Below are 121896 nucleotides of genomic sequence, written 5' to 3' on the forward strand. Positions count from 1 at the left end.
TCTAATCTCATCAATTCTTATATATTTGATGGGGTTTGCTTCTAACTTTGTCAGACATCGTCGATTTACATCTGTTGAGGCCGATTGAGGTCGATTGTCACTTTGTGTTGATTGAAATTCCTATATATTATTGGGTTTGCATCTAACTTGTTCAGATATCGTCGATTACATCCATTGAATCCCACTGAGGTCGATTGTCACTTTGTGTTGATTGAAAATCTCAAAGTTTTTCTTCCTAATTTGAAGTCCTATCTCATCAATTCCCATATATTTGAGTGAGTTCGTATCTAACTTGGTCATTTATCGTCCATTTACATCCATTGAAGCCGATTGAGGTCGATTGTCACTTTGTGTTGATTGAAAATTTTCAAATTCTTTCTTCTTTATTTGAATTCGAATCTCATCAATTCTATTATATTATTGGGTTTGCATCTAACTTGTTCAGATATCGTCGATTACATCCATTGAAGCCCACTGAGGTCGATTGTCACTTTGTGTTGATTGAAAATTTTCAAAGTCTATCTTCCTAATTTAAATTCGAATCTCATCAATTCTTATATATTGATGGGGTTTGCATGTAAATTGTTCAAATATCGTTGATTACATCCATTGAAGCTCACTGAGGTCGATTGTCACTTTGTGTTGATTGAAAATCTCAAAGTTTTTCTTCCTAATTTGAAGTCCTATCTCATCAATTCCCATATATTTGAGTGAGTTCGTATCTAACTTGGTCATTTATCGTCCATTTACATCCATTGAAGCCGATTGAGGTCGATTGTCACTTTGTGTTGATTGAAAATTTTCAAATTCTTTCTTCTTTATTTGAATTCGAATCTCATCAATTCTATTATATTATTGGGTTTGCATCTAACTTGTTCAGATATCGTCGATTACATCCATTGAAGCCCACTGAGGTCGATTGTCACTTTGTGTTGATTGAAAATTTTCAAAGTCTATCTTCCTAATTTGAATTCGAATCTCATCAATTCTTATATATTTGAGTGAGTTCGTATCTAACTTCGTCATTTATCGTCCATTTACATCCATTGAAGCCGATTGAGGTCAATTGTCACTTTGTGTTGATTGAAAATTTTCAAATTCTTTCTTCCTAATTTGAATTCGAATCTCATCAATTCTATTATATTATTGGGTTTGCATCTAACTTGTTCAGATATCGTCGATTACATCCATTGAAGCTCACTGAGGTCGATTGTCACTTTGTGTTGATTGAAAATCTCAAAGTCTATGTTCCTAATTTGTAGTCTAATCTCATCAATTCTTATATATTTGATGGGGTTTGCTTCTAACTTTGTCAGACATCGTCGATTTACATCTGTTGAGGCCGATTGAGGTCGATTGTCACTTTGTGTTGATTGAAATTCTTATATATTATTGGGTTTGCATCTAACTTGTTCAGATATCGTCGATTACATCCATTGAATCCCACTGAGGTCGATTGTCACTTTGTGTTGATTGAAAATTTTCAAAGTCTATCTTCCTAATTTAAATTCGAATCTCATCACTTCTTATATATTGATGGGGTTTGCATGTAAATTGTTCAAATATCGTCGATTACATCCATTGAAGCTCACTGAGGTCGATTGTCACTTTGTGTTGATTGAAAATCTCAAAGTTTTTCTACCTAATTTGAAGTCCTATCTCATCAATTCCCATATATTTGAGTGAGTTCGTATCTAACTTGGTCATTTATCGTCCATTTACATCCATTGAAGCCGATTGAGGTCGATTGTCACTTTGTGTTGATTGAAAATTTTCAAATTCTTTCTTCTTTATTTGAATTCGAATCTCATCAATTCTATTATATTATTGGGTTTGCATCTAACTTGTTCAGATATCGTCGATTACATCCATTGAAGCCCACTGAGGTCGATTGTCACTTTGTGTTGATTGAAAATTTTCAAAGTCTATCTTCCTAATTTGAATTCGAATCTCATCAATTCTTATATATTTGAGTGAGTTCGTATCTAACTTGGTCATTTATCGTCCAATTCTCATATATGTGAGTGAGTTTGGAACTGACTTTGTCTGATATCGTCGATTTACTTCCATTGAAGCCAATTGAGGTCGATCGTCACTCTGTGTTGATTGAAAATTTTCAAAGTCTATGTTCCTAAATTTTAATCGAATCTTTTCAATTCTCATATATTTGAGTGAGTTTGGAACTAACTTTGTCAGATATCGTCGATTTACTTCTATTGAAGCCAATTGAGGCCGATTGTCACTTTGTGTTGATTGAAAATTTTCAAAATCTATCTTCCTAATTTGAATTCGAATCTCATCAATTCTTATATATTTTATGGGGTTTGCATCTAAATTGTTCAGATATCGTCGATTTACTTCCATTGAAGCCAATTGAGGTCGATTGTCACTTTGTGTTGATTGAAAATTTTCAAATTCTATCTTCCTAATTTGAATTCGAATTTCATCAATTCTCATATATGTGAGTGAGTTTGGAACTGACTTTGTCTGATATCGTCGATTTACTTCCATTGAAGCCAATTGAGGTCGATCGTCACTCTGTGTTGATTGAAAATTTTCAAAGTCTATGTTCCTAAATTTTAATCGAATCTTTTCAATTCTCATATATTTGAGTGAGTTTGGAACTAACTTTGTCAGATATCGTCGATTTACTTCTATTGAAGCCAATTGAGGCCGATTGTCACTTTGTGTTGATTGAAAATTTTCAAAATCTATCTTCCTAATTTGAATTCGAATCTCATCAATTCTTATATATTTTATGGGGTTTGCATCTAAATTGTTCAGATATCGTCGATTTACTTCCATTGAAGCCAATTGAGGTCGATTGTCACTTTGTGTTGATTGAAAATTTTCAAAGTCTATCTTCCTAATTTGAATTCGAATCTCATCAATTCTTATATATTTGAGTGAGTTCGTATCTAACTTGGTCATTTATCGTCCATTTACATCCATTGTAGCTCACTGAGGTCGATTGTCACTCTGTGTTGATTGAAAATTTTCAAAGTCTATCTTCCTAATTTGAAGTCCAATATCATCAATTCTAATATATTTGAATAAGTTTGCATCCAACTCTGTCAGACATCGTCGATTTACATCTGTTGAGGCCGATTGAGGTCGATTGTCACTTTGTGTTGATTGAAAATTTTCAAATTCTATCTTCCTAATTTGAATTCGAATTTCATCAATTCTCATATATGTGAGTGAGTTTGGAACTGACTTTGTCTGATATCGTCGATTTACTTCCATTGAAGCCAATTGAGGTCGATCGTCACTCTGTGTTGATTGAAAATTTTCAAAGTCTATGTTCCTAAATTTTAATCGAATCTTTTCAATTCTCATATATTTGAGTGAGTTTGGAACTAACTTTGTCAGATATCGTCGATTTACTTCTATTGAAGCCAATTGAGGCCGATTGTCACTTTGTGTTGATTGAAAATTTTCAAAATCTATCTTCCTAATTTGAATTCGAATCTCATCAATTCTTATATATTTTATGGGGTTTGCATCTAAATTGTTCAGATATCGTCGATTTACTTCCATTGAAGCCAATTGAGGTCGATTGTCACTTTGTGTTGATTGAAAATTTTCAAAGTCTATCTTCCTAATTTGAAGTCGAATCTCATCAATTCTCATATAATTGAATAAGTTTGCTTCTAACTTGGTCATTTAACGTCCATTTACATTCATTGAAGCCGATTGAGGTCGATTGTCACTTTGTGTTGATTGAAAATTTTCAAATTCTATCTTCCTAATTTGAATTCGAATCTCATCAATTTTATTATATTATTGGGTTTGCATCTAACTTTTTCAGATATCGCCGATTAGATCCATTGAAGCCCATGAGGTTGATTTTCACTTTGTGTTGATTGAAAATTTTCAAAGTCTATCTTCCTAATTTGAATTCGAATCTCATCAATTCTTATATATTTGAGTGAGTTCGTATCTAACTTCGTCTTTTATCGTCCATTTACATCCATTGAAGCCGATTGAGGTCAATTGTCACTTTGTGTTGATTGAAAATTTTCAAATTCTTTCTTCCTAATTTGAATTCGAATCTCATCAATTCTATTATATTATTGGGTTTGCATCTAACTTGTTCAGATATCGTCGATTACATCCATTGAAGCCCACTGAGGTCGATTGTCACTTTGTGTTGATTGAAAATTTTCAAAGTCTATCATCCTAATTTGAAGTCGAAACTCATCAATTCTCATATATTTGAGTGAGTTTGGAATTAACTTTGTCAGATATCGTCGATTTACTTGCATTGAAGCCAATTGAGGTCGATTGTCACTATGTGTTGATTGAAAATTTTCAAAGTCTATCTTCCTAATATGAATTCGAATCTCATCAATTCTTATATATTGATGGGGTTTGCATCTAAATTGTTCAGATATCGTCGTTTACATCCATTGAAGCTCACTGAGGTCGATTGTCACTCTGTGTTGATTGAAAATTTTCAAAGTCTATCTTCCTTATTTGAAGTCCAATCTCATCAATTCTCATATATTTGAATAAATTTGCATCCAACTCTGTCAGACATCGTCGATTTACATCGGTTGAGGCCGATTGAGGTCGATTGTCACTTTGTGTTGATTGAAAATTTTCAAATTCTATCTTCCTAATTTGAAGTCGAATCTCATCAATTCTCATATAATTAAATGAGTTTGCTTCTAACTTGGTCATTTATCGTCTATTTACATCCATTGAAGCCGATTGAGGTCGATTGTCACTTTGTGTTGATTGGAAACTTTCAAAGTCTAACTCCCAATTTGAAGTCGAATCTCATCAATTCTTATATTTATATGAGTAAGTTTGCATCTAACTTGTTCCGATATCGTCGATTACATCCATTGAAGCTCACTGAGGTCGATTGTCACTTTGTGTTGATTGAAAATTTTCAAAGTCTATCTTCCTAATTTGAAGTCCAATCTCATCAATTCTCATATATTTGAGTGAGTTCGCATCTAACTTGGTCATTTATCGTCCATTTACATCCATTGAAGCCGATTGAGGTCGATTGTCACTTTGTGTTGATTGAAAATTTTCAAATTCTATCTTCCTAATTTGAATTCGAATCTCATCTATTATATTATATTATTGGGTTTGCATCTAACTCGTTCAGATATCGTCGATTACATCCATTGAAGCCCAATGACTTCGATTGTCACTCTGTGTTGATTGAAAATTTTCAAAGTCTATCTTCCTAATTTGAAGTCCAATCTCATCAATTCTCATATATTTGAATAAGTTTGCATCCAACTCTGTCAGACATCGTCGATTTACATCGGTTGAGGCCGATTGAGGTCGATTGTCACTTTGTGTTGATTGAAAATTTTCAAATTCTATCTTCCTAATTTGAAGTCGAATCTCATCAATTCTCATATAATTAAATGAGTTTGCTTCTAACTTGGTCATTTATCGTCTATTTACATCCATTGAAGCCGATTGAGGTCGATTGTCACTTTGTGTTGATTGGAAACTTTCAAAGTCTAACTCCCAATTTGAAGTCGAATCTCATCAATTCTTATATTTATATGAGTAAGTTTGCATCTAACTTGTTCCGATATCGTCGATTACATCCATTGAAGCTCACTGAGGTCGATTGTCACTTTGTGTTGATTGAAAATTTTCAAAGTCTATCTTCCTAATTTGAAGTCCAATCTCATCAATTCTCATATATTTGAGTGAGTTCGCATCTAACTTGGTCATTTATCGTCCATTTACATCCATTGAAGCCGATTGAGGTCGATTGTCACTTTGTGTTGATTGAAAATTTTCAAATTCTATCTTCCTAATTTGAATTCGAATCTCATCTATTATATTATATTATTGGGTTTGCATCTAACTCGTTCAGATATCGTCGATTACATCCATTGAAGCCCAATGACTTCGATTGTCACTCTGTGTTGATTGAAAATTTTCAAAGTCTATCTTCCTAATTTAAATTCGAATCTCATCAATTCTTATATATTGATGGGGTTTGCATGTAAATTGTTCAGATATCGTCGATTACATCCATTGAAGCTCACTGAGGTCGATTGTCACTCTGTGTTGATTGAAAATTTTCAAAGTCTATCTTCCTAATTTGAAGTCCAATCTCATCAATTCTCATATATTTGAATAAGTTTGCATCCAACTCTGTCAGACATCGTCGATTTACATCTGTTGAGGCCGATTGAGGTCGATTGTCACTTTGTGTTGATTGAAAATTTTCAAATTCTATCTTCCTGAATTGTAATCGATCTTTTCAATTCTCATATATTTGAGTGAGTTTGGAAATAACTTTGTCAGATATCGTCGATATACTTCCATTGAAGCCAATTGAGGTCGATTGTCACTTTGTGTTGATTGGAAATTTTCAAAGTCTATATTCCTAATTTGAAGTCAAATCTCATCAATTCTCATATATTTGAGTGAGTTCGCATCTAACTTGGTCATTTATCGTCCATTTACATCCAGTGAAGCCGATTGAGGTCGATTGTCACTTTGTGTTGATTGAATATTTTCAAATTCTATCTTCATAATTCGAATAAGAATCCCATCAATTCTATTATATTATTGGGTTTGCATCTAACTTGTTAAGATATCGTCGATTACATCCATTGAAGCCCATTGAGGTCGATTGTCACTTTTTGTTGATTGAAAACTTTCGAAGTCAACTCCCTAATTTGAAGTCGAATCTCATCAATGCTTATATTTATATGAGTAAGTTTGCATCTAACTTGTTCAGATATCGTCGATTACATCCATTGAATCCCACTGAGGTCGATTGTCACTTTGTGTTGATTGAAAATTTTCAAAGTCTATGTTCCTAAATTGTAATCGAATCTTTTCAATTCTCATATATTTGAGTGAATTTGGAACTAACTTTATCAGATATCGTCGATTTACTTCCATTGAAGCCAATTGAGGTCGATTGTCACTCTGTGTTGATTGAAAATTTTCAAAGTCTATCTTCCTAATTTGAATTCGAATCTCATAAATTCTTATATATTGATGGGGTTTGCATCTAAATTGTTCAGATATCGTCGATTACATCCATTGAAGCTCACTGAGGTCGATTGACACTTTGTGTTGATTGAAAATCTCAAAGTCTATGTTCCTAATTTGTAGTCGAATCTCATCAATTCTTATATATTTGATGGGGTTTCTTCTAACTTTGTCAGACATCGTCGATTTACATCTGTTGAGGCCGATTGAGGTCGATTGTCACTTTGTGTTGATTGAAATTCTTATATATTATTGGGTTTGCATCTAACTTGTTCAGATATCGTCGATTACATCCATTGAATCCCACTGAGGTCGATTGTCACTTTGTGTTGATTGAAAATTTTCAAAGTCTATCTTCCTAATTTGAATTCGAATTTCATCAATTCTTATATATTGATGGAGTTTGCATGTAAATTGTTCAGATATCGTCGATTACATCCATTGAAGCTCACTGAGGTCGATTGTCACTTTGTGTTGATTGAAAATCTCAAAGTTTTTCTTCCTAATTTGAAGTCCTATCTCATCAATTCCCATATATTTGAGTGAGTTCGTATCTATCTTGGTCATTTATCGTCCATTTACATCCATTGAAGCCGATTGAGGTCGATTGTCACTTTGTGTTGATTGAAAATTTTCAAAGTCTATCTTCCTAATTTGAAGTCCAATATCATCAATTCTCATATATTTGAATAAGTTTGCATCCAACTCTGTCAGACATCGTCGATTTACATCTGTTGAGGACGATTGAGGTCGATTGTCACTTTGTGTTGATTGAAAATTTTCAAATTCTATCTTCCTAATTTGAATTCGAATTTCATCAATTCTCATATATGTGAGTGAGTTTGGAACTGACTTTGTCTGATATCGTCGATTTACTTCCATTGAAGCCAATTGAGGTCGATCGTCACTCTGTGTTGATTGAAAATTTTCAAAATCTATCTTCCTAATTTGAAGTCGAATCTCATCACTTCTCATATATTTGAATAAGTTTGCTTCTAATTTTGTCAGACATCATCGATTTACATCTGTTGAGGCCGATTGAGGTCGATTGTCACTTTGTGTTGATTGAAAATTTTCAAAGTCTATCTTCCTTATTTGAATTCGAATCTCATCAATTCTTATATATTGATGGGGTTTGCATCTAAATTAATCAGATATCGTCGATTACATCCATTGAAGCTCACTGAGGTCGATTGTCACTTTGTGTTGATTGAAAATCTCAAAGTCTATGTTCCTCATTTCTAGTCGAATCTCATCAATTTTTATATATTTGATGGGGTTTGCTTCTAACTTTGTCAGACATCGTCGATTTACATCTGTTGAGGCCGATTGAGGTCGATTGTCACTTTGTGTTGATAGAAAATTTTCAAAGTCTATCTTCCTAATTTGAATTCGAATCTCATCAATTCTTATATATTTGAGTGAGTTCGTATCTAACTTGGTCATTTATCGGCCATTTACATCCATTGAAGCCGATTGAGGTCGATTGTCACTTTGTGTTGATTGAAAATTTTCAAATTCTTTCTTCCTAATTTGAATTCGAATCTCATCAATTCTATTATATTATTGGGTTTGCATCTAACTTGTTCAGATATCGTCGATTACATCCATTGAAGCCCACTGAGGTCGATTGTCACTTTGAGTTGATTGAAAATTTTCAAATTCTATCTTCCTAAATTGTAATCGATCTTTTCAATTCTCATATATTTGAGTGAGTTTGGAACTAACTTTGTCAGATATCGTCGATTTACTCCCATTGAAGCCAATTGAGGTCGATTGTCACTTTGTGTTGATTGAAAATTTTCAAAGTCTATGTTCCTAAATTGTAATCGGATCTTTTCAATTCTCATATATTTGAGTGAGGTTGGAACTAACTTTGTCAGATATCGTCGATTACATCCATTGAAGCCCATGAGGTCGATTTTCACTTTGTGTTGATTGAAAATTATCAAAGTCTATCTTCCTAATTTGAAGTCGAATCTCACCAAGTCTCATATATTTGAGTGAGTTTGGAACTAACTTGTTCAGATATCGTCGATTACATCCATTGAAGTCCACTAAGGTCGATTGCTACTTTGTGTTGATTGAAAATTTTCAAAGTCTATCTTCCTAATTTGAAGTCGAATCTCATCAATTCTCATATAATTGAATAAGTTTGCTTCTAGCTTTGTCAGACATCGTCGATTTACATCTGTTGAGGCCGATTTAGGTCGATTGTCACTTTGTGTTGATTGAAAACTTTCAAAGTCTATCTTCCTAATTTGAATTCGAATCTCATCAATTCTTATATATTTTATGGGGTTTGCATCTAAATTGTTCAGATATCGTCGATTTACTTCCATTGAAGCCAATTGAGGTCGATTGTCACTTGGTGTTGATTTAAAATTTTCAAAGTCTATGTTCCAAATTTGTAGTCGATTATTTTCAATTCTCATATATTTGAGTGAGTTTGGAACTAACTTTGTCAGATATCGTCGATATACTTCCATCGAAGCCAATTGAGGTCGATTGTCACTTTGTGTTGATTGAAAATTTTCAAAGTCTATCTTCCTAATTTGAATTCGAATCTCATCAATTCTTATATATTGATGGGGTTTGCATCTAAATTGTTCAGATATCGTCGATTACATCCATTGAAGCTCACTGAGGTCGATTGTCACTCTGTGTTGATTGAAAATTTTCAAAGTCTATCTTCCTAATTTGAAGTCGAATCTCATCAATTCTCATATAATTGAATAAGTTTTCTTCTAACTTGGTCATTTAACGTCCATTCACATTCATTGAAGCCGATTGAGGTCGATTGTCACTTTGTGTTGATTGAAAATTTTCAATTTCTATCTTCCTAATTTGAATTCGAATCTCATAAATTCTTATATATTTGAGTGAGTTCGTATCTAACTTCGTCATTTATCGTCCATTTACATCCATTGAAGCCGATTGAGGTCAATTGACACTTTGTGTTGATTGAAAATTTTCAAATTCTTTCTTCCTAATTTGAATTCGAATCTCATCAATTCTATTATATTATTGGGTTTGCATCTAACTTGTTCAGATATCGTCGATTACATCCATTAAAGCCCACTGAGGTCGATTGTCACTTTGTGTTGATTGAAAATTTTCAAAGTCTATCTTCCTAATTTGAAGTCGAATCTCATCAATTCTCATATATTTGAGTGAGTTTGGAACTAACTTTGTCAGATATCGTCGATTTACTTGCATTGAAGCCAATTGAGGTCGATTGTCACTTTGTGTTGATTGAAAATTTTCAAAGTCTATCTTCCTAATTTGAAGTCGAATCTCATCAATTCTCATATAATTGAATAAGTTTGCTTCTAGCTTTGTCAGACATCGTCGATTTACATCTGTTGAGGCCGATTGAGGTCGATTGTCACTTTGTGTTGATTGAAAACTTTCAAAGTCTAACTCCCAATTTGAAGTCGAATCTCATCAATTCTTATATATATATATGAGTAAGTTTGCATCTAACTTGTTCCGATATCGTCGATTACATCCATTGAAGCCCATTGAGATTGATTGTCACTTTGTGTTGATTGAAAATTTTCAAAGTCTATCTTCCTAATTTGAATTCGAATCTCATCAATTCTTATATATTGATGGGGTTTGCATCTAAATTGTTCAGATATCGTCGTTTACATCCATTGAAGCTCAATGAGGTCGATTGTCACTCTGTGTTGATTGAAAATTTTCAAAGTCTATCTTCCTTATTTGAAGTCCAATCTCATCAATTCTCATATATTTGAATAAGTTTGCATCCAACTCTGTCAGACATCGTCGATTTACATCGGTTGAGTTCGCATCTAACTTGGTCATTTATCGTCCATTTACATCCAGTGAAGCCGATTGAGGTCGATTGTCACTTTGTGTTGATTGAATATTTTCAAATTCTATCTTCATAATTCGAATAAGAATCCCATCAATTCTATTATATTATTGGGTTTGCATCTAACTTGTTAAGATATCGTCGATTACATCCATTGAAGCCCACTGAGGTCGATTGTCACTTTGTGTTGATTGAAAATTTTCAAAGTCTATCTTCCTAATTTGAAGTCGAAACTCATCAATTCTCATATATTTGAGTGAGTTTGGAACTAACTTTGTCAGATATCGTCGATTTACTCCCATTGAAGCCAATTGAGGTCGATTGTCACTTTGTGTTGATTGAAAATTTTCAAAGTCTATCTTCCTAATTTGAATTCGAATCTCATCAATTCTTATATATTGATGGGGTTTGCATCTAAATTAATCAGATATCGTCGATTACATCCATTGAAGCTCACTGAGGTCGATTGTCACTTTGTGTTGATTGAAAATCTCAAAGTCTATGTTCCTCATTTGTAGTCGAATCTCATATATATGATATACTTCCATCGAAGCCAATTGAGGTCGATTGTCACTTTGTGTTGATTGAAAATTTTCAAAGTCTATCTTCCTAATTTGAAGTCGAATCTCATCAATTCTCATATAATTGAATAAGTTTGCTTCTAACTTAGTCATTTAACGTCCATTCACATTCATTGAAGCCGATTGAGGTCGATTGTCACTTTGTGTTGATTGAAAATTTTCAAATTCTATCTTCCTATTTTGAATTCGAATCTCATCAATTCTTATATATTTGAGTGAGTTCGTATCTAACTTCGTCATTTATCGTCCATTTACATCCATTGAAGCCGATTGAGGTCAATTGACACTTTGTGTTGATTGAAAATTTTCAAATTCTTTCTTCCTAATTTGAATTCGAATCTCATCAATTCTATTATATTATTGGGTTTGCATCTAACTTGTTCAGATATCGTCGATTACATCCATTGAAGCCCACTGAGGTCGATTGTCACTTTGTGTTGATTGAAAATTTTCAAAGTCTATCTTCCTAATTTGAAGTCGAATCTCATCAATTCTCATATATTTGAGTGAGTTTGGAACTAACTTTGTCAGATATCGTCGATTTACTTGCATTGAAGCCAATTGAGGTCGATTGTCACTTTGTGTTGATTGAAAATTTTCAAAGTCTATCTTCCTAATTTGAATTCGAATCTCATCAATTCTTATATATTGATGGGGTTTGCATCTAAATTGCTCAGATATCGTCGATTACATCCATTGAAGCTCACTGAGGTCGATTGTCACTCTGTGTTGATTGAAAATTTTCAAAGTCTATCTTCCTAATTTGAAGTCCAATCTCATCAATTCTCATATATTTGAATAAGTTTGCATCCATCTCTGTCAGACATTGTCGATTTACATCTGTTGAGGCCGATTGAGGTCGATTGTCACTTTGTGTTGATTGAAAATTATCAAATTCTATCTCCCTAATTTGAATTCGAATTTCATCAATTCTTATATATTATTGGGTTTGCATCTAACTTGTTCAGATATCGTCGATTACATCCATTGAAGCCCAATGAGGTCGATTGTCACTTTGTGTTGATTGAAAATTATCAAATTCTATCTCCCTAATTTGAATTCGAATTTCATCAATTCTTATATATTATTGGGTTTGCATCTAACTTGTTCAGATATCGTCGATTACATCCATTGAAGCCCAATGAGGTCGATTGTCACTTTGTGTTGATTGAAAATTTTCACATTCTATCTCCCTAATTTGAATTCGAATTTCATCAATTCTTATATATTATTGGGTTTGCATCTAACTTGTTCAGATATCGTCGATTACATCCATTGAAGCCCAATGAGGTCGATTGTCACTTTGTGTTGATTGAAAATTTTCAAAGTCTATATTCCTAAATTGTAATCGAATATTTTCAATTCTCATATATTCGAGTGAGTTTGGAACTAACTTTGTCAGATATCGTCGATTTACTTCCATTGAAGCCAATTGAGGTCGATTGTCACTTTGTGTTGATTGAAAATTTTCAAAGTCTATCTTCCTAATTTGAAGTCGAATCTCATCAATTCTCATATATTTGAATAAGTTTGCTTCTAAATTTGTCAGACATCGTCGATTTACATCTGTTGAGGCCGATTGAGGTCGATTGTCACTTTGTGTTGATTGAAAATTTTCAAAGTCTATCTTCCTAATTTGAATTCGAATCTCATCAATTCTTATATATTGATGGGGTTTGCATCTAAATTGTTCAGATATCGTCGATTACATCCATTCTAGCTCACTGAGGTCGATTGTCACTTTGTGTTGATTGAAAATTTTCAAAGTCTATGTTCCTAGTTTGTAGTCGAATCTCATCAATTCTTATATATTCGATGGGGTTTGCATCTAAATCGTTCAGATTCGTCGATTACATCCATTGAAGCTCACTGAGGTCGATTGTCACTCTGTGTTGATTAAAAATTTCCAAAGTCTATCTTCCTCATTTGAAGTCCAATCTCATCAATTCTCATATATTTGAATAAGTTTGCATCCAACTCTGTCAGACATCGTCGATTTACATCGGTTGAGGCCGATTGAGGTCGATTGTCACTTTGTGTTGATTGAAAATTTTCAAATTCTATCTTCCTAATTCGAATTCGAATTTCATCAATTCTTATATATTATTGGGTTTGCATCTAACTTGTTCAGATATCGTCGATTACATCCATTGAATCCCACTGAGGTCGATTGCTACTTTGTGTTGATTGAAAATTTTCAAAGTCTATCTTCCTAATTTGAAATCGAATCTCATCAATTCTCATATAATTGAATAAGTTTGCTTCTAACTTTGTCAGACATCGTCGATTTACATCTGTTGAGGCCGATTGAGGTCGATTGTCACTTTGTGTTGATTGGAAAATTTCAAAGTCTAACTCCCAATTTGAAGTCGAATCTCATCAATTCTTATATTTATATGAGTAAGTTTGCATCTAACTTGTTCCGATATCGTCGATTACATCCATTGAAGCTCACTGAGGTCGATTGTCACTTTGTGTTGATTGGAAATTTTCAAAGTCTATGTTCCTAATTTGTAGTCGAATCTCATCAATTCTTATATATTTGATGGGGTTTGCATCTAAATTGTTCAGATATCGTCGATTACATCCATTGAAGCTCACTGAGGTCGATTGTCACTTTGTGTTTATTGAAAATTTCAAAGTCTATCTTCCTAATTTGAAACCCAATCTCATCAATTCCCATATATTCGAGTGAGTTCGCTTCTAACTTGGTCATTTATCGTCCATTTACATCCATTGAAGCCGATTGAGGTCGATTGTCACTTTGTGTTGATTGAAAATTTTCAAATTCTATATTCCTAATTTGAATTCGAATCTCATCAATTCTATTATATTATTGGGTTTGCATCTAACTTGTTCAGATATCGTCGATTACATCCATTGAAGCCCACTGAGGTCGATTGTCACTTTGTGTTGATTGAAAATTTTCAAATTCTATCTTCCTTATTTGAATTCGGATCTCATCAATTCTATTATATTATTGGGTTTGCATCTAACTTGTTCAGATATCGTCGATTACATCCATTGAAGCCCACTGAGGTTGATTGTCACTTCGTGTTGATTGAAAATTTCCAAAGTCTATCTTCCTAATTTGAAGTCGAATCTCATCAATTCTCATATATTTGAGTGAGTTTGGAACTAACTTTGTCAGATATCGTCGATTTACTTCCATTGAAGCCAATTGAGGTCGATTGTCACTTTGTGTTGATGGAAAATTTTCAAAGTCTATGTTCCTAAATTGTAATCGAATCTTTTCAATTCTCATATATTTGAGTGAGTTTGGAACTAACTTTGTCAGATATCGTCGATTTACTTCTATTGAAGCCAATTGAGGTCGATGGTCACTTTGTGTTGATTGAAAATTTTCAAATTCTATCTTCCTAATTTGAATTCGAATTTCATCAATTCTTATATATTATTGGGTTTGCATCTAACTCGTCGATTACATCCATTGAATCCCACTGAGGTCGATTATCACTTTGTGTTGATTGGAAATTATCAAAGTCTATCTTCCTAATTTGAAGTCGAATCTCATCAAGTCTCATATATTTGAGTGAGTTTGGAAATAACTTGTTCAGATATCGTCGATTACATCCATTGAAGTCCACTAAGGTCGATTGCTACTTTGTGTTGATTGAATATTTTCAAAGTCTATCTTCCTAATTTGAAGTCGAATCTCATCAATTCTCATATAATTGAATAAGTTTGCTTCTAACTTTGTCAGACATCGTCGATAACATCCATAGAGGCCCAATGAGGTCGATTGTCACTTTGTGTTGATTGAAAATTTTCAAAGTCTATCTTCCTAATTTGAATTCGAATCTCATCAATTCTTATATATTTGATGAGGTTTGCATCTAAATTGTTCAGATATCGTCGATTTACTTCCATTGAAGCCAATTGAGGTCGATTGTCACTTTGTGTTGATTGAAAATTTTCAAAGTCTATCTTCCTAATTTGAAATCGAATCTCATCAATACTTATATATTTGATGGGGTTTGCATCTAAATTGTTCAGATATCGTCGATTACATCCATTGGAGCTCAATGAGGTCGATTGTCACTTTGTGTTGATTTAAAATTTTCAAAGTCTATCTTCCTAATTTGTAGACGAATCTCATCAATTCTCATATATTTGAGTGAGTTTGCATCTAACTTGTTCAGATATCTCCGATCTACTTCCATTGATGCCTATTGACGTCGATTGTCACTTTGTGTTGATTGAAAATTCTCAAAGTCTATCTTCCTAATTTGTAATCGAATCTCATCAATTCTCATATATTTGAGTGAGTTTGGAACTAATTTGGTCAGCAATCGTCGATTTACTTCCATTGAAGACCATTAAGGTCGATTGTCACTGTGTATTGATTGATAATTTTCAAAGTCTATTTTCCTAATTTGAAGTCGACAATCATCAATTCTCATATATTTGAGTGAGTTTGCAACTAAGTTGGTCAGAAATAGTCGATTTACTTCCATTGATGCCAGTTTAGGTCGATTGTCACTTTGTGTTGATTGAAAATTTTCAAATTCTATCTTCCTAATTTGAGGTCGAATCTCATCAGTTCTCATATATTTGAGTGAGTTTGCATCTAACCTGGTCAGATATCTCCGATTTACATCCATTGATGCCCATTGAGGTCGATTGTCACTTTGTGTTGAGTGAAAATTTTCAATGTCTATCTTCCTAATTTGAAGTCGAATTCCATAGATTCTCATATATTTGAGTGAGGTTGCAACTAACTTGGTCAGCAATAGTCGATTTACTTCCATTGAGGACCTTTAAAGTCGATTGTCATTTTGTGTTTATTGAAAATTTCCAAAGTCTATCTTCCTAATTTGAATTCGAATCTCATCAATTCTTATATATTTGATGGGGTTTGCATCTAACTTGTTCAGATATCTCCGATTTACTTCCATTGATGCCCATTGAGGTCGATTGTCACTTTGTGTCGATTGAAAATTCTCGAAGTCTATCTTCCTAATTTGTAATGGAATCTGATCGATTCTCATATATTTGAGTGAGTCTGCAAATAACTTTATCTGATATCGTCGATTTATATCAATTGAAGCCAATTGAGTTCTATCTTCCTAATTTGTATTCGAATCTCATCAATTCTCATATATTTGAGTGAGTGGAACTAATTTGGTCAGCAGTCGTCGATTTACTTCCATTGAAGACCATTAAGGTCGATTGTCACTGTGTATTGATTGATAATTTTCAAAGTCTATCTTCCTAATTTGGAGTCGAAAATCATCAATCCTCATATATTTGAGTGAGTTTGCAACTAAGTTGGTCAGAAATAGTCGATTTACTTCCATTGAGGACCATTAAGGTCGATTGTCATTTTGTGTTGATTGACAGTTTCTAAAGTCTATTCTCCCAATTTGAATTCGAATCTCATCAATACTCATATATTTGAGTGCGTTTGCATCTAACTTGGTCAGACATCGTTTATTACATCCATTGAAGACTATTGAGGTCGATTGTCACTTTGTGTTGTTTGAAAATTTTCAGAGTCTATGTTATTAAATTGAAGTCGAATCTCATCACTTCTTATATATTTGAGTGAGTTTGGAACTAATTTGGTCAGCAATCGTCGATTTACTTCCATTGAAGACCATTAAGGTCGATTGTCACTGTGTGTTGATTGAAAATTTTCAAAGTCTATCTTCCTAAATTGGAGTCGAATATCATCAATTCTCATATATTTGAGTGAGTTTGGAATTAATTTGGTCAGCAATCGTCGATTTACTCCCATTGAAGACCATTAAGGTCGATTGTCACTTTGTGTTGAGTGAAAATTTTCAATGTCTATCTTCCTATCTTGGAGTCGAATTTCATCTATTCTCATATATTAGAGTGAGGTTGCAACTAACTTGGTCAGCAATAGTCGATTTACTTCCATTGAGGACCTTTAAGGTCGATTGTCATTTTGTGTTGATTGAAAATTTTCAAAGTCTATCTTCCTAATTTGAAGTCGAATTTCATCTATTCTCATATTTTTGAGTGAGGTTGTAACTAACTTTGTCATATATCGTCGATTTACTTCCATTGAAGCCGACTGAGGTCGATTGTCACTTTGTGTTAATTGAAAATTCTCAAAATCTATCTTCCTAATTTGTAGTCGAATCTCATCAATTCTTATATATTTGAGTGAGTTTGGAACTAATTTGGCCAGCAATCGTCGATTTACTTCCATTGAAGACAATTAATGTCGATTGTCACTTTGTGTTGATTGATAATATTCAAAGTCTATCTTCCTAATTTGAAGTCGAATATCATCAATTCTTACATATTTGAGTGAGTTAGCGACTAACTTGATCAGCAATCGTCGATTTACATCCATTGAAGCCGATTGAGGTCGATTGTCACTTTGCGTTGATTGAAAATTTCCAAAGTCTATCTTCCTAATTTGAATTCGAATCTCATTAATTCTTATCTATTTGATTGGGTTTGCATCTAACTTGGTCAGATATCGTCGATTACATCTATTGAAGCCTAATGAGGTCGATTGTCACTTTTTGTTGATTGAAAATTATCAAAGTCTATCTTCCTAATTTGTAGTCGAATCTCATGAATTCTTATATATTTGAGTGAGTTTGCAACTAACTTGGTAAGCAATCGTCGATTCACTTCCATTGAAGCCGATTGGGGTCGATTGTCCATTTGTGTTGATTGAAAATTTTTAAAGTTTATTTTCTTAGTTTGAAGTCGAATCTCATCACTTCTTATATATTTGAGTGAGTTCGCATCCAACTTGGTCAAATATCGTCGATTTACAACCATTGATGCCAGTTTAGGTCGATTGTCACTTTGTGTTGTTGAAAATTTTCAAAGTCTATCTTCCTAATTTGAATTCGAATATCATCAATTCTCAAATATATAACTAAGTTTGTATCTAACTTGGACAGATACCGTCGATTCGCAACCATTGATGCCAGTTTAGGTCGATTGTCACTTTGCGTTGATTGATAATATTCAAAGTCTATCTTCCTAATTTGAAGTTGAATATCATCACTTCTTTTATATTTGAGTGAGTTTGCATCTAACTTGGTCAGATATCTCCGATCTACTTCCATTGATGCCCATTGAGGTCGATTGTCACTCTGTGTTGATTGAAAATTTTCAAAGTCTATCTTCCTAATTTGAAGTCGAATTTCATCTATTCTCATATTTTTGAGTGAGGTTGTAACTAACTTTGTCATATATCGTCGATTTACTTCCATTGAAGCCGACTGAGGTCGATTGTCACTTTGTGTTAATTGAAAATTCTCAAAATCTATCTTCCTAATTTGTAGTCGAATCTCATCAATTCTTATATATTTGAGTGAGTTTGGAACTAATTTGGTCAGCAATCGTCGATTTACTTCCATTGAAGACAATTAAGGTCGATTGTCACTTTGTGTTGATTGATAATATTCAATGTCTATCTTCCTAATTTGAATTCGAATCTCATCAATTCTTATCTATTTGATTGGGTTTGCATCTAACTTGGTCAGATATCGTCGATTTGCAACCATTGATGCCAGTTTAGGTCGATTGTCACTTTTTGTTGATTGAAAATTATCAAAGTCTATCTTCCTAATTTGTAGTCGAATCTCATGAATTCTGTTATATGTGAGTGAGTTTGCAACTAACTTGGTAAGCAATCGTCGATTCACTTCCATTGAAGCCGATTGAGGTCGATTGTCAATTTGTGTTGATTGAAAATTTTTAAAGTTTATCTTCCTAGTTTGAAGTCGAATCTCATCACTTCTTATATATTTGAGTGAGTTCGCATCCAACTTGGTCAAATATCGTCGATTTACAACCATTGATGCCAGTTTAGGTCGATTGTCACTTTGTGTTGATTGAAAATTTTCAAATTCTATCTTCCTAATTTGAAGTCGAATCTCATCAGTTCTCATATATTTGAGTTAGTTCGCAACTAACTTTGTCAGATATCGTCGATTTACTTCCATTGAAGCCGACTGAGGTCGATTGTCACTTTGTGTTGATTGAAAATTTTCAAAGTCTATCTTCCTAATTTGTAGTCGAATCTCATCAATTCTCATATATTTAAGTGATTTTGGAACTAATTTGGTCAGCAATCGTCGATTTACTTCCATTGAAGCCCATTGAGGTCGATTGTCACTTTGTGTTGATTGAAAATTTTTAAAGTCTATCTTCCTAATTAGAAGTCGAATCTCATCAATTCTCATATATTTGAGTGCGTTTGCATCTAACTTGGTCAGACATCGTTTATTACATCTATTGAAGCCCATTGAGGTCGATTGTCACTTTGTGTTGATTGAAAATTTTCAAAGTCTATCTTCTTAATTAGAAGTCGAATCTCATCAATTTTCATATATTTGAGTGCGTTTGCATCTAACTTGGTCAGACATCGTTTATTACATCCATTGAAGCCCATTGAGGTCGATTGTCACTTTGTGTTGATTGAAAATTTTCAAATTCTATCTTCCTAATTTGAAGTCGAATCTTATCAATTCTCATATATTTGAGTTAGTTGGCTTCTAACTTGGGCAGATATCGTCGATATGCAACCTTTGATGCCAGTTTCCTGGTTATTTGTCTACTACTTAAGTATGCATCGTCTTCTAACAAGACACAAGCATCTTAGTTTTGTCTTCAGTTGATGCAGTTTTTCTGTGTTGGCATTTGGATAAATCTTTCACTAAACCAGTTTCGTTAAACTTCTTCACTAATTTACTGACAGTAGATCTTGTTATTGGATTTCGGTTGGATGATCAAAAATTAAAATTCGTTCTTTTTCAAATAAACGTCAACAATAATTATTTATTGAGACGTCAAAATTGTTATTGTAGCAGTTATAGCAACCTAAATGTATATAACTATATATAACTAACGAAATTATGGCATTTTGGTATATGGAACATTAAAAGCAAAATTACAAAAAAATAACAAAGTTCATTATTTTTTCCGAAAAAAAAGATCCAATAACAAATTAGATACCACAATAATACTGGCCGTATCACAATAGTTTTGTACACAAAAGTTTATAAAAATCGTACAAGCCGTTTCCGAGATAATTGAGCCGTTCCATACATAAAATTCACCTTGTATATTATAATGATATACTTTTGAGGTATCAGAATCTTGAAATAATCATGCCAATATTTTTTCAATCAAGTATTTACAAGGGTTGTCTGAGAAATTTCCAACCTAACAAGATACAAGATACTTTTTTCCCTAATCATTTCTATTTATCAACATAGTCTCCCTTCAAGTTTATACATCCATCGATGCTGTAATCTTCTCAACCTTTCCAAATAATAGTTGCCATCTTTTTTAATAATGATGATGACCAGATTATTCGCTCGAAATCGATAATATTAGATATATAAATAGTGGGGAGCGTAGAATATAGATCCGTCTTGTTACAATACAATAAGGGAATGGAAACAGAAGAAACTAGCAAAACGGCATAGATCGTTTCAATTTGGATGGAGGTCACAGTATCGTTTTTTCAGCAATTGTTAAATAGCTATTCACAAATGAATTCATCATGGCTGTTGAAAGGGATTAAGAGAAGCAAGATAGATCTTATTAAAAGAGGGTATCTAACTCAAGTTTCCGAAGGGAAACATGATATAATGATGTTTTCTGGGACCAAACGCAAAAAGCAATAGTAATGAACAGAAATCAAGTTGTGTAGAAATAAAAAAAGATGAAATCCACGTTAGTGGGATCTGTCAAAAACATGATTATTCTTAAAAGTTCAACAAGTTCGTTCGATTAGATCTTCTCCGCATACCATCTCCTTTTGAGTCTTTCTTTCTTCTTGTTCCCGCCATATTCATATCCGTCCTTTTCTTTACCGTTCTTGATTCTGGCATTCTTTCTTAGTGTCCCAGCCATCCTAGTCTTCCAGATCTTCAAGTTTTGCTAATTTTTTGTTGATTATATGGGTTCTCTACTTCCTGGTTTTCTCTTCTTATCCATACTTCTCTCTCCTTTTTCTCTCTTAATATCCTCCTATGTAATTTTCTTTTTCTTATATCTCACTTATTTTCCTCATTTTTTTCAATATCCACGTTTCTCTTACATAAAGTACAGTTGATCTGATGATTGTATGGTATAGATATAGCTTTGTTTTTTGGAATATATTTGTGGAGATTAATAGCCTGTCTATTTTCTTCCTCGATTTATCGCCATCGGCGTTGTTGTTTTCTCGTTGATTTCTCTCCGGTTCATGCGTTTTGGGATGCGAATTTTGGTTTATTCGTAGTTGTTTTTCTGCCATTTCCATGAAATTCCTGCACGTTTTTTCTAATTCTTTTTATGTATTGATTAAGATTAATCATCTGTATAGGCTAGCAACTGTGTTGTTTTTGTTTTTAGTGCTCCCGTGGTGTTTATTTCGCTTCTTCCATCCATTTCAGTATTATTTTGAACAACGTAATAGTCCGACACCTAAATGAAACATTTTTTCATGAACGTAGAAAAAATATTGTATGCAACTCGTTGCATAAATAACTATTAATGTTGTTGTTTTTTACCTTTTTTAAATATGTTTTTATATGATGAAATTTATGGTTAATATAAAATTCTATGATTATGACAATATTCTTGTGAGTAATGTTTGCTTATTTAAACCTTACTCATACAAACCAGATAGGGATTATATCTATAATACTGCGTACAGCAATCCTAACCTAATAAGGAAAAGTAAGATGTAAGACCTGGTAACAAATGGTCGGCAGAAGTATATGTTAGGCAATCCTTGACAGAAACTATTCAAGGAAACCTGATGAGGAATATATAAGGCAATCCCGACCAGGACCATGTAAAGTGATCCTGATCAGATCCATATTAGGTAATCATGATCAGGACCATATAATGATAAGGACCTTATGAGATAATCCTAATAAGGACCAAGTAAAGTAGTTCGTGATCAGAACCATATGAGGTTCATCCGATCAGAGCACTATAAGGTAATCCTGGCCAGGACCATGTGAAGTAATCCTGAACAGAACCCTAAAAGGTAATTCTGATCAGGATTTTATGAGGAGATTCTCATCAGGACCATATAGGGAAATTCTAATCAGGATTACATTCCTCCTGATGAGGACCATATAAGGTGAACCTGATCAGGATCTCAGTGGCCATATGCGTTACATCCTCATCAAGGTCTTTATCAACTTATTCTGACCTATTCCTTATCAGGCTGCGAAATTACCAAAAGGGATATAGATAAAGTTGTGATGTTTTCTGTTGAATTTTTAATTTTTTAGGGTATTTTCGAGTGATCTTTCAGTTCGAAATCCGTATTGGTATTCTCCTAGAAGGATTTCTCCATATTCTTCTATTTTCCGATCTAGATATTTTACCAATATTTTCTATAATACGTCCAAACGAGCAGTAATTCGTAATTCCTTTTTTTGTATATTGGCACCATATCCCACATTTTAAAAGGTTTATTTTTTAAAAATACTCTACTAAAAACACGTGTTTTTACCGCAATGCTAGAACAAGGAATTCGATTTGGCTTTACGTCCTAAATGCTCTCCTACACAGGACCTGCTTCGCATTTATGTTATTCATTGTATAAGCTCCCAGTGTATAGAAATAAGTTTGATGATTGTTTAAATTTTTTTTCTAGATTACATGTTCTCGAATTTCACTTATGAGTAATATTAGTATCGGTTGTCACACAAACCCGAAATAAAGAGAAATGAGAAAAGTGTTTTTTGCTCTTTTGGGCCCGTCTAAACTGAATGAACTGCAAAGTATGAAACCTGTAGTTCACATACACTGTGAAAGAATGTAGCGAGTGCTTTTAGGTAATTCAAGAAACAAATTAATCAATGTTAGTTCTGTAAATTGAATCATTAACTTGTAATCATAGGTATTGAATAATATGTGAAATAATTTACTGTATAGTAAGAGCCATTGATATTGTATGAACAAATAGTTTTTCAGAACCCAAACCAGATTAATTGGAAATACGTTACGGTGATTGCTTACTCGTTTATTCTAGGTAAAAGGTAAAAAGATGTTATATTTGGGTATATATACTTTAAGGCACTATGTAAATCCCGATAAGAAATATTTTATATTGAAGTAATCTAGTTTTATTCTTCTCTAACTGTATGATTTATTTATTCTTGTCCTACTTCACCATTTTTTCAATACTTACGAATTAATTTTCTTCATATTTTTATAAAACTTTATTGTATTGGTTGTACCTATCATTCTTTTGCATTGTTTTATTTTCATTTATTACCTTCAATGATTCATCTATTTGGATTCTCCCACATTTTTCAACTCTTCTTCAATTTCTGTAAATTTTAATTTCACCTCTAGTTTTTTTTACATATCGTCACTCATTTTTCCCTTTGCATACCTAATCTTCCGGTGACTCGGGAAACAAAGGCAACGACGAAGCGGGCTCACTCGCCAGAATGGGATCGGCGATCACACCGATCGGTCCAGAACCCATCCTTGGTGTAGCCAAAAGCATTGCCATCTCGTCTCTGAACGGTCTATTCGCAGGGCGGACTCGGCAGAGACAAGCGAAGGCCCATATAGATGGAACCCGTGCGTCTTACACCAAACTACTCCAATTAAACAGGCACGAAATCCGACTAGTGACCCAACTTCTAACCGGACACTTCCATCTAAGACACCATCTCCTCACCATGGGCCTCACGGACGATCCGGATAGCCGTTGGTGGATGGAGAAGGACAAAATGGCAGACCACTCGAGCGCGGTTTAAACACATGGGCAAGCCTCACAACTTGCCTGATGACATAAAAGGGTTCAAGTCGAAGTACCTGATTGACTTCTCAAAGGACATTGGCCTCTGTTAACGTCAAGTGGGGCGTGACAGGCCTACTTGAAAACCTATGTGCTCAACGGCTCCTTGGCCACCCACAACTTTGAACTATGAACGATATCTCATCTTTTGTTGATTGTTCTCTGTATCTTCTTCATAATTTTCAATTATTTCAATAATATTATATTTTATCCAATTCATTTTATTCCATATCTTTCTCTATAATTTTTGGTATGTGATTCCTGTCATTATTAATTTTAACGTAATAGTATTCTATATCCTTTTTCTTTTTCAATATATGCTATTAACTTTCAGTAACTCACCTTTCTTCTTGTTAACTGTTTCGTTACTCTCTTCTATTGTTTTGCTGGACTTTTCTTGTATAAGTCTCAATTACTTTTTCCATTTTCATATTAGTCTATCCTATTTTCATAGTTATTTTTTCTTTATACTATTTTCTTGTTGTTATTCCCCTCTTACTTATTTTATATTATATTTTTAGTAGAAACGTGAATTTTTTCACGTGTTTTTACAATTTTCAATCAAAAGATAAGGATTGTAGCAATAAATATCAAATTAAACTCTTTTCTATACTCATTCCGAGCTTTTAAGTAACTTCGGTAATTATCATTCGGGAACTAATTATCTGAGAATTGTGGTGTATCAATTTAGTAATATAATTTTAAGTTCGTTCAAATTAAATAAAAAAATTACAAATGACAAATTTGTTATGAATATTTATGAACAATACTAGTTACCATTTAAGGTCAGAGGAACTGTTACCTAACACTAAAAAGAAAAAGCTAAAGCTCTACGATTAGCTAATAGAAGAAGAAATAGTGACAAAAAAGTATTACTCGAAAATAGGGTGTATATAGAATGGCAAAAATTTGAACAGACAATTGTCAAAACGCTATAAGAAATGATATTTTGTGACCTGGATATGTCAATAGATAGAGCAATAGAACCAATTTTAATTAGTTAATGATTACTCTTTATCGCGAGAAAACTTGTTTGTAATATGTATATTTGAAAACCAATGTGTATTGACTCTAATATATTTCCGAGCTTTCGAATATTTATATTCATGTCTGTGACGGTCAAGTACTATAAATTATAATAAATAAGTACTATTTTAAAATAATTTTTGGAAGAAAGATAACGTTTCAATTTTTTTTTAAATTTGATATGGACACTGACAATTTGCGTATTTATATTAATCAATAGATCACCTACATCATGAATATCAAAATAAGAATAAAATAAAACTAGAAATTTGCTCTAATAAGAAAATATGTAGCAGTACTTAATTAATCAAATTATTTGTTGTTGTATTAGAATTCACAAAATTGAGCTATAACCATTTCTAAAAAATCTTTTTTTCATGTATTAGATTGAATTTATGTTTTTTTGATATTTCATGGTTTGCTAACGCAATTTTACTTTTTTATCGTATCAATAACCTTTTAGTCTATTTTCTAAATATTAAGAGGAGCAGTACTTAATTAATCAAATTTAGACAGCATCAAAATTAGTACAAGGCACTTGATATATAATATATAATTTTGCTTTTATTATATTATATGGTATTACAATATATTATGTTATAATATATGGCAGCTAGCTTATGATCGTCTTCGTAGTGGGATTGTGGCAAAATTAAACACAAACAAAGTGTACTGATCTAGTTTATACAAATATATAAATTCCAATGAAGCTTGTTACCGTAATAAGAACAAAGATTTCTATTTTTATAAAAATAAAAATTGGGCATTAAAAGTTACAATTTACTATTTTTTATATTGAACTAATTTCGTATTCTCCGCCACTTGAGTATAGAATTATTGCTTCTTTCTTAAAGTCTGCTCAATTAATGAGGTTTTTCGGTGCGGTCATGCTAAATTCTACTGAACTTTTTTTAAGAAGGTATTCACAACTTTCTGCTTCGTTGTCCTGCCATTGCATGTATTTTTAAATAAACTATAATTTTATTGGTTTTCAAAGAAACATAACGTCACGCCATATTTCTGGAATTTGGTATGAAACATTATCACATCATCACTAATAACTAGTATTTTTAGATAATACACAAAATAATTGACACTAAATCAATACGACAAATTTCTCGGATGAAAACCCTTCAAAGGATGAAATTGGAATTTCATTTGGCCTTTTGTAAGTACCTGTCTAAGCAATTTCATTTCTTAAGCCGGCCCTAGACATCCTATCGTATATAACTCGAACCTGCACGAAAGTTTCCGACCCTCTGCGGAATTTTGCTTCCAATTTGGTCCAGATTCTAAACTAGGGGAGGCTGGTAACGCGAGAAAGGGGTGTGTTTCATGTTGTTGTATTAAATAATTTTAAAGAAAAACAACGGTTTTGGACAAATTTGACTCGTGCGATGATTCAATAATTTTAATTAATGTGTGAACTCATAACGACTGTTAGGTGGAAAAAATAAAATATTGCAATGAATCTCTCCATAACTCGATTAATTTTTTCAACTAAACATTTTTTAAGGACTTGTTGCTGAAATATAATTTTAAAAATGTCTTGGGAATCTCTCAACTCACATCATGATTATCTAAGGTAAATTACTATGATAATTACACTGTGTGTGATCAGTTCATTAATAATATAGTATATTTGACGTGAATATTTGACATAATTAATCAGCAAAAACTGAATCGCATTTTGCAGAAAGCTTGCATATAATTTATTTTTTTGTTTGGAATAAAAGAAGTTTGAAAAGTCTATTGTTACTAACATTATTGATGAATTGTGTGAATAATACAAAATTTTTATACTGCATATTGTTTTGTAAGTGAAAATTATTATATTTTTATTAGAATGTTATCTTATCTTGACGTTTCTCTTCTGACTGGAAGTATTATCAAAAGACTTAAATAATAAAAATGAATAAAAATAAATAGAAAATATGATATAAATTCGATAAAATATGAAATAAAATGTCATAATGTGACAGAGAAGAGTGAATATTAGATATCAGTTTACCTGTCCTAGATTCTTAATAATATATAAGTGAAAATTGAATTGATTAAATTATAATAAATTTTTCTCAAGTATTTTATGTCTTGCTCACCATTAATTGTTTTTCATTGTTAATTTTTGTTAATAATTTTTTAAAGATTGATGAAAAATTGGCGTTTTGACTTAATTTCAGTACTTCATCAAAATATATTGAAACTGACAAATCGCGTATTTATATTAATCAATAGATCATCTACATCATGAACATCAAAATAAGATAAAATCAAAATAGAAATTTGCTCTAATAAGAAAAATCAATTTTTCCTTAGTCTTTACATCTCAAATTGTAGCAGTACTTAATCAATCAAATTATTTGTAGTTTTATTAGAATTTACACAATAGAGCTATAAATTTCACTTAAATTTTTAGGTCTTTTTTACCATTTATTGCTTTTTCGTTCTTACGAATGTGAACCATTTCTAAAAATTCTCTTTTTCGTGTATTAGAATTTTTGAATCTTTATAATTGAATTTATGTTTTTTTGATATTTCATGTTTTGTTAATGCAGTTTTATTTTTATTATCGTGATGATGACCTTTTATTCTGTTTTAGATTTTAATTTAGTGAAATATTTGGATAACGTAATATGTCCTTAATAACTTATACTAATATCATATTTATTAAAATAATTTGATAATAGTTGGAAGTCCTTGTACATATGGTAAGGAAAAATGTTTTATGTCTTGATGTTTTCGTTTTTAATTTATTGTAGTATTTGTTTATCCTTTTCTTGAATATGTTATTTATTATTTTTTCCGAATAATTATTTTTTTTCAATGCAGTTTTTGCTTTATGAATAGCTAAGCATCTAAATTCAGAATCTGATAGTTGGATAGATCTATCAGCCAAAATTATTATCACTGATCTTTTTTGTGACATAGATTATCTTCATTTAAAGTCTCTATCATTAAACATTTCGTTAAAAAGCACATAATATTGACGATTTGACTAATGTTAGTCTTTATCAAATTATAGTTATAGTTTCTAAAAATTTTCTTATTCGTATCTTCGATTCCTTTACAAGAATTTTTATATCTTTATAATTGAATTTGTGTTTTATTGATATTTCATCGTTCTTTAAGTTTCATCTTTTTCTCGTAATGATGAGCTTTTATTCTATTGTCTAAATATTGAGATGTCTGTCCTATGTAGACAGCGTCACAATCATTACAAAGTATTTGATATATGATATTATTTCTTTTGTTTTTAGGTGTTTAAGCTTTTATTTTGGTGAAATATTTTGATAATTTATTATGTTTTCTATGACTATACTCATATCATATCTAACGAAAGAATTCAATAGTTGTTGTGAAACTTCTTGTACATATGGCGAGGAAAAATGTTTTATATTTTGATGTTTATTCTCTGTTTTTTTTTTCTTGATTGATTCCAGTATCTGTTTATTCTATTCTTGAATTTTTACCAGATGATTATTTTTTTTAATACAGTTTTTGATTTTTGAATAGCTTGTAGCATCTTAATTCAGGATCTGATAGTTGGATAGATCGATCAGCCAAACTTATCTTTTATCTTTTTAGTGACATAAGATGACGTTAATTGAAGTTCACATATCTTAACGAAAAGTTTTGTATACTGTTCTTATGTTATTGTAAATGTTATATGAAGTGACATCAAGAGAGTTAAATTTATTGTTTTTTTCGATTTAGATTGTGAATTGAAGTGTTTGATGATAAGAGTTGCATTTTTGATTTATATTCCCAATTTCATTTTCTGGTGCAGCAGTAATGCAATCGTCTACACAACGGAAAAAGAATGGGATATCAATATTAAGTTTGCTTAAGACAATTTCCTCAAGATCATCCATTACTAATTACGAATGGAAGTACTCGAAACGTCAATATTATATGCTTTTAAACGAAATTTTAATTGATAGAGACCTAAAATCTAGATGATTTTCCAACATAGAGGCAGAAAAGGGGAAACTAGGCAGGCGAAGGAAATATTTCAATGAACTGCTGAACCATGAAACAGGAGGGAATGAAAAGACGGGTTTGAAAAAAAGGAGACAGTGAATGAACTAGACTTGGTAGAGGAAACACCATCGAAAGCAGAAGTAGCAGTAATTAATAATATGAAGAATGGCAAAAGAGCCAGTAGGAATGAGATTCCAATAGAGGTTATAAAGTATGGTGGTGAACACTGGAAGGAGGTGATCATTTACCCAGTATATAAGAAGGAAGTCAGAATGACAGAATGTAAATCTATATATGTATATAAATCTATGTATGTATATATATATATATATATATATATATATATATATATATATATATATATATATATATATATATATATAACTTAACTTTTAATTTACTGGAACCGTGTTTTTAAAAACTAACTTTATTTCTAACATAAATTCTACCAACAACTTCAATTACAAGACTGATATTTTTTATTACAATCGTGAATTAAATAATCTTTTAGTAAACACAAGCTAAGCAATTCTACAATAAAATAAGTTCTTAATCAGCACAATATACTGTCCACCTAAGAACAATGGCGTAGGTGACACCTCCCCCTTTAGAAGGAAGCTTCTCCTGGAAGCTGGATCCCATCTTCTGTTGCCTGCGGGTGATTCTTACTTGTCCTTCCTGAATGTCTCCTCTTATACAAAATCCACAAGAAGGCCAATATCAATGCTATATAAAGAAGAATAGTCCAAATACTGGGAATGTGAAAATTAGTGTTATCCGTGAATATTGGCGTTACCAGTTGATTTGGAATATCCTTTAATTTTAATTTTTTTAAATCAATCCTCATTGGAGAAACGTGTAATTGATTTAATTTCAAATTTAATTCATTTATTACAAAAGGTTGTCCAAACGTTTTTTGTTGAAATATTAACTCTTGGTTCCTAAATATAATTTTACATGCTGAATTTTCTATTAAATAAATGCCTTTAAGAGTTCTCACTTCAGTTTCTTGCTTACATTTTATGATTAATTTGTCTTCTACGGGAAATATTGCCAAAAATTGATTTATCTCCGGAATAATTTCAATGTGATTCTTAATTATTTCAATTTTTGTATATTGACAATATGTAGAATTTCCTGCTAGCAATATGTTCTCTTCGCATCCATAATTATTATTGTCTTGCAAATGGTTAGGACATTGAAATATATTGCCGCGAGTACAAATGTCATTTAGAGGTTTAATGACATTATTTGATTTAAGTAAAAATTTTGAATTAGGTATTAATGTTACGTATTCTGATTCAAATTCTGTAGGTATAGGTAACATATAAAAAAGATTAAATAAAATATTATAGTTAATGGGTATCGATAAAAAATATTGAATTTGATTATTTTCTACTTTACAAACTACGTCTATGACGGCTTCAAATTCTAAAATATTTTTATGTTTTAATTCAAAGGGTAATTCCGCTTGGTAGTAATAATGCACTTTTTGCAACTCTACAAATAAATCGTGAGATTTTATAATACTTGGATGTAATGTTCTAAGTTTACAGAAGGTCAAGGAATTTTCAACCGTTTCTAAAATGTCTTGTATTACATTGAATGTGATAAGAAGTTCGTTGAATAACTCTTTTAAATATTTAATATTTTCCGCATTTGCTTGAAAATCTAGAATATCTCTTATCTCAAATATTTTCGTTTTTAATAATTTTTCATTATACTGAATGTCCTGAATTGTCTTATTAAAATTATCAGTTATTTGGCGACTAACAGAATATTGCATTCTTATTTGATTTTGCAAGTTTTCTTGGTTTTGTTTTAAATGTTCCATAATTGAATTAATTCTTTCTCCATCTTCAGAGTCCAAGTTTCCTGTTATTGTTTTTACTATTGATCCAAGACCGTTAATTAACCCTCTCTTTGGTCTATCTAAGGTAGAATGAATATTAATGTTATCAAATTTTTCTTCTATACTATTCCTAGTGTACTCTATTATATTTACTTAACTGGCAAACTTCACATTTGTTTATATAAGTTTGTATAGATGCTCTTTGATTTGGCCAGTAATACAAGGTTTTTAATTGATTTTCAGTTTCATCTAGTCCTCTATGATTAGTCTTACCTTCGTGGTAATTTTGAATCACTTCTTTAATTTCATTTAAGGGAACATCTATTAATTTTTTATTACATTTAACAAAGTCAATTTGAGAATCTTGAAAGTGATTTTGTAGAACGACACTGAATTTTTCATAAATTGGGTCTTCGAAATAAATAAAATATTTAGTTTTTGGTACTATGTATTCTTTAACGAAATTAATGACATCTTGCTCAAAATTGTTTTTAGATAATTGAACAACAATTCTTTGTTTATTTTCATATAGTTTCATAATAGTAGGTACGGCTGGTTCGAAATTTACTTCCGAAAATATTAATTGATTTTTACCAACATTTATCGCTGAATCTGAAATTGGTATACCAATTACAGGATTTTCCTCATTTGTATGAACAGTTATATCTTCGTCGTCATTCTCATTATTATTACTTTCGTTATCTGTTTCAACTATTAGCGATACATTATCGTCGGGAGTTGATGAGAGTTTTTTATTAAATTTGTCCATATAAACTAGTAATTTTTTAGAACATTGAGGTTCTTGTAATTCAGTTTCATTGATATTTATTTGAATTCGGGATAAACAATCGCTATTGGTATTTAAAGCACCCTTTTTGTATACAATATCATAATCATATTCCTCAAGTTTCAAGCGCCATCTAACAAGTTTTGAACTTGGATCTTTAAGTGAGAATAACCACTGGAGTGGTTTATGATCGGTAACTATTGTAAATTTTCTGCCAAAAAGATAGGGGCGGAAGTATTTGGTTGCCCAAACTATGGCAAGAAGTTCTTTCTCGATTACAGAATAGTTGCATTCTGAATCATTTAGGGTTCTGCTGGCGTAAGCCACAGGTAAATCAGAGCCTATTTTGCCTTGACTTAGAACAGCACCTAAAGCATAATTGCTGGCATCTGTGGTAAGGTTAAAGGGTTTTGTAAAATCTGGATATTGAAGTATTGGTTCATTCATCAACAGATTTTTACACATTTCAAAGCATTCGACGTAATCTGAATCGTTTACATTAATAATTGCATCTTTTTTCAGTCTAATAGTTAATGGTTTAGTTAATTTTGAAAAATCTTTTATAAATTTTCGGTAATATCCTAGGAGTCCAAGGAAACCTTTTAATTGTTTTGAATTTTTTGGTATTGGAAATTTTTGAATTGCTAAAATTTTATCTGGGTTCGGTTTTACACCTTCTGGCGTGACAATATGTCCCAGATATGCTACTTCTTTTCGCAAGAATTCGCATTTATCAATTTGTAATTTAAAATTAGATTCTCTTAATCTATTGAATACTTCTTTTAAATTTGTGATGTGTTCTTGTAAACTGGTACTGAACACAATTATATCATCAAGGTACACCAAACATTTTTCGTTCTGTATACCCATTAGGATATTGTCCATGACCCTTTGAAAGGTTGCAGGAGCTTCTTTGACCCATAGGCATGCGCACATATTCATAGTGCCCGTTTTCTACATTAAAGGCTGTTTTCGGAATATCCTCCTCAGCCATTTCGATCTGATGGAAACCAGAAGCGAGATCTAATGTTGTAAAATATTGACAACGTCCAAGCTTATCTAGTAACGTTGTAATATCTGGCAATGGATATCGATCTCCAATTGTGATCTCATTCAGTTTTCGATAGTCAACAACGAGTCGAAACTTCGGCTTTTGAGAAGCATCTAGCTTCTTTGGGACTATCCAAATGTTGCTAGACCATGGAGAATTGGATGATCTAATAATATTATTACTTAACATTTTTCGTATTTGATTTTGAATTTCCGTTCGGTGAATCTCAGGATACCTGTATGATTTTGAATAAATAGGTATTTCATTAGAAGTTTTGATGTGATGTTTTATTTTACTTGTGAAGGTGAGCTGATTTCCTTCAACATGAAAAATATCACTATACTCTTGAATTAATTTTAATACAGATTGTTTCTCTTCGGAATTCATGTGTTCAGTTCTAACTTTCGAAACATCAAATTTAACATTTTCACAATAAATTTCATTAAAATTTGGGTTGAGGGTTTGTTCGTATTCATCGAATGTCTCAACACTAATAGAAGCTCTTAAATCTACTCGAAAGTTGGATTCTGAAGGATTTAAAATTGTACATAAAGCTATATTATTTTCAACTTTTGTTAAACATTCAGGGATTTCTAATTTCCCAATTCGTGTATATGGTATAATTACATTACCATTTTTTACATTTTCAATATTTAATTTAATTACTTGTTCACAACGTGGAGGCACTACTATACAATTCGTGGATCCAATTTTAATGTCAAAGTAATTCAATTTAATTTGACTATAAGGAGTCATAAGCAAATTATTATTTAAATCGATAATTGCATTAAGTATTTTTAAATTATCCAATCCTAACAAACAATCAAAATGATCGTGAAATTTGAAAACGCAATATTCTAAATTGAGCGGTTTCCTATAATTAAACATTTTAGGGATTGGAATGAGTGTGCAGAAATTTTGTTGACTGCTACCAAAGGCAGATTTTACATGGAAAGGTTTTTTGACATAAGATTTTTTGAAATACTTCTCAACAACTGCTGGTGTCACAAAGGATCTTGTGCTACCAGTATCAATTAAAACCTTAAGATTTTGTTCTGGAAAAATTATATAGGGTAACACGCTTTCTGAATTATTTAAGTTTAACAATTCGATAATGTTTGGTTTGGTTCCGAGGCTGGTGTCTCTAAAAAATTATCGGATTCATCATTAGTGCAATCAGAATCGTCTATATTATGAAGTTCTTCCGAGATAAAATTTCTAGGTTGATTCGGATTGTGTTGGAACCTATTTTGATAATTTTGAGGGGGTCTAGATGTATTTCTTGTAGACATACTCATTGGAGTTGGATTTGGAAATCTTTGGTTCTGATTGGGTTTAAAGACGTTTTGACCATTATTAGAAAAGTTTGAATTATTCCTATTAGAAGGAGTGTAAGAAGTTGAAGGACGATTTTGCGGGTTTGATGCGGAATTTCGATTAGTATATTGATAATTCGGAATAGAATTTTGCCTAGGAGGTGGCTGCCTATATGCCACATTATTTTGGAAATTGGTTTTATTTTTATGTGAATTATTTTGCGTATTCAAGGGTGAAAAAACATTTTTCGGATGATTATTCTGGGTCATATAAACTTGAATCATTTGTAAGAACATTTAAAGCAATATTCAAATTTTCTGGATTTTTCGTACGCATTAATGTGCCTAAAGGTTCTTTTAAACCGCGTAGCAATACTCTGAGGGCCAAATTTTTAAAGTAATTACCCAAAATTAAATGTTCACTAACATTAGAATGTGTCGTGAGATAAGAAATTTGAAGATTTAATAAATGTTGAATTCTATTATAAAATTCGAAAGGCGTTTCATTACCTTGTTTCATTTCTGAAAGTTCTATACTTAAAGTGTAAATATCTCTTTTGTCAGCATAAGTATTAAGAAGTGCATCTTTTAGATTTTCCCAAGTTCTTATCGTACAAGAAGAAATGTTTATGGCTGCTTCACCTTATATTTTTGCTAAAATGCTGGACATCAAATATTCATTTTGAAAATCCCCTACATCCACAGTATTATAAAACTTACTTACTAATTTCTCTGAAATTTCTATAAACCTAGGAAGTAATGCATTGTTTCCATCAAATTCGGGTATCATATCAAGATACTCTTTTTTTAAAATTGGTAATTGTGGAGTAGCCATTTTATTAAAATTATTCGTAGAAAAAAGTTTTGGTGATGCTAAGTTAAATTTTATTTTAGTATTAACAGAGTTTGAGCCTGAATTTGAGTTATTTGAATCAGAATTGAATCAGAATCGTCAGATGTGTCAAGTAAATAATTAATATTTCCTCTATATGACATTAAAAACACTTACAGCAATAGAATGAAGATCCTTTCCATTGGCTCGGACTGCACAGGAACAACCAATATCCTCTTGATTCTTCCGGTTTCTAGCACAACACAGATCTTCTAGTTGAGTTACTCAGTTCGCCCAACTAAGAGTTCCAATAATTAAACTTTATTTGTTCGAATGGTCAACAAATCGTAGAAACGAACCGAATGTTATATGCTTTAACTTCCGATTGACTATCCTACTGACTGCGCCACTTAACTTTTAATTTACTGGAACCGTGTTTTTAAAAACTAACTTTATTTCTAACATAAATTCTACCAACAACTTCAATTACAAGACTGATATTTTTTATTACAATCGTGAATTAAATAATCTTTTAGTAAACACAAGCTAAGCAATTCTACAATAAAATAAGTTCTTAATCAGCACAATATACTGTCCACCTAAGAACAATGGCGTAGGTGACACCTCCCCCTTTAGAAGGAAGCTTCTCCTGGAAGCTGGATCCCATCTTCTGTTGCCTGCGGGTGATTCTTACTTGTCCTTCCTGAATGTCTCCTCTTATACAAAATCCACAAGAAGGCCAATATCAATGCTATATAAAGAAGAATAGTCCAAATACTGGGAATGTGAAAATTAGTGTTATCCGTGAATATTGGCGTTACCAGTTGATTTGGAATATCCTTTAATTTTAATTTTTTTAAATCAATCCTCATTGGAGAAACGTGTAATTGATTTAATTTCAAATTTAATTCATTTATTACAAAAGGTTGTCCAAACGTTTTTTGTTGAAATATTAACTCTTGGTTCCTAAATATAATTTTACATGCTGAATTTTCTATTAAATAAATGCCTTTAAGAGTTCTCACTTCAGTTTCTTGCTTACATTTTATGATTAATTTGTCTTCTACGGGAAATATTGCCAAAAATTGATTTATCTCCGGAATAATTTCAATGTGATTCTTAATTATTTCAATTTTTGTATATTGACAATATGTAGAATTTCCTGCTAGCAATATGTTCTCTTCGCATCCATAATTATGGTCAACAAATCGTAGAAACGAACCGAATGTTATATGCTTTAACTTCCGATTGACTATCCTACTGACTGCGCCACTTAACTTTTAATTTACTGGAACCGTGTTTTTAAAAACTAACTTTATTTCTAACATAAATTCTACCAACAACTTCAATTACAAGACTGATATTTTTTATTACAATCGTGAATTAAATAATCTTTTAGTAAACACAAGCTAAGCAATTCTACAATAAAATAAGTTCTTAATCAGCACAATATACTGTCCACCTAAGGGCAATGGCGCAGGTGACATATATATATATATATATATATATATATATATATATATATATATATATATATATATATATATATATATATAGTCATTATGTTTCCTTAGTACTCTTATAAATCCACGAAGATAAATATTCTTATCTATTTATACAATAATAGATATATACATGTTAGGAATTATGAACCTTACTGTTTTCTGGATAAAATTTCTTTTGACTCATTCATATATAATTAATAATGAAAGCACTGAGTAATTGATGCTATTCCCCATCTCCTGTAATTGTAGTTGGAACAACCATACACAATAATCTCTGGATTGAATTTCATCACAATCATCAATTTTAATGAAATTGCTGATCGGTTTTTAATTATATCATGCCCATCAATATTTGAATACTCGACGTAATTCTTTTTTCATTTTTGCTGACTTCCATATCAATTCTATAAATGATATGTTCTTTCTACTGTGGAGCAATATCTAAAATTGTGATGAATCCAAATGAATAGTTAGTATTTATAATACAAAAGCAGCCTTTTGATAGTTTCATTTTTGATAGGAAATTTCTTGGCATTTCGCACATAGAGAATTAATAGTAAAAGAGATTTGGCACGCTGTGAACTCCATGTATTATCTTCACATATTAAAAAGAATCAAAAAATTCATTCGATCATTAATAATGAAATCCAAAAGTTTCTAAAAAACAACCCTAATCTTAATACAATCAAATAAGGGTAACATAACTGTCATAGAAAAATCCCACTATCTTATTCTCTCTAAAGGTATAATTTTAAACAGTAGTTCCTATATTGAACTCACATCTGACCCCACTTCTTCTATCCAAAGAAAAGGCAACGAATTCATTAAATGACTATTTACTAGCAAACAAATTGATGAGTCTAGTAAGAAAATACTTACAAGCTTTAATGGTAATTCACATAAATTTTACACCCTCCCAAAGGTCCATAAACGCACCTTATCCATGAGACCGATTGAAGCCTCCATTGGAACACCAACGGAAGAAATTGCACAATTTGTAACAAATTTTTGAACTAAAGCATATGATTTAAATAATGATTATTTTGTAAACGATTCGTTTGATATTTCTAATCAATTTAATAACATGAAACTTCCAGAAAACCATTTGTTGGCTAGGCTAGATGCCGCTTCACTGTACATTAACGTATATTAAGAAGCTTGCCTAAGATTTATTGACAAAAAATGGGAACATATCAGTATCTTTTGCACTATAAATAAGAATTAATTTTTAAAATTAATATCATTTCTTTTTAATAACACATATTACACATTCTTTTGATAATGAATTTTATAAGCAAACTTTTGGTACACCAAGGGGTACCTCGATGTCACCTATTTTGGCATCCTATGTCATGGGCGATGTGCTAGACATAGTTATCCCTGTATTTTCCTTCAAATCCTTTTTCATTAAAAAATATGTTAATGACATTAACGTCCTTGAATATTGAATTACATCCCCTCATTTTAAATTTTGAATCCCACGATTTTCAAGAATTAGTAGAATTTAAAGCCACCACAAACCTCAATTAATTATTTCCCAGACAACTAATATATAAGTATTCGAAAGCTCGGAAAATATATTGAAGTTAGTCTACTTTGGTGTTTCATTGCCACGTCACTAAATTATGTATATAAGAAGTATGCTGGGCAAACTAAGAGGTCTGTTAATGTCCGGTATGAAGAACATCTAGCTAATTCAAAATATGGGTGAACAGAAAAATGGCTCAGCATGGATATAAATGCGAATGAGTTCTATTTCACCCTCAGTCTTTGAAGACGATAGTATTAAGCCGGTACTACACAATACGTCCAACGCTTAGGTCATCATTCGCATTCCAACGTACGGCTGAACAATGGATGGAAGGCTGGATGCAATGCTTAAACTACAAGATGTATTCAAAGTTTGCGCCAGCATTTACCTCTCAATGTTGGCTAAATATTAGACGGAGGCTGAACGCAGAGCTCCAAACAGCGTGTGAAAATATATGGTGTGTGCGAGTTGCTGATATTAGTGTCAAGTTTCCACGAACTCGATAGTTCACCAGATTTTTTCTGAATTTTGTTGTCGTTTGCTGACAATAGTAAAATTTCCAATAACAACAGAAGCGAGAAATGGATATGCGACAATCGTAGTTGAGGCGACTATAATTGTATAATCGTGTAGTCAATAATTATTACTGAAATATAAAGAGACGTGCTAGGGGTTGGTGGATTATATTCACAGAAATCAAATAACGGTAAGATCAAGTTCAAAGAAAAACACGGCAAGCCTACAGCAGATTTCTCTAGGTGAATTGATATATATCCCTTCCATTCGCCATGTACATTTGCTCAAACATACCTCAGGATCTGAAAAAAGAACAATCAGGAAAAAAAAAGATTTCGAATTTATTATGTCAAAAATTGGATCAAAAATAGGTAAAAAAACCCACATGAGGAAAGCAGTCCCGCCGGTTAGCAGTCACTCTTAGATTCTTAGTTAGTGATGATTCCTTCACTAGCCTTGCATGTTTGTTAGGCCATCATGAATATGCTGAAAGATGGAATACAATTAGGAAAGAATACTTGAATAATATTCTATTTATTTTACAAAATAGAAATAAACAGAAAAACAAAAGGAGTATGCTGCAAATATACATATAATTATCTAAACAATTGCAAATTAGTACTATTTTGATGTGTTTCCTCATTAAAAATTTCTTGGGTCAGGGATCCAGCAATTGAATAAAACTCAAGAAGATTGTCTATCAATTGAAAACACAAAGCGAAGAGAAAACGTTGTACCCTTGCATCTAATTCCTAGGGCTCAAATTATCAATTTCTTATTGGAGAAGCAAACAAGCCCAGGGATATAATTTGCGCACTTTTTCGGCCAGTACCTGCCCATAGAATGAAAGTCACTGGCTTTTCCCAAGGGTTTGGTTAGTACTTGGTTATCAGCATTCTGATAAGCTGCCCGCTTCCTCATTTAACTTGGATTGTGTGGTACTAAGAATGCATTCCTGTTCTTGTCAGTGTACAATGTACATTATTAACTCATTCTTCAATAAAGTAATGCAGGATAATTGACTATACAATAGACTACAGAAGTCAAGAATTTTCATTTTTTACCTGTGGTTTTTCAGCCGAGGAAATGATTTCTGATAAATCATATAAACCAAAGATGATCAGCATATCAACATCTAAAGATTAACGTAAAGGCATGATAATACAGGGTGGGTCACAAAGTTTTGCGAATTTAAAAAAATTATAATAAAAAAAACTAAATATAATCCACATAAAATGTTTTATTTTATTTGAAATATACATCTGGAAAATTCATTTCTTAAAATGAATATCTTCCAGGTGTGAACCATCGCACTGCAAACATTCCTTGAATCTAGAGAGTGGCTGGGTTATTGGAGTAGATTCTACTTTTCAGGTATCCCCACATAAAAAAATCGACGATATATCAGTTTCCCAGCAAACATCTAGCTTACGATCGCCAGAGAGGCATTAGAAGTATGATATGTCGCGCCATCTTGTTGAATTCGTGTCGTACGATTATAGGCTTCAAATTGTTGCAGTTAAGGAAAAAAAATCCCTTAACATGGCTAAGTATCGTTCATAATTTATAGTGACAGATTGCCCCGTTGATTTTTAAAGAAATAGAATCCGATAATTCCGTGCGCTGATATGGCCTTCCAAACAGTTACTTTCGGTGAAGAGGCTTTTGATGTTTTGCACGTGGGTTCTATGCAGCCTAGTAACGGCAATATTGTCTATTGATATGCCCATTTAAGTAAAAATCGGAGAACAGAATATTGTTGAAACTCTGAAAGCGCTCCATCATTATTACAACAAAAGCTCGTCTTAACATTAAGTTGAATTTTATACAGGTGTTATTTCAGTTCTTTCGACAAAATGCGACGCAAAGATGTTCTAGATCGGCTGATCGCTTGCGAGTCGATAGACCAGTATTACGTTGAACTGAAGCTTAACTCCATCAAAAGAAAAATGAAGGGAAGAATATATGGACCAAAGCGAAAGTAGGGTGACGAACAATATATATTCCTCATGAACGCTGAAATAAGATGAATTATAAATGAAGAAACTATCACCAGATTAATAAAATCGCAGCGAATGCAACGGCTACGTGACATAAAAAAAATGAAAAATAATAGTGAATTTCAAAAGTAACAGAATGAAAGCCGTTAGGAAGCCGACTCAGAGGAAAACCAAAAAGTCAATGGGAAAATCATGTGACATATGATTTGTACAAAATGGGAGTTCGTGGATTATGGAATAATACCCAGGACAGGAAAAAATTGAAAAATTTAGAAAAGGCCAAAACATATAATTAACCTAAGTTAAAAAAAGAAAAATGAATAGAAAGTGAATTGACTCCCCACAAGAAACAAATCCTAGAGCTGTTGATTGAGGGGTTACTATTCCTATTACAATGTACAGCCGATTAAATCGCTTAAACCAAAAATGTAATCCATCATTCGGAATATATGTCAATTTCATTGAAATTTCATTTAAATTCATGGGCTATTTCATAAAACTGCTAATAGCGAAAAAATTAAATATAATCTCAATTGCAAAATATTTAATTTTCCATGTAAAAATTTTAGCTAGTTCACCATGTTATATAGTTTTTATTGATAAATGTGGTTTCTTTAAACCAAACATACAATCTATTCAGTTCAGTCACTCTACTCGTGTTTTGATCTCTAGATACGTGTCTATATTTCTTCAGTCATTGCAGAATCTATTTTGGTTGGGACACCTGTTGTACCTAAACTATTCAATACAAAACATCTCAAAAATGTTTTGAGAACATTACAAAAAAATAGGGCGTATAATGTGCTGGTTATTATGCCTAAACCTTGTGCTTTCTTTCTTGTTTTTGGTAAATGTGTTCCATTAAAAGTTCTTGTTATACTACAATGACAGTTACTTTCGAGAAGATGTCTTTTATGGAAGTCTATCATGGAAAGAGGATGTGCGCTTCCCATTAATATTGTAGATAGGTAGAAAGTACGTGGGAGAAGTTATGAAACAGAAATCGAGCTTTGGTTGACTAACAGAAAAGTATAAGTAATAGATTCGGTTCCAAGTAAGGAGTTTAGTCCTACCAAACACAATCTACGATTGTAACATTCATCGTAATGCGAGCAACGGAATATTCTCTCTCTTACGTAATTGTACGTACTTTAATATAATGTGTGACTCCAGAGAGATTCCAGTGTTATCACAGCCATCGTATTCGCATTGTAACTTCATTCTGTTTCCCAAAACCAAATCGTCTTTAGAGGAACGAATTTTAAATCTCTTTTGAACTTCCAGAGTTGTTACAATACCTTGAGTTACAATCATCTCCAACATATCTACATCCTCCTACCTTCCACCCTAATAATCGCAAACTGTTATTGTAAAAAGATCTTATGGGAATTGTGGTAACGATATTTTAAAAATTATCGTCATATCTTATTAAAATCTTAACAAATTACATATTTGCACTTTCCTTGTAAATAACAAACGAAAAAATAGTTAGGATATACTTTTATAATATATGGTTGTACGATAATATGAATATTTCGATATTTAAAAAGCCGAAAGTGCAATTACGAGCACCTCATTTTCTTTCCCATATTCTTGCCTCCCATTATTCCATTTAAAATAATTGATTTGTAAGCGAATTCAAAAACTTATCATGATCTGGATATTTATACTCTAAATCTGCAGTTGATCCTTATTTTTCGTACATTTGGTTTTTCACTTATTATAGGTTAAGCAACAATAACAATAAATCAACTATTTAAAGTGGAATATATTGGATATTTTCAACACATATAACTTTAACTACCAAATTTCTATCAAACTGCATAAGGTATCGTGTAAATCTTAATAAACTCCCTACTTTAATTGAGTGCAATGGTCTATAACTACGAAGATTGAAAAATTCTTAGCCTACTATAGAACCAAACAAAGTTTCAATGTCAATATATTTCATTACTCAACATATTCTCCTCTTAATTGGATACATTTATTACAGCGAAACTGCAACGTCTCTGCCACAGCTTTTATTACTTCCTCGTTGGAAGAAAATTGTCGACCTTTTAAACTTTTTTTCAGTTGAGCAGAGAGATGATAATCGGACGGAGTCAAATCTGATGGATAAGGGGGGTGTTCTAGTAATTCACACCCTAAATCACGAATTTTTTGAATGGTAACATGAAATTTGAATGCAGGGGCGTTGTCCTGCAAAAAAAACACCTTTGGATAGCTTTCCGCGTCTTTTCTCTTTAATTTTTTCCCGTAGAGTGGTCAGTAGTAATAGTAATAGTAATCTCCAGTTATTATTCTACCCTTATTCAAAAAATCAATCATGGTTACTCCATGGCAATCCCAAAAAACTGAAGCAAGAACTTTCCCAGCAGATTTTTGGACACGAAACTTCTAGGTCTTGGAGAACTAGAGTGTCGCCATTCCATCGATTGTTGCTTTGTTTCTGGATCCTAGTCTCATCCATAGTAACAATTCGATATAAGAAGTCTACATCGTTCTCAAATCCAGCACAGATCGAACGCGATGCTTCTACCCTTGCACGCTTTTGGTCAACATTCAAACATTTGGGGATCCATTTTGCAGCAATTTTTCTCATGTCCAAATTGACGTGAACGCGTTCGTATGAAATAATCAATGCTTCAGATATTTGTTTTAGCCCAATTAGACATGTCATGACCTGTATCGATATTTTCGGGGACTGACGCAGAAACTGGCCTTCCCGATCGGTCATCATCTTCAGTGGAAAATTTGCCTCTTTTGAAGCTTGCAGCTCAATTTTTCACAGTCGCATACGAAGGGCATTGATCACCAAGGGTACTAAGCATATCTTCGTAAATCTGCTTACCTCTTAATCCTTTTAAATAGAGGTACTTGATGATGGCTCGATACTCCACTTTTTCGATTTTCACAATTTCGGTGGACATCTTTTTTCTTTCAATTTATTGCGTGATTCTGGTTTACTTTTTTGACGTCAAACTTTACACTGACATTTCTGATAAGTTATTGTTCGTTGCTATGGTAACGCAATCAATACATCCTCGTACATTCAAGTCACCATTCTTAAGAGAAATGGGGCTTCAACATAATATTTTTAGTCGGATACTACAATTAAATTTTATTGTCTACGAAATAAACAACATAAATGTCGTTTAATATTGAAAAACTAGACTTATCGTTAATAAAAATGATATACCTCATACAAGAAGATATCATTAAACAGTAGAAAGATATAGTTCTCAAAATAGAGACAATAAGATCCAAAACAATGAGGATCTTGTGTTTGGAACATAATATTGAATATCAAACCAAAATAATAGGGAAGAAAAACTCAATAGTTATATCTAAGTTTCTAGTGGAAAATATAAGAACAAAAGAGCTGGATCAGAAGGTGTGCCCGAAATATTGAGAAAACAAAAATAAAATTGAATCAGCCAAAAGTTTCTCTAAGTTAACCAGATCATATTTTCCGTAAAGCATTTAGGATGAGGAGCAGAAGCGCAATAAAGTAAGTGGGGTAATAATACTGGAACCTGGCTTCTATGGGGCCCAAAAGATATAGTATAAATCACGAAAAAATTTATATATAAACTCGCTATATCTACTGGATAATGAAAGAAGCATGGATTAAATAAAGGTGAAATACATCTATATCAGAAAATACATTAAACCTCCAAATATTACAGACCCGCTTTCACGTGTGTTGTGAACCTTAAGCAAGCTTTTTCCTGAGTACGACTAAAAAACGTTCTGATACCGAATTGATCATCTAGCTATAAGAACATTTGAAGATCTGAGCTCCGTGAAGAATAAAAACATATTAATAAATCCTCATCTATTATAGGTAATCAGGCTGTGGAGACTATCCTCATTGCTGAGAATTAGGATGATCTGGAAAGAATACTTCACAAGTGAAGAATTTAGCATTTATTCTGAATATATCTATATAGAAAAAATTATGTCTAAAGTACAAAAGAGTCGTAAATTGACTCAGTGAGTCTGGTGGTTGGCCTCAAGTACCTCGGCCTCAAGTACCTCAGCAGAAACATAACCGAAAAACTGAATAGCAGGGTATATGAATTATAAGTAAACTGTAGGAAGTGTGTGTGATACCACTCATGATATATATTGTAGAAACAAAAGCATCAACAAAAGTTACAGCCGTATACTATTATTCATCTGAATTCTTGAATGAAGTTTGCCTTTTAACAAAATTTTTGAAATATTTTCTTCCAAAAATAGTTGACTGAAGTAGAATGTAACTTATTTTTTTATTTCAGTAACTTCAATATTGGGCACCAGCTTTCGGCTACTAGACTTCTTTCGTCTCCAGATGGCTCTCGTCATCCCCTCGATGGCCTTGAACAAGTATGGCCTTGGACCAATTCTTACTCCAGTCTTCATAGAGATAATTACACAGAAGTAAGAACCCCGCGTCCACCAAGATTCACTTGGGGATGCTTTCAAGCTTGTAGAGCTAAAATTCATCATAGTTTTGCTAAAAGAAAGGTTAGTAGTTCTTTAATAATCACATGAATATACATTTTATATCCCACAATTCAAATTTTTATGTTTCCAATAAATATTTGATAAATGTTCTGTTAAATTTCTTCAATCCACAAACTTGATTTTAAATTGTAAACTTTCGTATGTTTACGGTTGGACATTCTGAAATTAATACTGCCACAGATGGAACTTTGAATTCTTCGTCTCATCTCTTGCTGCATTTTATGTCGTTTCTTAGTATTCAAATAATCTTTACTCGTCTATTTACTATTTAATCCTCAGCCAGATTATCGTGAGGAGTATGACGGTTTGATTGAAGGTTTCAACATAAACTTGTTTCTTTATGCCTTTCTATCTTTTATTGCATTTCCATTAGCAATCTTTAATTCATTCATTCTCATGTTATTCGATCTACCTGGAGCAATTACAATCTCCATCCCTCGTTCTTTATTTTCTTTCAGCTCGACCAAAACATCCAGTTTCCTATGTGTATCCGCTGTATCCCTTTTCCTTTCTTTTTTTATTTCTATAATACATAGTATTTCTATTTTACAACTTCATCAACTTCAACATCTCTTCTACCAGCTACTCTTCATTTCCATTGATAATACTCACATTCCAAGTTTCCATGGTTATATCACTATTTCCCTTGTCCTATCCATTTGTCCATTTATTTATTATTTTGATTTTATAGTTGTCTATATTTTTTACACTTGTGTTCATATTTTTTTCACTCATATCTTTGTATTCTGTTTTATCTACTCCATTGTTATTATTACCCTTTTGTATATTAGTAGGTTCGGATTTTTTTATACGCAGTATTAAACAAATTAATTTTCTTCTTCTTCTTCTTCTTACGTTAGGACTGGGTTCTGTATTTTCATCAAGGGTTTGCCAGCAGTAGTTGGGATGCTGAGGACCAGCTTTCACACCACCTTATAGGTGGTCGTCCAGGAGGTCGAGTTGTGTCTGGTTTCTTTTCCTTTGCAATTTTTGCTAACCGTTCATTTGGCATTCTGTCAACATGGTCTCTCCATTCTCTTCTGCGGCTCCTTGCCCATCTTACTACATCCTGAATATCGCACATGTCCCTTATTTCTTCATTTCTCTTCCGATCGAGTAACGTATGTCCTGTTATTGATCTCAGAGTTCGCATTTCTGTTGTTCTTAGGAGCCGTTTAGTGGTTGTGTTCTCCGCTCTAGTGCATATGTCATGACCGGCCTTACGCAAGTTTTATATATTCTATTTATATATAAATTAATTCTAGTAATAATATTTTCCTTATTAACTGAAAATACAATTTTTTCACATACTACACTAATGCCTACACATTTATTAATTTCTTTAACTAAAGGTTTTTGATATGTGGTTCAATTTATGATTTGTCCTCATTTTCGTTCCCCCTGTAACTGAAGAATATTCATTATTTTTCAATTCTATGCTTTTAACGTGGTTAATATTAATTTTCTAATAACAATATTGTTACAAAGGCATGTGGATCTTTTACTATATGTGATGAATTCTATCAAATTTGTAGAAAATTTTTCTTCTTTTAAAGTTCTCAGAATGAGGAAACAAATTATTTCGAAAAAATTGAAATAATAAGATTTTAACAAATAAACGTAACGATAATTGAACAATCTCTATATTGCAGATGTACTGGTGATTCAGTAGTCCACTTGATCGCATTACGTAAACAAATAATCTTAGAAGTAATTCATCTATAATTTTGAAGCTTGCGTTTATTGAGCAGATCAACTATCTTGTTTGAACCAAATGTTCATATGTCGTTAAATTTTCATTAATTCGGAAAATGCCAATGACTTAGTTTCTGAAAAATTCCCTTCCCTGATTATTTTTTGGGGATATTGACTCCGCTCAGCAGTTCTCATGTATTTTCAGTTTCTCGGCCAATATTTTATGATGAAGGAAATATGCATACGATAAACTGAAAACGTGATTTCATCTGTAGATAATTTTCCATAATAATTTCATAACATTCCAACTGTCTGATATTGTCCTCGGAAAACATTTAATAAATAGTTTATACTTTGAGGCAACGATAACCATTTCATTTCATAATATTCCAAGCAGGTTTCTACATCTCATCTTCTATTGTATTGATAATGATAAATTCCTATTCTAATAAATAGAGTACTTAAAATTGAAATCTAGTTGAAAAAAATTGCGTATTTATACACTAAATATTTGGTTACTCAACTAATTACGCCAGCTTCTACGTAATAGCTGCACTAGAGTTTCATAAACACTCGCCGAAGATTCATTATTACTGTCTAAAAATGGAGGGAAAAAAGGAAGGGTGATAAACTTAAAGGTATGGACTACTGGAAAAAGTGGTGTGATCAAGTGGTTTTTAATAAAGAAATAAATTTGGATTTAGCTATCGAAGCTTCAGCTACCTTGCATGCTGATAATAAGATATCAATGCCAAGTCGCTGGTGCCCTGTTCGATACCTTCAACTGCCGGAATCTACATCTGGTTTTCAACAAGCCAGCTGGCCAGTTACCTCATCCTTTACAACTGTAGCTAAGTTGGATGTTGGTTTTTACGTGAATCAACAAAAAATCTTGGATGAATATTTCATAGTCCAAATTCTTCAAATTTCTGTTTTCTCGCAAATTTTCCTTAATATTTTCGAATTAACCAAAATATTAACAGAATTACACAAATTATTATTATTATTATCGAAAATAGTCTTGTTGATACATGGCATTGCGGATTATAAATTTCATGAATTGCTTTTATATTTTTAGCGATTTTATTTATTTCATATAGTTTTTCAAAATCTATTTTAGTTAAATTTGGAGATTTATAAATTTAATCTAATTTCGGCAATATTACTGATTTTCCTTTTTTAATTTGTATATTGGTTGAGGAAATTTCACTTTCTATTGGAACACTAACTACAGTTCTTTGGAATTTTGATAATTGATGGATGATCTATTTGTAAGTAACGGTCCGAAACACATTTCGAAATCACTTCTGTCTCTAAATTTGGAATTACTAAAAGTTCATTGTTCCTTACTTGCTCTAATATAGTTTCTTGAAGCTTTATATCACTAACAACACAATTTTCTGTAGAGCGTCCATTTAACAATTCTACAGTACAGTTATCTTTCAACTTAATGTTTCTTTGCAATAATATTTTTCTTCTAATGCCGGACATTCTTTTGGATTTTGGATTATAGGATAATATACAAGTGAGAAAATTCGTGAATTTTGGGTTTCAGGATTGGAACATGGGTAGAAAAAAAAATTTTGGATTTGGAAAAGGTTACTTCACTTGTAAGCCCAGAAAGAGATAATATGTTAAAATATTATTAAATTTTGGAATTTGTTCTTCTTCATAAATAGTAGTTAAATATTTCATCGTCTTCAAAATTTCTTGACTTGATATAACTGAACTGTGAATTGTATTTAATTTGGAAAATGTTATTGTGTTTGAATATTGTTTTGAATATTATCAATTAATGTAATTAATCAATTAATGTAATTAAACTTTGACAATCCAGATTAATTTGTGAAATTGTACTATAAAATGTTATAAAATTATTTAAAGTTATTATTTTATTTTCTAGTGAAATGTAAAATTTCTTTAAATTATCATAAACTTTCTTTTGATTATTCCATAAGGTCGTAATCGATTTATTATAATGATCAATAAATTTTTTGTGTAATGATATCTGCAAATTAACTTCGTGAATTATTTGTTTTTGGTTTTGCTGTAAAACATTTAAAGCATTATTATATCTTTCTTCATCATCTGAATCTAAAGTTGCAAAAAGCCATTTATCTAATTTTCCTACTGCATTAATTAAACCTCTTTTTAATCTTAAATGAGGATTAATGATTTTTTATCTAAAGTATTAATCAAAATTTTGTTCTACTTATTGATTGTTCAGATAAATTATGATACGAAATAGGATTTGTGGCGTTCGCTTGTCATAGACTATTTCTTAAACTATAATAATATTGCTTTAAGTTTTTAATTTGTTTGTTAATATCTTCTAAGTCTATATAGTATATAAATGTATGTTTCGTATAAATAAGGTAACGTTCCCAAATTAATAGGTAATAGTAAATTATTTACTTTTGTAATTTCTATGTCTTCTGTTTTAATCGTCTTGTAAATAAGTGGTAATATTAGTATCGTTGCCAGTTTTATATTTCTGTAACAAATTTTTAGTTTTAGTTTTAGGTTTTCTAATGTTATTATGATCAGTTCCCTTGTTTGTTTCTAACAATATACTGGGGTCTTTTACAATTTCCGCCTTTTTAAATTTGGGTAGTTTTTTATCTCTGAATTTTGTCTTGATATAAGCTATGTCTTGGTTCGTGTAGGAAGGTGGATCATTTCTGTTTTCATTTCTTTTATTAATTATTTTTTCTTTAACATCAGCATTTCTATCTTCAATTTTATCGTATAATAATTTTGATGTTTCATTATGATTCTGAATATATTTTAATATTATTTTTATTAGTTTCTTTTAAGCATCTAATATTTTCGATTAAACTAGAATGAAATCGTTCCACAGATGAATTAGAATTACTATTTTTAGATGTCGTATAATGTAGTTCAAGTGCAAGTGTGCAAGTTGCAAAAATCTTGAAGGTCATTATTTTTAACTCTGAAGCGCAATCAGCTGTAATTTTATAAGGTAAACCGTAATGAGTGACAAAATTTAATACATTATCAACATCTGAAGTTCCATTCACATTGACATTGAATATGCCTGGCCGTAACGAGAGAAGGCGTCAATTATAGTATATGAATGGATTAGCTATTTTAAAAGTGTCTATGTATTGTATATGTTCAAATGGTTTGCTAGCTGTTGGGGTTAAATTTAATTACTGAGGAATTTCTATCATATTTATTCTTTTGACATATTTCGCAATTATTAACAAAATTTTATATATCTTGTTACATTTTAGACCAATAATATTTTTCAGTTAACGATTTATTTAATTAATTAATTCCTCTATGTCGTTTTTTGTATATATGATAATATTCTAATTTCTGTTTTTGTTCCTCGCCAGTTAAAACGTCCTTGACAACATTTGTATAGTGGACAAATATAAATGCAGCATTTTAAAAATATTTCTGTACTGTAGTAATAAATTGTTCCGGTTTTAAGGGTTCTCTAAAGTATAATGCATAAAGTTGCTTAGGGTCAATGTACTCTTTAACGAACTGAACTATATTATTTTCTAAATCTCTAAATAAAATTACAAATATACGTGTATTATCGAAACATTTTTCTCGTTTTGTTGTTATGTTATTTACTTCGACACATGTTATTAGAATTTGATTTTTATAAGTGTTTAATGATATATTTTAGATTGGTATTTCTAATATCGGGTTTTCTAAAGAAGAATGTGTCGTTTCTAAGTCTGAATCTCTGTTTAGTGGTGGACGTATTTGAATATCTGATATAATATTTTTTTTATTATTTGTATTTTTGATATTCTTTATTTCCTCATTTTGTATTACTTCCTCATTATCTATTGGTTGGAATTAATTTAATTATATCTATTTCGCGCCAATTACATTTTTGCCGATTATATTTTTCTTTTTCATTTTTGATTTCTGATAAATAATTAAAATTATGAACTTTATATTGACTAGTTTCTAAAAGTATATTAACTGTATTATGTGTTTTACTTATTTTATTTCTACTGATTCTAAACCTCATCTATTCCTATAACATAATAATAAAAAAAATAAAGAAAGGTCTTAGTATAAAAATCCATTTAAAGAATGATAATACTTATTCTTCAAAAATAGTTCTTCTATTATCTTTTCATTTAGTATAGCATTCAATTTTCTATTGAAATTATTTCTATCAAATTCTTTGTTAATTGTTTCATAATTAATCTCAGCATCGTCATTTTCATTGTTTATTTCTCTTTTATCAATCATGTTACTTTGATTTTGTATATTAAATATATTTGTATTCAGTTCAGGTTCTATATCTATTTTTATAACATCATTTATATTTTTTCTTCCATTGTCATATCATTATTTAATTCATTTATTTCTCTGTTTAATTCTATTACATTTCCTTTTATTTCAATTTCATTATCATTTATTTTTGATTCATTTAATCCTGTGTACTGTAATTCTACGTTTATGTTCATTTTATCAAATAATTCTATTTCTAATCCTCCTATTGTATCATTATTCATTTCTCCTACCATTATAATCTTTTCTTCAGAATTCTTTAATTCAATTAATCTTCTTCTTCATCAAATAATTTACTGAGATCTAGTTCCACTTTATTTCTTTACAATGGTTTAATTCCGATTCTTTCATTTTTATGAATTTTTGAATTTTTGGTGATGAATTATTAGGAGTAAAATTTATTTCTACTATTTCTGATTCTTTTTCCGAGGCTGTTTTGAAAATTCACGGTCAGATTGTTATTTTTTTCTAGCTGAAATAAATTTTGAAAATCAATTACTTCTTCCGTTTCTTTATTTTTGCAATTATTATTATATAACTCTTCCGATGTGAAATTTGATCTTTCGTTTCTCGATTGGAAATATCTATTATTATTATTATTATTATTATTATTATTATTATTATTATTATTATTATTATTATTATTATTATTATTATTATTATTATTATTATTATTATTATTATTATTATTATTATTATTATTATTATTATTATTATTATTATTATTATTATTATTATTATTATTATTATTATTATTATTATTATTATTATTATTATTATTATTATTATTATTATTATTATTATTATTATTATTATTATTATTATTATTATTATTATTATTATTATTATTATTATTATTATTATTATTATTATTATTATTATTATTATTATTATTATTATTATTATTATTATTATTATTATTATTATTATTATTATTATTATTATTATTATTATTATTATTATTATTATTATTATTATTATTATTATTATTATTATTATTATTATTATTATTATTATTATTATTATTATTATTATTATTATTATTATTATTATTATTATTATTATTATTATTATTATTATTATTATTATTATTATTATTATTATTATTATTATTATTATTATTATTATTATTATTATTATTATTATTATTATTATTATTATTATTATTATTATTATTATTATTATTATTATTATTATTATTATTATTATTATTATTATTATTATTATTATTATTATTATTATTATTATTATTATTATTATTATTATTATTATCATTATTATTATAATTTTAAAATTATTATTCTTACTATTATTGTTATTATTGTATCGAACCCTAGGCTCATAGAATTGGCCGTAGAGCTTTTCCAAATTTTCAAATTCATCGACATAAGCCATAGCATCTTCCAATGAGCCAGGCTTTTTCAGGTGCATGTCATTTCGTATAATACCTGTACATCCTGCTATAAAGGTATTCAAGGCTGTTTTCTCGCAATGTTTAATTTGACATTTTTTATCTATTTCACTTAGATATAAATTATTACTTATCCTTTGTATTGTCTGACTTTATATTAGTTGTAATCTATTACCGAATGTTATTAAGTTTTTATTTTTAAATGGTCTCGTTCTCGTTAACTCTTGCAATTGTATTAACGCTTCTTCTTTTAATTTCTGCCACGTATTTAACTCGGTCCTATTCCCTACCATCACTTCGGCTCTGCAAATTAATTTTTCTTGAATACTTTTTAATACGTGATTATTAATATAATAATCATTATAAATCGTGTACGTATCAATTAATTGTTCGCATCTATTTATAAACTTGTTTAATATATTTATATTTCCATCATACGGTTTTATGTTTTCTAGTTTTAATTTAGGGTTTTTGGATTTGCTGTTACCATTTTTTCAAATTCTGAAGTCTTTTAAGTTTAGTTTAAAAAATGTATTTGGTAAATTATCTAAATCGTTCATAAAAATCAATAAAAATAATTAAATCAAAATTAATAAACTATCTCTTCATTACTCAAAGTTTGATAAGGATAGATAAAAAGAAGGAATAAAAATAAGGACATTGGCACTTACATTTAGTGCTTATGTACTGGAGTACGTAGTCGGAACTTTTTATCGCACTGTGCTTGAAAAATCACGACCGCACTAATCCGAATTTATTTTTCACAAAAATTAAAATCATTTTTATGTTATGGAACAAATACAATTAATATCACGAGCGAACTAATTATATTCATTCTTAAATGAACAATATTCAATAAAATAAATGCTGACAAATGTTTATGGAATTTAATCTTATTGCGTTTTATTTTAAAAAATGTTCTGGAATTTTCTTCAAGTAACTGGGGTCACTTTTTGATACAACCTGTAGAATCATTACACTTTTCGACCGTAATATCATAGGTATGTTTCAAATTAATTTAATTTTTCAAAAATTCTTTCTAGCGTATATTTTAATGAAATTAATAACGGTTTAGCTTGAATCCAATGTTTGTCGTTCTCTAATTAATACAGTCATGAATGTCATTTTCTTTGAATTAATCGCTCTAATATTTGAGTTGGAGCATTTGGTTAGCTTAGTACATTCCCTTCTTTAATTCAATTATAGATTCATTCTCTATTCTAAGGATTTTGAATAAAATGTCAATAAAAATTTATTTTTAAAAAGGAAAATAAAACGGTTTCATTATAACTGTTTACTTGAGGCGAATCACCAAAATACTGATTTGTGGATTCACGAGTAGTAAGTGAAAATAATAGATTTACATTCAATTCTTATCATAGAGAGCGAAAAAACACCGTTCTAGAACAGAGGTCGGCAACCTGCGGCTCGCGAGTTACATGTGGCTCTTTGAATGTGAAGTTGTGGTTCTTTACTTCCATACGCAATTATTATTGATTTTATAAAAAAAAGATCTCTCAGCGACTAGTAACCAAGTCTATTACGTATTAGGTTTTAACATATTCACTATTAAAACAGAAATAAACCCGATAAAATTTTTTTGTTTATTTATTTCCTTAAACTTAAACATAAAGTAATAAAAAAAATGTTGCAGCGGATATATTTTGGTATAACAATGATTTGTAGGAAAAATTCTTACCAGGTCTCAGATACTCTTACTCTTTGAATCATAAGATGCTTTTTTTGTCAGATTTATGTCTTTCTGGTCCAAAAGAAGAACTTCTAGAATTGCTACTGCTCTCAGGACAAACTAGAGAAGATATAGAGAATGTTGTGCAAAAGTGCTTTGAGGACAATTTGATCAATTTAAACAAAATAGTTTCATTAGCAACTGATGGAGCGAGAAGTATAACAGGAAAAAATAAAAAGGCAACAACGATTCTTCAGAGCAAAATTAACCACGAAATTCCGATGTGTCACTGCCTAATACACTAATAAGCGCTTTGAGTCCAAATATTTCCGGACGAAATAGTTGAGGTTATGAATTTGGTAATCAAAATTCTCAAAGGTATCATGTCAAAAATACTATACCATCACCAATTTAAAGAATTGTTGAACGAAATGGTAATTCAGTTTTCTTACCTCTTTCTTCATAATAAAGTGTGATAGCTTTCCAAAGAAAAGGTGTTGAAACGCTTTGCTTTGTGCTTGAATGAAATAAATATATTTCTGAATGAAAAAGGCATCATTCTGAATTGAAAGTGGTTGCAAGAATTTTTATTTACGGTGGATATCACAACAAAATGGAATGAACTAAATATAAAATTGCAATGAAAAGAAAACCCAGATTATGTTTTGGTAGAAGAATTGATTTGTTTTGGGAAACAAAAATTATTCTTTTTGTAGAAAATACTTGAAGCAGTAGATTACTACATTATCAATTCTAAAGCAATATACTATTGACACGAATTAATTGAGCACACATAAAAAAATTAAGATTGAATTGGCTGACAGATTTGAGCAATTCAAAAACAATAAAACCCCTCTAGCATTCACAGTGTATCCTCTCAACTTAAATAGTGATGAAATCTACATTGAGCCGATCGGGATTGAAACTGGATCTGTAGAAATGCAATTTATCGATATAAAGAACAAATCTTTGTGGAGTGGAAAATTTAGGGAGTTGAAAAGCAAGTTAGAAGAGTTTGAGGTCCAGAAATTTATGTACGTAACGCACCAGAAATGGACAACAACAATAAAGAAAAGCCGCGAGTTGAGGTTCTTACATTCGACTCTTGGAATAGTCTTCCAGATTGCTACAGTTAGGTGAAGTTGGAATTTGGCGTGCTCACTATTTTGATAAAGACTTAAAGAAAAGTCAATTTTATCTATCTTCAAAAATTATTAGAAAAACTAATTTTGAAACAAAAGAGAACTAAAATCAAGAAGATTTAGGAACATATAACAGGTAAATATCTAATAATATTATATAATTTGTTGTGAAAACGCTACAAATATATAAATAAATAGATATTTTTTTCTTGTGAATAAAAGATTAGTTTTTTTACCAAAAAACTATATTTATTCGAACACTACTTATTATTCACAACAAATAATTTTGAGGCTCTTTGAAAACTTTGAAATTTTGTAAATTATAATTGTTGGCTCTCGTGACTCAAAAGGTTGCTTACCCCTGTTCTAGAACATTATTAATTATTGAACTGAAGAGTGTTGAGTTACTTTGAAAAAGTTCACGCTACTTATTTTCTCTATTATGTGTTCATTTAAAGAACAGACGAAATAATTTGGTGATAATTATTATTTACTATAAACACATGATAATAAATAATATTATAATTCTATAGCAAACAGCATTATTAATAATAAATTGGTAAGACTTATCAAAGCGGATACTATATTCAATTCATAGTACATGGAGCAATAAAATAACGACTTTAGGAACAGTAAGTGCAAAACATTTTCTAGTAGTCTATTGTCAAATTAATAACGACGCTTATTAATTAATATTGAAATTATTCCAGTAATTTTATTCGATAAATTGACGTATACGTATTTGTTTTCAAATTTCTTTCCATCAACATTTTGTTGTTTTGTACATTCTGTTTTCTACATTATAACAGGGGTTGTGAAATTATTCTCCTCATATAAATAGTCATTCCACTCTTTCGGAAGAGTGGATAGCTTCAAATATTTCTAGAAACAACAATTCAAGACAAAATAAAACCGCATTTGTGAATTTAGTTGCGAAAGCTTCCGATAAGTTTTAAGAACTAAAATCCCTTTGAGAAATGCCATAAACGGTTTTTTGTAATAGACTAAACTAAATCACATCAAAAATAAACAACGACTTAAATTTGCCAAATACCATAAGCGGTTGTTAGTACATGACTTAAATTTCGAAAGAAGAATAATGTATTCCTTAAAAGTCTACATATATTTTTATTGTATATTTTTATGTTTGCAAGAAAAAAAATAATATCGTAGCTCGGTGACCTAAATATCTATGTGAAAGTAAAAATTGAAGAAATAGAAACTAAAAAAATTATTATTATGTAAGGCCAGCTACAGACCCGTATTGAAAATAAGGTATCAGTAAAACCAATATTACCTCCTAGAGTAACCCACTAGAAACACTGGATTAAAACATCCATTCAGTGAAGGTGAACGTGTTTATTTACCGTAAACATTTTTGTTTCTCAGACTCAGTACTAGGCCCTATTTTGTTCCTGTTTATAAACGACATTGCTTATATTTGCAGACGACAGTAGTTTTTCCTTGGAGTAGCCCTGATCTCACGGCACTTCATTGGACCATATCTAGTGACCCAATCATCCTTGAATCATGGTGCGATTCTAATTGACAATTCCTTGAAATGGAAGTTACATATTGCCGCCGTATCTAAAAAAAGTTCCTCCTGTTTTGCACTGAAATCAGTTTCCAAAGAACTGAACTTATCTACCTCCTTAACAGTATATTATGCCCATCTAAGATGTGCCCTTCCCTTCTGGGGTACGTGTGGTGCGACTCAATTCGAGCGAATCTTCATACTTAAAAAGAGAGCTGTTAGATCTTATACTTACATCAAATATGCTCAATCTGCACAATCAGCGTATTTTAAAACTTTGATAATTATATTGAATACAATAATTAAAATTGCAAATATAAATTGATGATAATTTGAATAATAAAACGTTACAGAAAACATGTTTCTATTGGTTACTGCGGTTGTGACGTAGAAAGTAAGTAAATACTGAAACGTGTTCGTCACGTGTCCCCTTTCAAACGCTATTCTGTTGTTGTGAGTGGAGGTAATTGGTTGTTTAGTGCGATTTGTGTTTTGTGGGTTTCAAGGACTATTCTAATTGAAATGTTAGCCGAAATAGGATTTATCGAAGCAGGATCGGACGATCTACCTAAGGTAGGTGCATTGCTACGTTATTTGTTAATAATCAATTATTTTCTTCGGCTGAAATACGTGAAGTAAAAGCAGGTACGTAAGTACTACTAATTTGACTTTCTTATAGTAACGTCATTATCACATTTGTGAAATCAACCAAAAATAAGTCGAGAATAAAGATTAAAATTTCTCGATATCTCGCTTCGTTTTCGAGATATCGATACTTGAAGTTAAAAAAATTTATTTTTATTTAATATTTGTATCTATCAACCTAACCTAAGATAACTTAACCTAACCTAAAGTTCTCGTGGTGCACTTTGAGTATAAAAAGTTCAAAAATCGTGAATTTTTTACAGCCAAAATTGTATAAAAAATTTTTCTGGGGATTATTTTAGTTTTATTTCATTATTATTTTTTTTATAGGGGCTTCGACCCTTGACACCGTACCCTGGTCTGCCCAAAAGCCACAGGCCGCGATGAACGGGTGAGTTTGGTGAGGGGAGATTGGGGGAAGGTTAGCGGGTAAATTCGGAACGATTTTTTAGTCATTTTTTTATTTGGTTTATTTTGTTGTAAAAAATAGGATAAATGATGTAAAAATAATTGCTAGAGAACTTTTTCAGGATAATTTTGAAATATTACAGTAGTCTGGCTTTTCAATTATAAAACAAACGAGAATAAATAACTTTTGAAATTATTCAGAACGTACTTTTTGCTCGAAAGAGGATATTTTACATTAAATAACTATTTAAATCTTCAAACTATCATTACATATTTTTTTTTATTTTATTAATATTGAAAAACAACCGACAATTCTTTATGAAAAACATCAAATAATTCATGTATTTATCGTATGTTAAGTTAAGAGTGATGAAAGTTATCAAAAATCTATTTTTTTTTAATATAATTCTGGAGTATCAGGGTAAATAATATAAAAATTAAATCAAAATTGTTTATTGAATTACAATATTCATATTAAATTTGAAGCGATAAAATATTCATTTGAAACGAAGTATTGAGCGCCATCTCTTCAAAAAGCGAATTTTGAACTAACGTTTGATTATAACGTTAAGTATAGATATCAAAAAATTTCATTCTTCATTATCGATTTATTTTGGTCTAATTAAGCCAAATCCGTTAAATCGCGGCGCCATGGAAATCGTACTCTTCTCCTGTATTATAAAAGACAGAATATGTCCTGAGCACAAAGTACACAACCGAGATTATAATGTTTCCCCTCAAGATTAATGAGAAGATGAGAACATTGTTGAATCAACATGTTATGATTGTGCAACATCTTTAGGTATACAAGAGAAAATTACTTGTATAATTCTATATTTTACTAATATAGGTGGTTGCAAACATGTCGTTACGTTTATTATGTGGGTGCACATACGTAGTGAGGAAGCTGCAACTACTGAAGTGGCCTGTTATTGGACTAAATCAAAATTATCGGGAGTAGGCAACAAAATTAACCTTAATAGGCGCGCGGTTTCTTGTGAAGCGGTTAATCGCTATGTTTCTCTCAGATACATGCATGTAAATAATGTATTATTTTATTTAAATTTATCAGTTTACGCCTTAATAAGCTTCTTTAATATTCTACGATTAATATTTACTTATCTGGCTACCTATAAGACTTGCAGGCAATTTTGAAAAAGTGGAATTCAATTTTGACAAGTGTAATTATTTAATTGTATGGATGTTAATAGAAGCACATAATAGTAGAAGATAAGAATAAATTGTAAACACGTGAACAAAAATGTTTAATGCTTATAATATTTGAATTCCAAAAATTAATTAATTACCTGGTTTACAGGTACTTATATCTAAAGTATGTAAACAACTTCCGCAAATAATCTTTGAATGTTTTTTCAAACACAGTACTCGCATTTTTGACAACGATAAGACCTGAATGATGTTTTCTTATTCTGTTGCTGATAGCATGGTCGACAACGTTGTCGTTTTGGTGCCTTCGACGTTTCTGGTTCAGGTTCTTGAAACTTATATTTTTGTAGCAAGGTTTTCAAGTCCATGGGAAGATTTTCAATTTGGGCTCTCTTCCGAGGTTACTCGTCTACCAAATTTAGTGCTAATTTTTTCAAGTACTCTACTCTTGAAGTAAATTCATGTTGGTTAGCCAAAAAAATGGTCCTGGAATTCAAACCCGCTATGTTCATAAGATGATAAAAAATCACCATTGACCATCTTCTGGTTGATCTGCCAACATTTTAGGATGCACATAGTTTGACGACAACATCTGCACCGGATTTTGTATCATTGTAAAATAAAATTATTTCCGGTTTTTTTGAAGTGTCATTGGAAACTTTTGTAGATGAAACGTGCATGCTTGAAAGTAATACTACAGTCTTTCCCTGTTTTGGAACGTATGAAACGAGAGTTTCATCTCTTGTGTAGTCAAAAACACTGCTAAAGCATTCGCGATCCTTCGGTGATACAAAATCCGGGGGAATTTCCCTTTTATTTTTTCGTATTGTGCCTAGATATGATATCTTTTTTTCTCCAGTTCTTTTACTAGCTTCAAGCTAGTAAACCAATTATCCGCAGTAACATTTCGACCGGATCCAATTATGGGTTTACAAAGCCGCATTACTACCGAATCCGCTGAATTGGACTGTTGGAAAGGTCCTTCTGGTTGTAGTCCACAATATATCTCCATATTGGCGGTGTAATATAATTTGGCACCACTAAGACAAAATATTTTTATTCCATACTTGTTTGGTTTTGATGGAATATATTGCCTAAATGAACATCTACCTTGAAAACCTGGCAACATTTCATCGATCGTAACATTTTGGCCCAGATGATAATTTTTTTGGCAGTTTTCGATGAAAACAGTAAAAAGCTCTGTCACGGGGGCCAATTTATCCACTTAAAGCCGCGTTGCTCTGGTTTCTCTGTTGTCAAATCTTAGACACCTTATCAAAAACCTAAAGCGTTTTTCAGACATTGTTATCCGAAAAATGTTTATTCCTAAGCCGTCAGTGGCCCAGAAATCGCCAAGTCGTTGATGAGCTCCTTTGAATACACCCAGCAAATATAATAGCCGTATAAACCCTCTAATTTCAGCTTTGTGTGTAGGTTTGCAAATTATTTCCCTTGCAAATCTCTGACGTACATTATCTATGTGTTGATTAGTATATTTTACTAATAAATCTAAAATGAAGTCCGTGAAAAATAAATTCCAACATTTGAGCTCCGTTTTTGGCGTTTGTTGTATCATTTCCAACCACACCCGGTAAAATCATTAGAATATTATGGGGACGCATTTTTGAAATTTTAGGAGGTGTTTTGTTCCATTGTGTACCTAATTTTTTCAAATTAGCAAAAAAAATTATTTGAACATTAGTGTACTTACCAAGAAAATAATTATCAACCTCTTCCGTAGCTTCATCTTCCTCTTCGTTGTCAGTAATTTCATGTTCGATGTCTGAATCAATGGATCTTGTTTCGACCTGATCCTCTGAATCTGATTCACAGATTCATCAAAAGCATCGTCGGCGACATTGACACTAGGTTCATTATTTTCAAACATTAGTCGTTGGAGTTCTTCGACATCTTCCGGTTTCAAAAAATCAAACACTTTTTTTGCACTCATTGTTGAAAAAACAATTTTACAATTGATTTTCTCAACACAAAACGCCTTACACGCACAGAGTCTACGAAACAAGTGAATCACTCAGAAATGTAACGTCGATGGTAGCTGTGTATCAAGCAGGTACATGACCGCCACCATTTGGGTTTTATGGCCACAACAATGGAACAAAAGTATGTTTGCTAATGTTGTTCTAGGAAATGATTGGAGACACATTGACCTAAGTATACGCTGCATACAGCAATCCTAACATTATTCGTTTTCGAAAAAACTGCAAATGGAAATAGCATGTATCTCCTGGATACACAAGCGACTAATGGAAGGTTAAGTATGTAACATTAGAGGAGCCTGGCAAAATAAAGTCTAGCACGTTTCCAGATCCTTCGTCAGGAAACTTTCTGCAAGATTTTGTTTCTACTGCCAAGGAGAAAAATTTAAGTTGCCATATATTAAAATATTTTGTAAAGGATACATCTTGTAATAAATTAATTGTACAGCAGCTTCTGGTGGGCTTTATATCAGAAGGAGGTAGCACTGTTGCTTTCCTGGAATATGCACAAAGCAAAATGAGTGAAGAAATGTGTCGAGAAGCTTGTAATGCCACAGTTGTAACAAGTTGTGGCATCAACTTAGTAGTTAAACGTAGTTAAAATAAAATGTTCTTCAAGTGCAAAAACATATAATTTATATATAAAAGATGGGTTGATTACAAATAAGTGTAAAGCACAAATAATTTCTGGTGTAATAATATTAAGTCTGTTTACTTACTTTCTACGTCACACAACGTCATACTCAGTCTTGTGACAACAAATGCGTTTTGTTATGTTTTGTTAAGCTATAAAAAAAGTATGAAAGTATCCTATTGCCTATTATATAAATAAAAAAATACATGGAGTTAGACCACCCACAACCGCCACTACACACTAAATTGTTAACAAAGTCCACGATATGATGTTCGAAATAGAATTATTGGACAAATTATTGAAGAGATTGTTCTCTCGTACCAATAGATTGTGATGAATATGAAAAAATTGTCTACGCGATGGGTAACCAGATATTAAAAAATGCAGTTTAGACTTTAGAATATGAAACTAACGACATATGCTCCAGATTTGGCACCAAGCGATTACCGGTTGCTCCCAAAACTCAAAAAACACTTGCGTCGTGAACGTTTTACTCCAGATATTGGAGTCGTATGTGCGGTAAATAAGTGAATTGCGGAGATTAAACAATCTTTCGATTGAAGCACAAAATAAATGATAGAACATCAATGATAAAAATAATTAAAATTGAATTATAAGTTATTCTCATATAAATCAAACCACATTTGGACTGATATCAACCTAAATGACATCTATCTATTTTTTTCCGTTTTGAATTTATCACAATTAATATCAGTAATTTCTGTTAAAGGTAGACCAGGGTCTTCGATTATACAATCAACATAAGCAACAACAAGCAGTTAGAAAATGGAAATCAGCTCTCAAGGCCATTCAAAAACGGGAGGATAAATTCAATTTACTTGGATACCTTTATCTAGCTTACATGGATTGGGGCAAATACAGGTAAATATTAAGTTTCGTAAAACAATATAAAATTTCCTCAGTCACTGATTGAACTGATACGTTAGTATCAAGTAAGGCTCATAACAATTATTGTAGCAGTAGCCACGATTATTTTGAGTCAGATAATTATAGTTCATTATCCGATTTTGCAGTGGATGCGAACGTCTTTGCTTGCTAGATATGATTACGTTCGATTCCCTATTCTAGAAACATGAATAACAAGAATATTATTTATCGTTGATTCTAAAATGTTATTCAAACAGGCACTTTACTTGGGGACACACAAATTGACAGAAGCTATCTCGTATTTTTTCCTATCTTTCCCATATAAAATATCGAAGTTCCTCTTCGTTGTAAATTATTTCATCTTCATTGTTTGCATACTTGGATTTTATTTCAAAATTATCTAAATCGAGACAGATTTTTCCTGTAAGACTAATTTCCAAAAGTGATGATATCTCTTGGCCCCCACATAGCCCTGACATGAAGCCTCTTGATTTTCTTGTGGGAACACCTCAAACATAAAGTACATGAACAATCCGAGGAACATCTATCAGCTACAGGAAAATATCCATCAGGGAATGGCAGCAATCACCCCAGATGTATTGACAAGAGTTTTCATAAATCTACGTTCGCGTTTAAAGGAGTGCCATCTTCGAGAAGGCCGTCATTTAGATGATGCTATTTATAAAAAATAAATTTCATTTAATTACATAATCATCATATCTTTCATTTCAACATTACCTTATGTATTTATTTTTTAGCCTATACTTAATAAATGCACGTTCCATTGCGCCACCCTGAACATTTATTGGAAAAATGGCTTGGAACAGTGCTACACCTTTTTATTCATTTTTGGGAGGAATCAATAGAATGATGGGTATTACAAAACTTTCTTTTTTATGAACTCACTAAGAAAAAGTCAGTGCGACTACTATCTTCTATGAAATTTTCTATTACTATTGGTCCATTCGTTACTATAGTATTTTGAAAAGGGTTGGGAGCATTTGATACTTGAGTTGGATCCATTTTGGCAACATCTTCTAGGTTTTTGCAAAGGAAGCATGTCGATTCATCGAACGATAGGAATACTCTATATGCTGCATCTTCAAATTTTATGACATACGAGGATGGTAATCATCATCATTTGGTGCTACATAAATTTTATGTCGAAAACACATTTTGGTGAGATTTTCAAAAAGCCTATTTTTTGGATTTCCTTTTCCATGATGTCATGTAGTATTGATGGACAAACATTAGATATGATTATTCGTTTTCTTTGCTTGGGTTGATGAGTCGTCGGATTCTAATTTGGTGTTTTCTAGTGTCTAAAGTTTGATACGTGCCAGTTATATACATATATATTCTATTATTTGACATTTTAGAGGCGAATGAAATCTTTTTGGAATTAATGATAAGTGTTATGGCCACCATACAGTCACCTACTATTAGATTATCATTTACATTTAGTACGATCGCTTGGTCTTCATTTGGAAGCATGTTTAAGACTAGTACTTGAGAATATTGAAGTTGATTGTTGCTTGGAGAAGGATTAGTAGTTCAATGTAGACATAAATAGAAGCCCCAATTGCAGAATGAATAAAATATTGTAGTATTTTTATGACATATAGGCCAAAGATAATAAAAATAACATAGATAAATTTTGGAATACAAGGGGAAGATGACAGAAGCAGTTAGAAAATTGTATGAGCCCGTATATATATATATATATATATATATATATATATATATATATATATATATATATATATATATATATATATTTGTCTTGATAGAATGAAGATACAATATCCGGAATAAGAAATAGGGAAATACTGGAATTTTTCATGTGACACAACTAATACAGGGTATCCCACGACGAGTTAAAACTATCTGTATATAGAAAAATACATATAGTAAAATCATCATCTAAGTTTGGGTTTTCGGATACGATCTTTTTAACTAAACATTTTCAAGGATGGCCGAAAGCCGACTGTGATCCCTTGGAAAGTGACATAATCGTCAAATGGTAAACTTTAAGGGACAATCAGTCATAACAAACTGTCATTCAGTGATATCTGTGAAACAAATGATAGAGATGAAAAATATATAGAAGGCGAGAAAAAAAATAGAAAGTGGAGAGTGAGAATTTATTAGCAAGAGAAGGCAGGGGTATAGAAGTTTTACCGGTGAATAAATTGTAAGGACACGAAGATAAAAAGGGAATAAGTGTTGAGTAGAGAGTTTGCTTACCTTAAACAAAAAGAGATTAGCAGTAAGTCATATTTTAAGTTGAGGCCCAAAGGATACAGCGATTAATATTTCTGATGGAGTATCTTATTAGGCAAACAAATATTTTTATTATTAACCTAATAAAATTTTGATAATATAACCAATTTGTATAGAAAATGTCTGTAGAATTATATGAGGATATATTGAAAATTCTTAGCCTACTATAGAACCAAACACAATTTCAATGTTAGAGTGAACCTGCAACATCTCTAGACCTTTCAAAAAAAATGTTTTTTCTTGCTCTGCAAACCAGACCTCCACAGCTTTTATTACCTCCTCGTTGGAAGAAAATTTATGACCTTTTATAACTTTTTTGAGTTGAGGAAAGAGATGATAGTCGGACAAAGCCAAATCTGGTGAATAAGGGGGTGTTCTAGTAATTCAAACCCTAAATCACGAACTTTTTGCATAGCAACATGAGAATGGTTAGTTTAGGTTAGGGGGGCGTTGTCCTGCAAAATCAAAACACCTTTGGATAGCTTTCCACGTCTTTTGTCTTTAATTTTTACAAATGTCCAAATTGTCGTGAGCTATATAATGAACGCGTTCGTATGAAATATTCAGTGCTTCAGATATCCTTTTTAGCCCAATTCGAAGGTCTGATAAAATCATGTTATGAACTGCATTGATATTTTCGGGAATCTTAATAAAAAGATAAGACCTACAGAATCTCCCATAGAACTCAGGGAAGAGAAAGGATTCTACGTACGAAACTGCGACGTAAAGGAGGATGAGGAACTGTCGAAATGACAGGGGGTAATGAATGTCCTTCTTCGCATCCATATACGGATTTATCCGAGGATGGATGCTTAAAAAGACGAGATATCTCACGCGCGTATGTCAGTGTCACACAACCTTTCCAATTAAGAATTCAAGGGTTTTGTCCTCCTTGCTAGAGGGTTGATTAATTTGATTGAAAACCTGTATATCAATAATCTATCTTGAAATACACGTAGTATTGCATTTTTTAAGATTTCCTATACAGATCGAAATGTAGAGTGGTAAATTTTGAAATTGAGACTGTACAGCTCATCATCTTTATATTCTATTGTAATTTATGATATTACTAATATTTATTCCAGAGATGCCTTAGAATATGCACATAGACAACTTTTCATATCTGAAGAGCTAGATAGTCCAAATATGAGAGCAGAGTCTTATCTAAACCTAGCAAAAGCACATCAACGTTTAGGAGGATTGGAAAGGTAATTGGCTTAAATATTAATTTTTATTGTAGAATGGATGCAACTTCGTACAAAAAAGTAACCTCAAAGATTGTTATAAACACTTATCATTTATGTAACTCATTTGCTACCAAAATTGCAACACTATCGGTACATAGATTTATAAAAAGAAAGGCATAAATTTCGTTATTTATTTCGACATTAGTTATTATTTTTCAATTTTTGTTCAGGTGTTCATTTAGAAAATATTTGTTGGTTTTCCTCCGTTCGACAACGTGTTTTTATAGTCAATTCAATAGGAGATACCATCGTCATCCCGTTAAAAAAATTACTTCAAATCAAAACAATGCCAATTGGAGCGTCTATCAAATCTTTTATTTGGAAGTATTGAGAAGAAAACCTCAATTTTTACAGACAGGAGACTAGTTTTTTCGCCATAACAATACACCTGCACAAACTAGAGATAAGTATAAAAAAATTTTGGAAGCACCGGTGGAAATGTATGAGTTGTGACGGGGAGTATTCTCAAGGAGATAACAATGTGTCTAGGGAATATTTTTTTAAAGAAAGTTAATGTTTGAATTCCGTCTCGTATATCATGAATAGCTATTTCCAATATCGCTCCATCTGTCAGAACTAGAAAAAATTATAGTCTATTTCAGAAATGTATAGAACAATGGGGAATTCCGTCCAGTTCGGCTCAATTTCGGTGTCGGCCATAGGTGTAGGTCTTGAAATATTGTGTAGGGATACTTAGGTAGTAGTTACGTTTTGCGTTTAACAGGTACCGTTTAACCTTCTATTAGTGCCTCTGCCTAATTCCAACCCTATTTCATATTCGGCTTAATCTTCCGCCGAAAGGGCAATGGTGCCTTACACAAAATTTTTAGATCTATATAAGTTTAGTTTAACGCATCAGTATTTGCTGTAAATAGTGTTTACAGTATTATAAGATTAGTAATAAAATGGCGACATTCACACCAACGAAAAGATGTACCAATAGTTTACTGTACAAGAAACTGTCGACCGATGTTCCCAAATGACAGGAGTTGGAAAGTCCGGCGTTTTTAAATTATTGCGGGGGAGAAAGATAGCATGCCAAGTGGAGACTCCCAAGAAAAGTCCAGGCAGACCAGTAAAAGTCCTTGATGAAGACACCAAAAGTGTAATTCGAAGAATAACTCTTTTTATTTTAAAAAAGAAATACCCACCTTAGATAAGATTTTAATGGAGTTTGGCCAGGATGACAGTACTCCTTTGATAACTAAGAAACTTTTATGGACTACTTTGAGACATTTTTACTGGAAAGCGATGAAAGTGTTTGTTGGCGACGAAAATAAAAAAGCAGTACAGAACAGAGCAGATGAAAATCTTTTATCTTAATGAGACGTGGATTAATGAAGTTTATATAGTACCAAAAATGTGGCAACAGTGCTCGCCAAGCTTTCATGGAAGGCATGTTAACGGGTATTAAGGTGCCTTCAGGTAAAGGGAAAAAACTGATAATCCTCCATATTGGAAGCAAAGAGGGATTTTTAAAAGAAGGTTTGCTAACCTTTCAGTCATGTCATACGGTAGATTATCACTAGGACATTCGGATTTTTTTGAAGACTAATTTGGTGAAATGATTAAATATCTTCCGGCTGATTCAGTAGTAGTTGTGGATAACGCAAGTTATCATTCTCGACGCATAAAGAAGACTCCAACTTCATCTTGGAGAAAACAAGAAATTATTGACTGGTTAACCACCAAAAGAACTATTAGCTATCTATAAAATTTACGCAAACATCGTTTTATGCAATATACTGTGGAAGATATAGCAGAAAAACATAGTGTAACTATATCCTATAGGGCTTATATGGGCGCAAGTGAAAGGATTGGTAGCAAAACACAACACGACATTCAAAATGAAAGACGTTTAGCTACTGTAAGATGAAGACATTAAGGAGGTGATACCAGAGAACTGGCGAAAAGCAGTCTAGCCTGTCATTAAAGAAGAGGAGAAAAGGTGGGATCTTGAATACTTTATCGATCGGACCGTCGACCCGTTAATTCTAATGTTAAGAGGAGATGACATAACGATGAATATTATGATTTTCCATAATTTAATTTCTGTATAATGTATTTTTTGTATAATGTTCAATAAAAAATAATTGTACCTAATATTATGTACATAATGCCTAATTTTTATTCTGTTAAAATAAAATTCTTTCTTTTTTATGAGTATCCTACTAGCACGCCTTTGGCGCACTATTTTCAGTGTTTGTGAATGGATAACAATAGGCTAAACTCATACATTAACCTCAACGCCGGTGGTACTACCTGCACTTGATAAAAAAAAATTATAATGAAATCAATGCCAAAATATGAAAGTGGCTTGAATATTCGTTGAGTCACTCTGTGGTCCCCTTGCATACCTAATGAGATTCTATTACTCTATACCTTTCTGAAATAAACTATAATTGTAGTAACAGTAAAACAAGGGGTCCAGTAAAAAAAATTTATCCACGCATATAAGAGTGGGAACATTTTTGTGGTTATCATTTTCATGGTGGGTGTAAATTGGAAGAACAGCATATATGTTAAAAAATTAGAATGTTCCCAATTTCTGCTAAAACATTATTTATTTTCTAAAGAGTATAGCATTATCCGAAAATTGGAAAAAATTGAATATATTTCGTAAATAATAAAAGATGACGAATTGATATCCAAATTATTGGTTACTAATAACCTAGTACTTCCTCTTCGGGCTTTCATAACAATCTGAATACGTCTCGACATTCTGATATTATATGATATTACCTGAAGTGCCTTACTTAGCGTAGCCTATGAATAATGAAATAATGTCACAAGCCCATCTGAAATCATAAGTTGCTTCCCAATTTATTACGCACTTTCTGCGCGAAAGCCATAGGCTCAACGCTTGGCATACAAGAATCAATTGGAACAAACTTAATAGGATATGTGTCAACAAACATTTTCCAAATTACTTGTTTATTTATTGCCGTGTCAAAAATACAAGATATTTGATTAATTGATTATAAAATACCAAGGAAGCATTTCTTTATATTATACGAATGAGAAAATTTTGTTTTAAATGAATACAAATGTAAATTGAAATAAATCGAAATTCTACAGTTTGTGTTTAAAGCACAATTTTGAAACTCATGATTCCCAAAAACTTATCTGGTGGCAGAGGAGCAAGAGGCAACCCGCAACTGTGCTGTACGCACAGATCTTGAAAACGACAATTTGTAACCTCGGTTTGAAGCATTGCGTACTCGATTGGGTGCTCAAATTGTGCAATAGGTAAACGACTATTGAGATCTTCGGCCTAACGTCAAATATATGAACTGGAGTTAGTGGTCACTTTGTATTACGCATATAAACAAAAAAATATGTTCACGACATTATAACTCTATTATAATTTAACATAATCAATTGAAAAACAAATTTGCTTGCCCAAAACCATGCAAATTTCGTTGGTAGTGAGAGTATTTTAAATGCTGGATATGTGATGAAGTATGGGCAAGTACCAAATAGTGATTGTAATATTATGAGTATTTTGGGATATTATTCACAAACGTCACATATTAAAGATTTAAAGGGTATACAGAGTGAGTTTTATGTATAGAACGCCTCAATTATCTCGGAAACGGCTTATAAGATTTTCATATCTGTTTGTGCGCAAGGGTCTTGTGATACAGCTGGTATTATAGTGACATCTACATTGTTATCAGATCTTTCTTTTTACCGAAAAAATAATTAACTTTGTTATTTCAAATGGATCACCCTATATATTTTGTGTTTTCAGAAATACTTATTATTTTTCATGTAGTATTCTCTATACCTAAATGCCATAATTTCGGAGTTTTAACTACATTTTCAGTATCTCCACCAAAGTTAAAATAAATATTATACATTTAAATGGCTACGATTGAATAAACTCATTTAATTTGATTATTTTTTTATAATTTATGTTGTGTCAGTAAGTTAGTAAAAAGTTTAACGAAATTGGTGCGGTTAAATATTTATCCAAATTATGGCGCAGAAAACCTTCAACAACTGAAGACAAATCTTTAAATTTTAGTGTTATGTTAGAAGAAGACTTTCAATCCATCTTCTGGGAAACACGTTATTTAGGTATGGCAGGTATTGCCTCACCACACACGCATAGTGAGGTGGGGCACCATCTTATTGTAGCCAAATATTGTCGTTTTGGAAATATCCAAGGTAACTTAGGGACAATACTATTTTCCAGTAAATCTAAATACGTCGGACCATTTAAGTTACTCTAAATGAAAAAGGAACCAATTATTTTGTCGCCCATTATTCCAATCCATAAACTCAATTTTACGGGATATTGGATGTGGGATTCACGCATCTAAAGAGGATCGTTACGTGACCAGTATCTACAATCATGCCGATTTCCGTTTCCATTAAAACACAAAGTGGCCTCATCGCAAAACATAACTACTTAAAAATTTGATTGTAACATTTTTCTATCATTAGGTATGCAAACTCTTCATATCTATCAAAATCGTCTTCTGACAACTCTTGAACCAACGTTACTTTGTATGGATGATTTATTATCACGTATTATCATCCCAGATGTTTGCGGAACATTAAGTTTCATGGTTATTTGTTTTGTACTCAAGTGTCGATCGTCTTCTAACAGGACACAAACATCTAAAGATTTGTTTTCAGTTGATGCAGTTTTTCTGCAATGTGATTTGGATAAATCTTTAACTGAACCATTTTCATTAAACTAATAACTAATACACGTTTGTTGTTGACTTCTACGCCTATCACCCTATCCTAATATGATTAAAATATCAATCTGTTTTTCTTTAGATAAGTCGTCCATTGTGACTTCAAATAAACGTGAACAATAATAATTTATTGAAATGTCAAATTAGTTATTGTAGAAGTCATAGCCGCCTAAATGTATTAGTTTAACTTCGGCGGAGATAACGCAGATGCAGCTATAACTCCGAAATTATGACATTTAGTTATAGGGAACATTACATAAAAAATACTAAGTATTTCTTGAGGCTTTCAAAAAGAGCAAAATATACAGGGTGATTTAATTGAAATAACAAAGTTCATTATTTTTCCTTAAAAGGAAAGTTCTGACAACAATATAAATACTACCATAATACCGGCCGTATACAAGACATTGATACACAACAAATTATAAAAATTGTACAATCCGTTTACGAGATAATTGAGGCGTTCCAGACATAAAATTCACTATATATATATATATATATATATATATATATATATATATATATATATATATACATATATATTTTAAATATTTAGAAGAATTTTGACGTTTCGACTAGTATTTATCAAAATATGATATTGACACTGACAGTTTGCTTATTTATATTGATCTTTAGATCACCTTCATTATAAATATCAAAATAAGGATAAAATCAACTTAGAACTTTGTTATAATAAGAAAAATTAATTTTTCCTTGGTCCCTACATCTCAAATATATAGTAGTAACCAATTAAAATATTTGTAGTTGTTTTAGAATTTACAAAATAGAGCTATAAATTTTACTTTCATTATTTAGATCTTTTTTATCAATTATAGTTTTTTCGTACATATGAATAAAAATAAATTCCAAAAATTCCCTTTTTTGATACCGTTTCAAGAATTTTTTGATCTTTATTATTGAGTTCATGAAACGTTAATGCAGTTTACTTTTTTTTTATCGTATTGATGACCTCTTAGTCTATTTTCTGTATACTGAGATGTTTGCCCTAAGTAAACAGCGTCACAATTAGTACAAGGCACTTAATATATAATATTAGACTTCTTTCAGTCTTCATCAAAATATGATATTGACACTGACTCACTTCTTACATCTCAAATATGTAGCAGTACTTAATGAATCAAATTATTTTTAGTTTTATTAGATTTCACAGAAAACTTCATTACACTATCTATATATGCATCACAACACTGCAAACACTTCATTAAATAACACTTCACTTTGAATATCACACTAGGTTTACTTATTATTAGGGTTCATACCAGCAATGAAAATTTAGTGGTCCAAAAGGACCACATAAGTTATGATTTGATGGTCCAAAAATATAACGTGGTAGACAAAAGTAAAAAAATTAACATATGCTACACACACTTTTATACATATTTTTACGGCATATATAAACTCTTGTATGCAAAAACAGCACAGTAAATATAAAACATAGGTTTTTTTAAAAATATTTTGGGCGACAAATTTGTCGTCGATGTGTATGATTTTGGCGACATTTCTTGATGATTTGGCGACAATTGTCGCTATGTCGCCATGCTGGCGTGAACCCTACTTATTATAATATAATTTTCCAATTTCAGGGCATTAGCTTACGCACGTCATTCTTTGTATAATGAATGCGAACAACACGCGACTACAGGTCATGTGCATCTTACTGTGGGATCCGTCTATTTGGAATTAGCTGGATTCAATAAAGCTCTCGATAGTTTCCAACACGCACACAGAATTGCTCAATCTGTTCACGACCCAGCTTTAGAATTACAAGTAAGTAGTACAACATATTCAAGACAGCAAAATATGAATATACTAATATACTATATTTGTATGAATATACTAAGATTATAAATAAAATCTGAAATGTGAATGAAAACATCATAAATGGACAATTCAAATAATAGTATTCATAATACTCACAACAAATCTACGAAAATATGTGGATAGCTTTGTTAATTTTAATGAAAAAAAAAAATACTTGCATGAACTGAAATCCAAAATTCAATCTCCCAGTTCCGTCAAAAAATATAAACCTTCAACAGCGGACACTTGTTTTTGTTACACAACAACGAAACACACAAAATTTCATTTTTCTCTCTTTTTCTATTCTAAGTGATGAAGTTTACAAATTCCGTAACATACTAACCTGGCAAGAATAATGATAGGAATTCATCAAGGTGTACAAAATTTGAAATTAATCCGACGTTGAGAAAAATATGTTCAATACCTCTTGTTACGAACCGTTTAATTAGTGCCCTCTATAAGAGTCAAACATAATAAGAATTTATATAATTTTTTTCTTCAACGTCCTTTATCTTGAATTCGGATGGCTTTACGAAAAATTTTCACCGAGCAAACCCCAAACCCCATCAAAATTGTATATGCTAATGTGATTCATTTTTGTGCTTTTTTGTGGTATATAACCTCTGGATGCCTACTCTTTTTATTAAAATAATTTTCTTCGCAAATCACAATACCAGGGGGTACAAGTGTGTATTATTGTTAAGTTACAATTCGTATTCGTCTTGTATTTTGATTAGGCAACATTGTAAGAAATTCACTTTACTTTTTTATTCAATTTATATTAATTTCAAACATCGTGCTAGGGTTCTAACATTTCAATTTCTGTTAACTCTTACTTTCGGAATTGACGTTTGGAAGTGATATCGGTATGTTGTCAAAATGAGTGTCCGATGTGTTATATAGAATTCATTCAAAAGATACGCAGGATATGAGTTTTTATAGTTTGTGAAGTATTTTGAAGTTTTTTTTAAGAAACATTGTATCCGAAATTTTAAGAACTATACTTTTCATCTGTTTGATTGAATTAATGTTAGTGTTGGGCGGGTGATATAAATGATAATTGATATATCTTCCAGAACTTATAGGTTTCATATATAAATCAAAATCTCATTTTATTCGTTTCTAATGAATTAAGTCGCAAGAAAAGGTAACGATTGTTCAGTATTCTCCCTTTCTAAAGCGAATTATATGTAGGAATCGAAACCATTACAGTGATATAGCAATTTTTTTTAAAATATCCGAATTTAATAGTCATTCCATCTGACAAAGGTAATGTCACAGTTATTATGGAGAAATAACACTCTTTAAATTTATCCAGAGGACTAATTGATAATGAAATTGTATAAAAACGTTACCAATGATCCAATTCCTAAAACAACTGATAATTGTTATAGTATATATAATGTAGAATTTCGACAAAGCGATTCTACAGAAAATACCTCTTTTAGTATTTAGCTGGTGATTGCACCCGTCCATTAGTCCAATAAATGGATTTTTTTAATCATATTATGCACATGCCCATGCCAATTAATTTATCAGATATCACCAAACCTAGGTATCTGTATTCCTGTAGTTTACATTTACACTAAGTTTATTATTACATAGTCAATCATAAAATAGAATAAAATTACTATTGATGTTTTCTTCAATTTCACTTTCATTCTACTGGAATACATTAAAACATACATATATTGACAGTTTTTGTGTCACTGGTTTCATCATTTACAACTGTATAGTGCTTTCTCCCAGTTGATTATGTTCTGAAAAGGCTCTGGCATACCTCTATTAGCCCCTTTTTATAAAGCTTTTGTAACTCAACATGAACAGTATCAAAAAGTCTATGAACACTGCCATAACATATTGGTCTTTGTTTATTTTATTTGATACATGTTCTAGTAAATCGACTGTCGTTCCTTGGGCACTGCTCTGAAATCTAGATTGCCATCAAACTTGAAATTGATTTCAACAAAATTCACAATCCTATTTTTAATTATCGTCTCCATTATTTTGGTAAGTAGTAATATGGGTCTATAGTTGCTTACATAATTGGGTCTCTTTTTTGTATATTGACACTATTTTCGCTATTTTTAAGCCTTCTGAGTATATTCCACTTCCTAATGTTGTGTTTATTAGATTTATTGATTTTGGCTCAACATTGTCAAAAAGTATAATAATGTTCTATTTTACAACGTTGTCTGTACCAGGAGCTGAGTGATTGTTTAGTTCATTTAATGTGTTCTTGACTTCTTGGAGGTTTGTTGGTGCTAGTGTTACTTCCTTCAAAAAGAAGAAAAAATCCAACCTCAAGCCCATTAAGCTAGACGGGCAAGTAGTCGAGGGGAAACATCTAGGACTCACACTGAATAGTAAACTTCTCTGGAACATGAAAAGAAGGTAATCATCAAAACTTCAAAAGCCCTGATGTGTGCAAAAACTGCAAGGAAGAATTGGGGTTGTACCCACAGATCTCACGGTGAATGTACATAGCAATTGTGAGACCAATCATCACATATTGGAGAGTGGTTTGGGATACTAGAACTAGTCTGAATACCACGAGGAACAATCTTTTAAAGGTACACAAAGACTTCACTTAGAATGTTCAGAGACAGAATCATCAAAGAAAACCCGTTCCTAAATAATGACCAACCCTGAGACATGGCTTAGGGCGTTGTATCGAAAAAGTTTAGCGTTGAGAAAAACTTCACTACAATAATAAACTGTGAAAGCAAGTGGGATCAGAACACCATACAAGAAATGTCATTATATGGTATACGGACGTATCAAAAACAGCAGACGGATTTGGAATAGAAGTGCACGGACTCAGAATCAAATACTTTGAAAGCCTGGACAAGCATTATGTAAGCAGAAATCTATGAAAACTTTTGTTCAGGTCAATTTATAGGGGAACTATGGAGAGGAGATCATCATTCTGTACGATAGTCAAGCTCTAAGCTCCAATATCATAAAATCTAAACTCGTTTGGGCTTCCCTAGAAAAATTGAACGAGCTAGACCAGAAAAATAAAATTACCCTACAACGAATTCCAGGACACACCGGAGCAAAGGAAAATGGAATAGTTGATAAGCTCACTAAATCGCGGGCAGAAAAGTCCTTCATGGGACCCGAACCCTTTTGTGTTATCAGCTACAGAATAATTAAAAGAAGCACTTACGTACGTAGATTAAAGCAATTATTGCGACGAACTACAGGGGCTGAGATAGAGAGGCGAAGATTTTTCTTTTCTTTACTTAAGTAAGAACAATCTACGAATACTAACAGGAGTTCTATCGGTATACTGTCGCCTCAAAAAACTCTTGAAGACGCTAGACCTAGCAGATAATGCAACGTGCAGGTTTTATTGTACAGAGGATGAAACCTCTACTGACATTCTCTCGAAGTGGGAAACACTACGGAATTCCAAAGCACTACACCTAGGAGTGAAATAGAAGACGAAGATCTTTGGCAAATAAAGCCATCCCACATTCTAGACTTTTTAAAATGAGTGGGATTGATGGATCAGCTGTAAACACTGGGCCAGTATCGCATTAAAAAAGGGGTGTACAATAGATCATTTGAGTCACAGTGTATACGAAACCCCAAACCCATACTTACATACATGGGTTTAGTGTTAATTTTCCATAGCTTCTTCTTCTTTGTGTTTACCAGCTTATGTTGTATCTGTGCTTTAAGAATAGAAATTCAAGAAAGTGGAAGTCTGTAGTTCGAGTTAAGTTACTTACACCCCCCTGTGCTAAAAGGAATAAAATAGTGTACAAACAGTTTCACAAAGAATTATAAAAATATGATTTTCTATATAAAATAGTAACACTAATTATTGGATTACCCCTTATATATTTCAATCTTTATCACCAAAAAAATTTCATGAATCATCTATGTTGTAGAATGAATAGATACTTCATTAAAAATGGAAAGTCCCAATATTCTACGGAACATGTTCTTTATATCTACCGTCAAGAATTTTGAATTATGATACCCCGTTCCAGATAATTTCTGAGTCGTAGTACTATGATAAATTAAGTGAAATGAAAAGATCGATAGCTTAAATGAAATCAAGAATTTGGATATATTCTTCGAGTGATGGAAAACAACAGAAAATTATTTTTCAATAATGAGATGTGAAATTTAAAGATTTATTTATTAAATAAATATACAGGAACTTTGCTCCTGATTTTGTTAATTCCATAATTATCAAAAAAAAAACAATTTTCAGGAACGTTTTACACTAGAAAAGAAAAAATTCTGCTTTGCAAAACTGTTAGAGTCCTATTTAAAAGAACGAGACTTCAGAATAAAACAAAAAGATGCTCACCTCACCTCACACTTTAATAACATACTCAATGAGTACAAAAACTTTGTACACATTTACACAGACGCATCGAAATCTTAAGACGGTACGGGTATCGCAATCATTACACAAACCTCCAAATATATGCTAAAAGCTCCTCCAACCCCATTCACTTTCACTGCTAAACTATATGCAATATATCGAGCTACACACATCGCCGCTTCATCAAACGAATCACCTCACAGATTCCCTTAGCTCAATCTAAACTCTGCAAAAAATGTACACCATAAATTCCTTAGCAATAAAAATCGAGCAATAACTGCAATTTATACAAGGCAACAATAAAACAATACCATTTTGTTGGATCCCCTTAAACACTGGATTAAAAGGAAACATAGAGGCAGACCTGGCCGCTAGGGAAACTGCAAATAGTGATAATGCGGAGTGCGTGAACTTTTTAACTACTACCGATATTAAATCAATCCTAAAGCGTAAAGTGCTCAATGAATGGGAGAACAAATGGTTATCGTCCACACATAAACTTCGCGAAGTGAAAAACTCAATAAAACCATGGTCAATACTTCTCTCCGAAAAATCGCAGAAAAGTTCCTCTAACGCGTCTCCGTCTAGGCCATACGCGACTAACCCATAGCTACTTATTTGATGCGAAAACCTGAACCAAAATGTAGCAACTGCAATTGCAAATTGCAAAAAAAAACATAATCGCAGAATGTTTATCTCAGAAAGATCTTCATCAACTCTACCTAAATTTTAGGACCTAAACACAATAGTACTTACCTTAAAAATTAACTTAAACAGATCTCGATCATAAACTTAATTTAACAAATATTTGTAGATAAATAAAAAAACTCTGTCAATTTTTAAAAAATTACTAATATGTGAACTAATCCTGAAACTGGTATTCAACTAAGGGAATATGCCCGCGAAAGTAACACCCAAATAACCCAAAGATTTCAAAATAAAGTGCTAAGAAGCATCGTTGATTCATCCTGGTACTTTCGAAATAGCGATCTTCATCGGGACCTTGAAACATGTGAACATCGAAGCAATCCAGCTCCTCGACAACACGAGCCTACAGAGAAAAGTGAAGAGGACTAAGCCTTAGTCCTTAGTGTAAAAGCAGAGCAAAGTGCCGAATTTTACATATTGGTGTTAGTGTGGATAATAATAATTGAAGGAGCTTCTACTGATTAAGACCCTAAGTTTACAGACACTTATAGTAATTAAGGATAGAAGAAAATTGTTCATTGATCGTGATAATGATCAGATCACAATGATGGGGAGATCTTCCATGTTTTCTGCAAAAAAGAAACATTTTAATTAAGTAACTACCAATTTTTTCTTCATATCATTTTGCATGTATTTGAAATATGTGAACCACTGAACGTTCAGTTTTAACTGCTTTCGCCTTTTATATGATTTGAAACAAAACTGAAGAGTGTACAGATTAATATAAAAATTACTCACTTCACTTATTTTGAACTTCAAAGTAGACGTACTTGTCATAATTAATAGTCGATAACATTATTTTTCTGAATGTCTCACTTTAATGTAATCGTTGTATTCTTCCTAATATTCCTTTCGGTTGAAATAATCAAGAAATAAATGGATACGTGCCGTGGAATAGCTTTTCCGATTACTCTTCAATGCAAAGAAGCTGAAAATTTTGTGCAACAAGAAGAAGAAAATTTTATTCCCACTTTTATAGTTTCACAAATATGAAACAAATTGTGTTTAATCTTCAAAAAGCTACAATATTAATGTCCAGTTTCGACCTACAAACAACTCGTGATAAAGAACTGATTATGCGTACAAAAGAGTGTCAACTAGAGGCATATTACATCAAGATATATTTTCAGTTATTTGGTTAAATGAAAGTTTATGTATCTACCCCTACGGGGATTCGATAATAATAGGAATGGCATGACTGCCACATAAGATAGCGTAACTCAGTGTTTTTTATGCAAGCACTACTCTGTTTTTGTTTCGTTTTTGATTATGAAAGTTCAAATGAACAATATGCAGAATGCTGCCGAAAATGTTAAAAACGGTTCACAAGGCTGACGCTATGGGAAAAACTCAAGGGTACGAGTGGTTTAAAAATGCATTTCGTGCTTAGAGAATGTAGAGTGGTAAACTGTTCGTGAAAAGTACCCAATTTTTGGCATTCCGCACACAGAGCCATCTTCATTCAACAGTTCATTGATAAAAATAACTTGGTTCGCTACCTCACCCACCTTACTCGCATGATATGGCTCCGTACGACTTTTTCTTATTCCCATGTATAAAAAATCATGAAAGGACACCGATTCCACAGCTCAAAATGAGCTAAAGTTGAGAGCTATTTCTATATCGAAGTTCAAAATTGTTCAAAATAGTGGAAACACCGATGGGACAAAGAAATTATTTGTAATGGGGAATATTTCTTTTAATATAATTTTGTTCTGAGAAAAGTTTGAAATAATATACTCTTTTTTGATACCAGAGTATTTCAAGATATCATTGTGAATAAATGAACTTTTTATCAATATAATATCGTCTAAATTCATCTCCTATTTTGCAGATTTGGATATGAACGGTCTATTACTTCGGTAACACCGTAGAAATATAGGATTATTTAATTTTGGTCCTCTATTGTTGTTAGCATTTTGATAAATCTGTTCCTCAATTTGACTAATGCTTGGGTTGTCCAATACTAGAAAGATCACCAGCGTCACTTTGATCCTATTAATCGCAATTAATGATTATTTATTTTGATAAACAATTTAAGGTATAACATACGAGCATATATTGAAAAATTATTAGTCTACTATAGAATCAAAGAAAATTCCAATGTCAAAATATTTTATTACTCAACATATTTTCCTCTTAATTGGATACATTTATTACAGTGAACCTGCAACGTCTCTAGACCTTTTAAAAAATGTTTCTTCTTGCTTTGCAAACCAGTCCTTCACAGCTTTTATTACCTCTTTGTTGGAAAAATATTTACTACCATTTAAACTTTTTTTCAGTTGAGGAAAGAGATGATAGTCGGACGAAGCCAAATCTGGTGAATAAGGGGGGTGTTCTAGTAATTCAAACCCAAAATCACGAATTTTTTCATGGCAACATGATATTTGTGTGCAGGGGCGTTGTCCTGCAAAAACAAAACACCTTTGGATAGCTTTCCGCGTCTTTTCTCTTTAATCTTTCCCTGTAGAGTGGTCACTAATGTCGATTAATAATCTCCAGTTATTGTTTTACCCTTATCCAAAAAATCAATCATGATTACTCCATGGTAATCCTAAAAAACTTAAGCAAGAACTTTTCCAGCTGATTTTTGGACACGAAACTTCTTAGCTCTTGGAGAACCAGAATGTCGCCATTCCATCGATTGTTGCTTTGTTTCTGGATCCATAGTTACAATTCGGTTTAAGAAGTCTTCATCGTTTTCAAATCGAGCACAAATCGAACGCGATGCTTCTACCCTTGCACGGTTTTGGTCAACATTCAAACATTTGGGGATCCATTTTGCTGCAATTTCTCTCACGTCCAAATTGACGTGAGGTATATGATGAACGCGTTCGTATGAAATATTCAGTGCTTCAGATATCCGACTGACACAGAAACTGGCCTCCCCGATCTGTCTGGTATGGCTTTTTTTTCTTTATGCAAGGAACTGGTCTAGGCTAACGTCGATCCCACATTAGATGTTACTGAATCTTGTGAATTAGAAGAAATATGACCACCTCTGCTATCTCTCTATAAACCACCTATTACTAAATTTTTTATATTGTTTGTTCAAGGAGTAATGTAATATAGGAACATCATATGATAGTCATCACAAGTGGATTAGAGGATTTTTCAAATATTTCAAAGACCTGTCAAGATCGCATAAACTCAACTAAATCCATTATACAGTTAATATTAGGTAATTAGGCAGCTATATGATCGAAAAATCTGTTATATGAAAATATCAAAGATTAACAATAATAAAAGTGTACAACTAAAATTTAACTATTTATTATTTCGAATCTGTCTTCTCACTACTAAAGATAAAGAAACAATAACTTACACAGTATTTTAAACAAGTTGCAAATCTAAAATTACCCGACATTTTCAGTAAATCAAAAACACGTATTGGGACGATCTTTATTATTATCACAAATAACGATACTGTCTGAGTTAACATTATCCAATTATCTATTAAATCCTCTTCCACATGTGATTCAAACAACTATCTGCCTACAGACTCGGTACTCTTCTTTGTAAATTTTTTTTCTACTATACTTTTTGTTTTCTTTCTACTCTCTTTTTCACGTTTTTGATATTTCTTTTTAGCCATATTTACAATCTTATCTTCAAAACGAAGTATATATTTCTATCTTGTATTTCTCTAGCCGAGTCTGCTACTGTATACAACTCGAATTCAATAAAGATTTTCCGATTTATGGGAATATCCCTGGTAGTTTTGGTGACAGTCCTAACTGCCAACATAAATTTGAGTGAAACAATGATCAACTTTATAAATCGTTATTTATAGAGAAAATATTGAGTCTAAATGCCAAGAAAAAAGTTAAATCTGGTGGCTAAATCTTGAGTGAAGTGTGATAGTATGGTTATAAATTGACGAGAAGCTAATGATTATTTAACTCAAGGAGTATGGCATCACGCAATAAAAATCAATTGACGAAATTATTACAATCAATTTTAGTGTGGGCAACATATCATAAAGTGAAAATGAAATGGAAATTATTTGATAATTGTTCAATTGATGGATACTTACCTTTGTTTTACGAGCGACAAAGAAAGATAAGAAAACTACATAAAACCAACGTTGCCATATTCCGTTTTTGGTACTGCAGTCTAGAAGTCGATTACATACTGGAGGTACATATTTTGAAAACTAAGGTTTTTGTGGTATAGACATGCACAAACAGAATTTGTTAAGGCTTGTTATCAGCATTCTATTTCTCAGCCTATCCCAATTATTAGATTTTCACTCTTTCGTGATTTTTCTCCTCATCCATCTGTATTTATTCTAACGGTTTCCGAAATTTCATAATCCTTAAATAATTCTTGTACTTTGGTTATTAAGAATTTTGGTGAAATAATATTATAGCTGGTAAGCTTTTTTCGTATAGATTCATCTATTTCTTTATTAATGAAATAAGATTCAATTCAATTGCTCTCTTCTCTAAAAATAGGAGGGTGAGGGGTCAGATGGTAATTCAGTGTAAGATTTATTATTGGAAATAATATCATTCGAAAGGTATAAATATTGGGTTTTATCAGTGATAACGGTTGAGTTTCACTTGCGTAATGGTACTAAAATCTACAACAGATCTAGGTTGTTCTTCAGAAATTTCTTTGATTTAATGAGTTGTCAGAAAAAAATAGAATTATTATGATTTTATAAACATGATTATATTCGTTGCTCTTGTAATAAAGGTGGATCTGGGTTGTTGATAAAGTGAGTCAGTCTACATCTGCCAAAATCTTTTTTATAATAATATATTTTATAATAATAGGGTCTATGTTAAATTTAGGTGTCAAAACGTAGAAATTTAATATATGATTTGGAATACTGATGCTAGTTAAATTCTTTATCCATTTAGGATTTAATTTGAAAATTGTTTGTTGAGATTTTTTGTTTTACTTTATTGAAATATTTGTTATGTATGCTACTAATAAAGTTTGATACTGTGTATTCATTAGTAAGTAAATTGCCACAATATCGACGTTTCAAATTTTAAATTCTAACCTGTGTATTTGTGCATGTTTCCAATGTAAGATCAGAATAAGAATTAGTGTTTTAATAGATGTTGATCTATTTTGGACCACAACTTTACCGCGTTTTCTCCTTTTTCTCCCATTTTAACTATTGGGTACGAATTGAATAACTCGGAAGTGGAATTAATATCTTACAACAATATTAATAAAAATTATTGTGCTACTTTATATGTAACTCCAAATATTGTACAGTAACTCTATATTTTCATTGCTTGTTATAGAAATCAAGCATAAACTAGGATTTATCTGTTCTAGGTATACTTAGGGCTTTCAGAACTGTTCAACAGACTTCAAGACGTTGACAAAAGCGCTAAATATGCCTCTAAAGCTTACGATCTCTCTCGGTCCCTACAATTGGGAGATTTAAATTCAAGACATCACAGGTAAGGATACTAAGTTTTACGAAGAAATTGATTATCCTCTGCTCATTGAAATTACGCCTCCTGCTCAAATATAATAATTTAGATCTCTAGTATGGAAGGTTTGACTTTTATGGACCTCTTCACTTCATTAGATATTCTGAAAACTTGTCGGTCGCATAGCCGCACCTACTGAAATCCCAATTCCTTTAATTGAATTATGTATAATAATAATAAATCAATTGAATATTCTCTTAGTTGCTCCATTGTTATTGGGATATGGTTGATTAGAGAGAATAGGAAAAAATAATGAACAATTTTTATCTGATCTTACTTGATTTGATATGACACTGTAAGTCATCAATAGAGAAGCTATATACAAACGGAGAGTGATGTTTTTTCAAACTAAATGGAAACAAATCGAATTTTATTCTCAATCAACTCAATATGTATTAACAGTATGTTCAGGTTACAGCATTTAAAAAAGAACAAGTTTAAGAGTAATTTAAAAGAAAGATTTCAAATGCAAATCATAATTTATTATACTTAAAGATCACCTTGTGATTAAGAAAGTCTTCTAATTTCACTTAAATTATTTAGGCCTTTTTAATATAATTTAATATTTGGATATTACATTATCCAAATATTTTATTTCTTATATCTTTCCTTGATAGTTCGTGAATATATGGTAAAGAAAAATGTATTGATGTTTACTTTCTGTTTTTTTTCTTAATTGGTTATAGTGTATTTATCCTTTTTTTGAGTATGTTATTTATCATTTTTTCGGATAATTATTCTCTTTCAACGCAGTTTTGCTTTTTGAATAGCCAACATCTAAATTCAGGATCTGATAGTTGGATAGATCTAACAGCCAAACTTATCCATATTCAACTTTTTTTTTGAGATATAAAATTCTGTCTCTATTCAGTCTCACTATTTTTTTAATCTTAATTAAAATGAACCGCAATAAAACGTGAATATAAACACATTGTATTGAAATATATCTTATTATTGTTTGTCAATTCGAACATTTTTTTTGTTTAGGGCTGCCCTTCTTCAAATGGCTTCAGCACTTAGAAAGCAGGGAGAATTAGGAGACGCACATGATTATTGTTCGGTGAGTCCATTTGTTTTGACCTTACAAAGTTCTAGAACTTTTAGTGAACGTAAAGCACGAGTGTCATGCTAAAAGGTTGTATTCCTACTTAATATTTGTATTTTTCCGTAGGTTCTAAAAGATAAGTTTTTATTTTTCAGTAAGTAAATGAAACAAAATAAGTTAATTTAATTCAACTGGGTAAAATGTATTAAACTATTTCAGTATATATATAATATAAATTAAGAAGTTGCTCCATCATGTGGAAACTACATAATATACCCAAGAACTAATGGCACATATTCCAATGAACCCAGAAATAAAAACTCGAATACATCTTAGTATTCAACTAACTGGGTAAACTAACGAAGCCTACACTTGTTCGTTGTGTGAATTATTATTGTACCTATTCTGGTAAAGTGTGCTTCATCGAGGAAAATATGAAATTAGAGATTTTCAGTCGGTTTGGAAGTTTTCGTATTATTCGAATGTAATAGGGAAGCAATTATATCGTTTTGCAATAGAATGCAACGCGATCAGATCATTTTGTGACACCACTGTTGCAGCAATATTTACGATAATGATAGTATGCTTCAAAGTAACGCTGGAGCATACACTCTTTGCGATGGGGTTTAAACAAAGGTTTAATGAAAGGAGATATTTGGCAATAAAATGCGACACCATCAAAACAGTTTCCGATGCGCAGAAAGTACGTCAAAAGTGTGCTCCAAGGTAAAACCCACTTTTTTGCGATCGGGTTCAACCAAAGGTTGAATGAAAGGAGATATTTTGCGATAGAAAGGGAAACTCCCAAAACAGTAAGTACCGCTCGGTAAAAATATCAATTTTCGAGCAAATCCAACCTTTATTAAGGTAGAATCCAACTAGGCATTATTAAAACTTTTCGGGCAAATTAAACTTTTTCAAAGTTTGGAATTAGTTTAAATTTTGTTATATTACTAATATTTGCTCCCATACCAAAAATTCTGATCCATAGAACATTTTTCTGCCAACAAATGTAGTCGATGCTCGAGACAGTGAAACTATTGAGAATTTTCATAATGCCATCATAATTACTTTTCAAAGCTCTGACAGTATCAAAGTGACAAGACCATCTGGTCTGGCTTAAACTTTTTGACATAAATTTTAGTTTTAACAGTTCCCACCTATGGGTCGAAGCAAAGAAGAAAACGTATATTTTTTGCACTATTCCAAAAAAATTTACAATTTCGGTTGCAACCTTCACGGATTCTTGACCAACTGGATTGAGGGAATGCGCAGCATATGGCACGTAGTCCGCGGATTTATTTTTTTCTTTTAGTAGTGCTTGTACACCATTGTAGATTCCGGCTATATTAGCAGCGTTGTCATATGACTATCCCCTGCAATTATCCAGAAGTAGTCCATTTGTTTCCAAAAAAGCTTGTAGAATATTAAATAAATATAAGCCACTATGACTACTAATTTTAATGAAAGATACACATCTTTCATACACTTTTCCCCAAAAACAGTATCCTAATACAATAACAAGTTGGTCATCGTGAGACAGATCTGGGGTTGAATCCATCATAATTGAATAATACTTTGTGTCGCCATTATTTATTTCAGTTATAATTTGTTTAATTATCTGTTTACCCATAATCTCAATTATTTCTTCATATACTGTTTTTGATAAATATGATATTACAGGGTTTGGTCACAGCTCTCGTTGTTCAATATGTTCACGTATGAATCGGTCGAATTCTGCCAATAGCTCTAGAGCACCCATAAAATTACCATTATGTGGAGAACCAAATACTTCCTCGGAACCTCTAAGTGCTAAGCCTCTTATACTCAAAAATTTTAGCTCTGCAATAACCCGTTTTAGGACATTGTGATAATATTCTGTTCTTTATTTAATTGCTCCTGAAGCTGCTTGTCTAAAACAAACTTATTTTCTTTTTGTGTCAACCACACTAACATTGAATTTTTATATTCACTAGAATTTTCGTGACTTTCTAAACAAAATCCTATGTGTTTCCAATCAGAAAATCCGTTTGTGTATTGAGAAGAAGTTTTAAAAAAAAGTTTGCTAGTCAAACAAAAAACAGTACCAACCCTTTTTGAATAACATAACCAAGATCTTTCCAGTAATTGGCCATTTTTTATTTTTCTAGTAAAATACCTATTTGAAAAAGATCTCTTTTGTTCTTTATATTTCTTCATTGAAGCTGAATATATATTCTTCGGATCTTTATTTTGATAGTCAGTCATTTCATGTGAAAGGACGAAATTAATATTTATCAAATCTGGCTACAAGCCCACGTCAACATATGTCTCAAACTCAAACTTAATATTTCCTAAATTTCTTTAAACCTCGGTATCGATGTTACCTTTCTTTTGTTGAACACCAATTTCGTTTTCAGAGGAACCAGAGGGTTGCTGGAAGTCAAGATATTGCACATTTTCATCGTTGGTATTTTTTTCTGGTTTTGATATTTTTTGCTTCCATCGGCTAGATTCTCTTCGCATAAAATACATTCCTTTACGTTTTTCAATGGATTTATAGCTATTTCATTCGCGTTTATATGTTCTGATTTAAAAAAGATTGAATTTTTGCGCATTTATTTCTTTCTTTTTCTCGACCAAACTGTAATTTTCTTTTTTCAGCTCCACTTTTATATTTTCTAGTAGTCATATTGTAAAATAAGATATTTTTTTGAAAATAAACAAAAAACTGGATAGAACTTTTAATTTTAATACCTACTTGGTAATGAATGTAGCAATTCACAAATTATCATTAAATATCGAACGAGTTCGATTCATTTACTTTTGAAAAATGAAATAAAGATAAAAAAGTCATGTTTTATTCTTTTTACTTACCTACTGCCTATTAAAAGCAGGAAGTTTAGTTATGCTGAATACTTTCAATTTTAGTAAATTAAAAGACCGGTCCGGACCTTATAATTTTTAAGTTATCTATCACTTAGTAAACTAAACATATGCACTAAAAACATTTCTAACAATAACAAAGTCAATTCGTTAGTATAGTCGACGATAGCAGAAGTGCGGAAAAATAACAAAATTGCGTCGTGCGATAAGTGGATGGAAGTAATAGACAATACACGAAATACACCGACCGAAAACAAGCGACAGGGAATTCTCCGTTCCGTTTAATGGATGCACACACGGGTTGATTGATCGTAGTGTTGCCAAACTTATGATCGGATTTTTTAAATTCTAGATAATTTTTATTATTGACAATATCGTCTATTGGTTTCAGCTCGGTTGGGGCCCTCTGTATTCGCGGGGCCCTGGGCTGCAGCCCAAAAAGCCTTTAAGTAAATCCGCCAGTGTCGGAGAGAGCACTGAAGATGACAGTGATCAAAATCAACCAAATTGTTCTCGAATGAGCATCCGGATGATTGCCGAGGCTGTAAACGCCGATAAAGGAACGATTAGAAAAATTTTACACTAGGAATTACACATGACAAAAGTCTGTGCGAAGTTGGTGCCAAAAAATCTGACTCCTAACCAAAAGTTATTGCATTAACGGGTCTGCTCAGATTTCCTTGAAAGGTTAGAAAAAGATCTGCTTTGAAAAGGACCTGATTTGAGTCGATGGAAGCGGTAAAGCAAAAAACGACAGAACTCCTAAAGGCACTCACCAAAGAAGACTTCCAGCACTGCTTTGACCAATGTCGTATGGAAATGTGTGTAGTGAGGGAAAGAGAGTATATTCACGGGGAGCATTGGAATGTAGAATAATTTTTTTAATAAAACCATTTTTCGTAACCATTCTCGTTATTTAATAGCCCAGACCTCGTTGATCTTTCACCTTTCGACTTAATAATATAGTTCGAACTGAATACAATGTTACATCACCACTACACCAACACTTACAATTACAATTACAATTACACTGTCAGTTTCAACTGAATAACCAAGTTATTCAGTATTTAGAGACTGAAGGTAAACTGTTTAGTGGTGTAAGCAGTGTATTCAGTATGAATATCACCACCGGTTTCAAAAATTCCAACTAATATAAATCTGGTCAGCATATAAACTAAATAATTGATTTCTTGTAATATTTTTCATCAATTGTTTACGATTACAGATATATGAAAGTTGAATAAAATCAACTTTCCATTCAATGTGAGGCTATTTCAACCTTATGGAGACATCCCTTATAATCAAGACTGAAAAATCCAGTCTCCACTTCCAATTTCTCAATGTATTTTTTTCAAATTGAACTCATTTTATGCATTATATTAAATTATTTCTTTCATGTTTCAAGGAGGCAACGAGATTAGCTTTAGTTTCTGGAGACCAAGCAACATATGCCAGAAGTATAAGAATTATGGGTGACATTTATAGAAAAAAGTCTGATATTAACGTGAGTATTTATTCAACTATTTCAATCTCCTTGAAAATTTGATTATATTCAAATTTTTCTTAGTGGAATGGTTCATTAAGATGAGTTATTAAAATATCCATTTTTATCTTCTAGATATTTGTGTTTATAAATGCCACCTTATTCCAACCTGAAAACCGTTCAATAATTGTAAACGAGACAAGAGAAATACTTTATTGTTAAAAAATTGTTACAATTTGTAGACGAAAGTTTGAAAAAACTAAAAACAAACATAAAAAAACTAAATAAAGATACAAATAAAATAAAATTTAAATATACAGAAGAAAACCACACTTAATAACAAAATTATAAATAATAATAATAATAAGTATGTAAGCCCAGCAAAATTAAACCAGTATGGAGCATGCTCGGAATTAAATATTATCATTAGAATAAAAGTCGTTTATAGAGTAGGTACTTTCCAGTAATTATCCCCTCAAATTATTGCGGAACGCGGGAAACGATGATATCGATTTGATTTCTAGTGCCAAGTGATTGTGCTTTATTTTTGCATTGTAAAATATTCAGCCCTTAACTAATTCTGAACGTGGAGTTGGTAGGTAAAGGTCATGCTCTGTATTCCTAAGTGGATAGCTGTGCAATGACCTTTCTGAAACGCTGAGAACTACAGGGCCATTTCCCACTCAATACAATGTGCGATGCCAGCAGTTCAAACTAAAAAATGAGTGAAAAAACTTTTCTTAGGGAGAAATGGCATCAGAAATAATTAAGCCCACTAGTACACGTTTAAAGTAATATAGTATTTGAGATTGATTTGATATTTCTTATTCTGCAGCTGTAAGATTTTTAGGAATTGTATGGTAAAGGATTCCTAACTCATTTGTAAATTGCTACCAATTTCGTCAGTCTGAGAATTATATATTAGCACGTCTAAATGTATTCTCATTTCACAGAAAGAACTCTTCTTCTTAGTATGAGAGCTGTAATCCTAACCCCTTTACAATTTCCATTTTTTTTTCAATATAGTTTCAATTAAGAGGAACACATGTTTCACATTGTTGATTTTTCGCACATATATGATTTCATTATTCGAGGAAAAACGTTTCAACGCATGTATCTTTCAAGTTTTGGTAACAAGGTATGAGCCTTTGTAAAACCGCAGTTTTGCTTTATCGACTCTCGTATTCGGAACTAAATTGGCCCTGTTATTGTGACTGTATAGGTAATCTACGAAAATTGAGCTAAAAACGATTAGCTAATGAAAGTTGGATCTTCAATTTTATCGGCGGTGGTCGAACTCGATCTATCCATTTGTCACTTAGCATTCTGGTTTATACATTATATAGACCAGGTACCATCCGATTTTGATAATCAAGGTAGACTTTCTTGAAAAATGGTATGAAGGTGGTATTTATAGCCTTCAAAATTTACACTCTGCTTTTGCCCTGGCGGTGAAAATTTTCAGATGAAAATTATTATATCAAAATAATCTCGAATGTCGCATATTTTTTGCCGTTTTTCATAAATAACTTGAAAAGTTTTTATTTTATCAGCAATATTATTGAAAACAAAAATGTAGCTGATAAAAAAACAAAGGGATTTGTTTTTTAAGAACCTCTGTAAATTCAATAATAATCGAGTTATTGCTCGTTGAAGGATAGTTATTTTTGGGGAAACCCTAAATTGAAAACCTTTTGTATTCGCGTGGCTTATGCAACCCCTTTGAACTGCACCCTTTTCGAAAGCGAGAGTTGAAAAAATTTAAACTAATATAACGATGAAGTACCTGGAATTTCCTACCAATTTCTTTTTTAAAAATGTTTCTAGCTTGAAAATTAAGTGAATTGTTCATAAACCAAAAGGATCACCCCTAGTATGTTTTGACATACTTATTCGCATTTGCATAAATTCCTAGTTTTGTTAGTTGCATATTTTTGCTCCACGATTCCAATCTTCTACAAATAGCTTTATATCCAACATATGTGTGTTGCTCCTTGGAGTTGTTTATTCGGAGAATTTTAATACATGAGTAACATTTGGCCTATAATTCGTAAGAACGGTTCTCCATTTTCAGAAAGGTAATGCTCGGCTATCCACTTAGGAACGCAAAATACGACTTTTACCTATCTACTCCACGTTCAGAATTAGTTGAGGGCTCAATATTTTACAATGTAAAAATAATGCACAATCACTTGCCAATTGAAATCAAATCAATATAATATTTTCTGTATCTACTATTTCTATTCTATTCTAATACTAATAATTAATTCCGGGCATGCTGCATCCTGGCTTAATTTTGCTGGGCTTACATACTAATTATTACGTATTACTATTATCTATAATTTTGTTACTCATTGTGGTTTCTTCTGTATATTGAAATTTAATTTTATTTGTATCTCTATTCAATTATTGTTGTTTTTTTTTTCTCTTTTATTGTAGAAAGCTTTTCGTCAATATGAAACAGCCATGGGCTCGGCAGCTGCTATGGGAGATAGAGTCATCCAAATGGAATCTATGGATGGTGCAGCAAGGTGTCTCGAAGCTCTAAGACTTCAACATAAGATTTGTAATTGCAGACCCTTAGAATTTAATACTAGGTTATTGGAAGTAGCTAGTTCAGTCGGTGCTAAAGTAAGTCGATATTAAACATTGATTAAACAACCGCCAATATACTTATAGTCGGAGAGCTATGCGATTAAAAATCAGATTCATGAATTATATTTTGTGAGCGAATAATACTACCCTAAATAGAACCAACGACACCCGAGAAATGAGCCAATTTTTGCTGCATGCAAAATATAATGAATCTATGGCAATTATTTTGAATTTTGCATTATTTTCTACTCATAAGACATAGGTAAAATTTATTTAGAAATACAGAATGTTTCATAAAAAGTTGATGTCGCCTCTAGGATAGATAGGCATCTGGAAAATATTTGGGGTTTGCTCAGTAAAAAAAATTCGTTACGCCACTCGTATCCAAGTTAAAAGGCGTTTAAGAAGAAATAATTATAGTTTTTTTACGTATTGTATTGAAATTTTATACGAATATGTTTTGGAAGCTGATACAATTATTTTGTTTGTGGTTCATCGTTTCCAGACTGTACAGTTTCCTAAAATGATTCTCCTAGTTTAAAAATAGGGTATAGACTCAAGCATCAATGCAAGCAGTGTAGCTAGCGCCATTCAACCAATGTTTCTATAGTAAGTTAAATAACAAAATTTTTTTATAATTTTGCAATAAAAACATATTGTATCAAGACACCAAAAATTATTGAAAATATTCAAAGATTGTCATTGAAAAAAAAAATGAACGGCTTAGTATTAATATCCGAGTAAAATATATAGTTTACAGTTTGTAAATTCACACCAAATTACATTATACAGAGTGTTTCAAAAAAGGTGATCTTGTTTCTGGTATAGATAGAATACTAAAAATTATGTGGGGTTTGCTAGGTAAAAAATTTTCGTAACGCCATCCGTATTCAATATAAAGAGCGTTGAAGAAAAATTAGCAATATTGTATTGAAATTTCATACGAATATGTTTTTGAAGCTGATACATCAAATGAATGTGTTTATATATCTGACTCTCATACAGGGCACTAGTTACATCGCTAGTGTAACTAGCGCCCTAGTATTGAACATAACTTTTTCAATATTAGATTCATCACAACAAAATTTGCAGTGAATTTGAACATCATTTAATTCTACACCAAAAATGTACTCTTGATAAAACTCGATACTGTATACCGTTTTCGGAATATTTTGATTTGAAAATTATGAAGTAATAAGGAAACACCATCGATAAAACGGATATATTTAAAAAAATGGGACTGAGGGCTTTCGTTTCTTATAACGTTTCACAAAAATCCAGTCTAATCAGTATAGGATCTTGTTTTTCAAAGTTAAAAAGTATGGGCACTGAGCTATTGAAGGCATAGTATGAAACAAACAACAATTTCATATTGACTTGTATTGTATGTTTCATACTACGAGTACCCCAATAGCTGAGTACCCATAATTATTTAACTTTGAATTTTATACTGCAATAGCATTTTCTCTGAGTTTGCTATTGAAAGCTGTCATTCATTGGTAGTTATGACGTTGAGTCAATAATAATTACATTGCTAAAACCTTGTTATTTGTTGAATTAGATATTATTAATTAATCAATCAATGTACTCAAATTTGGAATACACTGACATGTTATTAACTTTATGCGGGTATTTAGGAAACTCTAGTGCAGCTGTTACGCACTATACAGAAAACTTTCTTCGAAGTTATAATACATTTAGAGCCATTGAACGACGTTGTCGAGAAACTGGGAGTGTGAAATCTAAGAAAATAAATTCTGGTAGGCCAAAAACAACAAGAACCATTAATAAAGAGAATATAATTTGAAATTTAGTTGATCAAAATCCAACAGTTAGAGTAAGGATTGTGGCAAGACAAACAAATACGTCGTCTTCAAGTACTTGAAGGATACTTAAATAACAACAGCTACATACTTATCATCACAGACAAGTCCAAGAGCTCTTGCCATACGATCTACCGTCTAGAGTGGATTTTTCTTCACGCGACAAGTTATATTTAACTCCCATAATGCACACTATTGGTGTGATCAGAGTCCCCATGTCAAAAAGGAATCACAATACCAACACTCATTTAAAGTTAATGTTTGGGCATCAACTTTAGGTAACAAATTAATAGGTTATCACATTCTACCTCGAAATTTAAATGGTGACATGTGAAGATTTAATGTTAAACGAACGAAAAATTTTTTATGCAGGATCGAGCTCCATCGTACTATTTTCCGAATCGTTGGATTGGTAGAGGTGCAGAAGCTCCAATTCATTAGCCTCCTCGATCATGCGATTTTAATCCCTTGGATTACACAGCACAGGATGATCTTGTACATATGCAATATTTGTCCTGTGATAAATAATTGAAAAATCCATCGATTATAACAAACTGGCGTTCATGTGTTTTATAGACCTGAAAAAGGCGTTTGACCGGATACAACTGGAAAACGTGGTACACCTTCTATACAACAGGCAAATCTCATATAACAACATAAAAACATAAAAAACATCGAAAACAGTTACCAGGTAAACAAAATACAGGCCAAAATCAATGGCATAACTACCGAAGAAAATCCTGTAAGTAATGATATTCGACAAGGAGATTCTCTTAGCCACGTATTGTTCAGCATCGTTATGGACGAAGTTACATGAAAGGGTATAAAATGGGAAACAAAGACGTCAAGATCCTATGCTATGCTGATGATGCTGTTCTGATTACAGAAAACGAAGATGACCTACAGACATTACTATTCAAATTCAACACAACGGCAAAAAGGTTAAAAACCTCATAACACCTAACAGATGCAAATTGGTTATAAATGATGCAATTATACAACAAAAGATGAAATTTAAATAACTAATAGAATAGAATAGCATAGAAATATCAGGATACGGTGATATCGAAGCGGAGGTAAGAAACCAAACAGCAAAAGCAGCATGAACCTCAGCTTACCTAAACGATACAATCTTCCGAAACAAATATATCGGAATCGAGACCAAATCCCAAAGCTACAAGGCTGTCATCCGGCCTATATTAACTACCGAAATGAAAATAGTTCGCAGGATCGCTGAAAAAACACTTTTTGACAGGGAGAGAAGCGAGGACATTAGAAGAACATGTGAAATTGACAACGTAAACGAATGGATATTTGGAAGAAAGGGAGAGTGGAACGAACACATAGATCGAATGAATGAGGACAGAATTGTCGAAATAGCTAGAGCCAAATCGCCCTTAGGGCGCGGAAGCGTTGGAAGACCCCGTGAGAGATGGAGTTACAACCTCTTTAATAATTAAACGGCAGAGAAGAAAGAAGAAGAAGAAGAAGGATTACACAGTTTGGTCGTATCTTAAAGAAAAAGTTTATGCTACAGAGGTAAATTCACCTCAAGAATTGAAAGACAGACTTCCAACCGTTTAGAAGATTCATTCATTCTTTAGAAAAAAAGGATAGACTTCGTGAAAACACCTACCCTAATTGAATTCTATTTTATGTTATTAGCGTTTTTACTACAAAAATCTAGAGACTATGTGAGCAAATATTTGAGATTGCAACAAATTTGGAAATGAGTACTCTTTATTAAACTATAATTCCAAGCTTTTGAAAAGTGTTTTTTATATATGTTTATAAAATATATGGGTTTTAAAATGAATTTGAAAAATCTTTAGTTATGTAAGTAAATGACCAAAGAAGGTCAAATATCACTACCATAGTTCCGACGATTTATTTCTCGACCGACCGATACCACACATATAATACAAATGAAGATACTTCATAGCATCCCATGATTATTAAACGGTGAAAACTATTCCCAAGATAAACGGAAATCATTTACTTATATAACTAACGATTTTGCAAATTCGTTTTAGAGCCCATGATTTTCACTGTATATTGTAGTTCCCTGATTATGGAAAGATGGATTGGAATTGTAGTTTACTAAAGAGTTCTCCCATACTTGCTGCAATCCACAATAGTCTAGTTTTTTCGTTTTATACGATTTTAATTCTCAAAAGTACCATATTTATTTCCATAAACTCCTGCTAATTACAATGAGGAATAATTCATGACATTTCAACACAATTGATGACAAAAAGCCTATTAAACCTTTCTTAATAAGCCATTTTAAAATAATTTCAATTTCAAACTAGTGTAACTGATTTGGTCTCGATGGTTGTATTTGTTATTATGAAAAATTTGGAATATATCCAGAGTGTATGGTTTGAAAAAATCGGTTCATAAGCTATTTTGGAGTAACGATGCACCCTCAATACTTCTACTCGGCTTATACAAATGACGTTTTATTCCAGATATGTTTGTAAATCTAAGAAAATTCTGTATGGACGATTTTCTTCCAAAAATTATTAAGAAAAAACTAATACTTCTAAATGAAGTCTACACTTAAAATTTAAATAATGTAAGGAATCGGTGTAATTAAACTATTCGAAAATCGAAAATATAAAAGCATGTGTTAGTATTAAATGAAATGGTGCAGGGAAAGATGAAACTCTTGAAATTTTGAGAACGGTAGTAAGAAAAATGTGAAGGAAAGAGCTTATGGTGAAACAAGGAAATAAAAAACGAATTCTGTCACATACTTTGAACCAAAAATGTTGATAATGATTTAGCTGATCAGTGGAAATCAAATGAATTTTTTCTAATTCAACCAAACATGGTCCGATACTGTCATCTACCTTATCTGAGTAAGAAACCATTGTTCCTGATCAAGCGTCTATACGAAATGAAAATGAAAAAAACTTTTCAGTAGAGAAAAACAATTATAGGTATCAATATTTCAATAAACCAAAGGAAAAATAACTCCAGCAAATACACCTAACAAAGGATCAAGAAGTAGTGATGGAAACAACTCAACCAAAGAAAGACAAAAACGAATTGGGTGAATGAAAGTTCCAGCTGTAGCGAGCTAAGAGCAATGTCAACAATAGACGGCAGAAGACGGCAAGTCACCAGTTAAATATTATAAAACTATAGTTTTGTGGATATACTGGCAATAATAGAAAAATTGAACAGCATGAACAATAAAGGGATATATCATGTACCCAACATGAAATTTCAAAGGCCTGTATTTAGCCGTGATTGGAGTTGCGAGAGAATATATTCTAGTTATTATTTCATTAAAAAAAAATTTTTTCAATAAGTTTGATCATATTTTAGTATCTGTAGTTTATCAAGTCTATAAATCTCCGAGCAGTGAATGCTAAGGGTATACTGGTATTTATCTAACGGTATTTGAGTTAGCAACTCTTTTTGCCTGTCGGTGTTTAGGTTTTAAGCCTTTCCATTCATAATAAATTTTATAAGTCTTATAAGTAGAACTAAGCTAGCGATTGAATTGATAGCCATATAATATATATCAGTTATTACATAGAAAATTATCTTGATAACTTTTTTACATATCTAGATAAAGTCGAAATATTTATTGAGGAGCCGGTATTTGGTCTTGAATCCTCGCTTTTCCCATTAACTCCATTTAGTAGCGAATGGGCATAAAAGAATTGAAAAAAATCATTACTGTTGATAAATAAAATAGTAAACAGATGTATAATTATTCACAGCTCCTAGTAAGGAAAATTCGAATACGACTGTCTCGTATTTACCATGCCTTAGGAGATGAGGACCAAAAACTTCATCATGAACGACTTGCTCTTAGAATTCAAGAGGATTTAGATCTCCAATGTGGTGGATGTGGCTCACCCTATGGTCTAGAAGGTGATTCTCTTGAAGCCCTGCCTTGTGCCCATATCCTACACGCAAGGTGAGTTGTTGAAAAATCGAATTAGATAGATGAAATTTCACGTACGAAAAAACGTCAGCTAATGACGTGAAACAAGTAGACTTTTTTTAAAGTTTCTATTATAGTTATTTTTCAAAACTCTAATGAATATTTCAAAATTGAACCGGATTTTTAAGAGGTAAAAAAGTGTATATATATACAAATACATATTTTGTAAAATTAATTCACTTGAGAACAATATTTATATGCAAACCAATGGTTTAAAATTAATAGTTTCCAATCAGAAAATAGATTTTCAATAAAATTATGTACGAGGATGTATTGATATCTAGTTAGCCTACACCAGTTCTATGCATAAACCAAATATTGCGTTACCATAGCAACGAACATTAACTTATTAGAAGTGTCAGTGTAAAGTTTGACGTCAAAAAAGTAAACCTGAGTTAGGCAATAAATGAAAAGATGCTTAATACCCTTTGTGATGAATGCCCTTTGTATGCGACCGTGAAAAATTGGATTGCAAGCTTCAAAAGAGGTATATTTTCCATTGAAGATGATGACCGATCGGGAAGGTCAGTTTCTGTGTCAGTCCCCGAAAATATCTATTATATCAGTTAATGACATGATTTTATTAGACCGTCGAATCGGGCTAAAACGAATATCTGAAGCACTGATATTTCATACGAACGCATTCATGTCAATTTGGACATGAGAAAAATTGCTACACAGTGGATCCCCAAATGTTTGAATGTTGACCAAAAGCGTGCAAGGGTGAAGCATCGCGTTCAATCTGTGCTCGATTTGAAAACGATGTAGACTTCTTAAACCGAATTGTTACTATGGATGAGACTTAGGTACATTTCCAGAAACAGAAACAAAGCAACAATCGATAGAATGGCGACACTCTGGTTCTCCAAAACCTAAAAAGTTTCGTGTCCAAAAATCTGCTGGTATTGCCGTGAAGTAATAATGAGTGAGAATAATTTTTTGGGTAAGGGTACAACAATAAATAAGTTTAAAAGGTCATAAATTTTCTTCCAACGAGGAGTAATAAAAGAACACGAAGAAACATTTTTTTTTGAAAGGTCTAGAGACGTTACAGGTTCGCTGTAATAAATGTGTCCAATTAAGTGGAGAATATTTTGAGTATATATATATTTATATATATATATATATATATATATATATATATATATATATATATATATATATATATATATATATTGACAATGAAATTTTGTTTGATTCTATAGTAGGTTAAGAATTCTTCAATATATCCTCGTATACACAATGTCACTGTTGCTATTGTTATTTAGGTTATTATGAGTGATGTAGCAAGATATCAGGAATCTTTCACTTGAAGATGGTGCAATAACACTTACATGGGGATAGGTATTACACAACTGGCACACCGTTATAATGTTAAAAAAATCACGATCGACTTTTGAGAATGCAGGTTGTATGAGCTATATTCTCAATATAATATCGCAGAAAATGTCACTCACTCATAGGCATCAGCTTATTTATAATTCGGTGCGTTCGATTGAGAGGCGTCCGCTGTATAATATAAATTTGAGAAACTCATGTCATTGCATATGTCCCATTTATATAAAACAAAATACCATTTTGCATGATAATGCACATCAATTGCAGAACACAGTTATGGGAGGAACAATCTCATAAATACGCACGGCACTCATAACAAATTAAGAAATGAAAAATAATGTTCCCCCTCCATATAAAATTAGGTAAATATCTACCAAACCGTCAGTCCACGTGGACTCTGTTTACCAATGAAAACATCGAATCGTAAACATAAATGCATTGGCCGAAGCCATATGTACACAATTTCTCAACTTCACAACTCAAATTTTAGCATTTGTCTGAAAAAAATATTCCTATTCCTGTTGGTGATCGTAAAAAAGGCCCTACAAACAAAGAATTCTTACTATTATTAAAGGTCTAAAGTTAGAGCAAATTTATTATATTGACAAGCTGTGCAAAGAACAGGGTCATTGTTTGATTTTGTTTTGATTTTTGTTTAATTTTTATTTAGAAATTCATTCTACTCTACGCCTCTGGCAGTCTCTCTTTCTTCGTTACTTGTCGTTTTTATGTAGCAATACAAGAACGAGTATGTGTATTATATAGACCGAAGGAAGAACGGTTTTGGTTCTAATAAAAGAAGCTTTGCTTCCAGAAAATAAGTGGGACTTTGTTTCATTTAAAATAAATAGAAACTTTAAATACAAAATAAAATTATACAGTCCACATCATTCAACACAACATTTTGGTCCTTAGAGCCGATGTTTAACAAATTATAAATAAATAAAATTGTGTCGTGCACAAGAAGATCCGTTCAAATTACCGCATCAGGAAGAAGAAACCTGTAAGTCCTTTCCATTTTATTATTTATTCCTCCTCATAGTGTCGTCGATTTCTGATGGAAGAGTTTTTTATTATTGCTTTGCAGTAAATAATATATAGTTCAATACAATTGCAAGATAAAATATTTCAGGTTAACGTTAAACAAAACTATAGGTATTACCTTGTCGGTAAGGCACACTTATTTGACGTAAATTTAAAGACAGGTAAAAATTGGTTTCAATATAGGAATATAGTATTGTTCTTTACTTTATTATAAAAAAAATTGCCTTGTTTTATTGCTCAAATATTATCATTCAATATTAAGGTATCGAGATGAATTCACAAGTAATTAGCAATTAATATAAATATCGATTAATACACAACAAATTATTTTGAATTATTCATGTTGTATCTTTAGAAAGGTATTTGCAATATTTGCATCCTAGATCCTAGTAAGAAGGTAGTATACTCCGTTTTTTTCATTAGCCAAGTAGACAAAACATTCGGATGGCGCCGGCGGAGCGGCTAAGTACAAAAGGGTCGCAGTTTTTCTGTAAAGTTATTACTAGTAAACAAATCAAAACTCATTTCATAGGCGCGCGATAAAAATAAAATAAAATGGCCGAGTCGGAAAAAATGAAGAATTTATATAAGAAAAGGTCTATTATTAAGGCATCAGTTACAAGGTTTGAGAATTTTTTGAAGGAAATCGAACAAGATCCCTCAAAAAGAATTTACGTAGCCGATAGATTCGAAAGATTTAAAGTATCTTTAGACGATTTTGAAACAATTCAATCGGAAATTGAGGAAAATTTAGAAGATACGGAAAGAAATCAAATTGTTTTTGATAAGGATCGTAGAGAATTTGAAAACAAATTTTATGAGTTACTAAATGATGCTAAAACCTTGATGAACACGAACGATGGTGTATCAGATATTGAATCTTTGATAGTCGATAGTTCTAGGCCGCGATCAGGTATATCTCATAATCTAAGATTACCAAAAATTTCCTTACCATCTTTTTCGGGTGAAGAAAATTGTTGGTCATCATTTCACGACCGATTTAAATCACTAATTCATGATGATTCGAGTTTGTCTACAACAGAAAAATTCTTCTATGCAAATTCTTCTTGCAATCAGCAGTAAAAGGTGAAGCTGCAAAATTAATAGGTGACTTAGAAAGTACTGATTCAAATTATGAAATTGCATGGGATATGTTAAAAGACAGGTACGAGGATACAAAATCTTTGATTAAAATCCATTTAAAAAATATTTTTGATTTGCCTAAAATCAATAAAGAAAATTTTTCTGACTTAAGAAATTTCTTAGACATATTCAATTTAAATTATAGAGCATTAAGGCAACTAAAAGAACCCGTAGATGAGTGGGACAGAATTTTATTATTTTTATTAGAAAAGAAACTTGACAAATATACACGTAAGGAATGGGAAACTAAAATACATAAAATAAAATCCCCGAGAATTGATTTATTTGTTGACTTTTTAAAGGAAAGATGCAGCATAAATAAAAATATAAATAATAATACCAATGTAAAACAGAATAAAGTGTTAAGTCACGCTTCTTTACAGACTAAAGGTCAATTTTGTATATATTGCAATAAATCTGATCATTTAATTTATAATTGTGAAAGTTTTTTGCGGTTAGATGCAGTCTCTAGGCTAAATTCAGTAAGGAAATTAAAGGGTTGCGTGAATTGTCTTCGCAAGGGCCACTTTGCTAATGTTTGTAGAGGATACAATTGTAGCATATGTAACAAGAAACATAACGTATTATTACATATAAATGAAGCTAGTAATGCAACTAAATTTTTTAATACTAAAGGAAATTTGTCTAATACAACAAATAACGAAAATGAACTTGAAATTAAATATACAATCGTCAAAAGTGGTGAAACTGCATCCGAAATTAATAGTTTGAGTTCTACAAGTATTTTTAATAACTGTGTTATTTTATTCACTGCATTGATAGATATCTTCGATGTTAATAATAAACCAGTGCGGTGCAGAGCTCTTTTGGATTCCGGAAGCCAAAGTTCATTTTGTACGACCGAGTTAGCACATGCATTGAATTTACCATATAAATCTGTTTCAATTCCAGTAGTAGGTATAAATGCAACAAATTCTACGAATGTTTCTAAAATTTTTCAGGCAAAAATAAAATCAATTCATACTGTATTTGAAGCAAATTTACCATTTTTAGTCGTAGATCAAATTACAGGTAAGGTACCACAGTTTAATATAGATCTTTCAAACATTCAAATTCCTAAAAATTTATTGCTGGCTGACATTACTTTTGATACATCAGCTAGGGAAGAGGCTACCTATTCTACAGGAATCGCATTTGGGGTGGATCATTTCAGGAAATTTTACAGCCCCTTCAATGGCTACATTTTGTAATCTTTCTAAAATAGACGTTCAGGAACAATTAAAGTCCTTTTGGAAAATTGAGGAAGTTTCTAATACAAATCAATCCGTTTACTCAGTAGAAGAAAATAATTGTGAGGAGTATTTCGTAAAAAACTTTTATAGAGAAGGTGATGGCCGATTTGTTGTTAAATTACCTTTCAAAAAAACCTATTTTTGGCCAAACTAGAGATATAGCTCTAAAGCGACTGAAGTCTGTAGAAAAAAGGGTGCTGAATAATAGTTACTTAAATACGGAATATTCTAAATTCATGGAAGATTATTCCAAGTTGGGGCATATGTCTTTGGTAAACGAATCTTTAGGGTCAGAAGTTAAATTCATTTTACCACACCACTGTGTACTAAAATCTAGTTCTTTGACTACTAAAGTATGGGTAGTTTTTGATGGTTCCTGTAAATCAACTAATAATATCAGTCTGAACGACGTTTTGATGGTGAGTCCAATCATACAACCTGATATATTTAATACATTGTTAAGATTTAGAAAGCACCAAATTGCCTTTACGGCAGATATAGAGAAGATGTACCGACAAATAAAGTTACATCCCTCGGATCGACAATTTCAACATATATTATGGCGAGAAGATAAGTCCAAATCGGTTCAAGAATATGAACTTAATACTGTAACTTACGGCTTAGGTCCTAGTTCACTTTTAGCCACCAGATGCTTGAAGCAACTGGCTATAGAAAATTCAAAGGATTTTCCCGAGGCAAGTCACGTCATAGAAAACAATTTCTACATGGATGATTTAATCTCAGGAACCGACAGTGTAGAAGACGCCATTCATTTAATCAAACACTTGATAAATATTCTAGATTCTGCTAAATTTCCACTTCGAAAATGGACGTCAAATAGAACAGAAATATTTGAAAATTTAAATCTGGATCTCTCTTCCTCTGAATTTATGATTAAGAATGGATCCAGTACAAAAACGTTAGGAGTCTTTTGGTTCTCCTTAGAGGACGTTTTTAGTTATTCCGCTAACAAATTAAGTATAAAAACTTATACCAAAAGATCGATTCTATCTATAATATCACAAGTTTTTGATCCGTTGGGATTAATCGCCCCGGTGACAATAACGGCAAAAATTTTACTGCAAAAATTGTGGTCACTCAAGGTAGATTGGGACGATGTTTTACCGGATTACTATGTTAAATCGTTTTTAAATTTTTATGACAACATATGTGAAATTAAAAATATCACGTTGTATGATAATCAATGTCATTGACTTAGAACTTCACTGTTTCACTGATGCCTCCACAAGCGCTTATGGAGCATTAATTTATATTTTATCCCGAAATAATATTGGCTATAAGGTAAGTTTAGCTTGTGCAAAATCCAAGGTAGCACCTTTGAAAACAATTACCCTTCCCCGTCTGGAGCTTATGGCAGCACTTTTAGGTGCACAATTAGCTTCAAGGCTACTGGAATCATTGAATTTATCCTTTGATAAAATAATGTTTTGGTGTGACTCCACAATTACATTGGCGTGGATAAAAAGGGAACCTAGTACTCTTAAGACTTTTGTAGCTAACAGAATATCTCAAATTCAAAGCTTAACGATGGACAAGGAATGGAGATATGTGCCTTCTTCGGAAAATCCAGCCGATTTCATATCAAGGGGAGTACAACCTTCAGAAATTAGCTCATATAAAATGTGGTGGAATGGGCCCTCCTTTTTGCCGCATTCTAGCCAATGGCCTTTAGCTCCAAATAATGGTATTACAAATTTACCAGAAACAAAACTTTCTATAAATTTAACCTTGGGAGCACAAATATGCAATGATTTTGACATAATATCTAAATACTCTAATTACAAAACTTTATTGCATGTGACTGCGTATTTATTTAGGTTTGCATCGAATTGCAAAAGGTCAGTAAAACTCAGAAATTTAGGTGAACTAACTTTGGGAGAACTTGATATCGCCAAATGTACTTTGATAAAATCAGTGCAGTACAAGAATTTTAAACCAGAAATAGACAAACTCAAATCAGGAAAACAGATTTCACATAAAAGCAAATTGCTTCTTCTTTCACCATTCTTAGATTCCGAAAACATATTGAGAGTTGGTGGCAGGCTGAACAAATCTGATCTATTTTATAACCAAAGGCATCAAATTATCTTACCATGTAAGGATTATTTCACAGAATTAAATGTTAATCATGAGCACAAAAGGCTTTTTCACGCTGGTACTCAAACAGTACTAGCTACCATTCGAAATGAGTTTTGCCCTCTTTCTGGTCGCCAAGTTATCCGCAGAGTTTTACGAAAATGTGTAAAATGTTTTCGAGTACAGCCTACTGGGCTAATTCAAAGAATGGGTGAACTACCTTCATCAAGGGTTAAACCATCAAAGCCATTTCATACGGTAGGTATTGACTATGCTGGCCCATATTTAATAAAGGACAGCAAGCTGCGTAACAAGAAATACATTAAGTCTTATATATGTTTGTTTATATGTTTTTCTTCCAAGGCCACTCACTTAGAACTAGTTAGTGATCTTACCTCTGATGGCTTCCTTAATGCATTCAAAAGATTTATTTCTCGTCGTGGTTTATGTAGGCACATTTATTCAGATAATGCAAGTACCTTTGTAAAGGCAAATAAGGATTTATTAAAGTATTTTGAATTAAGCCAATCTCTAGTTGTTCAAGAGTTTATAACCGATAACTTGATTACTTGGCATTTCAATCCTCCTTACTCTCCTCATATGGGAGGATTGTGGGAACGTGCAGTTCGCTCTACTAAATACCATTTGAAACGTGTACTAAACAACACTTACCTTACTTATGAAGAATTTTATACTCTTCTATCTCAAATTGAGGGCATCCTAAATTCTCGCCCTCTCCTTCCTCTTACCGAAGATCCTGATGATCTACAGCCTTTGACTCCAGCACACTTCTTAATCGGTACTGCGATTCAAACAATTCCAGAGCCAGCTGTTCCTGCTGACCATAAAATTCAGTTATCTCGATACAAGCACATTACTATGATGATACAGCACTTTTGGACTATGTGGTCCAAGGACTACTTGAACTTACTCCAGCAGCGACCCAAATGGCGAGGTACTCAAATTGACTCTATCCAAGTGGGATCTATGGTGCTCTTAAAGGAAGATGGTACCCCTCCAATGAGTTGGAAATTGGGACGCATAGTAAAGACTCATCCAGGCAGTGATGGACTTGTTAGAGTAGTGACAGTAAAGACTTACAGTGGTATCACTAAACGTGCTATAAATAAGATATGTGTTTTACCTATAGACGATTAAGGGTTATTTGGTTGTACTTATTTTTTACTTGTATATAATTTTATGCTATGTTTATTTCTTTAATGTATATTTTTTTTTCTTTTTGAAAGCTGGTACTTTCAAGGCCGGCGCTATGTTTGATTTTGTTTTGATTTTTGTTTAATTTTTATTTAGAAATTCATTCTACTCTACGCCTCTGGCAGTCTCTCTTTCTTCGTTACTTGTCGTTTTTATGTAGCGATACGAGAACGAGTATGTGTATTATATAGACCGAAGGAAGAACGTTTTTGGTTCTAATAAAAGAAGCTTTGCTTCCAGAAAATAAATGGGACTTTGTTTCATTTAAAATAAATAGAAACTTTAAATACAAAATAAAATTATACAGTCCACATCATTCAATACAACAGTCATAGTCTTGTCGGACTAACTCCTTACTGTTGCATATTTAACCCTATAGAGTTAATTTGGGCAAACGTAAAATACGAATTACGAAAATGTAATCAGTCTCCAGAACTGAGTAAAGAGGTTGTAGAACTAGAAAATTCTGGAACAGATCGCCAAGCGCTTTGAAAAAACTGTATTGAACATATTATCAAAGAAGAAGATGAGTATGTGGTATCACTCTTTTTACAACCCTTCATAATTCAATCAAATGATGACTCTAGTTCAGGCGATTTTGACGACCATTTATAAAGAAACTTTGGAATTGAATTTTTTTTTCTTCTATTTTATTTGTAACGAATGCATTTTCCTTTATGGTATTTGCTTTGAAATTTCGTTTTCCAGAAAAAAAAAACGTTTAAAGTACAAAAAGGGCTTAGTTCACATATGGAATCCTGTTTAAACGAAACTCCTTCACGGACAGATATATTTTACTCATCTATTTACGTTTTATAATTTAATATTCAGTTGTAGCAAATTAACGGGGTATAATAATGATGTTTTTCTAAGTTCCTAGTAGGACTACATTTAAATGCATCTGTCTAAATAACGGCGTATAATACCGTCCAATTTATAATGATTCGATTGTCTTTTACCGAATACTTTCTCGCATAAGATATATATATATATATATATATATAAATTTATGAAATGAAGTATCTACGCCCTTGGTAGGTCAAAAAAAACGGCAAGGTTTTTATAATCTGCAACTGATATTGGAATAACTATACCTACCTACGATAGTGCTAATCCAAGAAGTAGATGTGGATTTGGATTAGCCACTGGTCTTAGTCAGATGGAAAACTTATGGCACAATTTTATTTAGTAAGTTAAAGCCATATTGTATACACACAGATGTCCAGTTGAAATGTCATTAAAAATAACCATGGGATAATATCAAATTGATGAAACTGAAATTACAAGTCAATTTCAAGATAATCAGTAATAAATTCAGCACTTTCTTCTCAGTCTATTCGGTTGTTTCATTTCAATCGCCTTATAGTTGTTAAAAACAGTGTGTTGAACACGAACACATTTCTTTTTTTCAAAAGTGGCCAAAAGTGACTTTTTAATAAAAAATCCGAGTATTGATATTCTTTGTTCACGAATAATTAACATTTTGGAATTTAACAGGTATAAAATATAAGCAAATTAAAAATTTTTGTTAATTGAACAAATTTGAAGCACTTCAAAAAAAGATAACGCAAAACATTCAAAATATGTTTTTCGGATTGATTCTTGTCCTTCACTTTTAATAGCAACATCGAGATATGCAGCGATAGAGAGATAGATCAAAGTTTATACGATTATGGAGTTTAAGTACGGAAAGTGATATTACTTCTACTTTCAGATTTGAATATTGAGAGTAAACTGAGCTATGGATTAAAAAGAGAGTTTATTAATAGCGATATCGAATGATTAGTTTTCCAGATCATAAAATGATCCGATCTAAAACAACAATGAGAAAATAACCTATATGGATAGCACTATTTGATATTCATGTTTACCATTTCGTGATAATCTTATTTCGTAATGCATATTAATAACTCAACCTTCGATCAGAAAATTTTTATATTGCATATACACAATTCAAAATTTCCTCATGTTTCTAGAGTTGGTTAGAGAATATGTTAATTTTTATGAAATAATTATTTATGTAACGAGTGCACAAGTAAATGTTTATTGCAAACGACGTGAATTTGTCGTGCACGACATGTTTGTCAACACGTCGAGTGCAGTAAACACATTGCACGAGTTACATACAATTTTTTTAAGTTCATTAAAAAATGTTTTATTTAGGTGTAGAAAAATAATTAACACTATCGGTTAACATAGAGAAAGTTAGGGACTACTAATTAGGAATAATTTTACTTAAACATTATTTGTTCCCATAATATTAAAAGTGAATGTACAATTTTAGGCAATTTCCAATATTAATATTTCTTAGTGAATTACTTTTTAATTCTACTTCTTAATTCGTGACTTCTCTAAATTTACTACTACTTGGTATCTGTACATTGTCATTTTCTTCAACTTGAGATATTTGTTTTGAAACATTGAGTTTGTTTGCAAGTGATTGCTTTATGTCTCCTTCCGCTACTGTCAACGATTTCCATCCGCCGTGTCGTTTGAGCTCTAGTATATCTGCTCCAGTATTTGCAAGAAGTGTGGCAGGTTATATCAGGATTCTCCAAATCAAGAAATTTTGCAATTTCATACGGCAAACGTGTTTACACCAATAGCTTGGACAGGCACTTTTAATTGCGCTAATTGATAAAAAAGCGTCTATGTGGAATATAACTGGAGCGTCATTTCGTGTACTTACGCTATTTATCGATCAAATTTAAACCTTCTTCAACCCTCTAACGACAAAACTTCGTTCTTTGTCAGTTTTTGAACGTGACACTTACAATTAATGTTGCAACTACTCTTTTATGTCTTCAATACTCAATTTTTGGAGCTTATTTCTACGACAAGTAATTTTAAAATGTCTTATAAAAGCTAAACAATAATTATTGACTTACTTTTTTCATCAAATGCTAGGAAATCGGAGCTTCTTTTAGAAAATGATAAATGTGCCCCCTATTATTCGTATTCAGCACCCTCTATATAGATAGACTGTTATTTGTAACTAGAACGAGAGACAGTTTTAAAATTATTATACTGCCATTAATAAGTATTCTCAATTATTTCTCTTTTTTACAAAATATGCGTCAATATGGCGTATTGTATATTGAAATTAGGAAAAAATGAGCAAGTAATTGATATTGAAGTACCCTGTACATTAAATTTATTATAATTGGAGTGGCTTAAGCTTCAAAGTATTCAATGTATTTTCCATTTACTACACACCACACCAGATTTCTCAAAGATTTCTTGCATTGTTTAAAAAAATCCGTATTTTTTTCAGATGTGCCTACGAACTGTTCAAAAGGAATAAGAAGAAGAAAAGGTCTTGCCCAGATTGTGACCGTACTAGCTCTAGACTATACCTGAACTGTAATGATTACAATAACATGACGTACAGTCCAATTCCACTGTCCATTTGTTCTTCCGACAGTCACTGTACATCACATCAAGCCATCAGTTCTGTCTAAAAATTTGTATTTTAAGAACAATCGCAGTCTTTTATATTAAAATAAAAGAAACAATCAGAATCTACTCACTTGAAACAACGTACGGTCATTTAAAATACAGAAATATTATGTCCAAATAAACGAAAGTGAAAATTTCGATGTCAACTAAATTATATCCGTATAAAAAATATTAAAAATTTTATTAATAAATGACAAAATAATAAATGTAACTCCAGTTTACTAAATTATTTTAAGAGTTCCTGATTATTGAAGTTTCAATTCAAACAAATGTTGTTGAAATGTGGTTGAAATGATATGACTAGTCAACACCAGCACTTCTGTCATTCATTCATTTGATTTGTAGTTACAGATTATTTAGAAATTTTTATAGAAAGTAATAATGTTGTCAGAAAGTTATCCAAAATAACATACTAGCAAAATAAATAAATAAAATCGATTTAAATCATCATTTATCTTCAAATGTTCATTTAATCATTACAGTAAACATTTTTATATTGTAGTAATTCCAACCTGTCTTTCTATTTCGACACAATTGACCAAAAAATTAGTAAAATAACTGATATTTAATTTTGATTTTATTTTAAATAGAATACTGTTCATGAGTACACGAAAAAGATTCAATAACTGTAACAAAAAATTTGATGACTAAACTTTTGTTTTTGATGGAAGGTAAGGTTGCAAAATTCCTTTGACCTGGTGTACTTCAGATCTTAAAAAGAACAATGAAAATTATTTCTTATAGTAATAATTCATTAAGAAGCATATTTCTAAATTCATTTTCGAGAATTGACTCACTCGACGCAAACTTTCTTTTATGCTTTCTATAAAATGCAATAGGGTTGTAACCACAACAGTAAAGTAAGTAAACTCATTAAACTGTAAGAGCTCATCCAGCATCAATTTACTATTCTAATTAATTTAGAAAGTGTCTGATCAAGTATCGTGGTTGTCATTTTAAAATCTCCTATGTGTACAATTTAGAGTTTCGAGTAAATCGCCAAAAACAAATTGGGAACCTATCTATAAAAAACCATGAATGGTTAAAGGAACAATACAAAATACAGTTTGCTCTAATGTCTACGTAATCATTTGTCGATATCGACGACAAACACACACACACATAATATTATTTCAATTCATTTTTTGTCCGACTTAAATATAAGAGCGTCCTAAGAAGCACGATGAGGTCCTTCGATAATGGACTTCATATCTTGAAGGTGTTCATATTTAGATTTATTTATCACCAAAGAATGCTCATATAATGTTATATATAATTTATCTTCGCATTATTGTTCTCGTTAAAATTCCTCCTTTCCAGATTAGGTGCTCGATTAATATTTATGACTTATAGTAGAGGCTAGTTACTTCTTTTACTACCTGAGGGATGCGAATCCGTCATTTGTGGATTAGAATCGTAGGTAGACTATTAATTTCTCCTCTTTCTTTTTTTGTAGAAAGATATCCCTCATTTTGACGCACTCATGACTGTTTTTATCTAATACTTTGCGCCGTTGTCTTATGCCTCTCGTCGTATCTAACCCTTTAATAAAAGCTCGTTTTTCTTACCAAGTTTGAATGTTCCAAAATTGTGAAAGTCGCTTTTATTTGTCAGCTATTCAAAATTCTCTCGTGTACTAAAACCAATTACTTGTTTCTCAGCACCTCCATCTGCTTCACATTCATTAAACTTCTAATAAATAGGTTAAATCTGATTCCAGTTTGTCACTTCGGATGTGAAATGTTCTTGTTTGTTGAGCAAGAGATAGAGATGATGACGTAGTTACATATGAAGTAACAGCTGACAGCATATAACAAATGTGATGACTTCTGCGGCAACGCATTCTTTGTTCTAAAGTTGCTTAAAACACATATATTGTAATTGTAATTTTTGTTTTTAAAAACCCAAATTTGAAGGTTTAATATAAAATTGGCGCAGTCAGTAGGATACGCACGGGTTTCGGAAGTGAACAGTTTCGCATTGTGCCGGAAGTGAAATTCGGGACCTTGGAGTTTCTACACCTTAAGTGCGTATTACGAACTTATAAGCTTTCGAAGTTGTGGCAACAGGAGCAGGGAATCAAGAAAAAGGAGCAGGAAAGCAGAGCGCTCGAATCGACGAACAATCTGTAAGTGCCTTTTCCTTTTTACCTTCCCAAACCCCTCTGTATAAGGATTTTGGTAAAGATATTTAAATTTTGTTCATTGCGAATAAATTGCTTATTATAAACATTAATTTTAAATTATTTTCATGAGCGATATTGATGAAATAATTAACGGAATTTCAAATATAGGATTAGATAACAACAATAATATTAACATTCAACGGAATATTAATATTAATTTCCCTAATTCTTTCAAATCAATAAATTCAACTTTAAATATGCCTGAGACGAACTGGGATTTTTTAAAGTCTGGAATTTATAACATTAAACCGTACGACGGTAACAGTAACACGTTAAATAAATTTCTAATTAGGTGTGAAGACCTTATTAATGATTATCGGCAATTTAATGATTCACAATTATCTAAACACATATTCCAATCAGTTCAAGAAAAACTTATAGATAAAGCAGAAATATTAGTAGGTAATCGTGCTGAGTTAACAGATTGACCGAGAGTGAAAGAAGCCCTGATTCAGTGTTTCGCTGATCGTAGAAATATTGACTGTTTAGAACAAGAACTCACTAGAATGAAACCATTTAGGAAAGAACCATTGATGAACTTTGGAAGTCGAATTCAATTATTAAGAAGTAGTACAGCGCAGAAAATTAGTAATAATCCTAACATAACTAACGCGGAGAAAGTGTGCCAAATAAACCATTATGATAAAACTGCACTTAGTACTTTTGTAGCAGGTTGTAGTGGTACCTCAAGAAATAACTTGCATCTTAAAAATCCAGCCTCACTGGAAGATGCAATGGCCTATCTGAATGAATTTGAAAACTTTGAAAAATTATATGGCAATCTAAATGACAATAACCGAGCAACGACGTCCAGATTTAATAGTAATTATCGATAACCTTATTCACAACCAAGATACTATCTATCCTGAAAACCAAACACAACCTATCATTCCGTTGACAATAATAAATCAGTTAATCAATTCCCCAGTCAACCTATTAATATCCAACCTAGACAAATGCCCCCCAGACAATACCCGACGAACAGACAAGTATTCGGATCTCCACAAAACTTTTTCAGACTAAACCAAAAACCCACCACCCACCTAAACCAACACCTATGTCAACGACTTCAAGAAATTCTTCCACATTATCACAAAGACAAAGATGGCCAAATAATAACAATTATAATCGAAATCAACAATTTCGAAATTCTGGACAGAATTCAAATTTTACTTCCGAAGAGCTATTCACAAACGACTACGACCAATCAGACGAACAACATTACTATCAGAATCAGAATACGGAATAATGACCAAAATCAAACCTACTATAACTATGACAAGACAGAAAATGAAAATTTTATCCAAACGAGCCAACAACAAGGAGCACCTTAGTAGAAATTAACATTTCAACAGAAAACGCATTACCTTACATAGAAATTAATAATCCCAAATTAAAATTACTTATAGATACCGGTAGTTCACGTTCAATTAATAAACCTGATATTATAGAAAAAACTTATCCAAATTCCGTTAATCGAATCAATGCACAAATTAAGACAGCTTTGGGTTGTCAAGATATTGTATATCAATCAACACATTTTCTGAATTTCAGAATCCAAACTATTTCAACTTCTTTCTATTATTTGATTTCCACGAATATTTCAATGGTATTATAGGACTTATAAATAACTTATAAATAACAAATTAATAGGACCAAATACTGAGATACCTCTCAGATATAAAGGAAAGGAAAACTCAAATATATTATTCTCAGTAGAGCCACAACAAAAAATTCTAAAGAAGTTACCTGTTTCTATTTTTAATGGAGAAATATTGATAAATGAAGGTAAAATAGGACCATTGTATATACCGCAAATTTTGACTGATGCCAGAAACGGATTTGCTCTTGTAGAAATCCAAAACAAAACAGATCAAATAATTTCAGTTAATCTTAAAGAACCTTTACAGGTAGAGTCATTTGAAAAATCTACTTATGATACTTTTAATATTAATTCGTTTCTCAATTCAAATAACGAAGACAATAATAAATCAAAAAAAAATATATCGATATATCACAATTAATTAGGACAAACCACATGAACGTGGAAGAAAAAGCTGAAATCTTAGAGCTTATTCAAAAATTTTCAGAATCTTCTTTAAACCGGGTGATAAATTATCCTTCACGACAAGAACAAAACACAAAATTAAAACGACCGACGAAATTCCTATACATTGTAAATCGTACAGATATCCCTATATTCATAAACAAGAAATAAATAACCAGATAGATGAAATGCTGGATAAAGGCATAATACGGCCCTCAACTTCACCATGGTCATCCCCTATTTGGATAGTGAATAAAAAAGAAGACCAATCAGGGAAACAAAAAAATCGTCTAGTCATGGATTATCGGAAACTCAACGAAAAAACGATCCCAGATCGATAACCGATACCAAATATTATTCGATTCTCGACAAACTGGGAGGATCAAACTATTTTTCAACTATTGATTTTTGGGCTGGTTTTCATCAAATCCAAATGGACAGAAATTTCACACCAAAAACAGCTTTTACTGTCGATAACGCCCATTATGAGTTTCTTATAATGCCGTTTGGGTTAAAAAACTCGCCATCCACATTTCAACGTGTTATGGATGAAATTTTAAAAGATCTCCAAAATAAAGTGTGTATGGTCTATATGGACGACATAATCATATTCAGTACCGGACTTCAAGAACATCTTCAAAATTTAAAACTTGTTTTTTCGAAACTACGCAAAGCGAAACTTAAAATCAATTAGACAAATCGGAATTCTTACGAAAAGAGGTAGAATTTTTAGGTCATATAGTTACAACAAAAGGGATAAAACCCAACTCAAAAAAAATCTCAGCTATTAAGAACTTTCCCTTACCAAAAACACAAAAAGAAATAAAATCTTTTCTAGGATTATTAGGCTACTACCGTAAATTTATGTAAAATTTTGCTAAAATCACAAAGCCTATGACTAAACGCCTTAAGAAAAACGAAAAGGTAATACACACAAAAGAATATATAGATTGTTTTTAGACATGTAAAAATATTTTAACGTCTGAACCAGTTTTAATTTATCCGGATTTCGATAAAGAATTTGAAGTAACAACAGATAGTTCCAACTACGCAATAGGCGCAGTTCTTTCACGGAATAACCACCCTATATGCTATGCATCAAGGAATCTCAATCCAGCCGAAATAAACTATTCATCGATTCAGAAAGAACTCCTAGCAATAGTATGGAGCTGCAAATACTTTCGCCCATACCTTTTCGGCCGGAAATTCACAATATATTCAGACCATAAGCCACTGCAATGGCTCTTCTCCATGAAAGACCAAAATTCTATGCTAGTCAGATGGAGATTGAAATTGGAAGAGTACGATTACGTCATCAAATATAAAAAAGGATCGTCGAACTCAGCTGCAGATGCCCTAAGTAGAAATCCATGCATAGAATTGAATGCTATAGATAATGAATCAATAATAAATAACGTAGGAGATGCAGACGAAATAATAGAAAACTTCCTACAAAATCCTGACGAAATTCCTCCACTCTCTAGTCCTGACCTCGAGGAAATACTGAATAATATAGGACCCACTAACACCGTAAATCAAGAAACAAATATAGTTCGAGACATACAAAAAGAATCAGACAGACCTCAAGATTCAGCTTTTTTCTATTCCAATTACCGAGAGAGTATTAAACACATAAAAGAACCAAATATTCATAACAACTGGAGAAATAGAATCGATCAAATGTACAACTGCCAAAATTTTCGACAATACTAGATTATTCAAATTTTATCATGAAACTAAAACTTGCCACCGCGGTATAAACGAAATGAAAATATCACTTGGTAAAAGATTTTATTGGCCAAAAATGTCCGATGACATTGTAGAATACGTGAATAATTGCGAAATTTGTCAAAAAAGTAAATACGATCGAAACCCACCAGTAGTAAAATTCAACCTAACACCAACTACTTCACGTCCTTTTCAACATATTCATATTGACTGTTTTCAAATTTCAGGAAACACTTACTTAACCGTAATAAATACATTTTCTTGATACGGCCAAGCCTACCCTTTATCAGCTGTAAACGGAATATCTATAGTAGAATGCTTATTTAATTTTATAACACACCATGGATTACCCATAAAAATAACAGCAGATTCGGGTACGGAATTTAAAAATAAAGATCTTCAAAACTTTTGCGAACTTAACAAAATTGAACTTCACTTCACAACTGCTAGAAACAGCAATTCAAATAGCCCCGTGGAGAGGTTTCATTCCACACTTATTGAACATATACGATGTTTAAGAGAACAAAATCGAAGTCTCACATCAGATCAATTGATAAAACAGGCCATACTTGGGTATAACAACTCAATTCATAGTGTCACCAAATATACACCATTTGAGGTAATAAAGGGACACATAAATGAAACAAACCCTTTTGACCTTAATGATCGCATAATAATATCAGACTATGTACAAGCTCACAAACAAGCAACCACAAGACTTTACGAAAATATAACAGAGACTAATAAAACCATAAAAGAAAAGATTATTAATGATAGAAACGAAAAGCAAGCGCACCGAAGCCCCCGACTATAAAAACGAAAAAGTAGCCTATATTCGTACAAAAACAAGAAACAAAAAACTTCCAAAATTCGAAAAATTGAAAATATTAGCTCAGCAAAAAATAAATTGATAACAGATAAGAATATTTATCACAAAGCAAGTGCAAGAAAACTCAAAACTAATAAAAAACAAATTTTTCAGGAAAATGGGGCAGATGAAAATAATATTCCTAGCACTTCTTGCAATACAAAAACTGCACAAGAGTAACGCTACGGAAGATATAGACCTAACTATTATCGATAATCCTTTATTACCGATACAATTAGGAGACGCACGTCTCATGTATAGTAAACATACCTGTATACATTATTTAAATTTAAAACCAATTATTAAACAATTGTTCAACATTGAAAAACATTTTTTCATTATAAAAAATAATTTAGAAGTGAGAAATGCAACTAATGAAATCTCATATCATGCCTTATCTCAAGACATGTTGTTGAGAACAGAATTTCTCATCAAAATTACACGTACGAAACTGGATAATTTACAACCTCATATACGTAATAAAAGAAATTTCTTTGACGGGGTAGGTCAACTACAAAAATGGCTGTTTGGTACAATTGATACCGATGACGGTAATAGATATGATAACGCAATAAAAATTCTAGAAACAAACCAAGCAAGAATCTTATAAAAAATTACAATATAACAATTAACATCTTATCAAAAAATCAAGAAAAATTTGCAAATTCTCTCGAAAAATTTCAAATCAGCGTGCAAAAATCAATCACCGAATCACACGAGTATTTAACCTTTCAAGCAATCATTTCACAAATAACTCTAGACTGTCAACTAAACACACTTCATCCTTCTATTATCCCTAGTCAAGAGTTACAAAAAACGCTAGAATATTTAAGAAAGATTAACCCTGACAACCAAATTACAAAATTTAAGAACATTCTAACATACTACCAATTTTTAGGCACTCAAGTTTGGTTTGCTAATTATAAATTAATTTTTGCTATACATATACCAATTATCAAAGTCGAAGTCCTTAAATTATATCAACCCTTCCCCATCATTCAAAACAACCAAATATTCTCCCTAAAATATTCCTATCTGGCACGAAACAACTCGCATCACCAATTTATAGAAGAAATCTGTCCACTACTAGAAAATGTATATATCTGCATCGAAGACCAATCTCCTGACGACAATTGCACCCTGCAGCTCCTCGAAAACCAATCGACTAAAAGTTGCCAAAAAATAAATTCAAAATTAGAAGAATCACTTACTGAACAAATCACACAAGACGAGATAATTATTATTTCTTCAAAAACGGAAAAAGTTTTTTCCAAATGCCACACAGACAAATACCTAGAAGTAAAAAAACCGAAAAAAACCTACATTAATAAAAATACCAAAGTCATGTCAAATAGAAATCAACGCAAAAAAAATCTTCAACGACGTCAAAATACAACGAGGAAAACCACTACCTCTTCCCAAACCGATTACGGAAAAATATGATATGATTGAAGAATACGAAACACCCAAAATAGAAAAAAACAATTTAGAAGATATTCACGAAATAAACAGAATGACGTATCAACTTATACCACTAAAAATCCGAATATCCAACCACTATTCCAAAATTTCTGGTAGCTTATCTTTACTAGCCATAATTTTATTAATACTGGGATGGATTTTTAAGAAGAAAATCAAGAAAACTCTGCAAAAGTGCTGCAAAAATCAGGAAAAGAAAGAAAATTCAATAGAAAAATACCCAGAAGAGTCCAAAATCGAACACCAATCCGTTATGTTCTCATCTTAGAGGGGAGGAGTTACATATGAAGTAACAGCTGACAGCATATAACAAATGTGATGACTTAGCGGAAACGCAGAAGATAATTAAAACTGTATTTCTTTTAATAATTCATTCTTTGTTCTAACGTTGCTTAAAACACATATATTGTAATTGTAATTTTTGTTTTTAAAAACCCAAATTTAAAGTTTTAATATATAATTACGTAAAAATCATGTGAACATATCACACCCAGCGATGTCATTTTTCAACGTCTATTGACGTCTTTCATCGACGTCCTAATTATTTTAGTTTTCTATGAAAAAATATCTACTGAGGGTGTGGGGATAACAAATCAGCACAAACTGTGTAGTTTAATTCAATTATTTGCACTCCACTATATGAAAAAATGGTTCTCACACTATAATTACACATTTTATATAACTGAATCAGTACCCAGTCCTCTCGATTTCCTAGTTTTTATTATCAAATGTTGCATTAAATTACATTATACTGAATCTGGCATTTGCGGAACTTAATCAAAATTCTCTTTTTTTATTCTTCCTGTGTAGCTGCTCCCAACTTTCAGAATATGTTTCATTTCAAATTTTGCCAAAAACTTTCAACTGGTATCGGTTGAGGCACATTAGGAACATTCCTAGATTATTCAACAAACGGAATATTCAACTCTGGAAAAGATTCTACAATGTCCTTTGCATTATGAGCAGTTGCCGAATCTGATCAAAATGCAACATTTCCTTTCGGATTTATTTTTTCCATAAATTGCACCAATGTAGATCTAATACACTCTTTTTCATATATTTTGACGGTCACTCAATTTCCTCAAGTACAAATGTATGCTGAAGAACGACTACGAGAAGATATCCCCAACCATACCAACACTTTCGAGTGGAGCGAAAAACTTCTGAAATACACTTTTGAATTAACTTCCTCGCGTTTCTGACTCGCCGTTTGAGTCACTCCTGTCAAAAGTAAAATATGATTCGTTTTCGATAGGGATTTCCAAACCTTTAGCGGGCAAAAACTCGCTATCACTGAAACTTCTAAGTTTTGATTTTGTTGCTTGATTTTCTTTATTTTTGAACTACATTCCGTTCCTTTAGATTATTGCTTACATATTTCATATCGATTTCGAATTTTCTTGAAAATTTTCGCAAAATTATTTCCAATTTTCCGTGAGTCGCTTTAACCAATCCTTCTCTCTTCTTTTTTGGATTTTTTCCTTTTCTATCTCATGTTTCTTTTAACCGAAATACCGTCTCAACACGCCGACAGATATTATCGTAAATTGTTTGCCCGGTTATTCCAATTTTTATATGACCAATAATTTTATTGTTAATGATACCAGCCCAAACGTTCATTTTTTTTGGATATTGAGTGTGAGCCTCGCACATTCAGTGAGGATTTTAAATGAAACGTCGCTTCAACTGTTTTGTTTATGATCTGCAAATCAGCGTTCATTCTGTCCATCATCAATTCACAGAATTCTTGCCTTCTATCAGGATCATCTTCATTTAACTCTCAAAATAGATGATTTACTAACATCATTGTCGACGGCAAGTTCTGAGTTGTATGCGGATTTTCCTCAATATCTAGAAGTATATCAACTTTTAATCATTAGTAAATTGAATATTTTTACCTGGTTTCCCAATATTTTTTACATGTGTAATTTCACGAAACTTTTTTTCAGTTTTGCTGTCTGTAGACTGCGAAACGTGTTGACCAGGATATTTATCATTAAAAATTTCACAAACCTCATTTTGTGTTCCTGTTTTAGTACAACAACTAATCATAATTAAGTCTGTTCTTTGAATCTCGGACAAATAAGCGATAATTAAATTTATTGCGCGCACAAATATTATACTGACGTCTTTTAGTAACTTTAAATACCTAAATGACAACAACCTTCTAGATTTCTATTATTTATTATTATTATATCTATTATATTATTTCTACTATTTCTATTATTTTAGTATCTATCTATCTATTTGATATAAAGCAGAACACTTACGAAAATACCTGATTATTTCTTAAGTACAAGGATATATTAAAAAATTCTTAGCCTACTATAGAACCAAACAGAATTTTTTGCATGGCAACATGAGATTTATGTGCAAGGGCGTTGTCCTGCAAAAAAAAACACCTCCGCGTCTTTTCTCTTTAATGTTTCCCATAGAGTGGTCAGTAATATCGAACAGTAATCTCCAGTTATTGTTCTACCCTTATCCAAAAAATCAATCATCATTACTCCATGGCAATCCAAAAAAAAACTGAAGCAAGAACTTTTCCAGCAGATTTTTGGACACGAAACTTCTCAGGTCTTGGAGAACCAGAGTGTCACCATTCAAACATTTGGGGATCTATTTTGCATAAATTTTTCTCAGGTCCAAATTGACGTGAACGCGTTCGCATGAAATATTCAGTACTTCAGATATCCGTTTTAGCCCAATTGGACGGTCTGATTAAATCATGTCATGAACTGCATAGATATTTTCGGGAACTGATATAGAATCTGGCCTTCCCGATCGGTCATCAACTTCAATGGAAAATTTACCTATTTTGAAGCTTGCAGTCCAATTTCTCACGGTCGCATACAAAGGACATTGATTACAAAGGGTATTATAAGCATATTTTCGTAAATCTGCTTACCTCTTAATCCTTTTAAATACAGATACTTAATGATGGCTCGATACTCCAATTTTTCGATTTTCACAATTTTCTTTTAATTTTTACGTAGCTCTGGTTTACTTTTTTCACGTCAAACACTGACACTTCTATTGTTCGTTACTATGTTAACGCAATATTTTGTTTATGCATGGAACTGGTCTAGGCTAACAAGATATCAATACTTCTTCGTATATTTCAATAGACCAGACAATATTGCTGATTTAAAAGTTAGGCTAACGGAAGAAATTAACAAAATAACCACTGAAGTCATACAAAATGTATTAGAATTCCAAAATCGCTTCCGTAGTTGTCAAAAAGTGAATGATGGTCATTTTGAACATTTAATTTAATTATAAAGTACATTAAAAATGCATTCTTAATATTATGCGACATTATTATCTTCATTCTACGTAAAGTTTTGTGATGAGACTTTATCAAAATTTAACAACTTAAAAATTCATTTTTTCAGTTATGATTGCACCAAATTGATAAAAACTTTATATTGCTGAACAGAGGACTAAAATCCCTTTCCAACAAGGTGTCTCACTATCCCCTTTCTTATTTAAAATATCCGAGTGGGTGCTTATATTCAGAAGGGATGCTGGAGAGGGATAATATTTTCATACTGTAAATTGTCGATTCAAGAATAACAATCGACATGTTTCAGGTTTTTTTCACATAGTACAAAATAACACTAAAATTGATTTTATTTCATACATATGGACCATTCCAAGAATTTTTGAATCTTTATCATTGAATTTATGTTTTATTGATTTTCCGTGGTTGGTTATTGCAGTTTTATTTTTTTAGTCTATTTTCTAAATACTGAGATGTCTGCTCTATGTAGATATCGTCACAAACTGTACAAGGCACTTGATATATAATATTTCTTTTTATGTTTTTGGGTGTTTTAGATTTTAGTTTAGTGAAATATTTGAATAATATTTAATATATAAACAAATTGATGGTTGCGCTATGGGAGTTTCCATATCGACTGTTATAGCATAATTAGAAATAGAAAATCTGTCTTAAGCAAACGTCATATAAATTATTTTCCGTTGGGTAAAATAATTGCAAGTTTTATGAACCAAATAAATAAATCTGAAGAAATACATGGAACTGGTCTAGGCTAATTGGATATCAATACTTCTTCGTATATTTTAATAGACCAGATAATATTGGTGATTTAAAAGTTAGGTTAACGGAAGAAATTAACAAAATAACCCCTGAGGTCTTATAAAATGTATGAGAATTCCAAAATCGCTTCGATAATTGTCAAAAAGTGAATGGTGGTCATTTTGAACATTTAATGCAAATGTAAAGTACATTAAAAATGCATTCCTTATATTATGCGACATTATTATCTTCATCTACGTAAAGTTATGTGATAGAAATATCAAAATTATACATCTTAAAAATTAATTTTCTCAGTTATGATTGCACCAAATTTAAACAACTTTTTGCTGAACAGAGGACTAAAAACCATTTTCTAACAAGGTGCCACACGACCTCCTTTCTTATTTAAAATATTTGAGGGGGTGCTGAAGGGGGATAATATTTTCATACTGTAAAATGTTGATTTAAGAATAAAAATCGACCTGTTTCAGGTTTTCTTCACATAGTACATGATAATGATAAAATTGTATTTATTCCATATGCATACTATATGCATCACGCTTGTCTAATACAGTAAAATATTGTTTACCAGTCAACTTTGCCGATATTTTTTCCACAGACATTGCAATGATTCAATTCCAAATAAAGCCGCAAGTCTTCTTTTTTTACAGTTATTACAAATGCATCCAACCACTTGGTTGGTTCTTCTACTTTTTCAATTATACTTTTACTTTATAAATGATTCAAATTTTTAAGTAACCTATCATGTAAAATTTTTAGCATCCTTATAATTGGTGTTATTTCAGGTACAGCTATATCTTTTAGTGAAATATGATATTTGCTGGGCATTTCACCCAATCCCTCAAATACATCTGAAAATTCCTTTTCCATGGCACTTATACTTAACAAAAACTGAAGATTACTATTGCTATCCACCAAATTACGCCTTATGTCTTGTTATGTATTGCAGACCGAGTAATGATATCTAGCATTAACTATAACAAAATTATGACTAAAATATTATTTCCTTCACATG

General features: G+C 31.7%; 1 protein-coding gene across 2 annotated transcripts; it reads left to right on the forward strand.

The window, feature by feature from the left end:
- The first annotated feature begins 26519 nt into the window (after positions 1–26519).
- LOC130447831 (43 kDa receptor-associated protein of the synapse homolog) lies at positions 26520–108955 on the forward strand. 2 transcript variants are annotated; one of them, XM_056784865.1, is made up of 11 exons: positions 26520–26810; positions 44880–45112; positions 62453–62600; positions 65975–66097; positions 72453–72636; positions 83027–83154; positions 84175–84247; positions 88503–88601; positions 91020–91211; positions 96736–96935; positions 108327–108955. In XM_056784865.1, the coding sequence occupies exons 1-11, from the start codon at positions 26770–26772 to the stop codon at positions 108511–108513; spliced, it is 1608 nt and encodes a 535-aa protein (XP_056640843.1). In that variant the 5' UTR covers positions 26520–26769; the 3' UTR covers positions 108514–108955. The 2 variants fall into 2 exon arrangements, with proteins under 2 accessions (XP_056640843.1, XP_056640842.1); XM_056784864.1 differs by having other exon boundaries at positions 26540–26810; positions 44880–45108; positions 62449–62600.
- The last annotated feature ends 12941 nt before the right edge of the window (positions 108956–121896 follow it).

Source organism: Diorhabda sublineata, chromosome 8 (assembly GCF_026230105.1).
Source record: "Diorhabda sublineata isolate icDioSubl1.1 chromosome 8, icDioSubl1.1, whole genome shotgun sequence".
NCBI lineage: Eukaryota > Metazoa > Arthropoda > Insecta > Coleoptera > Chrysomelidae > Diorhabda > Diorhabda sublineata.

Coding starts and splice junctions, on each gene's coding strand:
- LOC130447831 (XM_056784865.1), top strand. CDS start 26,770: ATGTCTTGGGAATCTCTCAACTCACATCATGATTATCTAAG. Junction 45,113..62,452: donor TTTTGCTAAAAGAAAGGTTA/GTAGTTCTTTAA, acceptor TGTTAAAGGTAG/ACCAGGGTCTTCGATTATAC. Junction 96,936..108,326: donor GCCCATATCCTACACGCAAG/GTGAGTTGTTGA, acceptor TATTTTTTTCAG/ATGTGCCTACGAACTGTTCA.